The 135601-nt window shown below is 53.3% G+C and overlaps 1 protein-coding gene and 4 long non-coding RNA genes across 11 annotated transcripts; 2 read left to right on the forward strand and 3 right to left on the reverse strand.

Annotated features, from left to right (window-relative positions):
* Nucleotides 1-1109: 1109 nt before the first annotated feature.
* Nucleotides 1110-107813, reverse strand: GNA12 (G protein subunit alpha 12). Of its 7 annotated transcripts, none has more exons than XM_021086010.2 (4): nucleotides 107402-107813; nucleotides 61117-61332; nucleotides 9604-9654; nucleotides 1110-7929 (listed from the first exon to the last, which is right to left on the reverse strand). In XM_021086010.2, exons 1-4 carry the CDS (start codon nucleotides 107711-107713, stop codon nucleotides 7360-7362), a joined length of 1149 nt encoding a protein of 382 aa, XP_020941669.2. In that variant the 5' UTR covers nucleotides 107714-107813; the 3' UTR covers nucleotides 1110-7359. The 7 variants fall into 7 exon arrangements, with proteins under 7 accessions (XP_020941669.2, XP_020941673.2, XP_020941672.2 ...); XM_021086014.2 differs by lacking the exon at nucleotides 107402-107813 and adding an exon at nucleotides 92413-96962; XM_021086013.2 differs by lacking the exon at nucleotides 107402-107813 and adding an exon at nucleotides 91595-92200.
* Nucleotides 24050-46940, forward strand: LOC146404319 (uncharacterized). Its single transcript, XR_014839594.1, has 4 exons — nucleotides 24050-27817; nucleotides 27884-40516; nucleotides 41010-41156; nucleotides 45430-46940. It is a non-coding gene; the product is annotated as an uncharacterized LOC146404319 (long non-coding RNA).
* LOC146404320 (uncharacterized) lies at nucleotides 43375-60484 on the reverse strand. Its single transcript, XR_014839595.1, has 2 exons — nucleotides 47900-60484; nucleotides 43375-47783 (listed from the first exon to the last, which is right to left on the reverse strand). It is a non-coding gene; the product is annotated as an uncharacterized LOC146404320 (long non-coding RNA).
* LOC146404321 (uncharacterized) lies at nucleotides 62853-68104 on the forward strand. Its single transcript, XR_014839596.1, has 2 exons — nucleotides 62853-62948; nucleotides 63585-68104. It is a non-coding gene; the product is annotated as an uncharacterized LOC146404321 (long non-coding RNA).
* LOC146404322 (uncharacterized) lies at nucleotides 81167-91588 on the reverse strand. Its single transcript, XR_014839598.1, has 2 exons — nucleotides 84463-91588; nucleotides 81167-84142 (listed from the first exon to the last, which is right to left on the reverse strand). It is a non-coding gene; the product is annotated as an uncharacterized LOC146404322 (long non-coding RNA).
* Nucleotides 107814-135601: the final 27788 nt, after the last annotated feature.

Raw genomic sequence — 135601 nt, forward strand, 5'->3', positions numbered from 1 at the left:
GGTCCGGGGGGCTGAGCTTCCGTCCCGGTCCTGGCCCCCGATGCCCCCCAGACAGGCCTCGCTCAGTGGCGACCACTCTGTCTGGATCACGTGCGCTTCAGTCACAAGGGGATTAAACAGCTAGACTGGCCTCGTCCTCACTGAGCCGGGGGGACGTGCACCTCCACGCAGGCCCCTTCACACGGGGACTGTGGGTGGCCTCACCGCGCAGGACGGGTTCTGTGTACATCAAGCTTCCGGTGACACGTACATCCCACACTTCCTTCTCAAAACACATACGCGTAAAACCTCAACCGAGGAACGAGGCAGACGGGCTACAAGCCTGAAGGACGAGCCAGTTCATCACGCGGACGCCACGCGCTGTTCCTTCCTGCCCGGGGCGCACGGTGCCGTGACAGTGCTTGTCACGCTGCGCGCCTTCTAGAGACGGGGAGGTCTGGTCTGCGGGGAGGGCTCCCTCGAGACCCAGGTCCGTGGGGTGTGGACGGACGGGAGCGCCCTTCTCTGTGACACGTGTTCCCCCCCCCCACTCTGGGCCCCCCTTCCATTCTGGTCCCTCAGGGCCAAGTTAAACGAAAGCCTCCCGTCACACTGGGTCCCTTCTGCATGCGGGTTCCCGGGGTCCGCGTTGGCCGGGCCGAAGCTGCTGCCGTCGATGGGATGTAACAAAAAGGCTGGCCTTTTCTGTTTGGGGGGAGGCGTCCCTCTGTTTCTATTAGAATTACTTACACACTTTTTCTGCTGGGACTCGGAGGTGTGACATGGTCACTCGGAGGCTTTCTTGGATTCGGTCCGACTACAGGCTGCCCTTGGGGCGGTGGCTGGTTGAGAGGTGGCCGAGCCTGCGGTTGAGCAAACACTGGGGAGTCAGGGCGCTCCCTGCCGAGGGAGGGAGCAGGGACTGGGGCGTGGGCGAGCTTGAGGCCCAGACCCCAGCCCTGAGCACCCTCACACACCCCCCCACACCCCCGCCAGGAGTCCTCGCTTCCAGAAGCTGCCTGCACTGGGGCGGCGTCTCCCCAAAGCTGCACACACTCAAGGCCCCGGGCACAAGCTGCCTCACGCACGGCTGCCGTGGAGCAGCGGGATGCAAGACACCAGGGGCCGGGTGTAAGTGAAGGCAGGTTTTAATAGATTTATACAAATCACATATACAGAGCACGTTAAACGACCCACCGCAGCTATACAATCCTTTTTACACTGCAGAATGGATCCGTCAGCCTGGAACACGGCATCCATTCACGGAGGCCCGTCCCCGCGTCACAGGCGGGGTTGGAGCAGCGACACCCCAGGGGAGGTGCCCAGGACCGGGCCCTGGGCTGTCCCCGGAATCTCCTTTCAGTGTGTAGACACCCTGGGACAGCTCGAAGCTGCTTCTGCAGTGGACGCACTGGCCGACGGCCACCACTGCCTTGTCCCTGTTCTGGGGTCCCCCAGGCACCCCGGGGGCTGCGGCGCAAGGCAGCCAGGAGGGGGCTGAGGGTACAACACTGACTTCCTGGCTGCACTCGGGTCGAGAGAGTGACACGCCGGCCAATGAGAGCGGGTCTGAACGGACTGAAGGACACTTGGAATGTTCTGCGATTTGCATGGTAGGTCAAAGGGGACGTGTTTCGATTCTAGAGGACGGGCTCCCTAGGCACCTGCTGTAAATGTCTTCACAAGCAGGCCTGGTAAAGAGCCTAACAGCCAAGACACGGGGAGAATGGCGCACGTTTCCCAGGCCGCGCGAGCCCCCCCCCCCGCCCGCCAAGGCAGCGAGGGCTCTGACCCCCTGGCTGCAGGTGACCCTGGAAAAGGCTCCAGGTTCATCCGGACAGCCCGGGGGAGGAGGGAAGCCACAGAGGCCCGGCTTTGTTAGTCTGGCTGTCAGGCCAAGCCTGGTTGCAAACACTTTCCCAAGACCCCTGGGTGGCAGGGCTCTCTGCCCACGGTGAGGGCTGCTTTTGAGGGCAGTTGGACAGACGGTGGTGGGGAGACCCCCTGTGTCTCCCCAAGGCTGTGGGAGGCCGCCCTGGGAACAAGGCACTGAACAAGGCACTGAACAGAGGGGGTGGGGCGCCCAGGACAGAGAGTTCAGCAGCTCTGGTGCACCGCAGCCCCGAGAGCCCCCTCGAAGCGCCCAGGCCGCTGAGGAGGCCACCAGGCTCTGTCACCACTCATGGTGGAGGCCACAGATCACATAGTGGGGCCTCCTGGCAGCCCGTCTCAGCCCCCTCCAGAGCCCTCCTGAAGTCAGGTGTTGGAGGCGAGCCCCTGGACCTGCCCTGAGCTGGAGCCAAAGCCTGTGTGCCCTGACACACAGCACAGGGCCGCACTCCTGTGCCCCCGCCTGAGCCGGCGGGATGCACGGTCCATGCTGGCTGGCCACCTGCCAGGAGGTGCCCTCCCGCAGGGAAACCTCCAGCTCGACGGAACGGCTGGGGTTATGTTGGCTCAGGGGAAATACTCAGCTTTTAAAAGTACAAAATAAAGTGAATTTAGTGTTAAGAAAAAGGCGCCCGAGTGACAAGCCTGGAGCAGACAGAGCAGGACGACCCTGGCCCAGCGCAGCCCGGCTGTCTCCGCCCTGCTGGCCCTCGGGTCCGAGCTGCTCGCGGCCCTGGGAGGCGCTGGGGCCTGTCCAGGACCCCCAGTGGCTGCTCTCGGCCCTCCCAGCTGCGGCCCAGCTCTAGGGTTTCACTTTGGTCTGTGTTTTGCACACACACACACACACACCCCCACCACCAGAAGAAAAACTACCTTGGTAACCAGCGTGGAAGCGGAGAACCCAGCTTGCAGGTGGGGCCAGGCTGGCACTTGTGAAGTGAGCCGCTCGTGGTGGCAGCTGCAGGGTCCTCAGGTCCCCTGTAATGAGGACCTCATGACAGCGTGCTGAGGTGTCTGGGTCTGAGGAACAGGTGACACAGCCTGGCCTCTCCCGGCCACTCCACACCCTGGCCAGCTGGCTGGCCTTGCCGCCGTGCACGTACCACTTGACAGGCAGGGGTCTCATTTGGAGTGCCCCTGTCCCCATCCTCACCCCCCTCGGACGCCCGCTCCTGGCAATGCCCATCCTGCCGGGTACCTGCTTGGTTCTGGCCACACCCTGCTCCTTCTGGCGTGAGCTCCGCGCTCCTGGGGCTCCCGGCTCGTGGCCACTGTCGGGTCTGCCCCAGGAGCCGTGCCAGGAGTAAACCCATGTCATCCTGCGCCCCAGGCAGGGAGGGACCTGCTGTGCTCAGAAGGAGGTTTTTGCCTGAGGAGATACCAACCGCCCTGTGGAACCCCCAACCGCCGCCTGGAAAGGGCCATCCTGGGCGCTAGCAGATACCCAGCCTCCGGGCTCTGGAGCCCTCTGGAGGGAGAGCGGGCAGAGGAAGAGCAGCCCTCTGGGGACCTCAAGTCCTTCTCCAGCAGAAGACTGACAGCAGGGCCCCTGGGGCAGGAGGAGCCCGGCCACGCCCGCAGGGTGCCCCCACCTGCCCTCACCGTGAGCTCGGCCTCGCCCTTCCCTAACTCGGCGCCCAGCAGCACCACCTGCCGAGAAGGGCCCTGAACACAGCAAGTGTGGCCCCCGGAACTGTCTCAGGAGGCCCTGGCTGGTGCCTCAAAGATGCCACCAGCAGGAGCAGGCCCTCTCCTAGCTGCAGGCCCAGCAGCACCCTCTGCATCAGGACCGGCGCCCCAAACGCAGGATCCCACACACAAGGCCCACCCATCCCTAGGCTGCTGTGCAAACCAGGCCGACTCGAGAAGGGTCTGCCTCTTCCTTCACACCGTTTCCTAAATCTCCCAGCATCCCTGAAGAAGGAGGGTGCTGAGTGCCCCTGGCGAAGCTTCCAGAAAGGGTGGAGAAAGTGGTGCTGAAAGGACGGCCCCCCAGGTTGTCAGAGGCTCAGTGGGAACACCTGCCGTCACGTCCTTCCCGAGGTGAGTGGTCACAGCAAGGGAGGACCCAGCGGCCACGACACCGGCGACCAGCATTCTCCCCACGCGAGACACAGGACCCCCGGCCCGGAGGGCCCTCCCTCCCAGGCAGGCGCTCTGCTCCACGGCTCTGGGTCCCAGCGGCACAGCCCGCCCGGTGCCGACGTGAGACGTCTGGGCAGGACGGGCTCTGCGTGGCTCTGCCCAGGGCCTCTGCAAAGCCCCTCAGGTGACCCCACGTGGGGGCCAGAGCTAAGCACCCCCACGTGGACCAGCTTCGACAGAGCAGCTGGCCCCCATCCACGTGGACAAGGAAGGGCACAGGTTTCTCTGGGGGAGGGGCTCTGCGGCGCCCACGTGCCCTGCCCTGGCCGTGACCCCCGTGCGGGACCTACGTTCCTTCTCCAGAAGAGGATCCTGAGCAGGATGAGCTGCCAATGACTGAGAGTCACTCGTGCTTTGTGTCAGCAGCTTCTCAGGTTTGCGGTGGGGACAGTGGAGGGGGCGGCGGCTGAAGAATCCCCACCCTCCCTTCCTCTGGCCTCCGGGCACATCCAGGTCCATCACCGGGCCTCTCCTCAGCCCCACCCCCGGCTCCCAGGTTTCAGGGCAGCAGGAGGCCCCCCTCCCCCGCCCTGCACACACACACACACACACGCGTGTTGCTACGTGTGTCTGGCGCTCTTCCCTGAGCTGCAGGCGTGTCCAGGGGGCTTGTGCACTCACAGTGTCTGTGGCGGCTCTCCTGCGTGTCCCACGTGGAAATAAACTGATCGGCGAATAATGAAGCTTCAAGGAGCATCAGGGTTACAGTTATCTATCTGCTCTGAATATCTGGGACCGAAAAATTACTGTTGGCTTTGAACGCTGAGTGGTATTTTCTATTGAAGAAAAATTAAGGATCTATTTTAACAAATATCCAGAGACCGAAAGAGGTCAGATCATCAAACCAGCCCCTCGACCGATGCCAAAGGGCTGGGCAAAGTGTAAGCCGTGAGCCGTTCACCCCAGGGCTCCAGAAAACGGTGCCCACACTTACGACACCAAGGTGGCGAGTGTCTGTCTCCAGGATGCCAGAGTTGGTCACAACCCGTCATCTTGTTGCAAGATTATTTCTTGGTCTTGGAGTTCAAATTACCTGACTCCTTCTTCTTTTATCAAAGAAGTAAAAGAACTATAAAAAGAAGGACTCTAGCGATCTCTATAAATTACAAAGCCACAACGCAGTATCTGTGAAACAAGTTGTCTACAAACAGGAGGGTTAAAAAAATATTTCAGTGAAACACATACACGTGTCTTTGTGTGTAAATGGTGGAACTATGAGGAAAGTATCTTAGTTTAAGGAAGTTTATTGTTAGGTTTTTGTAGTAATAGATGAGGCACAACTATCTCCTGCTTCTCCAACATCTCAATAAAAAAGACAATAATCAGGAGTAACAGTGAAATTAAAAAATACAAAAGCCTAAGGTTTTGGACAGAAAAATGACTATAAACTACGTGCAGAAAAACTGTAAATGGTTTTAGTTTAGCCTTGCAAAGAGTGACCTTCTTCTCTATGACAAATCAGGCCTTGCGAAGCTGCCTGCTCGGCTCGCAGTGGAGGGGCGGGGGCCCAGGCCCTCAGGCGTCCCACCCGCGTCCCGGCCCCTCAACAGCCGCGGCCTCCCCTCCCGGGGCGCGTCTGGGTCTGCAAGGGGACCAGCGCACGTGTCAGGCTGCTTCACTGACCAGGCTGAGCCCAACTGGTGGGAGAGCCGTTCCAACACCTCCGCCGGTTGCACGGATGGCGAGGGCAGAGCCACGGAGACGGTTCCCAGCTGGTGAGGGAGCCGGAGGCCCCCGAGGCCCCCGGGAGCCCCAGGGCCCAGCCGGCAGGGAGAGCGCAGCTGCAGGCCCAGGGCAGGCCCTCGGCCCTGCCCCGACGGAGCCCAAGCGCGTTCTTTTCCCCTTAAACCAGGGTCACTGGCCCTGAACCTGGAGCACGTCCTTTCGGTTTATGAAGAGCCACAGGAAGCAGGACAAAAACAGCAACTTTTCTCCAGCCAAAAAAAGAGCCGAAACTCCAGCAAACGCCGACAGGAAGCCTCGAGCACGAGAAAGGATTTCGTGCTGTCCCCTCGTTCAAACGCTGTGATAACAGGATGACTCAGAAGCAGGCCTCTTCCTCCCCTTCCTGCGGGCCAGCCTCCGAGGCCGCTGCTTATCTGCCGGATGAAAGCGAGCAGGACAGGCCCCAGGACACAGGACGGAACAGCGTGGCCTGGGGCCGGGGCCTGGGGATGGTTCTTCAACCACAGGAACATTCTGGTGCCACTTACAGGGGAAGTGTTTTCTCGTTCACTTGCTCAGAAAAGTCCTCGACAGGCCACACAGATTGTAGCAGAGGAACACCCAGAGGAGGCCAGTCTGGAAGGCAGCGTGTTTTTGAAACGGTGACAGACACCCGGGCAAAGCACCGGAGAGCAGGGTTTACCAGCTCGCAGCGACGTTCACAGCCTCCTGGAGTCTGACCCGGAGGAGACCACAGCCGGTAGTGTTTACCTGTCACGTGTGTGGTAACAGAAGCAACAGACTGGATCCGAGCTTTGATCCTCGGGCTGGCTATTGGAAGGCACCAGTGGGGTGGCAGTGTGGACAAAGCCGGATTTTCCGGGCAGCAGCTGCGGCCCGAGTGAAGGCTGTGCTGGCGATCCCGCCAGCTCCGGAGGCCCCCGAGAGGGCGAGGCTCCCTGCAGCCGCGCAGGTGCTGGGCGACGGGGAGTGACGGGGACAGAGGCAGTGCCCGCAGGGCCGAGGGCGGGAGGGTGGCCCGGAGGAAGCAGGCACCGCCGGGCAAAAGGGAGGGGGGCATGCACCTGCGTCCACACCTCCCACCCCGTGATCTGACGGGGCGGGAAGACAGCGCACGCAGGCTGTGGGGGCGTTAAGGCAGGTCTACACCCGCATTCTCGCTCCCCTGCTCTCAAGCCGGCGCCGGCGCTTCATCGAACAGCCGGGACCAGGGCCTCTCGGGAAACTGGCACAAGAGATGGGAAAGGCGGCGCCCTCCCTCGGGGAGGCCCCGCGCTGGGACCCAGCTCAGCCCGCACGCCCGGCACCTCCCGCGAGGCCCCAGCGGGCGACGCCCCTCCGCGGGGACGCAGAGCTGGAGAGGACCGGCATCGGCCTCCGCACAGACCTGGGCTTTGGCGGCTCTGCCACCAAGGACGGCGCGGGCGCGCGCAGACCCGCAGGCCCCGCCTAAGCTGCGTCCGAAAAGGAAGCGTCCGGAAGAGGGAAGCCGTGTTCTCCGGCGTCGCACGTTCACACCAGGGTGACCGCTTGGATCTCAGTAGTGTCACTCGTCCCCAGGACTCAGTAGCTAATGCCGGCGCGGCGCCGCCTTCGGCCGTGCGCGCGCCGGCGGGACGGAGCGCGCCCCCGGGGCCCGGGCCCGCGGCGCGGCCGCTCTCACTGCAGCATGATGTCTTTGAGGTTCTCCTGCAGGATGGTGTCCTTCACGGCGTGGAAGACGAAGCGGATGTTCTCGGTGTCGATGGCGGTGGTGAAGTGGTGGAAGAGCGGCTTGCTGCGGTTGCGCCTCTTCCGGTCGAAGCACTGCACCAGGTAGCGCTGCACGTCCTCCAGCCGGTGGGGGTCGCCCTTGAAGTCTGGGAAGTGCTTCTTGATGCTGACGGCCTTGACCTTCTCCACCAGGAGGTCCATCTTGTTGAGGAAGAGGATGATGGAGACGTTGAAGAAGAGCTTGTTGTTGACGATGGTCTCGAAGATGTTCATGGACTCCACCAGCCGGTTGGTGCACCTGTCCTCCATGAGCACCTGGTCGTACTCGCTGGAGGACACCATGAACAGGATGGACGTGATGCCGTCGAAGCACTGGAACCACTTCTGGCGCTGCGAGCGCTGGCCGCCCACGTCCACCATCTTGAAGGGGATTTTTTTGATGACGAAGTCGTGCTCCACGATGCCCTTGGTGGCCTTCCTCGCCAGCAGGATGTCCTGCTTGCTGGGAAAGTAGTTCTGCAAGACAGGACAGGGAGACGCTTGGGGGAGGAAGGTATGGCGGCGTGGGGGGGGGGGGGATGCCGTGGAGGGAAAGAGCGTGGGGCTGAAGCGGTCGCCAAAAGCACCTTTCACTCCCAGAACCCAGGGCGGGTGATCGGGAGCCTCCCTCTTGGCTCCTGCTCAAAAACCTCATCCCTTTCTTCCCCACAGGAAACTACCATCTTTCTCCCCCTGCACCATCGCAACCTTTCTATTTTTCTAACTCGCAGGGCACACGCATTCCAAAAGCTTAGTGTGAGCAGATTTAATTGAGGTTCTGCACTGCTCTTTGAATTTCGCCTGCCGTATATTTAATGTGTTTTTCTTGGGGAACTCTTACAGTCTTGAGCACTACGCCGGCAACCGCGGTCACGCAGACCGCCCTGCTCCTGCACCACCGACAACCCTCCCGCGGTTACTGCACACTGGCACTCACGCAGCAGCCCGGCCCCAAACCCAAGCAGGGACAGCGCTCTAGGACCAACCCATTCCCACGGTGCACGGGGGTGTGTGTGTGGGGGGCAGAGAGACACCTGCATTAACACGGTCAGGGTGGCGCAGCAAAACCCAGATGTGAGAAACCCCACAGGAGAAATTGCCCAATCACTCCAACAAATAAAGCCAAAAAAAAAAAAAAAAAAAAAATGAAGGCAGAAGCCTATGGATTAAAGGAGGTTTAAGTGACATGGACCAAATGCGATGATGGACCTTAATAAGAGGTTGATTCCAACTGCTGAAATACAGCAGCGTCCGCAAGAAAACACTTATGAATGAGACATCTGGGAAAAATCTCACAACTGACCAGATATTGGTTGATATTGAGGAACACTGCTAATTTTTTAGGAGCAATAATGGCATTGTGGTTGTGACTTTTAGAGTCTTATCAGTCCAGAGATACCCTCCAAAATATTCTCTTTTTTTTTGGTCTTCTTGTCTTTTTGCCTTTTCTAGGGCCGCTTCTGCAGCATATGGTATGGAGGTTCCCAGGCTAGGGGTTGAATCGGAGCTGTAGCCACCCGCCTACGCCAGAGCCACAGCAACGCGGGATCCGAGCTGCATCTGCGACCTACACCACAGCTCACAGCAACGCCAGATCCTTAACCCACTGAGCAAGGCCAGGGATTGAACCCGCAACCTCGTGGTTCCTAGTCGGATTCGTTAACCACTGCGCCACAATGGGAACTCCCCTCTAAAATATTCTTGATGAAGTAATATGATGGATTTGTTCCTGGGGGTGGGGTGGGGCTGAGGGAACAAGCCGGGTCAGAAGCGACAGGCACTGCATGTGGGGTTTCATTACACTATTTCTCCTTGTATACGTTTGCATTTTCCATGATGAAAAGTTAAAGGAGCTCTTTCGTTTACAAAAGAACTTCCGTCTCCATTTTTGTGCTCTGGGAGAAGGAATCCTTACAGAAACCCTACTTTACATCCGATTTAAGCAGGGACTCGAGGTTTCCCAGCAAGACGGTGAGGAAGAAGAAACCCTCGGCCCCTCCATCCTGACACAGATGGAAGCGGGAGCGTGGCGTCTCCACCGCACTCCTGGTCCCCAACGCAGCGAGGCTGGCTCTCGAGGGCGGCTTCCGTCTCCACACAGATGCTTTCTGACCCTCGACCACAGGCTCCTGGAGGGGGGCTCTTACTCACCAGCTGGCCAATCCGGTCCAAGTTATCCAGGAAATACTTCACCGATTCGCCCTGTCGTGGAGGAAAAAGATTCGCGACTCAGTCTCGGTTGAGGAACGCGGACGTGGTACAGGGAGAACTTAGCAGGGTCGCAAGAGTGCGGTTTTGCCTCTGGGTGAGTTGGAAGGCAAAGTGAAAGACTGAGAGCATGCATGGAATTTTAAAAATTAAAACCAATCCCAAGCATCCAGAAATGCCATTTCTCTAGCGGATCCCAAGGTTCAAATTCCAACTGTTTTTTAAAGTGTCCCCACTGGCTCCTGGCGACGGCAGGCTGCTGGCCCCTCCAACCCAGCTGACGCCTCCCTCGCGGATGCGGAGGCTGGCCCGCTGCAGGCCACGCCGCCAGGGAGCCCGAAGGGAGGACCGTGGTCCTGCGAGCAGCGCTGCCAGCGCAGGACTCCCGGCACTGCTGGAGAGAGGGGACATCTCTGGCAAGAGACACAGGACAAAACATGCTCCAGTGTCGCCAGCAGGCCCTGCCACACATTTGTACAACCTGATTTACACTCTACGACAAGGGACGCTCTGGTCTGGACTCAGGGCTGCAGCGGCCCGTCTTCTTCAGCCCCCAGACGCGCTCGGGACTGGACGTGGACACAGACCCAGACGCTGGGTAGCTGGCAGCGACCTTGAGAATCACCCGCACTCCTGCACCCTTGGCGTTGTGGGACGCGGCTGCCCTCTCGGCCTGAGGACGTCAGCGGCCTCGGCCTGGATGGAGCGGCGGGGGGACGGGCCTGCGGGTAGGCGCCTGCCTGCAAAGGCCGGACGTGGGGAAGGGGTTCTGACCGGTGCAGGGGACGCGGCTTTCTAGAGACTCCGCTGAGCCTCCTTCGGCCGACGGGGACCAGTGGGGTGGCGCCAGGCTCTGGGGGCGTCGCCCAGGGAGCCACCACGTGGGCCGCAGAGGCCACGGCAGATCTTTCGGGGGGGGGGGGCAGTAGAAAGGAGCCAGGGTCCAGCTTGAGCTCATGACCCCATGAAAACAAGGTGAACAAAGACGGGAGCGGCAACTCTTCTTACGAGGATCAGGCCCCAAGGAAGCGGCCACGGCGGGAGGCCCCCTAGGGACAAAGCAGCCTTCGGGTTGAGGCCTGTGCGTGGCGCACAGACAGCCTTCTGCTTCAGGCCAGGGGACACTCCCCCTGGGCACGGACTCTGACTCGTGGCACAGTTCTCCCCCTTGGTGTCCGGCTCTGCTCCAGCAGGTCCAGGCAGTCAGAGGTGGGCCCAGGCAGCGGTGCCCGCATCCCCAGGTCCCCCAAGGCAGAGCCGCAGTCTGGCGTGGTGGCGGCAGCGCGCCCCTGCCCACGGCTGCCCTAGGCGCTCACTGCACGGCCTGCTCCTCCCACGACTCGACAGGACACAGCTGGTGGCGAAGCGCTGCTGGGGGGTGGCTGCTCGCCTGAGCTCTGGCTGCGTCTCCCCCCACAGGGCCTCCCCTCTCACCTCCTGACAGGAGAGCTTAGGAAGACTGAGGACACTGCCGGTGGGTCCAGGAGAAAAGAAAGTGGACAAGCTCCCTGGCGGCGGGGTCTGCGCCAGACAGAGCACAAAAGGTCACGGCAACACATGCCTCAGCCCGTTCTGTCACTGTGATGTGGCAGATGTCCCGGCAACACGGGGGCAACCTTAAGCCCAACACACAGCTGTGGCGTGAAAAGCCCCAAGGACACAATTAAGGACAAGCTAAACACAGGCTCTCTTAAAAAAAGAAGGAATTATGTCCCCCAGTTTGACTTTAAATATTTCCAATACTGAGTCGGAAGTCAGGGTCACCCCAATGGACCTTAGAACGCAGGGGATGCTCATGCTAACGGCCTTTGGGGTTCCTGTGGCACCAGGATGCTTTGTTTAAGAGCCGCAGCAACCTGCTTCCCGACACCGGAGGTGCCTCGTGCGCGATGCCGCTGCACGGTCATGGCCACGGCTCTTTCTAAAGAGAACCCCGACGAGGACAGGGAGACATGCAGGGGACATGCCAGGCAGGGGACATGCCAGGCAGAGGGCGGGGCCGCTCTGCTCTCTGACTCGGGCGAGAGGGAAGGGGACAAGGAGGGCAGACGAGGAGCCAGCGTTCAAACCAGAATCGGTGGGCCAACTCCGCAGCCTCCGCCCTGCTGGCCGGCTGGGCTGGACGCGGCCGAGGACACAGGCTGTGCGGTCGGACCGAGGGGGCCGTCTTCCATCTGCAAGGCTGCCTACAGGATGGGCACGCGCCACAGGCTTGCAGCGTCAGCTCGTTCAAAGGTCGGGGTCACCCTTCTGATCTATCCTCAGCCCTTGTCCGAGAGGAGCGTGTGGGGCACAAGCCGAGATGCCAATGTGAAATTAACCACCCAGACTCCGCTGTAGACACTGGAACAGGAATGTCCGTGTGTGACCCCCTCCCCAGGGGCTGAAACCTAACCCCTGGGGTGGTGGTGTCAGGAGGCGGGGCCTTTGGGAGCTGCTTGTGTCTCGAGGGTGCAGCCTCATGAATGGGCTCAGTGCCCTTATTAAAGGGACCCCAGAGGGCTCCCTCCCGCCTCCCGCGTTAGGGCACAGTGGGAAGATGCTGTCTATGAACCGGGAAGCCGGCCCCGCCCGACGCTCAATCTGCTGGTGTCCTGACTTTGCAAGACCAGCCTCCAGAACTGTGAGAAATAAATGCTTGCTGTTTAGGTCTATGGTGTTTTATTACTGCAGGCTGAATGGACAAACACAGCACCTTTATAAAAAGAGTATGGAGTTCCTGTCATGGCGCAATGGTTAACGAATCCGACTAGGAACCATGAGGTTGCAGGTTCAATCCCTGGCCTTGCTCAGTGAGTTAAGGATCCGGTGTTGCCGTGAGCTGTGGTGTAAGTTGCAGACGCGGCTCGGATCCCGTGTTGCTGTGGCTCTGGCGTAGGCCGGTGGCTACAGCTCCGATTCGACCCCTAGCCTGGGAATCTCCATCTGCCTCGGGAGCGGCCTGAGAAACGGCAAAAAGACAAAAAAAAGAGTATTATGCGAGGCAAAGCGCCCTGAGGGTCTCCTGGTAGCTGCAGCAGTAACATGGTCTACAAAGAGGAGGACGTGGGAAATGGGCTTTTTATAGCCCTCCTTGGTTTGAAGAATCTCAATCACTTAAGATGAAGAAGAAGATGGATTCATGGATTAGACCCAACACAACGAACACATGAGCTCAGGGGCCACTGAGGCCACACTCCACATGCAGCCTGCCTCCTGCCTCCAGCCCCCAGCGAAGCTCCGGACGAGGATGCTGAGGGGGTCCAGGGGTGGAGGAGCCAGGCTGTCTGATTCAAGCGGCAGCAGCAGGTGCTGGAACAGATGGGCGCATGACACGAGGACAGAGGCAGGGCCCAGCTTATGTGCACGACGCCTTTTTGGCAAATGGACTCTGATCTCGGGCGCCATCGCCCACCCCTCTAGTTGGTGAAAGACACGTTCAGGCTCCATGCCGCCTTGAGGGATCCTGTCCGGCTGGTCAGACGGACGCTCCTGTGCTCCCGCATCCCAGAAGCTGCCCCTCAGGCCACCGCGCAGCCCGCGCAGGTCCGAGAGGACACAGCCTCAGCTCGTTCAGCTGGGAGTGAGCCCAGGCCGTCGAGACCGGGGCACGACGGGCTTGCTCTGGTCACACCTTTCTCTGGATGGGAATCCAGTCTCCCACACCTGGGTGAATTCTGGTCCTTTCTGTCAGTGTCACAGGGGAGGTATGAGCGTGAAAGAGAGCCTGCCTGGGTCAGGAATCACCAGCAGAGGCCCCACAGGAGAGGGGAAAGGCGGAGGGAGGGGTGGGTCAGGCCAAGGGGTCCAAAGGCGGAGGCGGCAGAATTCAAGGGCCAGCGAAGGTTGAGGGGCAGCGAGCGCCGACACCCCCATCTGGCCTCCCAGGAGCCCTCCCTGCCCCTGGGCTCTGGGGAGCTACTTCTAAAGTTGTAACTCAGGGCTCGTCGAGGGCGAGCGGGACTGGAAAATCCAGTTCACTCATTTCAACACGACAAATGACAAAGACAGATTTAAAAACTGCTGTGTGTTAAAAACAACAAACTATCCCGAAGGTCAGATGCTCAGTTCCATGACTTAGTAAACAGCAAATTCAAGACTTTACTTCCACGTGATAGAGATGTTTGGTTAAAACAACCTGACTGAACAGAGTACTTTTAAAAATACTTCAAAAAGTATCATGTAATTCCCGAAAAGAAACTTTCACTGTGAACTCAGGCTTTGCTCAGTTAGAACCTGTGACATCTCCCTGGGATCCCGTGAGATTAAATGATATCATAGCTGTGAACGTATCTGGAAAAAGATAAAGCATCATATTAATATACATTATCGACAGTTCCTGGTGGTCTAATGGCTGAGGACACGGTGCTTTCACCGCTGCAGCCTGGGTTCAGTCCCTGCTCTGGGAACTGAGATCCCACATCAAGCCGCTGTACTCTGCGGCCCCCAAATTAGGTATGTGGGTATATACGTGTGCATGTATATATATGCATGTATCTGTGTGTATGTGTGTGTATATGCATGCATGTGTGTATATATGTATGCACGCACACATGTGTGTATGTGTGTGTGTGTGTGTATGGACACCTTAGAAAAATAAAGATTCTCACATTTTAATTTGGATGCCTACAAACTGTTGGTAATTATAATCCGAAGAAGGTAAAAGACTCACTGGCAAAATGACGGATGCACAGAGCCGGTGGCTGCAGCATTTGGGGACAAGCCAAACGTCCCTTGGGTAGAGGACCACGCAGCTGCGGAAAGGAACGAGGAGGAGCCCGAGGGACAGCCCGCTGGGGAGAGACTCCCACGCCGTCGGACGGAAGCACCCGAGGTGCAGAACGGGGGGCGTACTGCGCTTCTTTTGTCTCATGGTGAGGAAGCCAAATCCCACATACCGTGTGCTCCTATTTTCAGAAGGCAACACGGAAGATAAACCAGCAACCAGTGAAAAGGGAGAGCAACGGGGAGGGGAGGTGCGGCCGGGAGGAAGCAGACCTCTCTGAATGTATTTTGACCCCAGAACCATGCAAACACTGTACATAATTAAAAATGCAATTGAGTTTTACAAAACCACCCCCCCAGAATCGAAGGCAAACGGAAACCAACGGCTGGAACGGCCTATCAGGCTGGACGTGTCCCTCTGGGACGCCTTCCCCTCAGGCACGAGGGTTTGGACCAGCTCTCCCGCCTCCGTCTGCGGGCCGTTGTCCGAGCTCGTGCTCCAGCCCCGTATCCAAGCGCCAAGCCTCCGCCCAAGATCCCAGCAACGGCTGCCCCTTGGCCACGGTGGTGAGACCCAGGAAAAGGCCCAAACAGGCCCTGGAAGCAGGGCTGGCCTGGGTGTGTCTCCTGGGCCTGCACGATGGGGGTGCGGCCCCAGGTCAGAGGGCCAGGCCCTCTTGCCTTTGTCTGCTTCTTAAATTGAGGTAAAACTCACACAGTAAAGTGTACAGCGCCGTGGCACCAAGCGCATCCCCCGGGCTGTGTCCCCCGCTCCTGAACCAGCTCCCGGCGCTTCATTGCCCAAAGTGGGCCTTGCGCCCGCGAGCAGTTAGCCCCGTTCTCCGACCAACCCCTCGGTGCGTCTCACGACGTGCCCCTTTGGAGATTTCCTACACATCACAGTCTGACCCGAGGACTGGGCTTGTTTCACTCGGCATCACGCCCTGGAGGTTCGCCCGTGTTGCGGCCGCTGCCGGGTCTGCATCCCTTTCCAAGGCTGAGAACAGGCCGCCGTGCGGCTGGACCGTGTCGTGTGCATCCGTCGGCGCGCGGATGGAGTTCAGATTACTTCCGGCTTCGGCCACTGAGACGAGCGCCGGGGGCACTCACGCACACGTCTTTGTTGGAACACCTGTTTTCAAGTCTTGCGGGCATACAGCCCACCCGGGAGTGGAATTACGGGTCACAGGGTCATTCCACGTGTAATTTTTCTTTGTTTTTTGGCCACACCTGTGCCCCGGCAGCAACTCGAGCTGCTGCGGTGACAGCGAGACGCCCATGGTGTTTAATTCGCCAAGGAGCCGTCTTCCGCAGTGGCGCCACCGGCTGCACGGGCTCAGTCCATCAGCCAGGAAGAGAGGCTCCGGGTCCGCCCCGACCCTTGCTAGCTTCCGATTTTTAAACCGTAGCTGCCCTGGGGGGTGGGAAGGGGTGGCTCTCTGCCCCGCCTTGGCCGGGTGGTCAGGTGGCTCTGTCCTTGGCACCATGACCCCTGGGTGTCTATGTATCAGAAGCAAAATCTGCTACGCTGGGAACGGGCATGTGAGCCCATCGGGCTCCTCTCTTTGATGTCCCACGCGAAGTTCAGAGTCTGGATTGCAGACGCAGCTTTGAAAACTACAGATTTAGACTCTTATTTGTACCCCAGGGACTAGGACGGAAGAAGGAGCTACAAGGAAATGTCCGAGCATCTTTTAGAGACTGTCTCCCCCGATGAGAAAGCACCTGCATTATGGGGGTGAGGTGGCGGAGGCTTGGCCAGTTTTAGAAGGCGTCCACCACAGACTCCCTAGAGACCGCGTACACGATATACTGGGCAGGGCCGCCTGTCGCCGTCTTCGTTTGGGGAAAAGTCACATGGGGAGCTGTGGACACGCAGGACCAGCGTAAAGTTATCCCGGGTTTGACGGCTGGGGGTCGGCGCCCCAACCCCGGTGCTGTTCATGGGTCGATGGTCTATACTTCTTTCTCGAAACCACTCGAGAGGAAGGCGTCTTTCACCCCTAAAACTCCAGTGGAAGGACATGTGCTCCTAACAAGTGCGATGCCGATGTAATGCTTTTACCCCGTGCCAGCTCCTGGTCCAGCACAGAACTCAGTCTAGAACCAGATATTGCATTGAGCTGTCATCCTCTTTTTCCTCCTTTAATCTGAAACACTGATTTATTTATTTTTTCCTTTTGTGGGCTGCACCCTTGGCATATGGTGGTTCCCAGACTAGGGGTGGCATCGGAGCTGCAGCTGCCAGCCTACACCACAGCCACAGCCACAGCCACGTGGGATCTGAGCTGAGTCTGTGACCTGCACCTCAGCTCACGGCAACGCTGGATCCTTAACCTATGAAGCGAGGCCAGGGATGGAACCTGTGTCCTCCTGGATACCAGTTGGGTTTGTGACCAGAGCCACAGTGGAACTCCTGAAAGACGGATGTTTTCTAAGGATACAGTGGCCTCCTGCCTCTAGACAGGGAGTCTCGTGCTGTCCCGTCCTCAACGGGGCAGTCATACACCAGCTTCCCACTGAGCGCTAACGCCCCTCCCCTCCGCTGCCGGCCTGTGCCTGACCCTCCACTGTAAACGAGAGGCCCCCCGCCCTCCCTTTCTCTCTGTTATCTACGTGGACTCATAGATGCCTGTGTTTCCCAAGGTTTACAATGTGCTACGGTTCGTATTTTGGTCCTTGAATTGGAGCAGGCTATGGCTCCTTTTGGCCCTTTGCATGTCCCTAGTTCTAAAACCAGCTGTCAACCTCTACCCCGCCCCCGCCCCCACCAAAACCAAACAAAACCTGAACAGGCCTTAAATGCCTCCTGGTAAGGCTTCCTAACTTTCCTGCATAGAGGTCTGCACATCTTTTCTTAGACTTATTGTCAGGTATTTAATCTTCCATAGTGCTTCTGAAATGGCATTTTGAAACATCGTTTGGTTTGAAATCTTTGAGGCTCGTGTATAGGAATGCAATTGATTTTTGTATATCGACTTGTGCCTAGAAACTCTGCTAAGCTCCCTCTCCACCCCCAGGCGTACCTGCATCTGTGGTTTCTCGTGCCTGGTCCAGGCTCGTAGTCACAGAGTCTGCGGAGGCAGCCCTGGGGCTCCTGGCCCTCCCTCTCGCTCGCCTCACAGCACCGGCTAAGGGCCCTGACGCTGTGCTGGTGGCAGCGTGCAGCTTGCCTGCTTCCATCTCAGGGAAAACGTTCAACGTTTAATTACTAAAAACAACCCTTGTGGCTCCACTTCCGGCCTGGGATTAAACGCCTGGCAAAGAGAGTGTCCTGAAGAGAACAACCCTAACTTCTGGACAAAATTCAGAAAACAAAGACCGGCGGGTTCTCAAGAGTGAATAAAAGCAGGCGCTGGAGGCAGGACGGGACGGCAGAGGCCAGTTCCCGCAGCTCTGCCCCAGCCAACCAGTCGGACGTCCCGGTGCAAAGCTCACCATCCTTCTGACCCGAGGAACCAGAGGAAGGGGGGCCGGGCCAGCTGGCACGGGCGGGGGGGGAGGCGCGAACCCTCAGAGGCTGTGTGTGCACGGACCACCGGAAGCCGCCCCAACTGAGATCTGAGCCACAGCGACGCAGGCCCAGCAGAGCTGGCACCCCGGGTCTCTCCACGTTAACTCCTGCTAGAGCAGAAATACCAACACCGGCTGGTGAACGTACCGGGATCCAGAGTCCCCAAAACAACGCCCAGTGTCACAGGATATAATCCAAAACCACTCAATCAATACACGGAGAGCCAGGAAGACGGCCCTCAGCCTCAAGGTAAAATAGCATCAGCAGAAGCCAACCCAGGCCTGCTATTGGAACGATTAGACAGAGACATCCAAGCTGCTGTTATAACTGGGTTCAATTAGGTTAAGAAATGCTGGTAACGAATAACAACGCTAAAAAATCTTAGCAGATCAACAAAGTACAGAGAGAACCAAATAGAACATTTAGAACTAAAAGGTAGAGTATCCAACATAAAGAATTTAACGGAGGGACTTAGATTGGAGATGACACGGGGAAGAATTGGCGAACTTTGAAATTAGATCAGCAGACATTATCCAGGGGCTCCCGTCGTGGCGCAGCGGAAACGAATCCGACGAGGAACCATGAAGTTGCACGTTGGATCCCTGGCCTCGCTCCGTGGGTTAAGGATCTGGCATTGCCGTGAGCTGTGATGTAGGTCGCAGATGTGGCTTGGACCCCGTGTGGCTGTGGCTGTGGTGTAGGCCGGCAGCTATAACTCCAGTTAGACCCCTAGCCTGGGAACCTCCATATGCCGTGGGTGCGGCCCTTAAAAAAAAAAAAAAAAAAGACAAAAAAAACAAAAAATTATCCAGTCCCCAAAAGAGAAAAGAAAAAAAGAAGAAGAAGATATTGACTCCAGCATCTGTGGGAGCAATTTCAAAAGGTCAAACACACCTCAATTGGAATCTAACAAGAGAGAACAGTATCAGGCAGAAAAAACATGTTTTTTAAAAAAAGCAGAAAACTCTCCAAGTTTGGGGAAAGACATAAATTAACAGATTCCAAGAAGCTCCACAAATTCCAAACACAACGAACGTGAGGAAAACCACGCCAAGGCTGTTAGACAAGACGCTTCCAAAGGCATCCACGGGTCAGAGAAGAAACCCCACTTTGCTGGTGTGACATGTAAGCAGCCTGGCTGGCGGCTGTCACGCCAGTCCTCACAACAAAGAGGTGAACCAACTGAACGTCGACAGCTCCTCGCAAACCTGCCAGCGAACGGATGCGACGGGGCCCCTGCGGTCCTCCACCCCGCAGCGCCAGGCAGACGCAGAGGACACCTCGCCAGGCCCAGCCCGTCTGGCTCGGGCGGCAACTGATAGACGCACGTATGTCCTGCTTCCACACAACATCACCAGGCAGACGAAGAGGCAGAGCCACGGTCTGCAGACACAGAACGAGGGTCAGACCCAGACTCAGACATGGCAAAGATTCTGCAGTGAAGACATGAGCACATTCAAACAACCTGATCAACGTGCTAAGGTTTACACACAGGGCTGATCTCAGCAGACCGAGGAAAGCGCCCAGGTTCAAATGGAAATGCTGGAAAGCACAAAGAAACTACAACATAAACCACAAAGTATTTTCAGTTGAACAATAAGCAAAGTATCAAAATTTGTGAGATGTAGTTAATGCAGTACCGAGGGGAGAAATGTGTAGCTTCTTTTTATTTTATTTTATTTATTTATTTTTCCTTCTTTTTACGGCCACACCTGCAGCACATGGAAGTTCCCGGGTTAGGGGTTGAAGTGGAACTGCATCTGCCAGCCTACACCACAGCCACAGCAACTCAGGATCCAAGCCGCATCTTCCATCTACACCGCAACTCGAGGCAATGCCAGATCCTTAACCCACTGAGTGAGGCCAGGAATCGAACCTGTATCCTCGTGCTTACTAGTTGGATTCTCAACCCGCTGAGCCACAACGGGAACTCCTTTTGCTTTTTTGTTTTTTTTTCAATCAAGAAGAAAAATGATCTAAAAACAATGACCAAAGTTTCTATTTCAAAGAGCTTAAGAAAGATGAGCAAGATGAGTAGCAGAAAGAAAATAAAGACCAACTATCCCTGAAATAAAAAATGCACCAACAACGGCAAAGATTCACAAGGCCAGAAGCTGATTCTCCAAAAGGTCGACAAAACCGACGCTCTCCTATCCGAGGTCATCTAGTAAAAAAACAGAAACTGAATCACCAGGAGCAGGAATGAAAGAGGAGAGATACGACTGATCCATGGACATTTAGACTCTGAAGAGAACCTTGCAAACTTCACGCTGGCAACTTGGACCTCTCAGATGAAATGGACAAAAGGCTTTAAAAAATTCAACCTACAAAAGTGACAGAGCAGGCACCAAGAAACCGGAATATATTTACTTAAAAAAATCGAATTTTTTATAAAAAACATTTCTCAAAGGAAAATTTCAGGCGCAAATGGTTTAACTGGTGAATTCCATCAAACACTCAAGAACTAACACCAATCTTGTGCAAACTTTTCCAGAAAACCGAAGAGGAGGGAGCACCTCCTTTTACGAGGCTAGCCTAACACTGAGCCCAAACTGACCCGGACGATTCTCAAGAGGAGCATCACGGGCAATCCCGCTCCTGAAGACAGGCACAGCATCCCTCCCCAAACCTCAGCACCTTGTGCTGCTGTGATTTTACGGTAGGAAAGATACACGAATGGTCTTTATCCTACTCTAGGCACAGAGCTCTTAAACCCTTTGGAATTTCTGAAATGATGAGAGCAATTAAGGTGTCTTCTGTAAGGCATACCAAGTCCACGTTCAGCTACACCGCGGTTGATGCGAATGAGGTGACTCTGGAAAGCCCCCAAGGAGGGGGGCTGGTTGCCAGCGGAACCAACCTGGCCAGAGGGTTGGACCTTCCAGCCCCCCAGCCCTCCAAACCTTGGAGGGGAGAGGGGCTCAAAGTCGAATCATTCCCCAAGGTCAATGATTCAATCAGTGATGCCTACATAACAAAGCCTCCGTAAAAATCCCTGAACAGGGGTTTGGAGAGCTTCCAGGTCCACGAACAAGAAGCCGTCCTGTGCCCGGGACCCTCCTGGACCTGGTCCAGGGTGCCTCTTCATCGGCTGTTTGTTCTCATCCTTTGAAACGAACCAGTAATCTCGTAAGGAAGTTACCTTCCTGGGTTCCGTGAGCTGCTCGAGCAAACAAATTGAACCTCAAGAAGGGGTTGGTGGGAACCAGTGACTGAGAGGCAGCCAGTCAGAAGCACAGGTAACCATCCGCTCTCGTAACTGGCGTCTGAAGCGGGTGAGTCGGGGCTGGTCTCGTGGGACGGAGCCTTGAACCTGCGCCACCTGGCGCTTTCTCCAGGTAGATCTCATCAGCGCTGGGTTACGGCGTAGGACACCCGGCTGGGGCCTGGAGATGTGAGCATTGCTGGGTGTGGGGCATCCAGTCTCAGCGGAGTACTCGTGAGTGTCAAAGAGACCCGGAACGTGTTTCCATAGAAGCCAAACCCAACAATACAGAAAAAGGCTGTTAGGTCCATAAAACAGAAAACGAAAACCAGGACAACGAAATGAGAAGAAAACCACAGGAACATTTCATAGATGCAGAAAAAGCATTTGACAGAATTCACTGTGATTCAGAGTTGAGAATGCTCATCAAGCTGTATATTGGGAAAGGAACTTGCTCACACGGATAAAGGGTGTCTTTGAAGAACCTACAGCTAACATCGTAGCTAATGACGAAATACTGACTACGTTCACCCCGAGACTGGGTACAGGCACGCGCACCACTTCTGGTCACCACTGTCTTGGAGGGTCCAGCTACCGCAAAAAAAACCAGGCTGTAAGGATTGGAAGGCAAGACATAAGACTGAATTTGCAGACCACAAAACTGTTTACATACAAAATCCTAAGGAATCTATCAAAACCCAACAATTGAGCCAAGAAATGAGTTTAGCAAAATCACACAAGGCGTAGAAAAAAAAAATCAAGTGTGATTTTACAAGTTAGCAGCCAACAAGTGGAATTTAAAATTCGAAGAGAACAATCCACTTAGTGCTAAGACACACAAAATAGGAATAATTTTTTTGTTTTGCTATAAATTTTGTGTTTTGATGTCAAAACCAGGGAAGTAACGACATGTGTACACAGTTCTTTATCACATCTGTGGACCAAAGTATTGACCCCCCCCCCCCCCGTGTCCCCCAATCAACTGAGCACCAGAGACCTCCCTCTAGCTTCCTTTTTCTAATTTGGGCCTTTTTTTGGGGGGGGGGGGTTCAGGGCCACACTGGTGGCATATGGAGGTTCCCAGGCTAGGGGTCGAATTGGAGCTGTAGCCGCCGGCCTACACCACAGCCACAGCCACACCAGATCCTTAATGCACGGAGCGAGGCCAGGGATTGAACCTGCGTCCCTGAGGATGCTAGTCAGATTCCTTTCCACTGAACCATGACAGGAACTCCTGTTTGGTTTTTTTTTTTTTTTTTGAAGAAACTCCCAAACTGGGTTCAGGATGGCATACTGTACATCCCCACCAGCGAGGAAGGAGGGATCTAATTTTTCCACAACTTCACCAGCCTTCTTGCTACTCTTCATTGGGTCTAAAAAGTACCTCAAAATGGTTTTAATTTGCATCTCCTCTCATGATGCTCAGCATCTCCTCGCCTGCTCGTCTGTCACCGGTCCGTCCTCTTAAGTGAACACTCTTCATTTCTTTTGTCCATTTTCCACTTAGACTGTTTTATTACTGTTGACGTCCAAGGGTTCTTTATATATTTTAGATCTGAGTCCTTCGTTAGCTGTGGGGTTGGCAAATATTTCCTCTCAGTCTGGCTTCTCTTTTCCTCCTCTTAAAAGGGTCTTGATGCAGAGTTCTGGATTTTGATGAAATCAAAATTGAATTTTTTCCCCCGAAAAACGATTTTTTTTCTTTTGTGGGTTGGGTTCTTGGGGTCCCATCTAAGAACTTCACTCAGCCTCAGGTCCCAAAGAAGTCCTACTATGTTATTCTCTCGAAGATTTATAATTTTTACATTTAGCCTATGGATCCAGTTTGAGTTAACTTTTGTATAAGGTGTGAGATTTAGGTCAAGGATCTCTCTCTCTCTCTTTTTTCGGCTTGCAGGTATCCCGCTGCTCCACGCCATTTGTCAACAGGCTACCCTTCCTTCACTGACTGCCTCTGTGCCTCTCTCAGGTCAGCTGGGCGCACCTGTGTGGCGCCATCTCAGGGTCTGTTCCATTGCATGTGTCTACCTCCTTGCCAGCACCCCCCAGTCTTGATGACTGCAGCTGGACACAAAGTCCTCAAGGGAGGTCCAGTGACTCCCCCACGTTATTCTTCAATTTCAAAATGATTTCGGCTCTTCCAGTGCCTTTCCATGTAAATCTTAGAATAGTCATATTTACAAAAGATCCTGCTGAGGCTTGGGTAGGAGTTGTGTTAAATTTGTACATAAATTTAGAGAGAACTGACATATCTACTCTGTTGAGCCTCCTAATCCATGAACATGGTATGTCTCTCCATCAGTTCAGATCTTCTGATTTCTTTCATGAATGTCTTGTAGTTTTTATCCGATCAAGTCCTATTAATGTTTTGCTAAATCTACACCAAAGTTTTACTCTTTTTGAGGGGAGCAACTGTTAATGGTACTGCATTTAAAATTCTATTTCACGTTCATTGCTAGTATATAGAAATAAATTTGATTTTTTCTATTTTGATCTTAAGGCCTGTAACCTTGTTGGACTGACTTCCTAGTTCTGTGACTTTTGGAGTGGATTTCTTGTGTTTTTCTATATCATCTGAGAATAGGAACTACTTTTCTGATTTGTTTAGTTTATATTTCTTTTCTCGTATTTCTTACCTCACTGTACTAGCTAAAACAAAAAAATTTTTAAGTAAAAAACCTCTTCATTGGAAACTGCAGAACATTGGTATAAAAATTCAAGACCTACATAATTAGAGTGATATGCCATGTTCATAAATTTTGAAGGACTTGATATTGTTAAGATGTCAATTCTTGGAGTTCCCGTCATAGTGCAGTGGTTAACGAATCCGACTAGGAACCATGAGGTTGCGGGTTCGATCCTGGCCTTTCTCAGTGGGTTAAGGATCTGGCGTTGCTGTGAGCTGTGATGCAGGTTGCAGACGTGGCTCAGATCCCGCGTTGCTGTGGCTCTGATGTAGGCTGGCGGCTACAGCTCCGATTAGACCCCTAGCCATGGAACCTCCATATGCTGTGGGAGCAGCCCAAGAAATGGCAAAAAGACAAAAAAAAAAAAAAAAAAAAGATGTCAATTCTTCCCAAATGGACCTATAGACTCAATACAACCCCAATAAAAATCCCAACAGGCTTTTTTCTTTCTTTCTTTTTTTTTTTTTTTTGGTAGAAATTGACAAGCTCCTTTTAAAAACATCTTTTTAGAAAATGACCAAGTAACTAATTTTATAAAAGCAAAATGTTCTTACAATGCCTGATTTTAAGACTTCCTATAAAGTAAGAGCAAAAGAGAATTTGGTGTTGGTGAAAGAGGAGGCTTATAATTAACTGAACACATGAGTGGACAACCGATTTTTGAAAAAAAAAGAAAGTTGTCAAGGCGACTCAGTGGAGGCAAAGCAAAGTCTTCTCTACGGATGGTGCTAGAAAACTGGTGATGTGGATGGGAGTACAGGACACAGACCATCCCCATCACGTGTAAAAATGGATCCGATCTAAACTTTTACCTAGTAAACACTAAAAACTACAGACTTGAAAAAACATAGATGCCGATCTTTGTGGCCTTGGGTTAGGAAACGCTCGCCGTGCTGGCAGAACGCTGAAGATGAGCCTCTAGGACGCAGGCCCTGAGTGTGGGAGGAGCCTGTGGATAGGATGGGGCAGCCTGTGATTAGGCTGCTTCGAGCTCTGACGATGGGTGGACCTGATCTAAGGAGGAGGGCCTTTTGAGGAGGCCTTGCTGCTGGCCTAGAAGCAAGCAGCCGGCCCTGCTGCTATGAGAGGAGGGGGCCGAGTGGCAGGGAGCTGAGGGCAGCCCCGGGCAGCTGGGAGTGGTCCCGGCCCTGGAGATCTCAGTCAAGCAACGGCAAGGAAATGAATCCTGCCAAAGACAGGTGGGCTGGAAAAGCCCACTGACACCTTGAACTCAGCCTGGGGGACCCTTGGCAGGGGACCCCATGAACTCTGGGCAGCAGGACTGCTGCCTGGTTTGCAGTATGAGGCAGCACATTCTCAGCTGCTGTGTCACATTGCGGCACTGTAATACGAATAACCTAGCAATTAAACCCATCACTTTCTTAGGGCAAAACCCCATGAACCGTAGGAGAAAAGGTCATTTTCACTTGGAAGTCTGCTTGCATTAAAGATGCATATTTTTCCAAAGCTGACTTTCGCTGTGATCTTAGACAGTGTGTCCTTTAAGAAGGCCAGTGAATTCCTGACCTCTCTTTAGAAAAGCTTGCCTCTCACCCCCATCAGAATGACAGTAAGAAATGATTCTTCCTCCTCTTTCCAATAGAACAGCCTGATGAACATAGAAGAGAAGCATTAGAAACCTAGTAAATATCTGAAGAAATCTCTGGCTTTAGGCATTAGTCATTAGCTAACGCAAAACAAATGGGATGAGTCAGACTCTGGTTTCCTCGGGCTTTTTATGGAAAGCCCCTGTGTTCTTCCTGAGCTATTCAAATAACAGAAAGCAAGCAAGCCTCCACGATCCAGCAGCTCCCAAACTATCAATATTTACCACATTAGAAATTAAAGCCGAGAAAACTGAAAAATACAGGCATAACGCGCGTATACCGAGTCAGCCACCAGTGATTACAACGTCCTGTCGCGTGGCCTCCGGAAAACCCCTCTGTAGCTCTGGGGAAAGGGGCAATGAGAGCAGCTTTGACCTTGTGGAGCCCTTGCAAGGGTCTCGCACGCCGAGAACCCCTGCCCTGGACCACGCTGGGGCAGGGCAGCAGCCAGCAGCAGCCAGGAGGCGCTGAGCGGCGGCGTTCCCGCGGGCGTCCGTCTAGCATTGTCTTTAGGGCGGAAAGCCACAGGGCCCCGAAGGGGCGAGGACCACCCCCGCGGGGCGTCAACACGGGGACTCTCCAGAGACCGGGGAGCTCGAGAGACAGGCGACCGTAGGAGGTGGGCAGCAGTCCTTACTCCCAGGAAGCTTCGACCCAGGCTGATCCCGCGATCGCTGCAGTAGCTACAGCACACCCGCTGCTCCCTGAGGGTCAGGCCCCGCTCCTGGCGCCCTTCACGCGTCAGTCCCCTGAGTCCCCGCGGGGCGCGGGAGGGAGCCGACTGTCACCCCCCTGCACAGACGAGAAAACGGAGACAAGGGGTTTATGGAACCTGGGCCACGGAAGTCCCAGGTTCCTCCGTCCTCCTCAGGGAAACGGAGGTGGTAAAAATACAAAGAGGAGGACAGGGAGAAGGAGCCCACGCCGGAAGGGTGGTTAGGCTGCGGCGGGGTGACGGGGGTTTACGAGCCACCGCTGGTGTTCCTGCTCTGAGCCTGTCTGAATGTGCAGACACAGTCTTGGCTTGTGATTATTTCAGCCGCACCCTCGTGGTTTCAGACCCTCTTCTGCAGTCATGCAGGATGTAACGAACATTTATATATGTTCTAATTTTTAAAAAGAGCACGACAGAGACAGTAAAGGGCATCACATTACGAAACGACTCTTGAGGCCAGGCTCCTCTCTCCAAGCAGCGTTTCAGAAACGTGTGCAGATCGCATTAAATATGATCTTCCGAGCACTTTCTGCAAAGACCCGTGACTGGGGCTCCTTTCTTTCCACCACCCCTTCTCCCACACCCGACTGCCACCAGTGGCTTTGTGCTATGACGACACATTCACACAAACCACACAGACACTCAATTTTAAAATTATTTAACAAAAGAGAAAAGCGCCTGGCACTTTGAGGCTGAGGAACCTGAAGTCAAAAAGAAAGGCCTCTGTTAGCAGTACGTAAGGGGGCTCCTCGGCTGAGAAAGGAAAACCTTTCTTTATTCAGGATTCCCCCAAGGAGGGGGTGACTCGTACCACGCAGGCCATGCAGGCCGACTGCCAATCCAGTCCTCAGTATCCCGGTCACCCCAGCAGCGGGCTCAGGGCGCTCATCACGAGGGCTGATACCTCGGCGGAATCAGGCCTCCGAGGCTTTCCCACACTCGAGATGCACTGAAGAACCAAAACTGCCTTTCCACCCGGACGGCCACACCACAGTTTCCCTTAGTTCCGGGCACAGGGTATCCTCTGCTCTGGCAGATCAGTGCCCACGGGCCTGGGAGGGCCCATCCGCACACACACCCCACATTCCACTAGTCCCACCACCACCATCTTTTCAAACCTGTCCCTGTCCCTTTAAGTCTCCCCAACCCCCTCCCTCCAAGTCCGTCTTCACTTCCTTCTACAGGCAGCTTATCCAGGGAGCTAAGTTTAGCCACCAAATGCTAATCTTTCCTCCTGGGACGTCCCGAGGTCTTTGCTGGTGGGGCTGCCCTGGCACTGGCTGGAAGAATCCGTGCAGAGCGGCCGTCGGACCCCTCCCCTGGAAGGGGTGGGCCACCTCTCCAGCTCATTCCATCCTGTCCAAGGTCGGCCGGTCGGCCCTCACGGTCCGGGTTGCTTCCTGGGATAGCTGGTTATTTCTGACCCCAAACAGGAACGTTTACAAACACAGCATAGGCCTCACAAAACCCACCCCGTTTACTGCAGCACCTGGATCTCAACCGTGGGAATCCTCTTCGAGCTATTCCCAGGGAAGAGGAACGACGGCCTGTACGAGTGTTCACCCCAGGTTCCAGCCCCAGCTCCCGAGGCTCCAGCCCCAGCTCCCGAACTTCCACAGTCCCAGCTCCCGAGGCTCCAGTCCCAGTTCCCGAGGCTCCAGTCCCAGCTCCCGAGGCTCCAGTCCCACCTCCCAAGGCTCCAGTCCCAGCTCCTGAGCTTCCACAGTCCCAGCTCCCGAGGCTCCAGTCCCAGCTCCCGAGGCTCCAGTCCCAGCTCCCGAGCTTCCACAGTCCCAGCTCCCGAGGCTCCAGTCCCAGCTCCCGAGGCTCCAGTCCCAGATCCCGTGGCTCCAGTCCCAGCATGCGGGCTTCGCCGTGGAGGTCAGCTCTGGGCGCCCCAGCCCCGGGGGGCTCTCAGACGGGAGCTACTACTTGAACAGGGGCTGTAAGGACAGCTGACCTGGTGACAGAGTCCGAGGACAAGAAGCCAAGGAAAAGCAGAAAACCGAGTAAACGTCGCTTTGCCCGATGGTGTGAGAAAGACAAGGTTTAAAGAGCCGCACCCTCCCCTGGAGCTGGTGGAGCCGACCGTGTTGTCCTCCAGAACCGTTTCGAGCTCCTCTGTTTAGCGTCTAAGGACAGACAGTTCCCCCTTCGCAAGGACACGCTTCCAGAGCCCGTCTCTCGACCCTCTACTCAGCAATGTTTCACTGGGTGTGCAGTCGGCCAGCTGCTGGCTCTTCTCTCACATGTACTTGAACTTGAAAAAAAAATCATGAACAGTTGCAAAAACACACTCCTGGAAGACAGACTGATCACGAGCTCAGCTGTAATTAAAAAATGTGAACAGCAACTACGCGTGTACGTCTTGGGGTGGCTGACGACTTAAAATTCAAGCCCCAACCACTGCACCTCGTCCCATCTGTCGCACCAGCCAAATGCCGCGACAGGAGACAAGCAGCCCTGTCCAGCTGCCCAGCATCACGGCTGTGACCAGAGCCCTGCAGAGGCTGGGGCCCCCCGCCACCTGACCACAGCCACCAGCCCTACCTCCAGCCCCTGAGGGAACCGCAGAGCCGTGGAGAAACATGAGAAGTCAGGACACCTGGGAGTCCGGATTCAAACAGCGAGAAGCTCTGCCCGAGGTCGAGGGGGCGAGCACAGGCTTCACTTCTGGGAGGAGTCAGGGCCTAGCCGGGTGCCTGGTGAGGAGCTGCTCACAGGCACACGACTCACGAACAGGCACGACGGGCAGAGACCGCTCACCCACCTGGACAACCTCGCCCGCAAGTGTCTCGGGCCGCACTGTGCCACGCACGCCCCGTACATCATCTCAGTTCAGCCAGACGCAGTCTGACCACTCCTGCTCCCCAGGTGAGGAAACCAAACCTCCGAAGTTCACCGGCCAGAGGCCAGAGGCCGCTCAGCGCCAAGGCCAAGCTCCCGGCAGCCGGCGTGCAGGGCTGAGCTGCGACGGGCCCCCCGAGCCCACCCGCCCCCTCCAGAGGTGGAAGCGCGAGGGCCCGTCCCAGGAGCCCAGTCAACAGACAGGAACACGGGGAGGAGTCCCTGCCTGACCTGACGGAGGAGAGGGAGCAGAGGCAGCGGGACGGCGCGAGGGGGAGGCCCGGGGACCCCCACCCCGAGCCGGGGAGGAGCAGGAGAGCCCGAGCGGGATGCTCCCCCGCCACGGCCTCCCCCAGCGCGGCCGAACAAAGCGGGGGACGAGGCTCAAAGCAGCCCTCTGTCTGCCAAGCCCTGACTCATGGGCGGGCTCGCAGCTTGGCTCCCTGAAGCAAGAAAAGGCAGCCTCTGCTCAGGGCCGCGGGGCTGCGGCCGCGGGGAGGACGGGAGGCCAAAGGCAGGGAGCCCCAGACGCTCCCGGCGCCGGGCAGCTCTGCACAAAGGGCCCTTGTGCCGCGTCCGGGCTGACGGGCCTGCAGGCGGAGGGTCGGGCGCGCCCAGGCCACGGGACCACTGACTCAGCAGCGGCCGGGCCTCCAGCCCGCGCCAGGGGCCCCTCGGCCCGCCCGCCCACACCCACTTCCCCGAGTCTCTGCTGCCAAGAAGCCGGCGGGATCTCATGCCCCAGAGAAGCCCCCACAGAACACAGAGGGGTAGAAAGGCCACAGGCGACGGATTCCTGGGAGAAACGTCAGTCCCCAAACCCACACGGTGCGACAGGAGCCGAGGGAGGTGAGACGGAGTCACCCTGCGGCGGGGTGAGCGCCAGCCCACGCTCAGCACCTGCATTCGTTTGCTTCGAGGGGCAGGGCCGATGCCGAGGCCGGCGCAGTTTCTTCCTCCGGCCTTGCCAACCATCCCAGCAAACAGCCCGCTGGACACGGCTGCCCGCAGTGCCCCGGCCTCGGCCGCAGGGCCTGTCTGCCGAGTGGGAGGAGGTTCTGCAGGCGGTCCTGACCTGTTTTCGACTCGACGTGGCCTCATGATCTAGAGCCAGCTCAAGACAAGAAAGAATTTCCCCAGGACGCACAGCACCTGCAGAGAGCTGTCACGGAAAACATGTATGCTTCCTAAGGAGACGCATCAGCAAGGAGAAAGCTGGAGGCGCGCACCGACGGGCACCTGGGTTGGATTTATCCCTGGATCATCCCACGGGGCTTCAAAATCCAGCATTTTCACAGACTCCTCTTAATTAACCGAAAAAAAAAAAAAAAAATCCCACGAGTAGACCTCTGCCTTAAAAAGGGTTATGGCACAAAACGAATCCGCCGAAGGAGGCGGTCAGGACCGCCTCGGCCCTGGCTGGTCACCAAAGGAGACAGTTCGGTACAAGACTGGCAGGTCAGAACCGTCCAGGGGAGGAACACGCCGTGCCAGGCAGACGAGTCTCGTCAAATTACTCCCAGGAAGCCAACTGCCAGGCGCGCCGGGAGCCCACCTCGGCCCGTAACGAGGATTCCCGGTCGGCTCCTCGTCTCGCCTCTGCAGTGAACAACGGGATGTGGCCTCAATATCCCGTCAGCTTTCTTCCTTCGTGAACCAGAGACAGCCCGAGAAGACCTGGGCCTTGGGCTTGAGGAGCCAAGGGCCACGTCACAGCGGGTGCTCCCTCGGAAGCCCCAATCCGGGCCACTTTCGGGGTTCCTCCTTAGAACAACATCAGGGGGCTGTTCAGGAGCAGAGCCAAACAACACGTAAGCCACCCACAGCCTGAGCTGCGGGAGCCTCCTGGACAAAGGGGACATTTGAAAGCTGTCAGTAAACTGCTTCTCAAAACAACATGTTCCACCTTCCCAAACGGGGAATTTTGCTTGATATTTCCAAAAAAAAAAAAAAAAAAAAATTAAGTTCAGTAAATAAGAGGGAGGAGTGAAGGGTTAGCTCACAAAATCTTGCTTTTTAAAGACACGATGTATTATCACATCTGGCCCCGAGACTGGGAGAGAACGTTCCTTTCTCAAAGCGAACATTCACTGAGAAGCCAAAGCATAGATTCCGACGACCCCCCTCCAAAAAGCCGCTCCTGGGGCCGAGCCTCAGGTGAGGCTGAAACAGGACATGGGAACCTGTCTCTCAGGGTCGCCCGGGAGGAGGGACCCAGCCTCCACTCTCAGCAGAACAGGCATCAAACGCTCCTCCTTGAAGAGACCCTAAAGTCCGGGTCAAGCTGGGTGAGAAGGAAAGGCAGGGGACAGGAAATTATCACCGACAGCGAAGAGCACCCCGGCAGAGCAGTTTCAGCCCTCCTGTACACAGCATCAGCACGGTTTTAGTTCCCTAAGGAAGGTGCGTGAGGGGTCACAGCGGCGCTGTGCTGCAGCCCGAGTGGAGCGCGACCCCAGGGCCCAGCCCGCAGCTGGTGAGCAGCCGAGGACGTGTTCGGCCACATAAGGGAGTTCCACCCGGTGCCGCGCAGGAAGGAAGGCCGGATGCAGGCTGCAGGGGAAGGAACCTCGAACACAACAGGCCGAGGGAGAGAAGCCCGGCACACGGGCCCAGCCGCGGACGAGCCAGGACGTCTCCGCGGAGGGAGGGTGGATGGGAGGCGGCGGGGCTGGGGACCCAGGCGAAGTGTGAACCGGCCGTGGACATGCCCCGCAACTGGCCCAGGGGACGCCGCGCGGCCTGCTAGGTTTACGAAAAGTGCTGCGTGTGCACACTTTCAAAACGCCGCATACGATGTATCCAGGTGTTTACTCAGGAGCGCTCCGGGCTCCCGCGGAGCACTGATCCTCTCCCTCGAACACCACCCGCGCAGGGGACGCCGAGCACGTCTAAGAACCAGGTCGGGGGCTTGCCGTTTCCAGCGCAGGTGCCGCTCCAGTTACAAAGTGTGTGTGTGACGGCGCTGTGTTCCTCTTTAGGAAACCACAGCTATTGAACACAACAGCGGCAGGAAGGTCAGCAGACCCCGCAGGTCGAGGACGAGGAAGCGCACATCCCCGAGGGGAACGCCAGCTAACGTTCGAGCCGCTGCCTCGCGTGGGGCGCAGGCGCGGAGGGGGCGGGTGCCGGGCCCCCGGAGAGTTCGAGGCTGACGTTCCCTCCTGCGCAGACGCAACTGCGGGCCTCTGCGAACCCCCTAAAAGAGAGAGGCGAAAGCGGACTTCTGTTCTGGGTTTCCCGTCTAGTCTGGGGATGCCCAAAGCACCCCCTCTCCGCAGTCCCAGGAGAGGCCCCGGGAGGAGGCAAACCGCCCTCCCTCCGGGGCCCAGCGCCCCAGCAGCGGCGCCGCCACAGCCTGCGTAGCTGCGTTTGACCTATTTTTCTCACATTTATTTACTGTCAAAATCGTCCTTCACAGAAGCCGAAAATTGTACCTCTTTCAAAAAGGAGCAAAAAAGCCCTTCTTTAGAACCGTGCGTCCTTATGACAAAAGGGAGAAAAATCATTATCCTTATAATGTATTAAAACACTCTGGTACCTGAATGGACATATGTCAGGAGGCCCACGTCTTACAACGTTGACGGAGGCAGAGGGATAGCGAGGATTTTAGAAAAGAGCATTCAAGGGAAAAAAAAAGCATAGGGAGCAGGGAGGGAGAGAAAATGCCTGGAGGTCTTAGCACTCCTCCTGCAACTTTTCTCTAAGTTCAAAATTATGTCAAAACAGAAAGCTGAAAAACCAAAAAAGCCTAATTTTGTGCTTGTAAACACGAGCACCAGTGCTATCTGAGGAAGCAGTTAACAATACCTGAGAAAGTTGGCCAGTGAAACAGCTACCTGGTCGGCTCTGAGAGCTCCTCCTGCACAGGTAGGAGCATCAGACCGGGCCCTCTGCAGAGGGGCTGTTTTAGGGACTCCCAGAAGCCGCCTGGTCTGCCGGGTCACTGACTGCCCCACAAGCATGTTAGGAGAAGGGGCCCAGAGCCCCCCAAGGATGACTGCCTGCATCTTCTGTCTCCAGAAGGCTGCTGCACTCACAGCCCCTCTGGCTTGTTATTTGTTATTCACGGGTCCCTAAGTCATGTTCCCGGGAATCTGCTGAGCAGACTGCAGCTGAGATTCCGTATGAAGTTTGTTTGTTCGACGATTTGAATCCTCCAAACCACTCCAGTAACAATCAGCTTATCTGTTAATGTCACGGGGAAGCTCACTTTTATTTCATAATCCAGACTCCTCTCTGTTGGCATCTGGACATCAGCTTTGGCTCCTAATAAATGAATGATTTTCTCTACCACAGTTTAGGGATATACATTCATACTTTCATTTATCTCATGCTAAAGAATCTCTTTTCACTCAAGCATTTGCCTTAACTGCGAACTTTAAAAAAATTTCCAAAAAATTTACAAGATTTCCATTCCGACACGCTTCCTTGAGCGAGAGAAACCCAAACCATTGCTAAGGCAGCGCCTACCAGCCAGTTTAATCAAAGCTGCGCCTGTTGGTTCTCCGGGCTGGGGCTGCAGGTGCATGCGTTTGAGTTTTCCGAGGGTCTCTGGATCTGGGGGGGAGCAGGGTAAACGGCCCTGGTCCCGGGGCGGCACCTGAGCGTCCTGTCCTCTCTCACTCCTGCCAGCGAGTCCTGAAGGGGCTGCAGAGATGAATGGCAGCTGGACTTGCTTCGGGCCCACCCTCTTTGAGAGCGAAACCCTTGGGGCCCGGAGGAAGCACGAACTATTCAAAACGCTCCTGCGCAGGCCGACTGCTCCGTGTGGAGGGAATCCCACGACACTCTGGGTGGTGAAAAGTCATCATCCGTGACAGGAAGGAGAGGAAACGCTGTTCTTAAAGGGTAGGGACGTATGGTCCCAGGAACCCCGACAGACTCCCCCGATTTGAATCCTTGGCCTTTAGAATCGCTTTCATTAAAATTTAGGGGAAGAGCAGCAGCCGGTTTGCCAGGCTGAGGGCAGAGCGCTAAGCTTTTGCTAAATGAACACAAGAGCCGGGAGCAGCGGGTGCTCACTCAACCCGGGAGCTCAGTAAAGGCGAAGAGACTCGCCCGCGGGGTGGAGCGCCTACCCTGTCTTCACGCACAGCCACGTATGGTGCGTGCTCCGTGGCACAGTTCCACACACGGGCATCCAGTGCCTCTGAGCGCTCCAAAACACGGCACCCGACCCTCTCCATCCTCAGGCGAGGGTTCGCAGCGCTGAGTCTATTCACACTGTCGGACGGACCTCCAGGATATTTTCATCCTGAAAACTGGAAACCCTGTCCATTCAACGACCCCCGTGCCTGCCCCAGCTCTGGGCAGGCTGCTTTCTGTTTCTGCGAGTCTACCTCAGAGATCGCATGTGAGTGAAATGTCGTGGTCTCTTTGGGACCGGCTTATGCCAGGTGACATGATGTCGTGACGGGCCATCTCAGGTGTGGCATGTGGCAGAATGCCCTTCCTTTCTGAGGCTGTATCATGTTCCACGCTCTGGATGGACCGCACTGTGTTTATCCATCATTGTGGATGGACACCTGGGTTGCTTCCACCTCTTGGCTATTGCAGCGCTGATAGCAACAGGGGCGTGCAAATCTGAGAATCTACTTCCCGCCTTCTGCCTGTGTTTCCAATATGGGCAGAAGTGCTATCACTGGATCCTACTGTGGTTCTCATTTTTAATTTTTGGAGGGCAGTTCATGCTGGTTTCCACAGCAAGTGCACCATTTTATTTTTTTTTTTATAATTTTTTTATTTTCCCACTGTACAGCAAGGGGGTCAGGTTATCCTTACATGTATACATTACATTTTTTCCCCCACCCTTTGTTCTGTTGCAACATGAGTATCTAGACAAAGTTCTCAATGCTATTCAGCAGGATCTCCTTGTAAATCTATTCTAAGTTGTGTCTGATAAGCCCAAGCTCCCGATCCCTCTCACTCCCTCCCTCTCCCATCAGGCAGCCACAAGTCTCTTCTCCAAGTCCATGATTTTCTTTCTGAGGAGATGTTCATTTGTGCTGGATATTAGATTCCAGTTATAAGTGATATCATATGGTATTTGTCTTTGTCTTTCTGGCTCATTTCACTCAGGATGAGAGTCTCTAGTTCCACCCATGTTGCTGCAAATGGCATTATGTCATTCTTTTTTATGGCTGAGTAGTATTCCATTGTGTATATATACCACCTCTTCCGAATCCAATCCTCTGTCGATGGACATTTGGGTTGTTTCCATGTCCTGGCTATTGTGAATAGCAGTGAACATGCGGGTAAGTGCACCATTTTAAATTCCTGCCGACACTGCACAGATTCCAGTTTCTCTACATTCTCATCCACGCTTGTTATTTTTTTCTTAAAAAAAAAAAAATAGCAGCCATCCTAATGGATGTAAAAGATGCTACCTCACTGTGGGTTTGACTTACATTTCTCCCATAATTAGAGATGGTGAGCATTTTTCATATGTTGACCACTTCTGTACATCATCTTTGGAGAAATATCTAATTGCATCCTTTGTTAATTTAAAAACAGGAGTTATTTGATTTTTTTTTGTTGTTGTTGAGTTATAGGAGTTTTTAAAAAATATATTTTAGGTATTAACTTTTATGAGCTATGGGATTTGCAAATATTTCCTCCCATTCTGTGGGTTGCCTTTTCATTCTGTTGACTGTGTCCCTTTGAGGCACAAAAGTTTTTTAAATTTGATGTAGTTCTCTTTACCTAGTCTTGCTTTTGTTTCTGGCGCTTTTAGGGTCATGTTCAAGAAATCGTTGCCAAGTCCAATGTCATAAAGCTTCTCCACCGATTTTCCTCTAAGAGTTTTATTGTTCTAGGTCTTAGGTTCAGTTTTTTGATCCATTTTGAGTTACATTTTACGTGTATCATAAGAGTCCATATTTAAAAAAAATTCTATATAGCATTCAATTGAATATATGTACAAAAATATATCTGTGCCTCTCAATAGCCATTTAGGGTATTTCTAGTGTTTCGCAATTGTGACCATTGATGAAAGGAGTGCCTTTTATAAAAGCTTCTCACGCACATGAGAACAAATATCTCCCAGTCTTTTTAGGAGTCAAAACTAACTCTTGGCTGGCTTTTTTTCTTTTTCTTTTTTTGGTTTTTCTGTCTTTGTAGGGCTGCACCTGCAGCGTATGGAGGTTCCCAGGCTAGGGATCAAATCAGAGCTGTAGCCGCTGGCCTAGGCCACAGCCACAGCCACGCAGCATCAGAGCTGCGTCTGCGACCTACACCACAGCTCACGGCAATGCTGGGTCCTGAACCCGCTGAGCGAGGCCAGGGATCGAACCCGCAACCTCATGGATACTAGTCGGTTTCTCTAACCACTGAGCCATGACAGGAACTCCTCAAAAAAAATTTTTTTTTTTTTTTACTTTTTCACTTCTTCATTTGAAACCCTTAGGACTAGATAAATGTATTTTGAAATTTCAGATTTTGTCAAGTATTATGGTAATAACCCATACACTACAAAGTATTGCCAGCAGCGATTTAGGGTAGCCACTCATAATAGAAGATGCTAATATTTCTGCATGAACATTCTCATCAGTAACACACACACTCACACACACACACACACACACACACACACACACTTACACCAGCAGGGGAGGGAGACTACGAATGCCCAGAGGTAAGTAAGGTCACGCTGTGCCACCTTACTTACCAGCGTCGACAGGTCGGCGTTTGCTGCCAAACAAGTTATCAGAAAGGTTTCCACTTTCTAAGTTTGAATAAATAAATTTAGTGGCTAAGGAATTACTAATTCACACCTGTATCTTTCAGCCTCACTGTCATTTGAGGTAACAAATATAAGCTCCCTTCTTAGGTCCTGCCTTAGCAGGCTGCGGTTTTCCTGGTATTTCTCTAGTGCAGAGGGAACTCGGTGAAACAGCCAGTACACCAGAGAACCGCTCCAAACGCAGACATCCTGGAGTCCTGAGAGTTGCCCTTAAAAATCACGGAGGTAGGATGTTCTCGATTGGTGCAGTGGGTAAGGATCTGACATTGCTCCAGCGGTGGCGCAAGTCACATCTGCGGTGTGGGTTCCGTCTCTGGCCCTGGAACTGTCACACGCCAGGGGGGTGGCCAAAAAAACCAAAAAACCAAAAAAACAAAACAAAACAAAAATCAAGGGCGTAAGATGCAGCCCGAATAAGATTAGAATGAAACCAAATGCGGATGCTGACTCCTTTCTCTCCCGATACTGTTACTCAGTTAGTCACATTTTAAAAAATCCATTCATTGGTAAAACGGAGGTAAAAGATGAATACACTTCTCAGGTAGAACGGCTTTTAAAGCATGGATGGATAAAGGACAGTCCACACGCATCTCCGAAACTGTGAGTCACTGCTGTCACTCCCGTGTCCATCCTTTGACATCTGTGTTAAACACAAATGCACACGCGTATACGGAAACTCCCAGGTTTACCATCTGTCTGGTTTTGCAGAAACGGGATCGAAGGCCACACACTATTTGGCACTTGGTTTTACACCCACCTTGGCTCCGAGACGGGAATCTCCATGGCCTCTAGGGACCACCCAGGACCCTCAAGTATGGACACACATCTTCGACTCTCGCAGGACCACGAGGGGACGTTCATGACGCTGCAGTCTCTGCTGCTCAGGTCCACGCCGCGGGACCCACCCCCTGCCCCGGGGCGTGTGTACCTAGGTCTCCGAGCTCAACTCCTGCACAGAGAACCGCTTACGCAAAGGGTGGGTACACTGAACTTGCAACGGTCTGGCAGACGGTCCCCCACAAAGGCTGTACCAATTTACAGCCCAGTGAACAAAGGTTTACTTCCTCAAGCGCTTACTATGGTCGTATCATCAGCCCTACTTTTTCTTCCCATCTGATGAGTGAAAAGTAGTATTGCATTAGTTTTTAAGTCTGAGTTTTTCCTGATAACGGAGGATGGAGGGGTTAAGCACTTTTTCATATATGCTTCACTTCTGTGAAGTAAAAAAAAAAAAACAAAAAAATATATATATAATTAAAAGAGTAAAAATAGTGACATGCAGAGTTAAGATTCAATTCAAGCTATAGCACAGCTTAGTGTGGTGAGGAAAAATAAGTTTCCAACGTAATTAAAGTATACAGATAGCTACAAATCAAGTCCCAAGTGCAGCTGACGGAAGTTCACTGCTATGGTAGAAGTAAGACAACCACATATATACACACACATCAGAGTTTGCCCTGCAGAGTCTAAGCCTATTGTCCTAGTAAAACCGTCACTAGGGTTTCTTTTCACGCACAAATGCCCCCCCCACCCCCTTGTCTTTCCTTTTTAGGGCCGCACCTGCGGCACATGGAGGTTCGCAGGCTAGGGGTCGAATCGGAGTCGTAGCCGCCGGCCTCCACCACAACCAGATCCGAGCCGTGTCTGCGACTACACCACAGCGCATGGCAACACCAGATCCTGAACCCACAGAGGGAGGCCAGGGATCGAACCTGCATCCTCATGGTTCCTCGTCAGATGCATTTCTGCTGAGCCAGGACAGGAGCTCCAAAGATGCCCTGGTTTTTGTATCAAGTCACATGGTCCCCTGAACTTTACATGTAGATACCTGGGCTCCACAACCTCTACAGCCACACCGAGTGCGAACACTTGAGCAGGGCTCTGCTGCGGAGCAGAGCGGCCGCCCTGGAGTCGGCAGGAGGTGGCAGAGCCCGATTTCCTCGAGTACCTGAGAGCCACCGGCATGCGCGCTGGTCGCTACCTCCACGCGGGATGATGACAGGCCAGCATCGTGGCAGCCTTGCTCCTCTGCTGTTGCCTGCCTGCACGTCAGGCTGTCACTGCGACACCCTGCGACGCTTTACGACTGAAGGGATAGAGACGGAGCCAGCGTCAGGCTCGCGTGATTTCCTGCCAAAGGAGATGCGCAGGCAACGGAACCAGGGAAGCAAATCGCTGAAACCAAAGAAAAGAACCCAAGGGGCCGAGCTCAGGACCCTTCAACGTACAAAGTGCATCTCATTCAGCTTTCCACACAAACACAAAACAACAACATCCCAGGTGCCTAAGAGCCGCCCAACTACAACCAAGCCGACTGCTGAGTGTGGTTCAACGCAACTGCACCAAGGTGGGGCTGCTGGTTTATAACCCACGGTTTCTCTCTCCCTCGAGGATCCTCCAATCTCGCCTGATAAAATACCTTTGCCTTCTATGTTCCCAAGATATGTTTTGTCATTTTCCATAAAAGGAAAAAAAAAAAAAAAAGTCCAGATAATCACATCTTTCCAATGGCCAAACGCTTCAACTTCTGTACCCTGCTTCCCACTCGAAGAACAAATTCTGCAGCAGGTGTCAGGATTGCTTCCATCCATCCAGGAGGAGATCTTTCGAGGAGCTTGTTTGGTAAACACATCCGGCAGACTCCTCTCACCGGCATGTTTTATGTACACAGCAGATGTCAACTTGGAAAGGACTATATAAATCAGCCTTCTGGAACACTTAAACGTGCTATTTAAATCAAGGCATACAACAAACTGGCCTCCGGGGGCCAGACAGTTATCAGGACCAGCACGGTGCAGGGAGGGGAGGTTGGTGTTGGGGGGGGGTCGTGGAGGACCCTCGGAGGACCCCGACCCTGTGGAGAAATCTCTGGAATGACAGCTGTGACTCAGGAAGACGGCACTGTTCCTGGGACATCTTTAAAAAAAGGCAGCTTTTCCCACCCCTTCCCTTGAACAAGTCACACCCCAGGTGTTGGAGAACTCAGTACACATTCAACCAACCAGCCAACCAGCAACATTCAAAAAAGTTGCCTTACTTCCGCATGGCGTTAGGAAAAGAATCCACTAAAACCTGGGGAACTCTTTTTTTTTTTTTTTTTAATGATACCAAGGTCTAACGGACACACAAGAAACCCCACAATCTGGTAACTTCTGACATGTGCTCACACGGGGGGCCACTGCTATGGTCAGGATAACGAACGGGATTCCGTCGCCTCGAAGATGTCCACATGTGCCCTCCTCGCTCCCACTGTCCCCCCCACTGTCCGGCTTCTGTCCCTCCTTGGAAGCCTCGCCCTGCCCCTGCGGGAACGGGTTCCAGGCCCTAGCTTCCAGGTGGGCAGCGTCACTGGTCCAAGGTTGTCCTCCTTCAGTACGACAGGCCTATTTGGGGTCTCTCGTCTCTCCATATGAACATTATAACTGACACGCTGGGATCCTGACTGGGACTACGCGCAGTCTGCAGATCGAGCTGGGAGCCGACCTCTTGCCGAAACCGCGTCTTCTCACCGTGAACTTGGACTATCTCTCCATTTAGTTCTTTCTGAGTTTGGGAGCTCCCCTCACACAGACCCCGTACATGTTGTGTTCCGAGATTTACAGCCAAGTACTTCGTTTGGGGAGGTGTGAAGGCACATGATATTGTGCTTTAAATTTAAAATTCCGCCTGTTCCTTACTGATACACAGGAAACAACTGAATTTCGCAAACGCACCTTACATCTTGCAGCCACGCTAACGCTGTTTACTAGCTCTGGGAGTTCTTTGTCAGTTCCTTTGGATTTTCTGCGAGGTGATCACGCCGTCTGCCAACAACTTTGTGTCCTTCTCAGTCGGTACGAATTTTACTCCTTCCTCTTGCCTTTCTCCATCGGCATGGGTTTCCAGTACAATGCTGAAGAGGAGTGGCGAGAGGGGACATCCTTGCCTCGTACCTGATCTTAACGGGAAAGCTTCAAGTTTCTCACACCTAAGCCTGAGACAGGTGTTTTGGCAGAGAGTCTTTATCAAGTTGAAAAAGCTCCCCACTATTCTGAATTTACTGAGAGTTCTTAATCCCAAATGGTACTGAGTTTCGTCAAATGCGTTTTCTGTAGGTATTGAAATCATCACGTGACTTTTCTTTTTTACTCTGTTATGGCATGAATGACACTGCTTTTTAAAGACTGAAGCAGCCTTATAGACCTGGTATAAAGCCCACTTGGTCATGGGGTATAATTCTTTTTATATGTTTTTTGAATTTGATTTGCTAACTTTTGTTGAGAACTTTTGCATCAATCTTCGTGAGAGACGCTGTTGTCTAGTTCTCTTTTCTGGTTGTGCTATTAGGGTCGTGCTGGCTTCACAGAATGAGTGAGGAAGTATTCCCTCTGATCCCGTCTCCCAAAACAGAGCGCAGAGATTGGCGTAACTTCTTCTTTAAATATTTGGTGAATTCACCAGTGGACCTACCTGGGCCTGCTGCTTTTGGTTTGGGTAAGTTATGAATGATTGATTCCATTTCTTTAACAGATAAGATCACCTATTTCTTCTTGTGTGAATTTGGGCAGGTTGTGACTTCCGATGACTTGTTCACGTCGTCTAGGTCATCAGATCTGTGGGCAACGAGTTGTTCCTACTATTCCTTTATTACCCTTGCAGTTACCCTTGCAATTACCTCTCTTTGCTCTCCGGTATCAGTAATTTATATGCTCTTTTCTTAGATGGCCTGGTCAGAGGATTATTGGTTTTATTCATCTTTTCCAGACACCGGATTTTTGGTTTTGTTGATTTTCTCTATTGATTTCCTGTTGTCCAGGTCCTTGATTTCTGTTTTCTTCGCTTTAATTCTTTTCTTTTGTTATCTTTGGAGTTAATTTGCTCTTCTTCTTCTAAATTTCCTAAAGTGAAAACTTAGACCACTCATTTTAGATCTTTCTTCTTTTTTACTATAATCACTCAATGATCTAAATTTCCCTCTAAGCCCTGCTTTAGCTGCACCCCACAAATTTTGTTGTCATGTTTTCATTTTTATTTAGTTCAAAAAAAATGTCGAAATTCCTCCTGAGATTCCTTCTTTGACCCGTGTGTTATTTACAAGCGTGCTGTTTGACCTCCAGTGCTCTGGGATGACTGATCTAGCAGCATTGCCGTCTGCCCTGTGTGTTATTTTTATTTTCTACTCGTTTCCTTTGTCGTTCCTGTTTTTTTTTTTTTTTTCCCTACTCTTTTTCGGTCTTTTGTATACAAATGCTTAAAATTTTTTCTTGTGGTGAAATAGATGTAAAATGATATTCACCATCTTAATCATTTTTAAGTATGTAGTTCAGTTGTGTTAAATAGATTCATAATGCTTTGTAACCATTACCACCACATAGTTCTTTTAATCTTGACAAACAGAAACTTTGGACCCATTAAACACTAACTTTTCATTCTCCCCAGCTTCCAGGCCCTGGCAACCACCATTTTATTTTCTCTCTCTGTGATTCTGAATATTCTAAGTACTTCATATAAATAGAATCATATAGTATTTCTTATTTTTGTAGACTGGCTTCTTTACAACACTTAGTATAGTATCATTAAGGTTCATCTGCTGTAGCATGTGACAGGACTGCCTTTTCAAGGCTGAATAGTATTCCACTGTGTGTATACACGGCATTGTGCTTATCCTTTTATCTGCTGATGGACACCTGGGTTGCTTTCACACTTTAGCTACTGTGAATGATGCTGCTGTAAACATGGGTGTGCAGACACCTCTTCAAGATGCTGCTTTTGGAGTTCCCATCGTGGCTCAGTGGTTAATGAATCCGACTAGGAACCATGAGGTTGCGGGTTTGATCCCTGGCCTTGCTCAGTGGGTTAAGGATCTGGCGTTGCCATGAGCTGTGGTGTAGGTTGCAGATGTGGCTCGGATCCCATGTTGCTGTGGCAGTGGTCTAGGCCGGCGGCTGCAGCTCCAATTTGACCCCTAGCCTGGGAACCTCCATGTGCAGAGAGAGTGGCCCAAGAAATGGCAAAAAGACGGAAAAAAAAAAAAAAAAAAAAAAAAAAAGCTACTGCTTTCAATCCTTTCAATTCCAGAAGTAGAACTGCTGGATTACATGGTAATTTTATTTTTAATTTTTTGATGTGTTGCCATACTGTTTCCCAAAGCTGGCACACCACTGTATAATTCCACAACAGGGCACTGGGGTTCCAATGTCTCTACATCCTCATCAACAGTCTTTTTTTTTTTTTTTTTTTTTGCTTTTTAGGGCCACATCTATGGCATATGGAAGTTCCCAGGCTAGGGGTCGAATTGGAGCTATACCTGCCAGCCACAGCCATGCGAGATCTGAGCCACCATAGCTCAGGCATAACCCACTGAGCGAGGCCAGGGATTGAACCTGTGTCCTCATGGATACTAGTCAGATTCGTTTCTGCTGAGCCACGAAGGGAACTCCCCCCCTCCTTTTTAAATTGTACCCATGCTAATGGGTATGAGGTGGAATCTTACTGAAGCTTCAGTTTGCACTTCTCTGATAATCAGTGATGTTGAGCATCTTTCTGTTTGCTCACTGGCCTTTTGTGTATCTCCTCCTTTGGTCGGTTCAAGTCCTTTGCTTCAGTTTGGGTCAGATGGTTTTGTTGCTGAGTCTGAAGAATTCTCTACATGGTCTGGATATTCATCGCTTATCACATATATGATTGCAAATGTTTTCCAACATTCTGTGGGTTTTCTTTTTTTTTGGCCACACTCACGGCATATGGAAGTTCCTGGGCCAGGGACTGAATCCAAGCCACAGCTGTGACCTACACCACAGCTGCAGCAACGCCAGATCCTTAACCCGCCACGTCACCGAGGGAACTTCTGTGGGTTGCTTTTTCACTCTGCTGATAGCATCCTTTGATGCACGAAATCGCAGAATTTTCATGTAGAATCCGACTGGTCTGCTTTTCGCTTTGTTGCCTCTGCTTTTGGCGTCGTATTTTAGAAATGACTCTGCCAAACCACACATCCTCAAGTTCTGCCCCATGTTTTCTTCTGAGAGTTTCATAGTGTTCAGTCTCACATTTGGATCTACAATCAACTTTGGATCCATTTTTGGTATGTGGTGTTAGGCAAGGGTCTAACTTCAATCTTTTACATGTGAGTTTCTGGTTTTTCCCAGCACTTTTTGTTGAAAAGACTATCCTTTCCCCATAGAGTGGTCTTGGCATCCCTGTCAAAAATCACTTGAACATATAATAAGCGGGGGCTTATTTCCAGGTCCTCTATTGCATCTCATCGGTCACGACGACTGTCTTTATGCAAATACCACACTATTTTGATTACTATAGCTCTGAAGTGAGTTTTGAAATCAGGAAGTTTTTGAATAGGTAATACAGGCACAAAGCACAAAATTCAAGCAGTTTAAAAAATGGGGGGGGGGTGGACACTCGAGAAGTCCGTCTGCCCCTCCACATACCCAGCTCTCCTTTTCACGGGCCACCACTGTGCTAGTTTCTTGGGTTTCTAGGTTTTATTTATTTATTTGTTGTTTATCTATCTTTTTGTCTTTTAGGGCCACACCCGTGGCATATGGAAGTTCCCAGGCTAGAGTCAAATTCAAGCTGCAGCTGCCGGCCTGCACCATAGCCACAGCAACACGGGATCCGAGCTGCATCTGCGACCTACACCATAGCCCATGGCAACGATGGATCCTTAACCCACTGGGTGAGGCCAGGGACAGAACCCGTATCCTCATGGATACTAGCTTGGTTTGTTAACCACTGAGCCACGACGGGAGCACCCTAGGTTTTATTTTAATAGGCTTGATCCAGTTGTCCATTTTGTGGAGTTAACTACACTGCTTCTTTTGTATTTTAAAACCTCATTCGGGGCTAAATATCACCATCTAAGTTGACTGGACCAAGACAGGGCCGTCCTGAACAGTCTCGGAGACTGGGATTTAAGTACCACGTCCTGGAAGATAAAGAGCAGGTAAAGAACAGCGGAGCGGATTGGATGAGCAGTGAGGTCCTGCTGTACAGCCTGGGAACCAGATCGAGTCACTTATGATGGAGCAGGATCACGTGAGAAAAAGAATGCAAATATGTACGTGTGACTGGGTCACCTCGCTGTGCAGTGGGGAATTGACACAACACTGTAAATCGGCTATGATGGAAAAAATGAAAATCATTAAAAAATGTATTTCCAAAAAAAAAAAAAAGAACAGCAGAGAAGAAGAAAGACCACGTGAAAAGGGAGCCTTGACGGCCCGGCCCTCAGGGGACGGCTGTGCCCAGCGTCCCGGGCAGACGAAGCTCTTCGCCAGCTCCGTGTGCCTGTGCAAAGCCCTGGACGCCGAAGGCTCTGTGTCACAGCGAAGCAGCCCTTCTGAAGCGGGCGATGCTCCTGGGAAAGGGCACGGACTATTAAGTCCTGTGCGTGAATCACAGGAGGAGGAACCAGGCTTTCGAGTCCTGTCGGCCGTGGAAGGGACCGCAGGGGTCAGTCAAGGGTCCTCAGCAATTCCTACACAGGCCCCCACACGGACGGCGGGGCCCCCACCCTCAGCTGCTCAGCCCGAGGACCCTGGGGTCGAGGGCCCAGGTCTTCCGTGAGGAAGGTCTACACAGCAGGCTGCACGGCCCCGGGGTTTTCTAGCGCATCACCACATCAGCGGGTTAGGAACTGGGGCTTTGCCACGGACTCGATCGAGCACCCTCCCTGGGACTTCTCGTAGGGACGGTCCCTTTAAAGAAACTGAATAATAACGTGACTTTGCCCTCAATCCTTGTGTGACAGCCTCAAACATCCAAAACGCAGCGGAGCATAAAGAAATAAACCCACATACACGTGCACAACCAGCGGAGATGACGAAACACACGCAGGTTCTATGGCGACGCCTCCTGATCCGGCTGAGCGGCGCGTGGTGCAGATGTGGCCACACAGCTGTCATGCCCTTCGGAGACGTGAGGTTTCTTGTGTCAATGACACCCCAACAGAGCGGTCAGAATTCCTTTTAAGAATGAAACTGTTCTGCTTTTGAAGAACAGGGTATATGTGATACAGTTCGAAAAGAGCGCCTCAAAAGGGACGTGAGTGAACACTTCCAGTTCTACAACGCTGAAAATTGACCTGATACTCGCTCCATACGACTCACGCCCATCTCTGGCAATGCTGGTTGCATACAGCGCCCGCTGGGCAGCTGCTCTGTCGCTTTCCTTTCCCCGGTGCCTCTGCGGCCAGGGCACATCCCCAGACACCGGCGTGGCGGCAGCGCACCTGTGACGCAGCCGGGAGGTGCCCTCCTTTACGAGAAGGACAGCGGGGCTGAGGAGCCTGAGTGCTCGGAGTCAGCGTCAGAGAAGGACAGTGAGGACCTGGCGCTCCCGCTGCCCCCCCTGCTGCCCCCTCCCTCTCCCAGCACCCCCAAGCCTGCCCCAGCTCCGCCTGGTGCCCACAGACTACAGCTGAGTAGAGAAAGGTGCCCGAAGAGGAGGTAGGCGACACAACATCCGAAACGGGAGACCCCGAACGAGAGGGACAAGGAGAGGCAAGAAAAGGCCACTGCGGATCAGACACCAACACCCCAGGCTCTCACGGCCTGGGGAGCAAGCACGAGAGGGGTCGCGCGGGTCACTGCCCACGTCACCCTCCTCTGGGCTCAACACAGCAAGGAGCGATGCCACGACTCCGAAGACAGTCAACGTGAACCGTGTCCCGTTGTGCAGCTTAAGAAACACAATCTTGGAAAAACGCTCTGGAGATGTTGCGAAAATGCCCCAGAACGATGCAAAATGCCCGCTGCCACAGACCACAGTCCAATGGAGCTCCTTTTGGATCAAACATCGCTTAAGGGGTGAGATTAAAGCCTCGCCAAGTTCCAACCAGACCTGCTCACTGCCATCTCAGTGTCCGTGTCGCCAAAGCACCATCTTCCCACCAGCAGCCCGGTTGGCAAGAATGTCCCCATAAAACGGTCACGGACAGAGCGCACGGCCTGCTGTGAAAGAAAATCAGCGTGTGTTTCAAGGAATAAAACCCGTTCGCTAACCAGAGGCTTCTGTGCTGAGTTTTGTTAATATTATACAAGACCTGAAACAGCAGAGGAAGACGCCAAAGAGCAAAGCATCCCCACGCTGTGGCTCATCCGGGCAGAAGGCGGGCTGGACGCGACACCCGCGTCCTCAACGGCCTGCACCTGCCCTCCCTGGCCAACGCAAACCCGGACCGCCCTGCCCCTCTCTCACTGAATTCTGATTTTCTCAAAAGTCATGGGGCTAGGGTCTCTTTTAAAATAAACAATTTCAATGCAACCTAATACTCTGGGCTCAAAACCCTCGAAAAGGAGGGACATCCCATGTTAAGTATGAGGTGTTCTTAGATTAAAGGATGATGCAGATCTGGCAAAGGAGCTGACCACACAATGAAACATGTTTTCTCAGAGAAATGCAGAGGGACGAGGGGCAGGAGGGAGCCCAGGGCTAAGAGGTGGTGCGTGAGGAAGAGGGAGCGGGGACAGGGACCTGGCTAAGAACTGAGCGTCCGAGCCCCCGGCCCCCCTCGTGATGGTATCAGCGGTGGGCCCTTGGGGAGGTAACTGGGTGTGGATGAGGCCATGGGGCCGAGTCCCCACCCTGGGCTCAGTGTCCCTGTGGGAAGAAGGGGGACCAGGGCTCGCTCTCCGCAAGGGCACCAAAAGGGCACCCAGGCGAGCACCCAGAGAGGGCGGCATCCGCACACCAGGAACTGGGCCCCTGCCAAGAACCAGACGTGCTGCCAGCACCGTGGGCTTGGACTCACAGCCTCCAGGACTGTGAGAAATAAGCACCAGCCCGAGGTTCCGTGTCCAGCAGCCCCAGCCGTCCGACAGACACCAGATTCCTCGGGGCAACAGTGCTGTTGGGAAACGCGCCCACTCAGGTGGCAGAGGCTCATAAATAACACGTCTGGAGAGTGCCCTTCGTGGCTCAGTGGTTAACAAACCCGACTAGGAACCATGAGGATGCGGGTTCGACCCCTGGCCTCGCTCAGTGGGTTAAGGATCTGCTGTTGCCGTGAGCTGTGGTGCAGGTCGCAGACACGGCTCAGATCCCGTCCGTGTGGCTGTGGCTGTGGTGTAGACCTGCAGCTGCAGCACCAATTTGACCCCTAGCCTGGGAACTTCCATATGCCGCAGGCACGGCCCTAAAAGCAAAAAGCAAAAAAAAAAAAAATAAAAAGAAAGAAAAGCCCCAAAACAAAACCACACAACTCTGGTCTACTTTCAAACCTGCAACTTGCAAAACAGAGAAAGTTAATAAACACTTTTGAGGGGCTCCTAGTGGTCCTAGCAAAGATGCTTCCCAACCTCGGAGGACGAGGAGACTTCCAGTCTCCTGGCCTGTGTGTTAAGCCTCGGCTGCCTTCCCCTGAGTCCCTTGGGGACATGCGCTCACGCCCTCTCGCTCGCGTGTGTTCACACACACACACACACACACACACCCTACGGCACCCGAACCTTCCCACGACTCACTCGGACCCACCTGCTCAACTGCTAACACCCATCTGCTGGAAAGGTCTAGTGCCAACAGACTCAACAAAGACAAAGGCACATTTCACCAAAATTTAAAAAAAAAAAAAAAAAAAAAGGCCCAACAACCAACCATTTCGACCGGCTCTAACGGGACACTCTCAGAAAAGCTTTTTTAAAGGCAGCCAGAATAGAGCGACCCTTGCTTTTTCCAGATGCCTCCTCTGTGACCGTTAACTAAGTGCTCAGATTCTGACGGCGACTTCTGGGTTTTAGGGGGCATCCGAAATTTAAGCGGGAGGTCCAAACGAAAATGAGCCAGAAGAAAGTCAGCCTCCAGGCCAGAGTCGGTGGACTCCGAGAAAAACAATTCCCTCCCACTTGACTCTGCCTCAAAAATGGGTTGACATCATCAGCCCTCAGGGGATTGCAAATCAAAACCACAATGAGAAAAACAAAACAAAGCCGGGGGACTCACACTTCCGATTTCAAAACTACTACAAAATTACGGTAATTCAAACAGTGTGTTACTGACATAAGAACAGATATATCAACCAACAGAACAGAGGTAAGATCCAGAAACGAGGCTTGAACGACCAGCTGATTTTCGTCAAAGGTGCCAAGGCCGCTCGACGGGGACAGGATAGATGGTCAACCCCGAGCGCCAGGACAACCCACGTCCACGCAAGAGAAGGAGGCGGGACCCTCCTCTCTCCGCACGCAGACATTCCAGGTGGATCGACAGCCAGACGCAACCCAACAACGCAGGTGTGAGAGGAAGCGCGGGGGGGACCTTCCTGATCTTGGATTTGGCGATGAGTTCTTAGATTTGACACCCAAAGCATGACCAACAAAAGGAAAGACACAACCAAACAAACACACCCAGATTAAATTAGTTTCCATTCGTTCTTGTTTCAAACCCGCCATCTGGAACCGCCTCCCTCTTGCTCCCAGGGTGGCCCTTTCAGTTCCCTGAGGGAGGAATTTGACGGCGGTCAACCTTCTGCCTGAAAATGGCCCCCTTTGCCGTCAGTTGCCCAGACCGCGCTCCATCAGGCTGCTCTCAGGGACGCCAGCTCAGAGGATCCCTCGCTTTTTCCGGCTGCTGCCGTCGCTTTCAGGAAGAAAGCCGTCAAACTGCCGCGACTCCAAGTTCACCTCTTCCTTTCTCCGGAGCTTCTTTCCAGATTTTCCCTGGCGAGTTCCTGTTATGGCGTCGCACAAACAAACCCAGCTAGTATCCATGTGGGTGCAGGTTCCATCCCTGGCTTCAATCAGGGGTTCGGGACTCTGGCGTTGCCGTGAGCTGGGGTGTAGGTCACAGATGAGGCTCGGATCCCGCATTGCCGTGGCTGTGGTGCAGGCCAGCGGCTGCAGCTCCGAGATGACCTCTGGTCTGGAAGCTTCCGTATGCCTCGGGTGCATCCATCAAAACAAAACCAAAAATTTCTGTCTTCAATTTTCCGTAGTTTTGTTACGATCTAGTTACACCTTCTTTATTATTATTACAATCTTGCCTGGAATTCATTGGGACTCTTGCCCCTGAGGTGTGATACACGCTGTCAGCCACACGTTACCTGTGCAAACACCCCAGCCTTCTGCCTTCCTCGGAGTCCTGCGTAAGTGGGCGTCAGACTTTCTCACGCCCTCCTCCATGTCTCTCAACCTGACTTGTGTATTTTCCCTGCTTCTGTTGCTCTGTTCAGCATTCTCAATGCTTCCTTCCAATATTTCTTTTACGCTATGAATACTCTCTTTTATGGGGTACAAACTACTGAGTATTTTGATTCTTGTATTCTTCAATTCTAGAAGTTCTAGTTTGTTCTTTTAAAATGTTACACCACTTTTAGGGACGTTCCTGTTTTTCTAAAGACATTTTCTAACTTTTCTTTATACACATATAAAGTTATACGTGAACAGATGTGGTTTTTTTTTTTTTTCTTTTTATTTAGGGCCGCTCCCACGGCATAGGGAGGTTCCCAGGCTAGGGGTCGAATCAGAGCTGTAGCTGCCAGCCTACACCACAGCCACAGCCACAGCAACGTGGGATCCAAGCCCCATCTGCGACCCACACCACAGCTCAGGGTAATGCTGGATCCCCAACCCACTGAGCGAGGCTGGGGACCGAACCCGAAACCCCATGGTCCCCAAGTCTGATTTGTTTCCGCTGCGCCAGGACGGGAACTCCAACAGAGGTGCTTTAAAATCTGTGTCTGGCAAATCTAACACTGGAAGACTGGATTTATTTCTGCTGTTTGTTCTTTCTTCCAATTGCGGGCATCGTGCCTTTCTCCTTGGGACAGGGCTCTCTCTGTGATGCCCTCTGTCCTTAGAAACGTCGTTTGTCGGGACGCTCCCTGGCTTAGGATTCCAGTGTCTTTTCCAGGGAGGGCTTCCAGTTTCTCCTTGGGCACACAACCTGTCCCCACCTGTCTGCAGTCACTTTAACTGGCTTTAGAGTGCTGGGGTTCGTGAACTGCTCTTGTAAATGCAGGCGGCAGGGGAGCCAGCCCACAGGCGGGGTTTCATTTGCCTCGTCCCCTGCCCTGTCCTGGCTCAGCAGCCAAGCAAGGCTCTCCTTCCCCCTCTCTCGTGGGTTTACTTTTGGCTCGTGGTCACCTTCTGAGGTCAGCTTATTAGGACAGAGTCTCCTGCAGATTCTTCAACCCTAAAGATCTTCAATTTCCACCTCTTTTGAGACTCTGAAAAATCTGTCAAACGTTGCAGCTCATGGAGTTCCCTGGTGGCTCAGAGGGTTAAGGATCCGGAATCGCTGTTGCTGTGGCACGGGTGTGATCCCTGGCCTGGGAACATCCGCGTGCCAAAGGCGTGGCCAAAACGCCCCCGAAACAGAAAACACTGACGCTCAGGTTCACGGCTTCGACCACCAACTGCCTCAGCGAAAAACAGCTGCTCAGCATCTGCTGCTCTCGAGGTTCGACTCTCCCTTGGGGTTCGGCCTGGGACGCCTCACAATCTTGCCAGAGTTGAGACGCTCTCGCCAGGTGATTTTTAGCATTTTATCCAGCACTTAAAATTCTTTTCAGCAGAATTCTCCAGACAACCAGTCCCCGGAAACGAGAAGCCAGAAATCTCACCATCGCTGCTTGAGGAGACATTGCCCGGACGCCGCCAGAGCAGGGGGCACCTGACGTTTTCACACAAACTGGGACCCTGAATGGCCTTATGCTCCTGCCGCCTGCGTGTACGATGGGCCCCCTTGCCTCGGACTCTGTCAGCCGTGCACGCCAGTGACCACCACCAACGAACCCACAAAAAAGGACCCCTGTACTGTTTCCTGTGCCTTTCCAGGGTCAGAAGCCAGGCTGGTCGTCCTTTCTTCTTTCACGCAGCCTTGTGTCCCAAGAGCTCCCTCAGGAAGCCTGCGGCGGCCTTAAAACATTCCCTTCACAGCTTAGAAATACCTGTTACATGTGGCGATTTTTTCCTAATTTGTTATTTGCCTTTTAACCGTGTTTACGCTGACTCTCCCATTCCAAAGCTAAAAAAGTTTACTTGGCCAAAGCCATTTTTCTTCTCCTTTGGGTTTCTAGCCTTGTTATCACGCAAAATATTCCATTATTATTTCCACTACAGATCATACTTCCTCCACCCTGGGCCATGATGCCACTGCCTTACAAACTTGCAGAGGTAAAGTTTGTTTATTTATTTATTCATTCATTTATTTATTTTTTCATTCACTTATTTGTGTGTGTGTGTGTGCGTGCGCATGTTTTTTTTAGGGCTGCACCCCCAGCATATGGAGGTTCCCAGGCTAGGGGTCCAATTGGAGCAGTAGCTGCTGGCCTGCACCACAGCCACAGCCACAGCCACGTGGGTGGGACCCAATCCGTGTCTTCGACCTACACCACAGCTCACGCCAATGCCGGATCCTTAACCCACGGAGCGAGGCCAGGGATCCAACCCACATCCTCATGGTTCCTAGTCGGGTTTGTTAACCACTGAGCCACAACGGGAACTCCGAGGAAAAGCTATACAGCAACGTCTTCCACAAGCATCTACGTTAAAATGCACACGTTCATTTTTTAAGGAAGAGGTTTTGTGAAGCACGTGCACACAAGGCTCTGTGATTAACGGCACGAAGGGAAAGGCCGACGTTCTGAGCAGAACACCCGCGTTTCTCACCCGCACAGGATCCAAGAGCAGCAAACACCTCGGCTTCCTGCTCCGGCATCCTTGGACGGGAGCCGCCCCGGGGGAGAGCCAAGAGCGCCCCCTCTCCGGAGCCGGGGCCGGGACCCAGACGCGCCGCCAAGGGCCACTCCAAGTCTCGTATCCGCATCTTGGCCGGCCGAGCACCAGCTTCGTCACCTTCGTCACCCGGGCAAGTGTCTTCCACCTCCAGGCCTCGGGCCGTCCCATCATCAAAGAGGGTTTGGTTCGAGGGTGTCTCAAGTCCCTCTGACCTTAAGGGCGAGTTTTAAGAAGACCGAGATGTTCCCCTGTGGCTCACACGGGCCAAGTCCATTTCGTCTCAGAGTTAAAAACTCACACTGACCAACCCAAAGACAGAAAGTAATTTCTGGTAACGCCATTTCTCCTAGAAATCACTCCCTAATTGCTGACCTTTCTGACAGATAAAAACATGCATTCTTCACATCCACGTGTCCACCTGTCTCTGCGTCTAACTGCACGTGTCCCTTTATGTGGTCTGTCTGTCTCTCTGACTACAGTTAGATGGAAACTGGGGCACCTCCACGCCGTGGAATACGACTCGGAAATAAGAGGACAGTCTACTGCCACGGCAACAACCTGGAGGCATCTCGGGGGCGCGGACACACGTCGACCTCGCGGTCACCTGCCATACGACTCTGTTTACACCGCAGTTCCCGGGAGGGGAGGCCCAAGCGGGGGCTGTCAGGGTGCGGGAGGGTGCAGGGAGGGCAGGCTCGCCCGAGGAGGGCGGCGGGAGGGGGTCTCTGCGGCGCCCGACCGCAGGGGGGGTTACGCACATCGCCCATGTGGTGACGTGACACAGAACCACTCACACCCTGTACCAACGTCAGGTTCGTGGTTCTCACAGCAGACCGCAGTGCCCAAGATGGAACTTAACCGCTGCGGGCACGGGGCAGAACGTGACGGACCTCGTTGCCCGTCCTTGCAACCTCCTGTGAATCCTTAATTATTTCAAAAGAAAAAGGTTTTTTTTCAAGGTGTTAGAAAAAATGAGCCCCTAGTGACCGACCAGCACAAATCAAGGGACACTTGTTCCCAACAGAAAAAGAGGAGCCCAGGGTCTCAAGAGCACATCACGAAGAGAATAAACGTAAATGGGTAATGAACCCATGAAGAGAACTCAGCACCGGGGCATCCGTCACTTCGCGGCCGGTAGGAACCCGAGGAGAAGAGGAAAGCCAGCACGGCCGAGGCGAGGAGAAGCCCCACACACGGCTGGCGAAGGCGGCTGCTAGGGCTGTAAGGCGGTGCTGTTGGCTGGCCCCAGTTTTCACCATTAAACCACAATCAAACGCGAACTCAAGACCTGTGAGCTCAACTAGTCCCCAGCCAGCCCCAGGGGGCAGGGGTCTCGGGGAAAGCCTGGGTCAGGTGTCCTGGCGGAGAGCACGGACGTCGAGAAGAGGCAGCCAGATGTGTGTGCACGGCGGGCACGGCGGGCAGGGGCTGGTTCCGCGTGCTCTGGGCTCAGGGGGCTGGCCTGGGAGCCACCCTCAACGGGGACAATGGGCTCGCCTCCAGTGGACGGCGTTTAAAAGAGAAATAGGAACTCCCTGCAGAACAGGTCCTGACTCACAGACGCTGAAAACCCTGACGGTTTCCAAACGAGACAGTTCGAGGGTGGGGGGTGCGCTGGGGGTGTGGGATGGAAATCCTGTAAAATTGGATTGTGATGATCATTGTACAACTACAAATGTAATACATTCATTGAGTAAAAAAAAAAAAAAAAAAAAAAGATAAATAAAATACCAGGCTCACTCTCGACCGCAAGGCTGATGCTGAGGGGATCCTCGAGCTGGACCGCCAGCGACAGAGACAAGACCCCTCTCTGGCTCTAAGATACGCAGCCCTGATGCCTCCCACGGCTGCCCTGGAGCCACCATCCATCACCTGTCACCTAGGTGACCGCAAAAGCCTCCACAGGGCCTCCCAGTTTCTACCATCCGTGCAGCTGCCCACGTGACCCAACGAGACTGTAAACCAAGCCGGATCATTCCTCTGCTCAAAGCCAGTCCTGCCAGGGCCCCTCCGGTGCCTCCGAGCCCCTCTGCTCTGCAGACCCGTCCCTCTCACCGCATGGGCTCACAAGGGGACAACGCCTGCTCCCACCCGGGGCCTTTGCTGCTCAGGGCTGGAACCCGTCCCGCCCTCTTCCCGTCTCCTTCAGAGCCGCTCTCCAAACACAGAGGCTCCAGCGGTACGCCATGCGTGCTGCTGCCACGGCTGGGGGTCTTGCCCACTGCCCAGGTTCTCGACACCCGTCCGCCTGCAGGGAGGAGGAGCAGCCGGGCGGTGGAGGGCGCGACCCACGGCGGCACCGGCCAGAGAGAGCAGGAAATGCAGCCTGGCCCCGGGGCCACCAGGATGCAGCCCCGCCTCCCCCAACACTCAGGCTGGGGCCTGCCCCTCGCCCACGACTCATTTATTCACTGTCTGTCTCCTCCCGTCACAAAGTCAGCTCCACACAGGCTGGGAGTTGTTTGGGTGGTTGGATGCTGCTATTTCCCTCGATTTGTAAGAGTGCCTGACACGCGGTGGCTGCTCTGCAAACATTTGCCGAATGAACGAATTCCACAAAATGAAAAAGACACCCCGGACCGAAAGCACCGCTGCGCAGTGTCACCGTCGGCCCACCAGTAACGCTGCGCAGAGCGAGGCGCCCGCTCCACATGCAGCAGCCCCGCCGTCGCAGAGGCAGCAGCTCCCAAAGCGGCCCCGGCCCAGCAGCCAGCCCGGCCCCCCGTCCCCGCAGGGGCCCTGGGCCCAAGCTCCAGCGCACGCGTGGGAGGACGGGCCCGACGCCGGTGGCACCAAGTGGCCCTCAGAGGCGGGCTCTCCTTCCGCCCCTCCTCCTGCCTGGGGGACCCGCCTGCCGGCCACGTCTGGGGAGAGGAGCCGGGCAGGAGGAAGGGGAAGGGTCTGGACAGAAACTCACCGTGTCATCCATCTGCCGTGTGTCCGGGAAAAGGAGGAGTCATGGCAGCTTTGGCTTTTCCATCCCAGGCAACCACAGCTACAGTAACAGGGCGGACGGACGCCCAGGAACACTCGCCACCTGCCGCCAATGGCGGGAGAGCACATCACTTCCAAGCAGAAAGACTCTTTGAAACGTTCCAGACGGCACCACAAGAAAAGCAGCGGCTAAAGGCAGCGTCCCATTCCACTTTCCGGGGGTTTTCCTGTCTCCCCCGACCTGAGCCTTGGATTAGAGTCTTTAAAAAGTCAAGCCCATAGAGATCTTTGTAGCAGAAGAAAGCGCAAAAGGGTCGCCACCAACGGGTGGGCCTGGGGAAAGCTCAGGGCTGGCAGAGACCCTCGGCCCTCTCGGCACCTCCCGAGACACGGTGGAAAGCGCTGTTATCCCAGGCCAATGGGCATCAACCCCCCACGTGCCAAACATGCTGCTACTTCAGGTCTCATCAACCGGCGACCGGGAACCTCTTCCCCGGGCAGCTGAAAGGAACCGCCAAAACCTCGAGAGAGGAGACTTCTTTCCTAGCAGGACGGGGTGCTGGGCACAGAAGATGCCCCAACTGCCTGTTCACTGTATGTCACCGTTTCCTGTGGCCTCAGAGAAAGTCACAGAAAGTTACTGTGGCTGCACATCACCTCCTCTTGCATTCAGCCCCGGGCCCTGGTGTCTCGACAGCTCACGAAGAGAGCTCGGGGGAAGGACGTTTGAAACCCAGTTACAGTCACACCAGCAAAAGCACAGGCACGTTTGCAAAGGACCGTCAGGTAACCTGTGGTGTCCAGCCTTTCTGGAAAGCGACTGGTTCGTTCCTTTTTTCTACAATGATGTAACCCCCACCTGGCACAGGCCGAGGTGTGTTTCTGGGAGGAGAAGGAGAAGCTGGGCCAGTGCTTGAGCCCCGAGCTTCACCAAAGAAACATTCCAAGCCTGAGAACTTGCAGACGGTGCTTCTCCAGCCCTGAAGCACATCCGCGGGGTGACGGGTGGGCGAGGACCCCAGGCAGTGTGGACACGGACCACAACTCCCGAGCTGATGCAGTTATCCCGGAGTCATGCTGGAGCCCCGACGGCACAGCATAGGCGGGTTTTATGTTAGGAGCTGGGCAAGTCATTCCTGATTCCTTTTATAGTTAGCACGTTACTCACCTGGCCGCAGGGTAATTTTCCTCTTGAAACCTCACAGGCGTTGGGTCTGAGGCAGCAGCCGCCACACACACAGCCGTGATGGATAACTCCCTCCACATCCAAAATGCAGCCTCGCCTCTGGCCTTTTCTAGAAATCTCTGGTAACATCACCAAGACTCAGTGCTTCTGAACCCAACAGAAAAAAAGAGTCTCTGCAATAAGCAGAATCACCTGACTTCCAAAAATCAGGAAATATGTGCCGTCAACCAAACTCCCGGCTCTGAGCTCAGTCTCGAACCCCATCTTACAAAGTCCAAAGGATGCAGAAACGTCCGAGAAAGCGTGACCCTGTCGCGGGAACTGGAAGGCAGTGAAAAAGGACCCCACAGTCCAGGGAACTTGCTTAACATCCCAGAATCGGGAAGCAAGAAGCAGCGGAGGAGAGGCGTCCTCTCTGTGTGTGTGAACGGGGTCTCTGCAAAGCCCCCAAACGTCTGGCTGAGCAAATGCTCTGTGGCCAGGCAGGAAGACATGACGAGAGGACTCCAGCAGAGGTACCAACCGCCCTGGCACCTGCCCGACCCTCTAGGCAAAGAGGCAGCTCATCTGCAGTGACGGCAAGTTGCTCAGCGCAGCCGACCGGCTGCAGTTTCCAGCACGGCCCTGGAGAGCAGAGAGCGGCGCACACAGCGTGTCTGGAGGGCAGTTAACTGGGTAACGAGCAAAGGGCTGTGCAGAGGAGCGGCAGCGGTGGCTCCCAGGACGAAGGCACGGCCCACCCCCGGCTCGAGCCAGCCCCTCCCTGCTCCAGGAGGCCCTGGGCGCCACTTAGGCTTTCTGCTACCCCCACCCTGCACCTAGGAAGAGCCAGGCCAGACCTGACCCCCCGGCGGGGCGGGGGTGGAGCCAAGGAAGAGGCAGAGCGGCCGGTTCCCAGCGCACACAAGCTCCCGCCTCGCCCGCTGTCCGGACTTAGCTTCCAGCCACTCAAGGCCCTTTCCTGCTGCGGGCAGCGTGACCTGGGACTCCTCTAACCTGCACACAAAAGCGGCCCAGCTTCCCGCGGGCAGCACCGCTGCTTGGGCGGTGCCGAGGTCCCGCACCCCTCGAGCAAGGCTGCCTCTGCGACCTCACCCCCAGCAGGGCCCCCGGGTCACTTCCACTCATCTTTAGAAACCTCCTCCAAGAACAACTCCCTGCCTCTGTCGGGCGGAATCGCCTGCTTCCCCCCTTAGCCCCGGTGCAGCCAGGTATTCCGGGTGACACTTCTCGGCGCATTTTTAGGCAATTATGTGCTTGTGTCTTTGCCACAGCAGATTTCTGAGAAGGCTGAACGGGACCTCAGCAGAGTGCCTGGCACGCAGAAAAGGCCAAGTGACACAACACCCAGCAGACCGCCTGGCAAGGAGGCCCACGGTGTACACACCCACGGCCACGGTCGGTGCCGCAGTCACACACAGGCTGCCGGTCTAGAACCCGGCCCCAGCTCCAACGGTGGGAGAGAGCCGCTACGTCACGGAAACGCTGCCCAGGTGCTGCAGGATAAGCACGTTCCTTAATAATTCGCCAGATGTCTTTAAAAAATTCAAAATTCTCTTGTATCAGCAGGAGGGCACACAGACACCACTCCGCTCAGCCTCCCTGTGCAGACCCCGTCTGTCGCGTGTTCTGCTCTTCCTCCCTCGGAGCGTTCAGGCAGCGGAGGCCTCACCCGGCAAGGTCACCTCCCGGCCTTTGCTCACGAAGCCAGAGAAGGGCTCCCCGATCCGGGCGCTGGATGACAGCGGACACGCGTGAACACGCGGGGACCGGGGCCTGGAGAGGAGGACGAGGCTTCTCCCTTTGGGGACGGGCAGGGTCCCGCCTCCTCTAGGCAGGACACGCCTCGCGGTTTAAACACCGACGGTGGATGAGGACCCTTGTCAGGTCCGCGCCTCCTCAGAGTCAGGCTGCGGGGGCACGCGGTGAGCACGCCGGGGGGACCGGCTCACCTCGCGCCTCCTTCCCCTGATCACACGGGCTGAGGTCCAGGCTAAAGGCTCTGTGGGGACAGGCGCCTTTTCCAGGACACAGGAGGCGCTCCACAAACGTCCACTGAGCAAACGACTACAGAGAGAAACGCGCGGACGGGCCTCGCAGGCAGACCCGTCCCTCACTGTGGCTGCTGAGAGAGAGGGCGGCAGGCAAGCCACGGCCTCGCCGGGCTCATTTCCCATCTGCGGCGTGTCGAGGGCTGGACGGCCCAGCCAGGAGGGCTCTTCCTGCCCCAGAACGCAGTGCCCGGCGGCGGGGGGCGCAGACACAGAGGTCTGACCAAGCGCCCCACCCCGCGGACGGCCTGGACGCACTGATGTCCTGCGCACACCCCGTAATAAGCGGCTCTGGCTCTTTCTAGTTCCTTCTTCAGTAAGTTCCCAACTGGGAACGGCCATTTCCACCCAAGCCCGGGACGGACTGGCACCTCCCTTCCCAGACCATTCGCGTTGATGGGGGCAGGGGGCCGAAACCCCCGTGCCGCACTTGGACGGCCTGCATTCCCCGGCTGGGGCTGCCCCTCCCGCCCGAGAAGATCAAACCTTCCTTTCTCGGCAACTGCATCTTCGGTACGCTTTGCGTCTTTCACTTTAATCTTTAAAGTTCACTTGAGATGCATGTGCACGTGAAAGGGTGATAAAAATGTCACCCACCAATAGACATTAAAATTAGTAGCAGGCAAAAGCTGGACGAGAAATAGGATATTTGCTTGGGCTCTAAGCCCCCCGCCCCCAGTACTTATTACCAACAGAGCAGAGGGTAACTGCACGGAGAAACCCGGCAAACACCACCCTCACTGAGGGGTCGGGCTCTGGTCACCAGGACTGGGCAGGCGGAGAGCACGCGCCCGAGAGGACACACGGAGTGGACACCACAACGCATCCGTGGCTTTCTTGCCAACATCTCATTCTAGTGACGAGAAAACACCTGGCAAATTCAAAGAGGGACTTTCTGCAGAAGGACTGACCGGGGCTCGTTCAAAATGTCAAGGTCACGAACACCCACGAGCCCAGGGGCGGCCAAGAGCGCGTGGAAGCTGAGCTGCAAGGAGGAGCAGGGCCTGAGCAGAAGCCCTCGCGTAAGCGATAAAAAGACACCTGACCCACCAGAGAAACTGGCCAAAGACGGAGAGGCATCTCCCAGAGAGGAAGCACACAGAGCCTGACACTCAGGGAAATTTCGACAAACACTTAAGGAGATACTTCAAACAGTCTGCAGTCCGCCAGCAGCGAAGACGGGGGAGGTGCGCGCGGGCGGAGCTTCTCGGCTGCTCGAGACGCAGACGAACAGCACACGCGCCGCAGAAAACCACCCGCCCAACCGCCCGCCGATCCGGGGGCGCCTGCGCCCACCACCCCCTCCCCGGACTTCGTCCCAGAGAGCCCGGAACAGGTGCATCTGGGGACGCGCATTTGTGACGGCCCCATGCGGAGGGTGACTCCCAGGTGGACCCGCGGAGGAGGCCGGCACCTGCGGGCCACCCGAAGCGGCGGCGGCGGCGTGGAAGGAACAGCCCAGGAACGCGTCCCAGGGCACGGGGAGGAAAACGCGCATCGCAGGGCAAGACACACGGGATGAAACCACTGACACGAAGCTTAAACCAGCTGACTCAAGACTCCACGACTGAAACCCGACGACAGCCCGTGGCAACACCGTACAGACGGGCCAGAGACGGGCGACTTCGGCGCGGGACCAGCTCTCGGGCAAAGGGGCAGGGAGGCCAGCGGGGTCTCTGGCCCCCGGGGCTGCCGCCACCTCTACTCAGGTTGCAGGAGAAACCAGGTCCGTTTCTTCACATGCAGTTCATGCGGACGGACACTGAGAATGCAGAGCGGCTACACACCCCACATTTCCCGTTTAGAGACTCACACCCTAAATGGGACGGAGCAGTGAAGCGGACTGGGCTGCTTGAAACTTTCAGACCTGAAGACGAAACGAAAGAATCCCGAGGGAACAAGTCCGACGGGGTCCGATTAGCTTCCCGGGCGTCCATCTGAAAACCTGACTTGCCAGGCGGGATCCATACCTTACAAGCTGGAAAGCGGCCGGAAGGAAGCGTCAATTTCCCACCACGAGCAAGATCTAGAAAACACGAGCTCCTTGGGTGACACCCACACGGACAATTTTAAGAATCCTTATATTCCTTGAACCAAAAACATTTTCCGAGCCTGAATGAATCCGTTTTGTTCCCTCCTGAATCATTCAGAGAGCTTAACGAGCCTCTGCTACGTGTTCTTGTTCCTAAAAATCAGGATTTAGAGCAATCAGAGCGTGCCTGTACCTTAAGAGTATTTTTTTTTTCTTTTGTCTTTGTCTTTTTAGGGCTGCATCTGCGGCACATGGAGGTTCCCAGGCTCGGGGGTCGAATCGGAGCTACAGCTGCCGGCCTGCACCACAGCCCACAGCCACACCTGATCGGAGCCGCACCTGTGTGACCTACACCACAGCTCACGGCCTCGCCGGATCCTGAACCCACGGAGTAAGGCCAGGGATCGAACCCGCGTCCTTGTGGATGCTCGTTAGGTTCAATAACCACTGAGCCACGACGGGAACTCCATGGACCTTAAGAGTCTTTAAGGAAGATCTACCAGAGCTGGCACTCGGTCCCGAGAACAGGCTGTGTAGCCCGGAGGCAGGGCTCACTCACCAGCTGGAACTCGCTCCTCCGGCTGAAGGCTTCCCTGATGCCCGAGTCCCTCCAGAGCGCGCTCAGGGCCGGGACGTAGAGCTGAAAGGTGGCGGGCTCCACGGGCAGCCCCGCTTTGCTCTCAAAGGCCATGAGGAACATGCCGTGCTTCTCATTCTCCGAGTACTGCCAAGGAATGCCAAGCTTCTCTCGCGCATCAACCAGAACCCTGGAGCCCTGGGGGGGAGAAGACACACAAAGGCTTTCATTGTGCTCCAGAGACGCCGCCGCCGCCACCGCGAAGGTGGACTCGGCCCTGATGGGTCATAAAGCAGGAAGCTCACAAGCGGTCACATCTGCAACCCGGGTTTGTCTCAGGTGGTTCTTCCTGGCACGGACGCCTTACTCCCAGGAATGTGACAGGACCCAGACAGAGGGACACAGGCACCACATCAGGGTCTGCCCTTGCTGGGCGCTCCCTTGACAAGGCCCCGGAAAGGACACCGCTGAGCAGGGAAGAAGTGGCAACAAACTCAGCAGAGTGACATGTGAAAAAGGAGCGCCGACCGCATCCGTGAAAGAGACAGTGTTTTAAAACCACCACGAGCCCAGGACTGCTGTTGTCACCACTGACATCTGGCAGTGGCTCCACAGGGAACTGGAGAACACACACACACACACACACACACACACACACACACACAGAGTCCCGAGACAGCAGGACTGAAGCGGGACGACGCCCGTGGAGCGGGCGGCCCACTGCAACAGGCGCGGGCGGGCGGGTCACGGTCTAGCTGTGTCTGCAAGCATGAGCAGCACGGCCATTGTCTTGCTGATGTGCGCACTGTTAGCGACGAAGTTTGGATTCTCTGCCTTCCCTCACCCCACTGGCAGGATCAAGGGGATGGAGAAATAACCTCAACTCGAAGAGCGCCAGGGAAAGCGTCCGGCCTGCGGAAAAGACTGCCGTGGCCATGACTGTCTCCCGGGCAGGAAGTAGGTCTGGCCCATCGTCCTCCGCCTGGTGCTTCGAAATCAGCAACACGGCACCCGAGGAAGTTTCTGAGTTTTTCTGAGGGCGCCCTCAGCGAACCAAGAGCCGAAGGGCCCCTCCCCATCTGGGAAGGCCTTGGCAGGCTCAGGGCATGTGCGGGACCCTGCACCACGGACGGCGGTACCCTCCCCCCCAGCACGGAGAGCAGCAGGACATCACTGCCCACCTGGCACTTACTTTTAGGGGATAAAATTGGAAAAAAGAACCGCCGTATGGAGTCTGAGTCCCCTGACCTACAATCCCCCATTCACGTGTGCCGTTCAATGGCTTTTAGCTGGCGGTTGTCCTCAAACACCTCGCTTCCAGAACCCGGAGCAGAGGCGCGGAATGGATCCTGCCTTCTGCACGTCGCCGCCGCAGCATCGGCTCGCTGCCCCGGACTTCCCTTTCTGCCGTGAGCCCCTGGGCTGAAGGGCAACGGCGAGAAGGAGAGTAGCCACGGCCGCCCTCCAGACCTAGGGACCAGGACACTCTGGTTCGAGAGGTTCCTGTAGCTCTCTGCTCGGGGTCCGTGCCTGTCGGCCGTCGGTAACCACACCAGGTCCTACTGATTCACAAACGTGTTTATTGCTTACTCGGGGCAAAGCACTGGGCTGGGTACTGCAGGACAACAAAGCGCTTACTGAAGCATTCTGAGCTCTGGAAACTCAGAAGCTCGCTGAGACAGGGAGAGAGACAGATGGATTAAAAAAGTTAACACCCAGAGTTCCCGTCATGATGCAGTGGTTAACGAATCCGACTAGGAACCATGAGGTTGCTCGCTCAGTGGGTTGATGATCCGGCATTGCCGTGAGCTGTGGTGTAGGTCACAGACACAGCTTGGATCTGGCGTGGCTGTGGCTCTGGTGTAGGCTGGCGGCTACAGCTCTGATTCGACCCCTAGCCTGGGAACCTCCATGTGCCACAGGCGCGGCCCAAGAAATGGCGAAAAGACAAAAAAAAAAAAAAAAAAAAAAAGTCAACATCCATTAAAAACAAACGCTGGGAAAACTGATGAAAAGTCTACAAGTAACATCACACTCAGTGATCAAAACTATGCTTCCAAGAGTGGCAATAATTCAAGGACGCCTACTTTTTTTTTTTTTTTTTTTTTGGTCTTTTTGCCTTTTCTAAGGTCGCTCCCGTGGCACATGGAGGTTCCCAGGCTAGGGGTCGAATTGGATCTGTAGCCGCCGGCCTGCACCACAGCCACAGTAACGCTGGATCCGAGCCGCGTCAGCAACCTACACCACAGCTCACGGCAACGCCAGATCCTTATCCCACTGAGCAAGGCCAGGGATCCAACCCACAACCTCATGGTTCCTAGTCGGATTCGTTCACCACTGCGCCACGGCGGGAACTCCAAGGATGCCTACTTTTATCACTGCTATTCAACACGCTTCTTGCCAGGGAGGTAAGGTGAAGGAAATAAACATGAGGTTCATAGATGAGAGAGGGGAAAAAATAAAACTAAGCCTATCTGCAGATGAAATTAGGGTCTATGTAAGAAAATCCCAAGGGATTTGCCAAAAAACTCCTCGAATACAAGGAAACTCAGCAAGCTCACCAGATACAGAAATCAACCCACAAGTCAACTGTCTTTCTATATGTTAGCGATGAACATGTGGAAATTAAAATTTTAAATACAATACTATTCACGGTCATGAAAAAAATTGAAACACTCAGGTATAAACCTAACAAGACATATAGGACTTGTACGTTGAAAACTAAGAGACGCTGAGCAAAGAAGTCAAAGATCTACTGAATGGAGGGACATACCATGTTCATGGATTGGAAGCTACAACACAGTGAGGCTCTCAGTTCTCTCCAAAGTGCAGGGGTAACACATTTCTTTCTATAAAATCCCAACAAGACCTCTTCTGGATACAGATGTAATTATTCCAAAATTTGTATCGAGGAGCTCCCGCTGTGGTGCAATGGGATGGGCAGCATCTCTGGAGCACTGGGATGCAGGTTCAATCCCCTTAACCCCTTAAGAGTGGGTTAAGGATCCCACATTGCCAGAGCTTTGGTATAGGTGGCAACCGTGGCTCAGATCTGATCCCTGGCCTGGGAACTCCATATGCTGCAGGGTAGCCAAAAAAGAAAAATTAAAAAAAAATTTTTTATATGGAAAGGTACTAGATTAACTACAATAATTTTGAAAAAAAAAATAAGCGGGAGGACTCACTCTACCCAATGTACAGACTTACTGCACAGCTACAGTGATGGAGGCTGCCTTGTGCTGGTGAAGGACTGGACGCTTAGATCAACGGGAGATGACAGGAGACCCAGAGACGGTCCCCCATAAGCACCGCAAATTGACTTTTCTGAAGAAGATCCGAAAACAACTACACAGAGGAAGAACAGCCTTTTTCACAGATGATGTTGGAGCCGCTGGGTATCCAGAGGCAAAGGAAAGAACCCCCAATAACCATGACCGAAACCCCACATCAAAAACTAACTTGAGCTGTCAGAGGACGGCCGGGGAGAAAATCTTCAGGACCTGCAGCTTGGGGAACGGTCCTTGGACGTGACGCTGGATGCAGAAGTCACACGAGAAAAATATCGACAAACTGGACTTCACTGAAGTGAAAGCTGGGGCTCTGCAAAAGACTCTTTTAAAAGAACGAAAAGGCAAGCTAGGCACCGGCAGAGAAGACCTGCCAACCACTCATCTGACAAAGGAGGCCCATTTACAACAGGCACAGAATGCGCAAAACTCCGTAGTTTAAAAAAAAAAAGTCTGGTGAGAGGGTGGGCCGAGACACGAAAAGCTGTTCCAACCAGAGAGCACACAGACAGCAGGAGAGCAGGTGGAAGACAGGAAGCCCAAGTTCACGCCAGGGAGGAGCAGAGCGAGACGCGGAAGACCTTGCCACGCACCTGTGCCCAGAGCTGAGACAGAAGGGCGCAGCCGCACTCGGTGGTGGGAGAAGGCAGAGGAGGGGACCTCGGACGCTCGGCGCGGTGGGGGTGCAAAACGGGACAGCCCCTCCGGAAGGTGGTTCTTCTGTTTCCCCAAACAGTAAGCGCACACGATCACGCCATCTCACTCCTGGGCATTTAGCCCAGAGAAACGAGGGGTTTCCACACAAAGACTTGGGCAGGAACGTTCGGAGCGGCTTTATTCACGACGCCTCAAGACTAGAAGCAACCCAGACGCCCAGTAAACGAATGGTTGAACGGCAGGACCTCCGTCCCATGGAATGCGATTCGGTGATAAGAAGGGATGAACGCCTCAAGTTCCCGTTGTGGCTCGGTGCAAACGAAGCAGACTAGTATCCATGAGGATCCAGGTTCGATGCCTGGCCTTGCCCAGTGGATTAAGGATCCAGTGTTGCCGTGTGCTGTGGTGTATATCGCAGACATGGCTGGGATCCCGCGTTGCTGAGGCTGTGGCATAGGCCAGTGGCTACAGCTCCGATTCAACCCCTCGCCTGGGAACCTCCATATGCGGCAGGTGCGGCCCTAAAAAAAAAAAAAAAGGAATGAACTACAAATAAATACAACTTAGATGGATCCTCAGGAAATAATGTCATTCTCAAAAGGTCACATCCTCTGTGATTCCGTTTATAGAATATTCTCGAAAAGACAGAATCACAGGATGGACAGCAAAGCTGTCTCTGCCAGGGATCGGGGCTGGGCGGGGAGGAGGGTACCTGAGGGAGCTCTCTGTGGTGATGGGGCAGGTCTGGATCTTGAGAAGCAGTGCGGGTTACACGAAACCACACAGGGACAGAGTCACACACACACGCACACGTTGTACCACTGTCCGTCTCCTGGTTTTGAAACCGCACGACAGTTACGGAAAAGGTACCCACGGGGACACTAGGAGACAGCGCTCTGCACCGTCTGTGCGATCACCTGGGAACCTGCACTGACTTCCAGCTAAGTGAAAAAAGACAGAGTTAGCTAGCAATCCTGGCAACGCGTGTTCCAATTACACAGTGTGAAAGGGGGGGGGATACTCGAGGCCGAAGGAAGAGGGTGCAGGAGAAGGTGAGCTGGGCGAACCCCGTCCGAGCTGGGTCTTCGCTGAGCTGCCGAAGGACTGGCTCATTTCAACAGCAGGTTAGGACCCATCTGGGGGGAAGGGGACCCCAAGAAAGCCTCGGCTCTGGCTCTCCTTCCTCCCGGCCCCCGGCATGCTCTCTGACGGCGTTACCCCCACCTGCCCCCTGCCCCAAGGGACAATACTGAAAACACCCAGGCACCCAGGCACCCAAGGCGGCAACGGTGGGGTTTCTTCTCCACGTGATGCACAAGCGTCTGAGCCCAGAGAAGGGGGAAGAGACTCCGCTGGTGAGGTCCTGGGCACAGGGTCACAGCACCTTTGTGCGAGTCGGAGAAAGGAGCTGGCTCAGGACCTCACCCCACCGCCCCCCAGTCAGGCACCCGACCCACCCATTCGTGATGGGCCTTCCCATGTGAAACGCGGCAAAAGCGGCCGGGCACACGCTCTCTCTTCAGCGCGCTGTTTACACATTCAACAGTCCACTTCCCAGGAGCACAGCCTCACTCAGGGGTTAAACGGAGCCTCTCCTCCCCCGGGAGTTCGTGCCGAGGCGGAGGCGAGGGGGTGGGGACCGCACGGCCTTGGAAGCCTGAGCGGTCGTTTACCGAGACGGCTTTCAACGCTGCACAGACCAGGCCTGCCCTAATTATTGGGGTGAACGTAGGTCTGGCTTAAAAAAACCCCGGGGTGTCCAAAAGCAGCCTGTGTTCCCACGGCACACTGCCACCCAGGCAAGCCGGAACTGGTCCAAATTAACTTCACCCAAACGCGAAGAAAAGGCCCCTTATTTCTCTCTTTAGAAGGTCAGGGAAATTGGCACAGCTGCTGACGAACTTTGAATTCTACCAGTGCGCTATGGTCCATTTTCTATATCTTGTTCGTCTCACATGGAGGAAAAAGGAATCAAGAAAGGAAAAAAAAAAAAAAAAAAAAAAGACATCTCTCGTTTGCTCTTGTTTTAAATGATTCTAGTTCCCAGCTATTCTCTGCTAACTTTGTTCTGAGTCTCCAAAACTGAGCTGTAGGCAAGTTTTCTACTCTGAGACAGTTGCTGAAAAGCTGAGTCCACGTCGTCTTTCTTTTTCGTGGGAGCGTAAGGTCTTTGGAGATGCTGTAATCCGTGTATGTTGAAGAAACGCTAAGTCTCCTCATGACAGAGACGCGCTAAGTCTCCGAAGCTGCTAATACAACAGGCGTAACAACGAGAAAACATCTCGCTCCTTCCTCTTCCCATAAAAGATTGATGTCCTCAACAGACAGGGGCCAAGAAAATCCCCAAATCCACATACACACAAAAGGAAAAGCAACAACGAAGGCAGACGCCTTGAACTCGTCTCATTAATAGCTATTTAAAAAGCCCTGCTTTCAGCAACAGTGCTACCAAAGTACTCATTTTCCCGATAGCCGTACATTTTACTCAGTTACCCAAATATAAACAGTTAAAGGATGAAAAGGGTTGATGACTTCATCTCAATACTATGTAACACTTTAAACTGTTCAAAGAACACATTTTTAAGACAACTTATAAATGCAGCAATTTAAACTTCTAGTCAAAAGAACAGCTTCCCTGTCTGCCGGGGATGTAGATTTGGGGGTTTTCGGTTTTACTGGATGAAGCCCAAACACTGCAAATCCCGTTATCTCGTTTCAAAATAGCTTTTGTTAGTTTAGCCCCTAATCAAACCACATCTTTTGAGATGAGTCATTCCTCACTGAAATCTTCCCACAATAAATACTAACACGGAGAGAGAGAGAGACTGCGGGTCGATCAACTCCGCGTTCCCGACAGAAGGAAAGTCACGTTAAGAAAAAGCTAAGGTTTGACATGTTCCCCCAATTCGACAACAACATGTGTACTTGGGAAACCCTGTGTTTGCGTTTTTTTTTTTTTTTCTTTTTTTTTGTGAAACCCACTAGGCTGAGCTGTTTGCCTCTGGCCACCATCCAAATAAAAGAAATGCCGCCAGAAATGTAAACAGGATGCATTTCTTTAAGTTCATGAGTCCGGCAGGCACAGGCAGCCGGCCCGGCTGCGCTTCCGCCTCTCAGAGGCTGCAGGGGAGGCACCTTCTAATTTAGAGTCGGGGAGAGAGGCAGCCAGGGAACCGGCACACGGCAAACCGGTCATCAGAGGGCCATTACTGCTGTGACACGAAGCTGGACGGCCTCCCGGGCCGGGCGGGGTCCTGTCCCCACCACCGCCTCCGGGAGCTGGGAACAAGGCACAGCCCTTCTGGAACAGACCCTCCCTCTTCCCAGGAGAGCCACCTACAGAGCTCTCCCTGCAGCCAGGCCGAGGCTGCCTGGCAAAGAGAGGTGCCAGGGAGGGAGGGCAAGGCCAGCAAGGTGCTCCCGGGGCACCTGCTCTGCGGAGCACCCGAAGCATAGGCCAGGAGAAAGGTCACGGGACCCTCAGAAATGTCACCCTCGGTGAGAAGAGCGGGGCAAGCTAGGCGGTGGCGAGCCAAGACCTCGGGAATCCACTCCGCGAGGAGCGCGGCAGGTCCAGGCTCTGTCTCCAGACTCTGGGGGGAGGAGTGCACGCAGGTGGGGACGCTGGTCAGAGGGATGGCCCGGCGGCCCCGTGAGGAGGTGACACTCAGGAAGGTGAGACGTAAACGCCACAGGACACCCTAGGAGGGAAGAGCGCGGCGTGGCTCAGGAGGGGTGGGGTGTGGGTGAGTTACGACAAAGCACCTTAAGGGACAACGCGAGATTCCAGGTACCGTCTTTAGGGGACAGGCAGGACTCCACGCACGCCGGCTTCAGGAAGCGCACGGAGACGCAAACGAGCACCGCAAGCCTTCTTCAGCAGCCTGGAAAAGGTCGGTCTTCCCTAGAGGATTTTTTTTGAAAAAAAGGAACTCCACGTCAGCTCAGAACTGCTCAGGCCTCCGAGAGCAGAACGCGACATTCCACACTCAACTTCGGAACGAAAAGCCAGGCCACTGGAGGCCGGTGCATTCACCTCCTGGAGCCAGTCTCGTCCGCTCTTCCAGGGGTCAGGCTGGAAGCACTGGAAGCGACTCGACTAAACGTGTCGCTAAATGTTCTAAGGACAAACACCGGTACAAGGGGGCAAAGAAGCTTTCCCGTTAAGTGCAGAGAACATTGAGAGTAACTGCTAAATATCGTGCCAAGGAGGGGCACGTCCGGTAAACGCGACAAGCCGGTCACACAGCTTGATATACTGAATTAGCGAGAATTTTAAAAATGAAACAATGGTAAATATCCGAATAAATTGCCCATAGTAAAGGTAAATACTTCACAGAGGTCTCGTTTCAGTTAAGAGACCTGCGTGGGAGTTCCCTGGTGGCTCAGTAGGTTAAGGATCCAGTGCTGTCACTGTTGTGGTGAGGGTCTGATCCCTGGCCAGGTAACTTGTGCATGCTATGGACACAGCCAAAAAAGAAAAAAGAAAAAGAAAAAGATAAATATGCAAACATAGAGGGAGTTCCCGTCATGGCTCAGTGGTTAACGAATCTGACTAGGAACCAGGAGGGTGCGGGTTCGATCCCTGGCCTTGCTCCGTGGGTTAAGGATCCAGCATTGCTGTGAGCTGTGGTGTAGGTTGCAGATGCGGCTCGGATCCAGAGTTGCTGTGGCTGTGGTGTAGGCCGGCAGCTGCAGCTCCGATTGGACCCCTAGCCTGGGAACCTCCATATGCCGTGGAAGCGGCCGAAGAAATGGCAAAAAGACAAATATATATATGCAAACATAGAGAGCCACACACATGGACAGCTTTGTGCGTGTGCACGTACACCCACACTGGGTTCAGGCGGTCAAAGGGGTGTGACATGTCTGTGCACTGTACTCGGAGCGCCCGGGCCGGGCTCCTGCAGAGGCTGCTCCGAGGCCGGCCCTTTCTCGTGCCTCTTCCACCTCAAATCCAACAGAACTGGGCTGAGGGTCAGAAATCTAAACAGCAATGAGCTGGGTTTGGGGAGGAATGGCTGAGAGTGGAAAGAAGCTGTGCGAGGAGGTGTGAGAAAATCGGGGCTCGCTGTCTTCGGGGGACAGCGTTACTGGGTTGGTTTTGATGACCACTATCTCGGCCAGCGAGTCCGGGTCACCTTGGACGGCACGGCCACCAGGTTTTCTACCCCAAAGACACTGGCGGGGCCAGACTGCCCTTGGACCTGTGCCGTGGTCAGATGCGCGCGGTTCACGCCAGGAGCTGTGCCCCATCAGAGGCACCCTGGACCCCGTTCCTGATGAACCGACTGCCTCCAGCTCCACCAGGCGTGGGGCCCTGCATGCTGCTGGGCTAAATCAGTGCTCAGAGGGCACAAATGCTGCTGCGGGTCGTGTATAAAACCCAAGCTCTCCCGACGATGAAAAAACCATTTCAGAGATGCTATAGGACGTGGCACCATCTCTCATGCTGCGTACCCGCCACGTGAACATCAGTATGTGACGTGCTTAAGGTCCGACAGCTCCCTTTGCCTTCCGGACACAGTGAGGTGCAGTTTTGCAGCCATTCTACAGATGAGAAACTGAGGCTCAGTCATGCAGCCACGAGGCATGACTCAGCAACTCTAAAACCAGTCATCCAGCCACGAGGCATGACTCAGCGACTCTAAAGCCAGTGTTTTTTCACCTATATTCTCTTCCTCTACGGGTGTGTCTGGGAAACGGGAGCAGAGCAAAGCGGCGGTAGTGGAGGCGGTCTCGTCCGCTGCCTGTTTTTCACCCAGCTGACAGCAGGCACTGGGACCAGAGGCATCTGGATCGACCTACGATGGACCCAGTGTTTCTCACCTTCCCTAGAACGTTCTTCTTTTAAAGCCTTCATTAAATCTAGACGTAGGGGCTAGGCTGCACACCTGGCCAAATTAAAGGAAATTTAGTACGTTCAGATCCTACTTTAACCTCCGAACAATGAAAATCCTTTGACACACATACTCTCTCTCGGCAGCACAGAATGAGAAGAGCTTGTGGCCACTCTGTCCAGCAGGAGAGAGGTCCCCTGTGGCTACCAGGCACGGCAGGTGGCCAGTCTGAGCAGACGTGTTTCCAGAGGCTTATGGCGAAAACTAGATGTGCTTTACCTTTTCATATTGATTACATGCTGCAGTGATAACATTTTGGGTATTTCAGGTTGTTAAAATATTATGAAAGGCAGTGCTACGTTTCGTCCACCGTCCCTAACGCGGCTCATTTCAAGTGCGTACATGGCTCAGGTCGCGGTTGTCAGACAACACTGCCAACACTTCTCGAAATGGAATTTGTTTCTTCCTAATTACAAAAACACTTTCAGTACAGAAGACAGACAATTAAGGAGTTCCCACTGTGGTGCAGCGGGACTGGCATCGTCGCTGCATTGTTCGGACACAGGTTCAATCCCTGGCCCCGCACAGTGGGTTAAAGGATCCAGCAGAACTCCATATGCCGCAGGGCGGCCAAAAAAGAAAAAAAGAGACAATTAAATCCTCAAACGTATCACTGTCTGGAAATAACTTGTTAACATCTTAGAATGTTATCTGTATCATTCTGGACACAAATTCTTTTGGGTGTATTAACATTTTATAAATCTTTAAAAAACATTCCTTGGAGTTCCCATCATGGCTCGGTGGTAACAAACCCGACTAGAATCCCTGAGGACGCAGGTTCGATCCCTGGCCTCATTCAGTGGGTTAAGGATCTGGTACTGCCGTGAGCTGCAGTATAGGTCACAGAGGCGGCTCGGATCTGGTGTTGCTGTGGCTGTGGTGTAGACCAGCAACTACAGCTCTGATTTGGCCCCTAGCCGGGGGATCTTCCATATGCTGCTGGTGCGGCCCTAAAAAAAGACCAAACAACCTCCCCGCAAAACCATTTCTAGCAATCTACCATAACCGTTTCCCCATGTCACTAAATACTTCAAAATTTCAAGGTCTGTCATTGCTGCACAGCACTCCATTGCAGGCACGTGCCAGGACGAACCTCTGCTGGACACCTGAGTGGTCCCCAACACGTGGCTGGTGTGCACACACGCCCAGGACGCCCTGGCGCAGGCGTATCTGCACATAACTGTTCTCCTGGGACAGGCTCCTCGAAGCGGAACCGCTGGGTCAAAGTGTGCGCACGTTTGGAGGAGTTCGGTAAATACACTAAACTGTTCTCCAGAAAGGCTCTACCAGTGTACACGTTCGTGTTTGCTAGCTCTTCACTTTCCTTTCCTTCTCCCCAAATTCTTTCTTGTAAGTGGTCTATTTGCTTTGCTAAAATTTTCCTCCAGTAATATTTAACCAGTCACATCCTCAAACCATAGCTCCGAGGGGAATCACGATAATTAGCAACCGAACACGAAGTGAATTTAGTTTGCGTGCGTGCACACCGACAACCCAGGCTGAGAAAAAAATAGAAAAGTCATAAGACATTTGGCCTCTATATTTCAAATAAGCTTTTACCTAAGTATTCATTTTTCTAAGTCCTATTAATAAATAATAAGCCGAACAAGGTAAAATAAATGAATGGCAAATAAAATCAACTAAAGTAACAGAGAAATAATAACAAAGGAATCATTGAAAATAAGACTGCTTGACCTTCCCAAGCATGCCTGAATGTCTAAAGTCTCTCACTTCCAATCAGAGAACGAGGACCGGCGGCCACCGCTTCCAAGAAAACACTCTAGGTCCAGGCATAAAAAAGAATTTAAAACATGTAGCTCGAGTTCGTAGGAGAAGACTCCCACTCAGGAGAGACTTGAATGTGATGGAGACAGAAGTCCCTTTGAATTATGAGGCCTTCAGTCAAGGTGTAAGAAGGGAAAAAACGGCCTGGATACGACGCCTGCTCGCTCACTGTCTCCCCATCTGAAACTCCGTGATGGGAAGTCTGCAGCTGGCTAGGAGACGGACTCTAGGGAAGTTAGGCGGAGATGAGATGTGACTCTTGCAGAATTCGATGACTCTGCCACTCAATAAAACTCAAGGGTAACAGAAACAGCACCGAAAACGCACCTGGACTTCTCAGGAAGTTCAGCATCAGCGTTAGACAGTCTTGCACGAATTGTTAGGACACAGCAGCATCTCAAGCAAATCAAGACTTAGGTGTTACACAGAATCGGTGCCAACAGAGACGGGCGAGGGCAGCTATTCAGCTGAGGAAAGTTCTTAGACCACAACAGACTGAGGCATAAGGTAAAGGTACCCACAAACGATCAATATTTGGGCTCTTCCCTTGATCCTGCCCTTCCAGCATCTCTTCATGGACCAGTGATAGTTCAGGGTCAAGAATGAAAACCTTGGAGTTCCCATCGTGGCGCAGGGGTTAACGAATACGACTGGGAACCAGGAGGTTGCGGGTTCGGTTCCTGCCCTTGCTCAGTGGGTTAAGGATCCAGCATTGCCGTGAGTTGTGGTGTAGGTCGCAGACGTGGCTCGGATCCCGCGTGTCAGTGGCTGTGGTGCAGGCCGGCGGCTACAGCTCCGATTCGACCCCTCGCCTGGGAACCTCCATCTGCTGCGGGAGCGGCCCAAGAAATGGCAAAAAGACAAAAAAAAAAAGGAATGAAAACCTTCATTTATGCTTCATTAGCGCTTATGAAGGAGCAGAGCTGGTCTCCACAAGTTCCAAGTGGAGGCACAGGCAGTGCTGCCTTCGAAACGGTCTTGAACGGGTCCGTTTGCCGCGCTCCCCGCTCTGGCTTTGGTTGAGCCACCGATGCCTCTCCTCCGGATGACCGCAGGCCTCTGACGGGTCTCCGCGTGTGTTCGCCAAGGGAGTGAGTTCAGGGCCCTCTCCGCCCAAACCGACAAGGGTCACCACCTCCTCAGAGGACCAGCCCCGGAGGCCTGAGCTGGCCTGTGAGCTCCCCAGGCCCGATCCCTCCTCCCATCTCCTTGCCTGAAGCTCCGGAGCCCCTGACACCCACACGGCTCCCTCCTGCCTCCCTCCCACTCAAAGGGCAGCCTAGCAAGGCCTCCCCGGGCCCCCGCCCGCCTTCTCCCACCTGTGCCCCCCCAGCACTGAGCGATGTACCCGACAGCCTCCTCCTCCATCTCGCTTGGTGTATTTCTCCCCCCACGGGAACGCCGGGCCCCGGCTGGCCTCCCCTCATCCCAGGGCCGGCACACAGATGACCCACACATGTGGGCAGGACGAACGCCCAGACCTCAGGATCCCCCTCTGCTACACAAGGGTCAGCCCTCCCCCCCCTCCCCCGGTCCGCGGGGAGGCACACCTGCAGCAAGGGACGCGGTGTGGGAACAGCTGGATCTGCCTCGGCCCAAGCTGGTCCCACAGCACCCAGGCCAAACTCCGTTACTCATCCCAGTGTATTTCTCACGGAAATCTCACCCCACGAGGACTCGCTACTGAGGTGAAGAAATTAATACTGGCCCATCGACATGTTATTTGAAAGCAATTTAGTCATAGAATGGGTCTGGGAAGTTCCTTTTAAAACGACCTCCTTTTCACAGGCCAGAGAGAAAAAGTCTGTTTACAGGAAAAGTGCAAGCAGAAACAGCTTAAGTTACTGTAACAAGAAAACGAAACCTGCAGAGAAGCAGTTTAAATACACGTAGTTTTCAGAGTTCGCGTTGGGGCGCAGCGGAAACAAATCTGACTAGGAACCTCCATATGCCGTGGGTGCGGCCCTAAAAAGCAAAAAAAAAAAAAAAAAAAAAAAGGGTAATTGTCACCCGTGTATATTACTTCTTTTAAAAGCATACAGACGCTTTTATGATTAATAAGATACAAATAATCCTTTAAAAGCATCTTGAATTTGGAGGGCCTTCCAGCATGATGCCTTCTCCCAGCAACAGACACAATAAATACCATCCCTTTCCTTTTTTTTTTGCTTTTTGCCTTTTCCAGGGCCGCTCCGGCGGAATATGGAGGTTCCCAGGCTAGGGGTCTAATCGGAGCTGTAGCCACAGGCCTACACCACAGGCACAGCAATGCAGGATCCTAGCCGAGTCTGTGACCTACACCACAGCTCACAGGAAGGCTGGATCCTTAACCCACGGAGCGAGGCCAGGGATCGAACCCGCAACCTCAGGGTTCCTAGTCGGATTCGCTAACCGCTGCGCCACGACGGGAACTCCACACCATCCCTTTCTTGTAGAGAGACGTCCTGACATTCGAAAGACACCAACCCCACAAGCGGAACGGGTCTCTTGTGAACTGTCCAGCCTAAGCGTTCAGGGTTCCCTGCAACGGAAGCAACAATAACAACCGTCCAACGTCCTTCAGGAGGAATCAGCTCAGGATCTGGAAGCAGAAGAGGAAAAGGGAGAAGAAGAAACAGTTGGATCCCAAATAAGAAAGCCTAGCAGTCCCTGGGAAGCCAAGAACAAAAGGGGAAGCGGAGCCGAGGCAGCAGCTCAGCCTTCATGGGCAGCAGGTGCAGGCTCGGAAGACAGAGACTTCTTGGGGAGTCAGGTGAGGGCCCATGAGCCACAGCCAGAGGCGGTCAGAACGTGAACGAGAGCACGGACTGCGGAAAGCCCAAGCCCCAAGGCGCCAGGCTGGGCACCCGGGGCTCCAAGCGCCGGGCAGCACCTCCAGGCCCAGAGCAGGTGGCTCAGCTCCCAGCCGGGCAGGGCTGGCTTCTGCCTCGGCCGCCGAGCTCTCCCTCACCCCGGCCCCGGGCCCACGTGCTCCGAGGGAATCCCAACTCACGAGCGAGGCAAACCGGGACCCCATTTAATGGTGGAGGGACCATGACGTTGGCTGTTACCCAGTTTTTGCTTCCTGTCGGGCTTCTTAGAAAATCATCCGAGAGGAGGCCTCAAGCTGCCATCACTGCCCTGCCCGCGCCCACACGCAGCAGCTCCGACAGCGGTAAGGGAGTGACTGGGCCTGGCTCCCCCACACCCTTCGCCAGCGCCAGCACCCGGGCAAGGCCGGTCCCGAAGGGTCCACGGGGCTCCAGCTGCGCAGGCGCGGAGAGGCTGACAACGCGGTCCAGCAGGCCGCGCCCGACCCCAGGGGCCTCTTTTTAAAAAGCACCTTCCCCCAGGAACCTAGAGAAGCCACACGTTGCTTCCACACAGACCCAAAGGAAATCGGACGCTTTCAACACGTTCGTCACTTAGTGTGCGGGGAGCCTTCCAGAACGTTCTCCTAGTCACGCAAGGCCACGGCCTCAGGAAAGGTTGAAGAGGCTTTCCAGGGCTCGGCAGACCTGGGATTTCAGAGCATTCTTCGCTAGAAACCTGCAAACTGAGCGGATCCCTTTGTTACTAATTCTATGAAAAACTATTTTCAGTTTTTTCAGTCAGGAAGAATCCTTCCTTAAGGACTCACATCTGCTTTTCCTCAAAATATGATAAATCATCCAGACAGTGTTTTTCTTAGCTTACTTTCTTTTTCTTTTAAAGCTGCTAAGACACTAACATAGAGTCCCTGGAACTTGGTAATTTGCTAAATCCGGGTAACTTTCTGCTCCTGGTCATCCGTACCCAGCTTCTACGACTTCTGCCAAAGACACAAAAATGTACAGACGTCTATCACGAACCTCAAAACCCATCTAGATAATGGGGTGGGGGGGGACAGAAAAAGACAATCGAACAAAACCCCCACAAAATCTCTACCTTGAACTAAAGATAACGTTGGCAAACAAAGCAGTTACTCCACATTTGGGGATGGGTTTAGGATAAATACATTATATACAAAATCAAAAGAACTTTAAGTACCTTTAAAGGTAATTGCTCTGGAGTTCCCATCGTGGCTAGTGGTTAACGAATCCGACTAGGAACCAAGAGATTGCGGGTCCGATCCCTGGCCTTGCTCCGTGGGTTAAGGATCTGGCGTTGCCGTGAGCTGTGGTGTGGGTTGCAGACGCAGCTCAGATCTGGTGTTGCTGTGGCTGTGGTGTAGGCTGTCAGCTATGCTCCAATTCAACCCCTAGCCCGGGAACCTTCATATGCCTTGGGTGTGGCCCTAGAAAAGACAAAAAAGACAAAAAAAAAAAAAGATAATTGCTCTGTCTCAAGTAATGAGGTTACAGTTTATGTGTCCTCGCTCTAAGATGAAACAAAAGTTTAAAAATTACCAGCTTTGCTGTAACAGAACCCTCTTGCTCAGCAGGATGATGCTTTTCTTAAAAAATTTTTACAATTATTTAAAAGGTAGATGCTGCCATGCCCGCAGTACGAACTTCATCAGATCCAGGAATTCTTGTCCTGGCTCAGTGGTTAACGAATCTGGCCAGTGTCCTTGAGGACAGAGGTTCGATCCCTGGCCTTGCTCAGTGGGTTAAGGATCAGGCATGTGCTGTGGCCGTGGTGTAGGCGGGCGGCTACAGCTCCAATTCAACCCCTAGCCTGGGAACCTCCATATGCTGCAGGTGCAGCCATGAAAAGACAAAACAAAAAACCGAAAAAACAAAGCAAAACCCTTCATCAGACCCAAAAGGGTATGTGATGACAAGTCTTCCGCCTCCTGGGTCCTGCTGTCTTGAATCCGCTCCACAGAGGACAGGCTCCCAGACACCAAGGAGGCACCGCTGATGCACAGGAAGCACACACATAACAGAAACCGACTGGACCTGCCCCACCTGCAGAGGCCGAGCTTGAGAGCTGGGAGCGTGGAGGCAGATGGACGGAGACGTGAAGGGAACGCAGGCTGGGACGGACCTGGACAACCAGGTGCAGGGTGGGATGAGAAGCAAAGCTGGGAAAGAGCAGGCCGAGTTAGGCGAGTCTGAAGTGGGAGCCCTGGCTGTGCCTGCTGGTTTCAGACTCCTCGGCTATAGGGTGACGCAGCCAGGCCCCAAGCTGTGCCAGGGCTGGAGCTGACCTGCGTCGCCTGCGCTCCAAACAGCAAAGACTTCGGCCGCCATCCGGTCTCAACTCCTGCCCGATAACCTGAATTAAAGACCACTGATGACGCAGAATAAAGACCCCCCCTCTCCACTCTGTCCAAGTTCACAACCAAGGTCAGAGTCATAGACTGAAACTTTGAGGGGATGGCTTTTGCAAACACAAATTCTTTAATAGGCAAGAGTCACCTTCTCAGGGAGGCCTGACCCAAACATCCTATTTACAACCACAGCCCCCACCACAAAACTCCTTATTTCCTTTTCCTGCTGAAAGCCCCAAATGTCACAGAATGTGGGGAAGGAACTCTAAAAGGGGGCTGTGTCAGGTCACCTTGCAGATGTGAACTCCTTATAATCAACAGCCTTCCAGCTATAAAAGGTTATCAGACTCTGTCGGACATACCTTCAGAAAGGATTCTCTGACTCGCCCACACCCCCCAGCACCTGGGCTGGGTCCCCAAGGTGCCCCATCCCCCACCCCGGGCCCACCCCCGCCTCCCCCGCAGCAGAGATGCTCTCCACGCATCCCCGGAGGCCACGTGTCCTCCGAGCACAGCGCCTGTGACATAGTTTACAAGGAAACCATCTCTACCCTGTGGCAGCCCCTCTGGCCCCATTCAGTTCGCCTGACGCCTCCAGGTGCCAGCCTGTGGCAGGTACGACCAAGAGGCAGCGGACAGAGATGGAGAAGCACAAAAAGCAAGGCCACACAAAGTGAGAAACCCTACAACCCAGACCCTGGCATCTGGACTCTAAAGGAGCTAAACAGCCAGTGGCGAGAAGCACAAAGAAGGCTGCTGTCGCGGCTGTCAGATAAGGCCACTAAGGTGCCATGTGAGCTGACCGTGAGGACAGGAAGGAGCTGGCCACGCAGCAAGCGGCAGGATGGGCGTTCCCAGTGCCAGGGAAGCAGAGGTCCTGAGCTCGGCGTTTTGGAAAAACCACGCACCAGAGAGGCTGGCATTCGGCGAGCAAGGAGAGAGGGGGCTAACCGAGGGGTGCCGCGAGCGCAGAGCTGCCGCGGCTGTGAGGCCCACGCGGTCAGGGGATTCTGCCTTGACCACAGCCGGAAAACACTGTAATTCAGAAGGCGGAGGAACGTAACGCCAGAGTGTCACTTTCTCTAAGAGTCTTTAAAAGTTGGCCCGAGTGGACTCAGAAATGGCCCGTCTGGGGTGTGGCGGTGGGGCTCTTTCACAACCGGGCGAGAAGGAAACGAGAGGGAAGGCTCTGTCTACACCTGCCTCGTCCAGAGCAGAGGAATCGGGCAGATGGAGACGCCAGGGAACCGTTTCTATCTGCCGGCAAATTCAGGGCTCTACCTGTATCCTGAGGTCACCTGAGGCCTCACATTCCGAGATGGACTTTGGGAGGCAGCCTGCACACCTCAGTCTCACCGGATCAGACGAGCCACCCCGAGGGGAGGGCACGCTGCTGTGCCTGCAGTGTGGACACAGGGAGAGGCGGGGCCTCCTGGCCCCACTTCGGGGCTGGGCAGACACTCAGCCTGCTTGTGTCAGTGGGGCAGCTCGGCAAACTGAGGCCTGCAGGCCAAATCCGTCCTGCGTCCTGATTGTGTGCAGCTTGCGAGCTAAGGGTGGCTCTTGGAGATGAGTATCTGCATTTGATGCAACGGGAAGAACACTGACTCTGGGCCCCAGCGAAGTCAAAGGTTATTCCCCACAAAAGAACTCCATTCTGAAGAGTACACCTGTATGATTAAAAAACTACCTGCCACTATCATTAGTATAGTATTTTGAAATTATCAATGAAATGTGTGGATATTGGTTTTCTTTCGTGTCACGTGGGTACCTACACTATCCCTGATTCTGACCCCTGGCTCCAAAGCCTGGAATACGGACTCTCTGGCTGACCCCTACGGCTCTGGCCTCTTCCCTCCAAGGCAGCTGAGGTTAGGAATCCTCCCAAGTGACCAGGGTCCGCTCTCCAGACCAGTGCTTCTCAGCCTCGGCTGCCCGTCAATGACCCAGGGGATATGAAGCACCCTTGCGTCCAGGCTTCATCCCGGACCAACGAACTGAGGGTCTCTGGGAGAGGAGCCCAAGCTGGGCACTTCTGAAAGCTCCCCGAGCCACTGCACTGCCCGACGCTGCCCACCTGGACCAGGAGGGGCTCCCCGACTGCAGGGAAAACATGCAATTTCATGTGTCTCGGCAGTCCTAATCCAGGGCATAATTATCTTTGGATTATTCCTCCTTGCATTCACCACATCTTCCCATTTCTGTATTTATGGTGCTCCCACGTCTCAGAAGCCTCGCTCCCCCGGAGAGACTGCCCCTTCCCAGGCTGGCCGATTCCCCTTCGCAGGCAGAGCGACCAGTCCGGAGCCCATTCTCAGCACCACCTCCTCTCTTCGGCGTGGACATCCAGGGAGGCAGGATTCCTCTGGCCTCACCACGCAGTCCGGCCACTGGACTAGGAGGGACCACCCCGGCGGCCGGTGCCCACCACACCCAGCCCCGAGCTGCCGGCCCGGCCGTGGGCGCGCCTTCCCGCAACGACGCCGCGGGGCCTCCTGCCCACGCTCCCTGCTCTCCCTCTGCCCCACTCGTGTTCTGTTCATTGCGGAATCTTTGTGAAGGCTCTTGGATGACGGACGGTCTGAAGGGCAGGCGGAGAACCAGTGTCACTCTGGACACCCCGAGCTTATTTCGGAGAAGAGGCCGCCCCTTGGCAGCGGGAACCCACGGCTGGCTGCGGCTGGGACCCGCCTCGGGCTGCCCAGGCTGCAAGATCCCTGAGTGAAGGGACCAACCAGCACTGGCTCCGGCAGGAAAGGCCGCGGCGTGAGAAAAGGGATGTCCGTCTCCAGCCCACAGCCCGGCTCAGAGCCACGTGTTTTCAGTTACATAGAAGAAGGGGCCGAACGGCTACCCCAGCACCTCCCCACGGCAGGAATGACTCCATATAAGGAAACAAGTGTGGCAACTCCTCACTCACTGGGTGGCCCCGAGCACAAGCCACCCCTGAACGGCCTCCCCAGCGGGTAAAGGCAATTCCTGCCGGCGTTCGATTTCCTGAGCCCTCTGCTCCCCTGCCCCTCCGCCTCGGCGAGACGGCCAGCGACACACAGCAGGTAAGCTGTTCTTCCCTCGGCAGGCCCGCCAGCCCAGGGCTCGTTCCCCGGAACCAGGGGGCTGGCTGGCCAGGGCATCTTCCTGCTCGGCAGGCCCCTGACCCTCGCGTTCTTAAACCATGAAAAATACCATGTACGAAACCATCAAAATTAAAATTCGATTTCCAAGGCTTTTTAGACTTCTGAAAGTATTTATTCACGCATCCAACAAACACCTGACAGCCTGCGGTGTGCTGGTGCTACGCCAGGCCTGAGATTCAAGCGCAGGGACGGGTCCGTCCGCCTGCCCACGGCTGACACCCGCAGGCCCCAGCTTAAAGGTCCAGACGGACACCGACCGTCCTCAACCGAGTTTAAAAAGATCAGAGTGGATCTACTCAGCTTTCCTCTTCTGTTTCTGCAACTTCTGACTTCAATGACCGGTTCTAGAGCGGCGTCGGGAAGCTGCTCTTTCTCCGAGCTGTCCTCCTTTGTGGGTGTTGGTTCGCCTCACCTCCCTGGTTTCACTGGGACGACATTCTCAGAATTCAAAGACGACCTACCTGCCCGAGGTGACACCTGCGCAGGGTCCAGTAACCGAGAGGGGTGATTCTGAATCCTGGGGCCTCGGCTCCGGCGCACCCTACCTTGTCCCAAGTCTCAGATCCCTTTGGGGACCCCGTTCTCAGGGGCCCGTAAAGACCACAGACAGCGGCGTGCAGAGGAGAGAAACACACCTGCCATTCTCAGCCCCATCTCCAAGACGGCCTGCTGAAACCCCTCCCCAAAGCGCTGCCCCAAAAGACGCGACGGGAGGTTCTCATCAGGGTTCCGAGGGTCCATGCTTGGACCTGGCGTTCACCCGACTCCCGTGTGGCTGAAGAGCGCAGAGGCACGCCTTCCAGGGGCACCACCATGACCAGGCACCGCAGCCGTGAAGGCAGGAACTTCAGGTCTCGGGGACGAGTCAGGCGGCATCTGCAGCCACACCACCATCCACCAACATCAGGAGCGCGTCTGAGCAGCCTTTGCTGCAGGGGCCTCTCCCAGAAGCCCTGGTCCTGGTCCAGAGCCGGCCCCACGCGCCGAGGCACCTCCTGCCTTGTGCCTGCCCACAAGGCACAGCTGAGCCCAAGGGGCAGAGACCAGAGGGAGCCGCGCATCCCGGGGGCCACTCCTCTGGCGCTGCAGACAAGGAAGGAGGGCCAAGGCGAGGCCTGAGACGCAACTGCCACGAGCCGGAGTGGAGACTTTTTCATGGTCTGGGGAGCAGCGGGACGGACAGAAGAGAGCGCATGGCCAAGACGACACAGAATGGTTTTGGTCTTTCCATCAGGCTAATAATAAACTTCTGCAGATTTGGAGGGGGGGACTGGAAGAGACCCAGTCACTGCTCAGAAGAATCAGAACAACACGTTCAACAAGCCCTCGGGAAGGATTTACCGCAGGACGGAGCAGAGAGAACATCAACGTGAAACCCTGAGCTTCGCAGGGTCCTGCATCCTCGTTGGCTAGACCTACGGTTAACTGAAAAGGCCAAGTGAAGACGCGGAGACATGGGAGAGCACAACGATCTCATTATCTACTAAGTGCAATACAAATGCCTGATCTTGATGGGAGAATAAAGGGCGTGCAGTAAAGCTACACAGAGAAACAAGGCAAAGTTTCTTATGTTCTATAATCTGTGTGCTTACCTCATAGGCAAAAATAAATTCCCTTTAATTAAAAATAAATACTATATTTTGGTGAAAATCACCATGCCTGCCCCCACCGCATTTTTTTTTTTTTAACATTCAAAATTTGGACCTCAAAAACACAAACAAACAAACAAAAAACAACCCACTCCTTTTTCAGTTAAACACAAACAAAAAACAACCCACTCCTTTTCAGTTAAACACATCACAGCCATGTTTCCACGTCTTAAAAATATTCTTTTCAGCATCAAACACTTCCAGACCCTGAGGACGCCTCAGTCTCTATCCCTAACACCCTGTCACCCGGGAGTGATGCAAGCAGTCACCCCTGGGTGCCAAGCAGACCGTGCCACTCCAACCCCCAGATGGAGCCCAAGTCCGCTGTGGGCCCTCCTACAGTCTGCAAGGCCCCCTTCCTGCACCTGTACCCGTCCCTCCTGGTGTCCCCGAGTTTCCTCTGTTCTCCCCCAGCAGCCTTTCCTCCCCACCCCTCCCTCGGCTCCTCTTCTTGTCCCACTGGCACTTCTCAGCCTCGGACAGTTGGCAGAAGTTACCTGTCTGTTTCCCACACGAACGGAAACTCGGGCAGGACAGGGCTGTTTTGTTCTGGCCGAGATAGCCAACGCCCAAAGCAAACATCTCAGCTGACTCAGTGGCCACGGCCTCTGGCTGTGTGTGCCCATCACAGCAGGAACCAACCTGGAAGCCCTCACTGCGGGCACCAGGCTGGCCCAGGTCATTGCTCTGACTCACGCTTCGATGCACCTCCCGCTATTCAGCGTGTGGTCGGAGGGACACGAACCTCCCCTGGCAGCTCAGAGATGCAGAACCCCAGGCCTCTCACGGCCCACTGGGTGGCATCTGCATGCTCTCCTGGCCAGCAGAGCAAGGGAGGCTTCTCTCAGGCCACAAGAGCCAGGCCTGGCTCTGCTCGTCCTGGCAGCAGGTGCACAAGCCCGTCTTTCATCATCGAACTGCCCGCAAAAGAGAGAGAACACCAATTTACACCAGGGCCGGGGGAATAACCACCCCATCTCAAGCTCCTCTCTCCCGCCCCCAGCCCAAGCAGAGGCCAGAGCACAGGACCTGCACCGGCCCAAGCAGAGGCCACAGCACAGGACCTGCACCATCGGCCCACAGGACAGAGGGCGGAGGAGGGCCTGGGGGCCCCGCACAGGGTCCTGCCCAGAGCACAGGAGCGAAGACACCAGAGAGAAGGCAGCTCCCTCAGCAGACACTGGTGTGGTCACTCTACTTCCAGAAGCAGGGGGCGGCCTTACTAGAAACGTCTGAGAAAGCGCACGCTGGAGTCCCGCACAGCACACGGGGGAAGGAGGAGGAAAGCAGACCCTGCGGCCTGGTGGCTGCCGTGGACAGGCAGGCACCAAGCAGTCAAGACAGCGGAAAGGAAGGAGCCTTGGAGGTGTTTCCGTTCCAATGCAACATTCCCAACACGCTCTTAAAAATAATACGACTCGGAGTTCCCGTCGTGGTGCAGTGGTTAACGAATCCGACTGGGAACCATGAGGTTGCAGGTTCGGTCCCTGCCCTTGCTCAGTGGGTTAACGATCCGGCGTTGCCGTGAGCTGTGGTGTAGGTTGCAGATGCGGCTCGGATCCAGCGTTGCTGTGGCTCTGACGTAGGCCGGCGGCTACAGCTCCGATTCAACCCCTAGCCTGGGAACCTCCATATGCCACGGGATCGGCCCAAGAAATAGCAACAACAACAACAACAACAACAACAACAACAAAAAGACAAAAAGACAAAAGACAAAAAAAAAAATAATAATAATACGACTCTTTAAAAACACCGGCTATTTCCCAATCTCTGGCATCTGAGTGGCAAAAAATGGTCATCAGCCCCCAACGAGATATGACGATGATTATAAAAATGCGACGAATCTTCACATAGGTTTGTTTAAAGACGAAGACGCAGAAGTCACACAAAGTCGAAAAGAAGGGCTTCATCAAAAGCAGAACAATGATAACAAAATAAACCCTCGAAATGATCCTCAAGGCCGCCAGGACGCGCCAACCAAAACCACGATGTCTGTTAAAACAAAAAAGAAAAAGAGGGGTTCCCGTCGTGGCTCAGCAGCAACAAACTGCTAGTGTGCATGAGGATGCACACTCACTCCCTGGCCTCCTCCGTGCGTGAAGGACCCGGCACTGCCGCGAGCTGTGGCGTAGGCTGCAGACGCAGCTCAGACCCCAGGTTGCTGTGGCTGCGGTGGAGGCCGGCAGGTGCTGGCCGGCAGCTGCAGCTCCGATTTGATCCCTAGCCTGGGAACTTCCATATGCCGAGGGTGCGGGCCTAAAAAGACCAAAAAAAAAAAAGACAAGAGCAAGTGTCGGTGAGGAAGCAGAGAAACCGGAACCGCGATCCACTGCAGGCGGGAGCATCGGATGGCACCTCCACTTTGGAGAACAGTTCGGCTGTTCCTCAAAATGTAACCAGAGGCACCGCATGTCCCAGCAGTTTCACTCCCAGGAAAACACCCAGGAGAAGTGAAAACATGTCCCGACAAAACCTATGTCCACACCTAAGTGTTGAGAGCATGCACGAGCGCTGAAGAGGAAACGACGCCAGTGTCCACCGATGGGTGAACGGACACTGTGGTCTCTCCGCACACAGAGTAGCGCTCAGCTGTGAAGACAGGTGAAGCAGCCCCACGAGCCCCACCCTGCATGGCTCTCCCACCCGTGACGCTTGCAGTGAAAAGCCTGGGAGAAAATGAGAGCAGACCACACCTACGATGAAGGACTTGCCTCCAAAATACACAAAGAACTACTAAAACGCAACAAAAACCCAAACAACCCAAATGAATACGGGGCCAAAGATCTGACCCTCACCAAAGACAAGCAGATGGCAGGTAACCCCACGAAAAAGCTCAACACCGTAGGTCATCCAGGGAAATGCAAGTTAAATGCAAATGAAAACGAGATCCCTCGGGGCATGGCTCTCATGAATGGGTCTTGAAGTGGCTAAAATCCCAAGGGCAGACACCACCAAATGCTGGTGAGGGCGAGAAGCAACACCCGCTCGCATTTTCTGCTGATGAGAATGCCCCGTGGCGCAGGCACTTTAGAAGACGGGCTGGTGGTTTCTTACAAAACTAAACTCACTCTTACCATGTGATCCCGAGGAGCTGAAAACGCACGTGTGCACAAACGCTTGCACACAACCATTTCCGGGAGCTTTACTCGCAACAGCTCACACTCGAAGCAGCCAGCTCTCCTTCCGTGGGGGCCTGGGTAGACTGCAGCCCAACCAGACAAAGGTACATGATTCCGCCAGCGAGCAAAATGAGCCCTCGGGCCAGACAAAGACGCGGGGAAAGGTAAATACATACTGCTTGGCGACAGAAGCCCATCGGAGAAGCCTCCACGCCGCATGAGTCCAGCTCCACGACACTGCGGGCGAAGGGAAAATGAGGCAGACGGCCGAAGAGCAGGGGTTGCCACGGGTGAGGGGAGGAAGGAGGGCGGATGACAGGGTGGGACACAGAGGCTCTTCAGGGCAGCGCAACTGCTCGGCATGAGGCTGTGATGGTGGAGACGGCTGTCAAAACCCAATGAACTACGGTAACACAAAGACTGAGCCCCCATGTCAATCAGGGACTTTCTTATTTTTGTGGCAGTGTCTCCATGGGGAAGTTCCAGGGCCAGGAATCGAACTCAAGCCACGACAGTGACAACACCATATCCTTAGCCCGCTGAGCCACCAGGGAACTCCAATTACGGAGTTTAATTAATAACAATATATCGGAGTTCCCATCGTGGCGCAGTGGAAACAAATCCAACTGGGAACTATGAGGTTGTGGGTTCGATCCCTAGGTTACGGATCCGGCATTGCCGTGACCTGTGGTGTAGGTCGCAGATGTGGCTTGGATCTGGCGTGGCTGTGGCTGTGGTGCAGGCCAGCGGCTACAGCTCTGATTCGACCCCTAGCCTGGGAACCTCCATATGCCGCAGGTATGGCCCTAAAAAGACAAAAGACAAAAGACAAAAAAAAAAAAACAATAATAATACACCAATACTGGTTCAGCAGTATTAACCAGGTACTTAACCAATGCAAGATTTTACAGAAACTCAGAGGGGTATGTGGGAACTCTATTTTCTGCTCAGTTTTTCTGCAAATTTAAAACTGTTCTAAAAAATAAAGCTATTCATTTAAAAATGTTAAGTGAGAGAAGCCAGATACAAAGGTTACATACTGTATGATCCCAGTTACATGAAATATCCAGCAGAGGTCAATGCATAGAGAACAGATTAGTGGTTGCAGGTGTGGGACAGGGAGTGACAGCCTAACGAGTCTGGATCCTTGTGGGGTGATGCAAGTGATGGAACTGCACAGAAGTGAGGGTGACACAGAGAGAATGCATGAAGTGCCACCGAATTCTTCACTCCGAAGTGGTTATTTTATATGAATGTTACACTGATTATGAAAAAAGCCGAGTAAAAATAAAGTGGTCACATTAAAGCAACTTTATCTGGTTAGGCGAAATTTTGGATATCCCACAGAAATTCAAACACGGTCATCCCGATTTAAAGCATCTGAACTGACTGTGAGAATAACCACCCGACTCACTCCATCGGGGCCTCCTGGGGGGCCAGTGTCTACCGGCCAGAGGACCCTGGGCTGTCTGGGCTGTCAGCAGAGCAGGAGAGGAGAGGAGCCTCGGCAGGACTTCCCAAGGACTGGGTGCTGGGAAAAGTGGTTTTAAAGATGATCAGTCTCCCAAAGCAACAGAAATAAAAGCAAAAATAAACCATGGGGACCAAACCAAACTGACAAGCTGTTGCACAGCAAAGGAAACCATTAAAAAAAAAAAAAAAAAAAAAAAAAAACTATAGAATGGGAGAAAATAGTTTCAAATAATGCAACAGACAAGGGCTTAATCTCTAAAATACACAAACAACTTATATAACTTAATAGCAAAAAAAAAAACAACAACCCAATTGAAAAATGCACAAAAGACCTGAACAGATATTTCTCCAAAGACATACAAATGGCCAACAAGCACATGAAAAGGTGCTCAACATCCCTGATTATTAGAGAAATGCAAATCAAAGCTACCATGAGGTACCACCTCACACCTGTCAGAATGGCCATCATTAGTAAGTCCACAAAGAACAAATGCTGGAGGGGGTGTGGAGAAAAGGGAACCCTCCTGAACTGTTGGTGGGAATGTAAGCTGGTACAGCCACTATGGAAAACAGTATGGAGGTACCTTAGAAAACTATACATAGAACTACCATATGACCCAGCAACCCCACTCTTGCGCATATATCTGGACAAAACCTTCCTTGAAAAAGACACATGCACCCATTATATTCACTGCAGCACTATTACAATAGCCAAGACACAGAAACAACCCAACTGTCCATCGATAGATGACTGGATTAAGAAGATGTGGTATATATACACAATGGAATACTACTCAGCCATAAAAAAGAACAAAATAATGCCATTTGCAGCAACATGGATGGAACTAGAGACTCTCATACTAAGTGAAGTAAGTCATAGAGAGAAAGACAAATACCATATGATATCACTTGTATCTAGAATCTAATATACAGCACAAATGAATCTTTCCACAGAAAAAAACTCATGGACTTGGAGAACAGACTTGTGGCTGCCAAGGGGGAGGGGGAGGAAGTGGAATGGACTGGGAGTCGGGGGTTAATAGATGCAAACGATTGCCTTTGGAATGGATAAGCAATGAGATCCTGCTGTATAGTAGAGGGAAGTATATTCAGTGTCCTGTGACAAACCATAATGGAAAAAAATCTGAAAAAGACATATATATATCTGTATATCTGTGTGTACGTATATGTATTCTGAAAAAGAATATAGATATGTATAACCAAAACGCTTTGCTCAACAGAAATCAACACTGTAAACCAACTATACACGCCAATAACATTTTTTAAAAGAGAATTCCTACCCACAAAAGGATAATCAGTTTTTTCCAGTCTTTTCTGTTCTTCAGTAAAATGGTATGGCTTTCATCACAGGGGGTGTACTCAGGCCTTGCTTAATTCTAGGCATTTTATCTTTCTGTTGGTGTCACAAATGGGGCTATTTTTCTATTAGCAGAAAGCACACCCACTCATGCCCGTTTTTCTTCTGTACCCAGCCCCTCCTGTAACTATTTTTAATTGCAATAACTTTACAGATGATATTTCGGATTTACTCCCTATAATGTGCATTTTGTGTCTTCCCTTCTAGAAGATACTCCTAATTTCATTTTCCTTTATTTAACGGACTACGATCTCCTGGACATCACTAAATTATTCGATCAGTTGCTCTCGTCTGAAATAAGACGGTCTCTGTGGCGTTCCCGTCGTGGCTCGGTGGTTAACGAATCCGATGAGGAACCATGAGGTTGCGGGTTCGATCCCTGGCCTTGCTCCGTGGGTTAAGGATCTGGCGTTGCCGTGAGCTGTGGTGTGGGTCGCAGATGCGGCTCGGATCCCGCGTTGCTGTGGCTGTGGTGTAGGCCGGTGGAAACGGCTCCGATTCGAACCCTAGCCTGGGAACCTCCATGTGCCGAGGGAGCGGCTCAAGAAGACGCAAAAAGACAAGAAAAAAAAAAAAAAAAGGCAGTCTCTGTGCAGAGGATAACGTCTCCTCAGATGCCCCAAGCCCCTTCAGGCCCCCTACTTGCCAGGTATTTGTGGCCCCATGTGTAAGGGAGCACCCAGCGACCTCCTCTTCCGTCATGTCATTTATATAAAATAGGTCGGATGACAGGATAAGGGCCTAAACTATTTGGGGGAGAAAGTGACACGCAAGGAAACAGTCACCTGAGTGTTAATTATAAAACAATACAAAAGAAAACAACTATTTGTGTATATTCATTATTTCACTAATTAACCCCCAAAACGCTGGACGAAACTCAGGCTCGGCTGAAGACGTCCGTCTTTTCATCTATTTCAAAAACACCTACATTTAAAACTCTCCTTATCGCCAATACTTTAAGAATGTTATTATCCACAAAAATTTGTCAAAGACAATGTTACTTTGTCAGAGGAGTTTTATTTTGTACTAGACACTGGAAGGAGACAGGCAACCTGGTGGCTCTTAAAGTTACCAAAAACTAAGTTCCCACTTAAAATGTTGAAGATGCTGTGGTCTCTTCAGCAAATATTTACACATTCTGAAAATATTCAAGATTACAAAAATTCTAAAGCAAGATTCAAACCACAAATTAAGCTACAAAAAACCCCCCTGTAATTCAAAATGAAAATGTCCTGATTACTGCAGGAAAGTGCATAATGACAGAAGGCTCTAAACCATCACTAGATTATGAAATTATATTCCTTAGGACTCATACTATAAAACTACTATTGCCAAGGCAGCCTCTCAAATAACGTTTACTGTAGAAAGCGTATTTTTTTAAAAAAATTACAATTCGTAATTGTTCCATAGAAATAAGCACTGGGTATTTTAAACACTTCTGGGTTTTTTTTTTTGCTTTTCAGGGCTGTACCCGCGGCACATGGAAGTTCCCAGGCTAGGGGTCTAATCTGAGCTATAGCTGCCAGCCCACATCACAGTCACAGCCACAGCGACAGCCACATGGGATCCGAGCTGCATCTGCGACCTACACCACAGCTCACAGCAACGCCAGATCCTTAACCCATGGAGCGAGGCCAGGGATCCAACCCGCAACCTCATGGTTCCTAGTCGGATTCATTTCCACTGCACCACGATGGGAACTCCCTGATATATTTTAAAGATATGGTTACATATATTCTTACAACAAGATCATAATTAGCGCATGAATAATTTTACAGCGCGAGAGTGTATGGGTGTGAGTGTGTGTTTGCTTGAGTTGTGCGCCGTATCGTACGTGAGATCCGTTGCGACCGTTTCACCTGTACCAAGTATTCTCTGTCTAATTCCCCATCTACTGCCGTCGGCACTGCACAGGAAGAACTAAACTACTGCTGGAAACATTACCTCCATGTAGGCAATACGCCCATTTTTTAAAATTTACTTACTTTTTTATTTATTTATGTCTTTTTTTGCCATTTCTTGGGCCGCCCCCGAGGCATATGGAGCTTCCCAGGCTAGGGTTTGAATCAGAGCTGTTTCCATCGGCCTACACCACAGCCACAGCAACGCGGGATCCGAGCCGCGTCTGCAACCTACCTACACCATAGCTCACAGCAACGCCGGATCCTTAACCCACTGAGCGAGGCCAGGGATCCAACCCGCAACCTCATGGTTCCTAGTCGGATTCGTTAACTACTGAGCCACGACGGAAACTCCAATACTCCCATTTTTAAAAAAGGTGAGCCTAAGTAAATCACCATGGTCCCCAGTCGCCCACTTCCCAGCTGGCAGAGTCACCTGTCATCAGGGGTGGCCCATCTCAGCCTTCTCAGCAGCAGCACAGCCCCCACCATGCCTTCTCCAGTAAGTGTAAGGCTGCCTCAGTTAGCAAACCGGGTAATTATGTGAAAGAGGGTCTGAAAACCATGACGCCACCCCCCCACCCCCCCACACACACACATGCACACACACACATGCACGCACGCATGCAGCCACTATGGTTACACGGCACCAAGGAGGAGCCGGAGAAAGGACCGGGCTCACGCCCGACTCTGCAGGTGCCGCCCCAAGCCCTCTTCTCCTGGGATGTGCGGTGAATCAGCAGGAAAGAGCAGCCAGTGCAAGGAGCCCTGCGGCTGAGGACCTCGGGTTAGCAGGTGGCTGAAGAAACAAAGTGTCCTCAGGGAGGGGGACGGACCCACTCCTCAAAGGCACCCCAGAGGAGGACGAAGGGCTCACAGGGTGATGCTGCAATTGGCTGAAAGCACGAGAGGCCATTCACAGCTCCCGCCCTGGACAGTTTATAGCCAGAGAGGAGAGACAGCAAAGCGGCTGCTCTGCCCCATCAGCAAAAACTCACTTCCCGCTGCAGGCACGGGTGAGAAAGCAGGGCTTCGCTGGACACTGAGGTTGAGCGACACATTTACATGCAGCTCAGCCGTCTCTCCAGGTCCCAAACTATGGGGGGACGATGCTGAGTCCGGCTGGACAAGCCCCCCCACGTCTTGATTAAATTTCTCTTCGGCCCCTTCCTGTTCCCGGCCTGTTCCCGAGCTGGTGGTGTCGGAGGTTTCAGCGTCTCTCTCCAGCTCTGCAGTGTCCCTTTTTATCTCACCGTCCTGTTTGAGCAGACCCTGGAGCTCTGGCTTTGTATCATCTAGATGCTCATTCCAGCACCCGTGGGCAGCCGACTCGTGTTTCAGTTTGCCCTTTTTTCCAAACTTGGCTTGGCGTCGGTCTTTGGCATGCGATCCCCTGCTCCCCGCTTTGGCGGGCTGTCCCCGAGAGGTGACATGCCGTGTCTTCTCACCCTCCCCTGGCTGGCCTAGTCTTCTCACTTTGTTCTTTGACCTGAGGCCCGCTCCCCTGACACTGCTTCTACCTCAGCTGGCTTTCCAGATCACGGCCAGAGTGATGGGAGACGCTCCTTTCAACCCGCGTCTCAGGAAATGCAGGTGAGGAAAGAGGAGCACCGGGGACTCCCTTCTGGAATCCACCCAGAGCCCGGCCCCTCCAGCTCCGTCCCCACGCCCCGAGCTTCGGCCCCTGCCCTGCACGGCCCCTCGGCCTCCAGCGCTGCCCCTCCCTCTCCCTGGGGCATCTCCTCCTGACACCAGGCTCTGCTTCTCTGCCAACGGGAAGGTATCCGTGAGAATGTTCAGAACGCTGCTGACTCACCTTCTTTTTTAAACAACTTGACTCGGGCGGAGTGCGTTTACAACGTTGCGTTGTGTTCATTTCCGTTGCACAGCCAAGCGACCGAGTTAGACATACTTTTTCAGACTGTTTGCCGTGATGGTTTGTCACAGGATCTTGAGCAGAGTTCCCTGCGCTGTACGGCAGGGCCTCGGTGTTCGCCCGTCCTGTATGCGCCCGTTCGCCTCTGCGGGTCCCAGCCTCCCCGCCCTTCCCCCGGCCTGGCCACTGCCGGGGCCGCCTGCTCCGTCTGTGCTGACTCACCCGCCTTCCCGCTGTGTCTTTCAGGAAGAAGAGCTGAGGTTAAGAGATACATTACGCGGCCCAGGAATCTTCTCTTTTTTATCCCTGGCTGCAGTGCTTTTCAAATGTTAGGCTGGACAACATAAAACTGCCATTTTTTAGGTCAAAAGGGGTCCAGTATCAGAATTGCACAGAGTTCAATGTACATGTGTAATAACGTCCCTTTTCCTTCCTTGGTTTTTTCTGGCCAATTTTTTATATTCGGAGGTAAAGCATAAAAGCACACACATCTATGAACACCCTGCCCCACGCTCTCACAGTGCCCCCCCCCCACGGATCCTGGAAACTCAGACAGCAGGGCAATTCTGCTGGAAGCTCTGCAGTCCTCTAGAGTCACCTTGGCCTGGAAGGCGGGGCCAGGTCTGGCCCAGGCTCTGCCCGCGCCCGTCCGTCACTCCCACAGAGCTTGTCCCTGCCCGCGGTTTCTCCCTTGCCGAGCAGTGCCCTCTCATCACGTCTCGTCCCTCAGGATGCCGGATGCTCTCAGCTGCAGGTTGCACAGCTCCCCGCCGATTACAGAGACAGAGCACGGGGCTAATGGCAGCTCAGCCCAGAGGAGAAGGAGCACTGCCTCGGTCTTTGCCCTATCACAGCATCGGGGAATCTGGCAGCAAATTAATTCACTCCAAAAGGTGCTGAGTAGACGGAGGGCTACAGTCTGCGCTGCTCCACAGAACACTGAGCCCAAGGGGCCTGAGTGTGTCAGGGTCTCCGAAACAAGGATTTTCAGTGAGGCGAGTTCCCCGACCGGCGGGATGCAGTGCAAGGCCAGAAACCCAGCGACTCCAAGGTGCTGTCACACGCCAGTATCTCACACAAGCTGGTGAGCCAGTGAGCGTCTGTTTTCTACTCGCAAAGAGAAGGTGATGGGGTCCTTCGGGTACCACTACATTTACTCCGAAAATAAGGGCCACTTGGCTCGTCCCAGAAAAAGACCCCAGCCGATGTCGGATGTCAACAAGGGAGTCCAGCCCAGCAGGCGGCCCAGGCAGGTTCATTCTCCGTGGGGCTCCGTTTTCCTTCTGCTGCTCCCAGGTCCAGAGTCGATTCGGAGATCCAAAAAGGAGTCAGATATAGACAGACAGATGGAGATCAAAATACTGGCTTTCTGACTAATAGAAGCCAGACGGAAGAGTGTGGTTTTAGATTTGCAGCCAAACAGGTCTGCTCCCTGGCACAGCTGGACAAACACAGGCAGGCCCACCTGCAGCTGAGCGCCGGGCACAGACCACATGCTCGCTGAAGGCAGGGGAGCCACCGAGCCTGCTTCCTCCTCCAAGGGGCACAGGCGGGCACCCACGCCCCCTGCCATGGGAGAGAGGATGCAGGGCAGGCGAGAGAGGCCAGAAATGACTGGCCTGAAAAACCAAAGTCTCTCCCACCAGAGTAAAACCCCTAAGGCGGTTTCTGAGAGGGTCCAAGGAGGTAACAGAGCAGGTGCCCTAGACATGGAGATGAAAGCACCCACGCCAAGAGCAGGTGTCGTTCCTTCCGTGCAGAGATGGTCTCGCCAGGTCGGCGGCCCCAGCGCAAGGAGGCACACTTGGGTATTTGCGGACCTGCCCCCGAGACGACTGCTTTCAAGGAGACATCTGCTTCAGCTAGTTAGTATGTTCTGGTAGCTCGGGCGTGTTTGTTTAACAGCACAATCTGGATGCTGCGCCCGTGTGTACTGCTAAGAAGGTAAACCGCCAGGCTCGTGCGCCTCGGCTCTCACCAGCGCGTCTCCCGCAGTCGCCCCTCGCGCTCCCCGTCCCCTCGCCCCTGTCGAACAGAGCCTCCGACCCCCCGCTACTGGCTGATCCCGTCGTCAGGCTCCTGGGGAACACGCTTCTTCCCCCCGACCTAAACCCCAAGCTGTGCAACATCACCTCCTTGGCGGGAAAGAGCGCTAGGTGGCCACAAGAAGGGTGAGTGGTTCGGGGCTCGTCTCGTGTGCCAACAATTATAGGTGGAGAACTCGGTACTCGCAGAAAACACACAGTAAAAATCCTGCTCACAGGCGTTACAGAAAGGCCAAAAGCCACGCGCCGAGGCAGCGGTTCCCTTTTACCCGTAAAGGAAACCAGCAGGAAGGGGAGGCTTCTAAATAATTACTCCCCTTCCGCTCTCGGGAGACGTCAGGTCTTGTCTACCGAGATGCACAAAACTTCACCTTGAAGAGGGAGGCAGTCTGCGCTGCCTGGTCTGTTGTCAGCGACTGTGGCGGCTGCCGCAGCGCCTTCGAGTCACCGAGGACGTGGCCCGGGATGGTTACTGCGACACGCATCCAGCCAAGTCTCACCTGCAACCGGGGGGCGGTCCTGGAGGCCTCCTTCAGCCCGGCCAGGGCTCCCCTGTCCTCCCAGGGGTGGAGCCAGTGCGGTCCCCTCTCCTGCCTGCCCCCTCTGCTTCCCGTCCCCGCAGAGGCCAACCAGGCAGGTGGGCACCCCGAGAGGACGGACCGTCACGCACACAACGCAGCACAGCAGGCTTGGCTCAGAACCACAGGTGCGGCTTCCCATGGCCCTGGCGCCAGACCTGGCCTGCCCCGGACACAGCAGGGAGCCGCCCTGACCGCCCCAGGCAGGCGGCATCCACCGTCACCAGAGCGCTCGCCCAGGGGAAGGACGGTGTCAGGCCAGCACGGGCCGCAGGCTCAGACAGGACGCAGGCTCCGAGGCAGAGCGCTCTGGCTGGGAGCTGGTGCCAAGCTCAGGGACGCCATTAACCCCCGAGGCCTGGGTGTGCCCGCAACACCAGCACGTGTGCATCAAGACCAGTCTTCGCTGAGGCGAGGGCTCCCTGACAGAGCCGGTGCCCCGGCTTTTCGACTGGACCGCGAGACGCATGCCCGGGCTCCGCGAGAAGGGCTGCCCCTGTGGCCTGTGCTTCCTTAACCAAGGGCCCCTGAACAGCCGGCACCCAGAACAAGGGCGGCGCTGCCCTCCAGCGACCTTCCATCCACGCGCAAATCCTCCCGAGAGTAACGAGGGCCCCTTTTCTGCCCGCCTGGCTGCCGCACTTCCAAATCGCGCGTTCCCGACGGTTCCGCTCCCCAAGCCAACGCAGGAGCCACGGCTTCTCTAACCACTACACGGACTCAGTGCTTTCCGCTCCAAGAAACCAACGTACCTGGACCCACCTGAACGTGTATCCTGCTGTCAGACACACCAAGGTGTGTCCCTTCATGCACAAAGAACCGTTCAAAAAGGTGACTATCTCGCGGTCAGCAACCACTCTGCCTACGGCGCTCACTCGAATAGGGCGACACACTCAAACGAAGCAGCTGCGCCGACTCTGTGGCTCCTGCTTGAGTCGTTCCAACGTGAAGCAGACCAGCCTGTCTTTAAGGGATGGCACTGCCCTCGAGGGAATGCAACTGAAGCATCACAGCGCATCAGCGTCGTTGGTTAGAAGATCGCCCTAGAGCTACACCTCTAGACAGGCCTTCGGTTCCCATCTTCTGAAACCGCTCAGATCCACCTCCCCACTCTCACCGACGTCATGACAGAAGAGAAAGAGCAGCTCCCAACAGAGCGCCATCCAGCACCAAGCACAGCTGTATCCTGAACGGCAAGCAACAGATGAGCCAAGGGCAAACACTGCTCCCCGAGGAACAGATCGGGCTAAACTAACGAGCACGTCGACCCGAAAGCTGGAGGGAAAGCCAACCGCCCTGTGCTCTGAATCCCCACCACGGCCAGAGGGGTGTTTCTGGAGCGTTTTAGCCAATGGAAGATGTTGTTTTGTTCTCTGCCATTGCTAGAGGACCAACCATGTGTGCCCCCATTAAAACGTAAACTTGCTCACTTAAACGCCACGTGCCAACAAAGCAACAGAAACCCAACTGTTCTTTCAGACCCCAGAAGCACACGAGGCTTCTGCTCTCACGCAAACCCATGGCCGCGTTAAGCCCAGAGGAGTTTCTGAGTGCTGAAAAACACAGGACAGTCCTGGAGGTTTCTCCAAAGGCCTATTCACCTTAGCAAAGCATGACCCAGCAAGCAATTCTAAAAATAAGAATGACTGGAGTTCCCATTGCGGCTCAGCAGTAACGAACCCGACTAGGATCCCTAAGGATACGGGTTCGATCCCTGGCCTTGCTCCGTGGGTTAAGGATCTGGCGTTGCCCTGAGCTGTGGTGTAGGTATAGACGTGGCTCAGATCTGGCGTTGCTGTGGCGTAGCCCAGTGGCTGCAGCTCTGATTCGACCCCTAGCCTGGGAACTTTCATGTGCCATGGGTGCAGCCCTAAAAAAAAAACAAAAAACAAACAAACAAAAAAAAACCTATAAATAAAAATAATAATAATATAATATAAAAGATCTACAAAAGGTAATGTAATCTTGGTATTCTACAACAGAGGTTCTTAAACTGCAGTCCACAGGGCACAGGTACAACCACTCCTGGGCTTCGGCATGTCCAGAACACTCGTAGAATCTCCCTGCACATATACGAATTTTCTGGGAAAAAAAGTTCTGCTATAAAGAGCATGGTGACATGGTGTCTAGCGATCATGCCATCAGGACCAGCCCTGTGCACGAGAGGCTTCCGTCTCACTCTCACGCTCATCTCCAACACCTTTGCCTATGAGAACTGTCTTAGCTGACGGACGAGTGGATGGTTTTGAGAGTGTTCTCCTCCACCTGCTGAAACCCTATGTTGCCTTCCCAGGCCAGCTCAAGTCACACTTTCTGGACAGGCTTTCCCCAACAATTAAACAGCCCCTTCCCCACCAGCACTCAGCACAGATCTGGGTATATGGTTAAAAACGATGATGAAAGTGAATTCTTTTGTTGCAGTGCCAACAAAAGACCACTAATTCTGACACTCTAACTCTCCCCCAGGTTTTGAAATCATCAGTAAGTGTGTCTACAAGGAAGGCCCAGCTTTGTGTGGTTAGATGGTACACCCATGCGGTTCTGTGCGCGATGTCCAGTCCAGGCAACAAAGGACCTTCACGCAGCGAATGTTTCATTCACCTCCAGCTGGATGTGAAGTGTGGCGACTCAGAAGGCTCTGGAAATCACAGAAGAGGGAGTGGGAAGCAGGGTGAGACCAAGCCTTCCGCACAAACACTGAGGCACCTGCTACCCCCAGAGGCATTATCACACAAGTGCTGCAACATCAACCACATCAACTTTGAGGACAGCCCCCTTGGGAAGAGACAGACTAGCATCGCTAAGCTTTTAAAAATAAAGATGAGGAAGTCTTCCGGGTAACATTTACAGGAAGTCAAAGCAGCTAGTAGATTCCAATACTGCACTGCAGGGGTCGCGTGAGGCCAGCACGTTAAAGAAGCATACGATACGTTCAAGTTCAGGCACAGCTGAGACTGTGAAGGACGTGCCCTGAACCTGGCACTCGAGGGACCAGGATGATGAAGGGGTCCCCCGAGACCGAGGAGCTCCACGCCTGCCAGGCCCTCGCCCCAAGACCGAGGAGCTCCACACCTGCCAGGCCCTCGCCGCACAAGCCAGAAGGCTCCAGACACCACACAGCAAGATGTGCCTGGGAAACGGGTAGAAAGGAGAGCTGCTTGGGACCTTGGGACTTGAGGAATGACGTGGCAGTGCGTCCCCAGGCATCCTGACTGCCCCGACCTGTCTTGGACAGAGTGCTGCAGGCCCTCCCTCAAGCCGGAAAAGCTACAAGGCGGGAGCAAAGAGGTCCAAGAGTGGCCTGCTCCTGCAGGCAAGGACCGGGAAGAGGGTGGCCTTTCAACAGAAAACACTTTTGGCGACACCCATCCTATGCCAGCCAAATACCAAGAGAAGAACTGCATCTGTCATCCTCCGAGGTTCCGGTGAGGCTGAAAGGGAACCTGGCCTTCCACACCCCTTCCCGTCCCTCGGAGTCAGGCGTGTTCCAAGTGGCCCACCAGGAACCCACCTCCCATCCCTGCCTGGACACGCACCAGGGCAGTGGCGGCGGGAGCTGAGCCTCCACCCCCGCCCAGTCCCAGCTGGAAGGAGAAAGGGGTGGGAGGCTGGGCTGACGGTCACGGCTGCTCCCTCCGCTCCCTGGTGTCAGCCAGGCCGAGGGAGAGCTGATGCTGGGACTCCACTCAACGAGGCAGCAGCGTCAGGAACAGAGGGACCCAGAGTCAGGAGCAGGAGCGAACAGACTTATCCCCAGGGCCCCAGAGGAAGGGAGGAAGAGCACGGGGCCGAAAAAGCACTGGAAAAGCAATGGCTGAAAACATCCCCGTTTTTGCAAAAGAAACAAATGCACAGATTCAAGAAGCCGAGCAAGCCCCTAACATAATAAGCTGAGAGATGCCTACATCTAAAACATCATGACGAAACTTGTGGAAACCAAAGACAGAGGAAAAGGTCTTAAAATCAGCCCGAGAGACACGACACGCTGACTTGAGAGCAACTGGATTTCTCATGTGAAACCACAGAGGCCAGAAGGACGTGGCACGTTTTTCAAGGCGTCAAAGAAAAGAAGGGTCAGGTATAAATCGGCTGATGTCCTTCAAGACTAAAGACGACACGAAGGCAGTCTGGGGCAAGGAAGGCCGAGAGAGCGTGTGCAGGCAAATCCACCCTTAAAGGAAGGAGGAAGGGAGTTCTCCCGACAGAAAGGAGAGGCGAAGAGAAGGCCCAGAACTTCTGGAAGGAACGAACACAGTCAGAAGAGGGCAAAGCAGGCGTCACTATAACGAAGTCTGTTTCTCACGAGTTTCTCCGATCTTATCTGATGACGGAAGGAAACCAACCGACGCGGTGCTGGAAGCTTAAGGAACACTTAAGACACAGATGTCTTGACGGTGGGCACGGGAAAGGGCTCTAAGTGGAAGCAGAGCCTCCACCCTTGGCACAAAGCTGCAAAACACAGACTCCAATAGACTGGGATGAGGTGTGTACCGTCAGCCGAGAGCAACCACCACACACACGATACAAAGCTGGAACTGATATACTCAAAAATCAGTCAATCAAGATGGAACCTAAAACACATTTTTTTTTTTTTTTGTCTTTTTTAGGGCCGCACCCGCGGCATATGGAGGTTCCCAGGCTAGGGGTCCAATCGGAGCTGCACCACCAGCCTACACCACAGCCACAGCAACGCAGGATCAGAACCGTGCCTGCGACCCACACCACAGCCCACGGCAACGCCGGATCCTTAACCCACGGAGCGAGGCCAGGGATCGAACCCGCAACCTCATGGTTCCTAGTCGGATTTGTCAACCACTGAGCCACGATGGGAACTCCCTAAAACACATTTAAATAACCCACAGGAAGTGAGAAACAAAAGGAACAAAACCCAAAATGTAAAATAATAAAATGGGAGACGTGTGCGCTAGATTAATAATTACCATTACCTTAATGTACATCATCTAAACATACAAATTAACAGATCAGCAGAATAAATAGGTTGTAACAAGATGCTGTCTATAAGAAACTCACTTCAAAACAACTCTGTGGGTAGGTTACGAGGATGGAAGGCATATGTCGTGAAGGCACTCATTAAAAAAAAAAAAGTGGCTGGAGTTCCCATAGCCTGGGAACCTCCGTATGCCGTAGGTGCAGACCTAAAAAAAAAAAAAAAAAGAGGCTATGTCAAATATCTGACAGAGAAGACTTGAGAGCAAAGAACATCACTAGAGACCAGAAGGGACCTGACATAATGACAAAAAGACCAATCCATCAGGAGGACACATTAATCCGAAATGTTCACACACCACACAGGAGAATCTCAGAACACAGGAAGCACATAAGGATAGGACTAAAGGAGAAATGGACAATTACAGTGGGGACTTCCACACCTTACTCTCAACTACTAAAGAAAAATCAGCAAGGATACAGAAGAACCCAACACCACCATCAACCAACTGATCTACCAAACACATGCAGAAAACGCCACCACCAGCAGAATACGCACTGTCTTAAGTGCCCGTGGAACATTCACCAACATAGGCCCAGAGAACACACACCAAGATAGACCACACTTTATGCCATAAAACCAACCTCAAAACATTTAAAAGAACTGAAGCTGTACAAAGTATATCTCTGACCATAATAGAGCCACATTGCTCAAGAGCAGAAAGATAACAGGAAAGTCTCTCACCTCTTGGAAACTACAACACACTTCCAAACAATTCATAAGCCAAAGAAGCTATTTCAAAAGAAGTAAAAGTACACATGAAACTGAATAAAAAATTACAATTCAACACATCAAAATATGTGGACACAGCTAAAGCTGTGCTAAGGGGGAAATTTATAGCACTTAAAATGCTAACATTAGAAAAGAGGAGAGGGCATTGTGGCACAGGGGGAAAAAATCCAACTAGTATCCGTGAGGTTGCGGGTTTGATCCCTGGCCTTGCTCAGTGGGCCGAGGATCCGGTGTTGCCCTGAGCTGTGGTGTAGGTCACAGATGTGGCTTGGATCCTGCATTGCTGTGGCTGTGGCGGAGGCTGGCAGCTATAGCTCTATTTGACCCCTAGCCTGGGAACCTCCCTATGCTGTGGGGGCAGCCTTAAGAAAGAAAAAAATAAAGAGGAGAGGTCTCAGATATAACCCAAGTCAAGAAACTAGGAGGGAAAAAGTGCAAAATAAAACCAAAGTAAATTGAAGGAAAAAATAATAAAAAGCAGAAATAAATTAAATTGAAAATGGGAAAGCCATAAAGAAAAATCAAAGACACACAAAGCAGATTCTTCAGGAAAAAATAAGTGACAGTAGTCAGCCTCTAAAAGACTAACAAACTAAAAAGGGAAGACCCAGCTCTCGGCCTCAGCACCACCTTCCGAGAAACGCCCCCGCATGAGAGCCCAGGGGAGGAAGGAGCAAACGCGTGGGCTGAGCGCCAAAGGGCCACGAGGCAGAGGTCCATGAAGATGTGTACACCGCAGAAGCCACAGGAGCAGAAACAAGGAAAGCCCGGAGGCTGGGGATGCTGGTGCGATTTGTGGGCTGCCTGCCTTCTGTCTAGAACTCGGCTCAAAGGGTCTAGAACCTCTTTGGCCATTCTGATCGCCGCGGCCACTTTGAGACCACCCTGCTCGTATCAAAACAGTCCCCGTTGGGTCTTTGCCCTGGACCTGTGGCACTGTGGACTAGTTTTGTTCTCAGGTGTGGCTGGTTGGAACACATGCACAATAAATTATCTGCCCTCTTGGTGGAAGAAGAAAAGAAAAAGACAAAACATAAATGACTAATGTCAGGAAAGAAACACAAGCTGTGACTACTCTCACCCCTCTTACTACTGGAAGCTCTACTGCAGTGAGCAAGGAAAAGACATAAAGGCATCCCTAGTGGGGAAGAAGAAATAAAAGTCACCCTATTTGCATCTAGCATGACGACCTATACAAAAAAAATCCCCAAGAATCCATAGGAAAGCTCTTAGAACCATTAAGTATATTTAGCCAAGTCACAGGACACACGATTGAGACACAAAAAGCAATCTCATCGCTGTATGCTAACAAGGCGCAGGTGGAAACAAAATAAAACACACAGTCGATTAGAAATGTGCTGCAGAAAAGGAAATACTTCAGTATAAACTCAACAAAACATGCACAGGATCTGGATGGTGCTAAGTGCAAAATGGACTGCAAGACGCAACACAGCAGAAACGTCAATTCTCCCCAAGTTGACCCCAAGGTTTTTTTACAGCCACTTTTTTTTTCAGGCCCACACCTGCAGCATATGTAGGTTCCCAGGTTAGGGGTTGAATTGGAGCTGTAGCCGCCGGCCTACACCACAGCCACAGCAACGCGGGATCCGAGCCGCGTCTGCAACCTACACCACAGCTCTGATCCTTAACCCACTGAGCGAGGCCAGGGATGGAACCCGCAACTTCATGGTTCCTAGTTGGATTCGTTTCCGCTGCACCACGATGGGAACTCCTGTAGCCACTTTTTATGGCCACGGTGCCATTATATATTTCCACCAACAGTGAATAAGGGTTCTAATTTCTCCACGTGCTCACCAACACCTTTTTTGATAGTTGTCCCTCTTGTGGGTGTGAGAGTTGGTACTTCATAGTTCTGATTTGCATTTCCAAACTCCCCAAGTTTAATGCAAATATTATCAAAGACCCAGCAAGTTTTTTTTTTTTTTTTTTAATAGGAAAGCTTATTCTAAAACTTCTATGGAAAGGCACAGGCCTTAGAATAGCTCAAGCAACCTTGAAAAAGAAAAATGGAGTGGGAGAAATCATTTGATATAAAATCCGCTATACAGCTAGCTACGGTAACCAGCACAGTGACACTGGCAGAAGAGGAGACACACAGACGACTGGAATAGAAGGGAAAGCCCAGAAACAGACCCGTGCAAATATGCCCACTTGATGTATTTTTCTTTTACGGCTGCCCCGGGGCATGTGGAAGTTCCAGGCCAGGGACCAAATCCGACCTGTGCTCAAGCTGCAGCAACCCCAGATCCGTAACTCACTGCACCCGGCAGGGGATCGAACCACCACCTCCGCAGAGACAAGCCAGGTTATTAAGCCACTGCGCCGCAGCAGGAATTCCATGACCACCTGATTTTCAATGACGGTGCAAAGGCAAGTCTTTACAACAGAAAGCCCCAGAACAACTGGACGCCCAGAGACAAAAAACAAACAAAACCTCAACCTCACAACCTTGTACAAAATTAACTGCAGAATATGGATCAGAGACTTAAACGCAAAACATGCCACTACACAATTTTGGAAGAACTGGGAGAAAAAAAATTTTAGACTAGGTAAAGAGTTCTTCGACTTGACGTCAAAGGCATGATAAAGGAAAAAACGGATAAACTGGACCTCATCCAAATGAAAACCTTTTGCTCTATGAAAGACCTCGTTAAGAAGGACACAAGGCCAAGCTACGGACGGGGAGAGAACACTGGCACACCACACCGCTGACAAAGGAGGGCTCCCGGAATCGATAAAGAACGCTCAACACTCAGCAACAAAGAAACAAGGAACTAATTACAAAACGAGTAAAAAGTAGGACGAGACATGCTCCACCAAAGAGAACAGACAGACGGCAAAGGAGCACAGGAAAGAAAGACGTTCAAGGGCATTAGCCACTAGGGAAATAAATGCAAATTAAAATGGCACTGACGGAACACTCAACACACGATCGGAAGGGCTGAAACCAAGAACGGGGACAGCACCCAGTGCTGGCGCAGATGCAGAGAGACGACGGGGTCACGCACTCAGACATTGCCGGTGGGAAGGTAAAATCCTTCAGCCACTCTCACGTCTGGGAGGTTCTTATAAAGCTAAACGTGCAACCACCACACAGCCGAGCAACTGCACTCAGGCATTTATCCCAGATACATGGAAATTTATGTGCTTAACAAAAACGTACACGGACGTTCACAGAAGATTGATTCATAACAGGCAGAACCTGGAAACAACCCAGATGCCCAGGGTCTGGTGGTAAAGCCTTTCCCTGGGTACGACGACGCAGCAATCTGGAGGCAGAACTCCGACCGCGGATGCCAACGACTCCGGTCTAGGCAACTCTGCTGCGTGATAAAAGCCACTTCCAAAATATCACATCTTGCAAGGTTCCATTTATATCGTATTCTTGAAAGGACGAAATGACAGAACTGGAGAACAGATCAACCACCGCCAGGTGAGGGAGAGGGAGAGGGTGGGAGGGGCCATCCAAGGCCACACCAGGAATACGGACTGAAACTCGAACGTCCTGTATCTTCACTTTGGCTACGTCGTTGTCTTGGTCGTGATACGAGTCTGGTTTTGCCAGATCTCACCGTCTGGGGCAACTGGTTAAAGGGTACGTGGGAGTGCTCTATTATTCTCACAGCTGCATGGGACGCTACGATTATATCAAAAGTTTAATTAAAAAAAAAAAAAAAAAAGACCAGGTTGGTTCCCAGCTCTGTCACCTACGAATCGGGTAACTGACCTTATGCAGATTTCAAACCCTCTGTCCTCAAGGTCCCCACTGGCTAAATGGACAATGCCGTCTGAAACGCTACGAAAATTAAGTGCCATATATGAAAAGGCCTAGCACATAGCTAGTGCTTTAAAAACAGCCTGTTAGCACACAGTCTACCTGGAGACACAGATATTATTCCAAACATTACCATTCAAAAGTCTGCGACTAGAGCCACTACAAAGCAATTTATTTAAAAAGTCTCTTCCCAAAGTGATCTGTCCAAATAAAAGTGGGGGGGAGGTAATTACTAGTTTTAGACTGAAAGATGAATTGCTCACTACTTCTTGAAAGAGTCACAATAGACAAGATGAGTTTTTGTTTTTTTTTTTTTTGTCTTTTTGCCATTTCTTGGGCCGCTCCCTCGGCATATGGAGGTTCCCAGGCTAGGGGTCAAATCAGAGCTGTAGCCACCAGCCTAGGCCAGAACCACAGCAACGCGGGATCCTAGCCGAGTCTTCGACCTACACCACAGCTCACGGCAACACCGGATCGTTAACCCGCTGAGCAAGGGCAGGGGCCGAACCCGCAGTCTCATGGTTCCTAGTCGGACTCGTTAACCACTGCGCCACGACGGGAACTCCAGACAAGATGAGTTTAATATAGAACAACAATTAGTGAAAAAACTGACAAGGAAAATAGGATACTGGTTAACAAATCTTATTTCTCGTGGGTAAGGAAGTTAGTAAAAGTTAATGTTTATATGCACTGGGAAAAGTAAGATTCAGTTTTCTAAAATGGACATAAGACACAGATTGAACTTTAAGATTCTGTTTCTAAATGTTTTCTTGGCCTCCCGAGTTGAAAGAAACGGGTCAGTCAGCCGTATCTGTAAATTCTCATAACTTGCCTGGTTCAGAAGTCCAGAAAAGCCAAAAAAAAAAAAAGGAAAAAAGGAGTTCCCGTCGTGGTGCAGTGGTTGACAAATCCCACTAGGAACCATGAGGTTGCGGGTTCGGTCCCTGGCCTTGCTCAGTGGGTTATGGATCCGGCGTTGCCGTGAGCTGTGGTGTAGGTCGCAGACGTGGCTCTGGCGTAGGCGGGTGGCTACAGCTCTGATTCGACCCCTAGCCTGGGAACCTCCATATGCCGCAGGAGCAGCCCAAGAAATGGCAAAAAGACAAAAAAAAGAAAAGAAAAAAAAAATCTAGCTCTGTGACAGAGAAAGACAACACATGCACTTGACCCCAGAAGATGAGGGGAATTTTTAAACGCACAGTTGATTCCTTGAATCAGACTGGGCACCTAGCCTTTCAAGTTCATGAAGTACTGGGCCACAGCTCTGACTCACAGAGAGGCTTTTCAAAGAGGTGAAAAAGCGGTGTTTTATCATTCAAATTACTCTCTTCCCGTCAGGACCCTAAAAGAGCTATTTCTATCAAAATGAAATGTCCTACTAACAAAAACACCACGTGGGAAGGCTGGAGCGGGTTCCGACGCAGGCCTGGGGAGCGTGCAGCCCCGGGTTCCAGGTCTGGTAAGGGACCGCCGCTTCCTCGCCAAGGCCCTGGCTTCCTCACCGATGAAGTGAAAGCAGTGTACCAGTGGGTTGGTCCTACAGCCCTTGGCTAAATTTAGAGTCCTTGGGGCACCATAAAATCCCGTCTCCAGGGAGGCTTCTGGAACAAGCTTGCCTCTGCCTCGGTTTTGAGACAACTTTCCTCATACCTGTGATTTGGTTTCCCCAAAGTGGGCTGGAGAAAGCGTTGGGGAAGGGGCCAGGAAAAAGGAGAGGAAAAAAACTTTAAGAAAGAAAGAAAGAAAGAAAGAAATGACCTTATCTAGATACAGGGAGACTCAATTTTCTCTCGTCATCAGTTTTCTCCAGAATTCCTTTCTCTGCGGCCCTTTAGCTCAGGCACCCGGAGCAAGCACACAGAGGCTAGAACCCACACGTGGTCAACTCCAAACTTTTTTCCCCCCACAAACAAACTGCAAATGACAGAAATGGACCATGGGAGAGGAGAAGCACCTGGAAAGGAAACACCACCCAAGACATATATTAAAAACTGCGACGCAAGGACTGAATTTATATCCTAACGCAAACACAACAAGTCGGGACAATGCAAGAAACCTGAACACTGGCTGGATGCTCGGCCGTATTAAGGAGTTACTAATGTTTAGGTTTGATGAGGATATATCATGGTTATGTGTCTTACATGAAGCCTTATCTCTAAGCCACATAAACAAACATTTTCCAACGAATCTACACCATGTCTGGGATTTGCTTCAAAAATCACAGGGGCAGGATTATAGGTGAAACAAGATTGGCACTGAATCCTGAAGTTGTGGGCGTGGGTACGGTACTGTTTGTTCTCTGTCTCTACTCTGTATATGTTTGAAATTTTCCTAATAGTTTAAAAGGAGAGACTTGCGGCTGCCTTCCTCTCCAATTGACCTCGCTCTCAACTTACTGGGAGGGCAGGCAAGGATGGCACCCGGACCCCAGGAGGCTGGCAGTCCCCCACCGGGAGTCCAGGGGGGCCTCTCCCCACTACTAAAACCCCTGCCCCTCCAAAGCCCCAGAAGGTGTCCGGCTTTTCCGCTTCCATGGCCCCCCAAGTCCCCGAGAAGGGCGGAGGCGAAGCCCACTAGGTCGACGGGGAGACAGGGTGCGCATCCTTGGTCGGCTCCCCCAAAGCTGGGGGCACCTGGCCGCTGGACCAACGTCAGACAAAGGCGTCAGCCGTGGTCCCAGCCGGGCCGCGGAGGTACGAGGGGCCGCACCTGCGCGCACCTGGACGCACCTAGGCGCAGGTGTGCGGGCGGGGACGCGGGGAAAGCGCACCTTGAGGATGTTGTCGAAGATGGTGTCGCGGAACTCGAGCAGCGCCTTCTGGTCGAACTCGCGGCCGTGGATGATGCGCATCTGCTTGAGGAAGGTGGACTTGCCGCTCTCGCCCGCGCCCAGCAGCAGGATCTTGACGAGGCGCCGCACGGCGCGCCGCTCGCGGGCCAGCCCCGCGTCGATGTCCCGGCTGCGCCGCCGCGCCTCGCGCTCCGCGTCGCGGGCCCCGCCGCCGCCCGCCCTGCGCTCGCGAGCCCCGCCGGCCTCGGCCGGCAGCAGGCAGCGGCTGAGGGTCCGCACCACGCCGGACATGGCCGCTCAGGCCATGGACCCCGCGGCGGGCGAGGCGGCAGCCGGCCGCTCCCTCAGGCCGCGTCCGCCGCCGCCGCCGCCCCGAGGCCCGCTCTTGCCCGCCGCTCGGCCCGGCGGAGGGGCGGGGCGGCGCAACCCGAGGCCCGGGGATTGGGCCGGCTGCCGTCCGTTCGGACGGCCGCGCCCTCCTATTGGATTATGACAGGCCGAGAGGCGGGCATCTCTCCGGCCTTGGGGGCGGGGTCGGCGCCGAAAGAGGCGGGACCTTTGGGGTGGAGGCGCTTCTCATTGGGCCCCCCGTGCCGAGGTTCTTTCTTTCAGAATGAAAGGGAGGCGGGGTCGTCGGGGAGGCGGGCCGGCAGCCCGCCATAACCAATTTTAATTGCTCCGGGATCATGTCAATCACGGCAAACGGGCTTAGGATTGGGGATGTCGTGAAACGGGGCGGGACCAGAAGTGCCAGGTGTACAGAAAGAGCCTCTCTGGGTTCCCAGATTGGGTCAACCTGTGAGACCTTGGGGCTCGCGGAGTGGGCTCGGTGTTGCCCGACAGCTGGGAAATATCGATAAGAGGTCCAGATGCTAGTCTTTGGTTGAGAGAGAAAGCTATTCCTTCCAGAAACACTGGCGGGGGGGGGGGGGGGAATGGGCCAAACATTTAAAACAGATACACCCTTTAGGAGTGGCGTGGGCATCTGGGCGGCTTTTCTCACAGCTGGCTGACCATCACTATCACCAGGCGCCCCCCCCCCCCAAAAAAAAGTTTCATGTCGCACACTGATTGAGTTGTGGGGTCTAGAGCTTCTGGGTCAGAGATGGAATCTCCTCTCAACCTATTACTAGTTACATAACTTTTCAGGCCGCCTTCCCTAACCGCCACCCCCAATTTTTAACTTAAATTTCCTCCTCTATAAAATAGGGGCTATGATAGCAACTACCTTGGATTGCTGTAGAGATAAAAAGTGAGAACATGAACTTGTAAAACACTTAGCACCGTGCTTAGATCCAAGTAAGTTCTTGCTAAGTGTGAGCTGATCTTATTACTAATTCTCACCTGTCCCAGATCTGTTGTGAGTCAGAACCTCCAGGAAGGAGCTCCTGTAGCTCTTAATCTCCAGGTGACTGGTGGTCTTTGGAAACCATGATCTGTTAAAAGATAAACTAGGGGATATTTAAAAATGTAAGCGTTTGAGCAAAAATCAATTCTAATCGTGCATCATCAACCCAGTTGGGAGCACTCTGCAGAAGGGAGCCAGGGAAAACACGGAGAGAGAAAGTGCAAACAAAGGCAGGAAATTATTTGTCTGGCTACAGCTTAAAGGCTAGTTAGCTGTTTGTGATTGGCTATCTTTAGCTTATGGTATCCAATTTGGGGATTCGATGAGGTCTCTGAACATATCATTCACATTTGCCAAGAGGCTAAGGTGCTTGAAATTAACAAGCTTACCTGCTTGTGGTCTCTTGGTTTTCTACTCTCGGGACATTCACAAGCTTAAATTTTGGTTTGCTCGTGTGGGGGGCCAGGGTATTAGGGCCACCTCCTCCTTTGATTCAACAGGTCCTAAAGAGCATCCTGTCCAAACCCTCCTTCTCACCATGTGGATAAAATAAAGACCAGCCTACAAATGACCAACTTGAGGTCCCACGCAAGGGCTGACAAAAACAAGGGAGGGGTACACAGAGTAGAAAGAAGAATTAGTGGGAGTTCCCGCTGTGGCTCAGCAGTAACTAACCCAACTAGTGTCCATGACGATGCAAGTTCAGATCCCTGGCCTTGCTTGGTGGGTTAAGGATCTGGTGTTGCCACAAGCAGCAGTGTAGCCAAGCTACAGTGTACGTCAAGGATGTGGCTTGGATCCTATGTTGCTGTGGCCATGGTGTGGACCGGCAGCTACAGCTCTGATTTGACCCCTCGCCTGGGAACCTCCATATGCTTCAGGTGTGGCCCGAAAAGAAAGAAAAAAGAATTAATGAATGTGGTGCCCTTCAGTTCTGCAAATAATTTTTGCATAATCTGAAAACGCCAGGCACTGGGGACTTCCGGAGAAGAAGGTGAATAGGAAAAAGATGCGACCTTTGCATGAAGAAATGCACACATTTTAGTACTGCAGCCAAGCTGCTCAAGTCAGCAGGCAAAGTGCAGATGAAAGGAATCCCTCGTTTCTGCCATAGGACTGTGGGATTCCAGGAGTGGCCTCAGAAATCTAAACTCCCCAGGGACCTTGCATACCCATGGTCTGTGGCATTTGTCAGTTACCGAGGTGTGGAGTTGTACCACTTATGAATTAACACATCATCAAGGACTTTCTCATCCTTCAGAACAATTAAAAAAAAAATAAAGCCTTGTTTCTTTGTGAAAATGGCCTTCTGCAGAAAACCAAACACTAGTATACAATAGAAGTGAGGAGGAAGTGGAGGGGCCTAAGAAAGCAAAGTTTCTTGCACACGAAAAAAGGAATTTTGAACAAATAAAGACAGGAATGTGGAATTCAGCAGTAGACTAGACGTGGCCCCTCATTCAGTAAAAAGAAATTAAGAGAAGATGATTTACAAAACACTTGGAGCAAGTGCTCCAAACAACATATACAAATAACATCGTATATCTTTTTTTTTTTTTTAATTTTTTTGGCTTTTTTTAGGGCTGCACCTGTGGCATATGGAGGTTCCCAGGCTAGGGGTCAAATTGGATTTGTAGCTGTTGGCCTATACCCCAGCCATATCAGATCTGAATTGCGTCTGTGACCTACAACACAGCTCACGGCAACGCCAGATCCTTAACCCACTGGGCAAGGCCAGGGATCAAACCAGAACCTTACGGTTATTAGCTGGATTCATTTCTGCTGTGCCACAACAGGAGCTCCTACATTGTATCTTTATAAATAGCCATGCCTGTGCTTCTGCAATCATGTGATATTCCAATTTGAGGATTTGACAAGGTCTTTGGATATCTTTTTCACATTTGTCAAAGGGCTAAGGTGCTTGAAGTCAGCAAGCTTACACTTGCACTCAATAATAATCTCGATTTTTGTATGGCACGTTATAGTTTGTAAATTCCTTCCACATACAAGAGTTATCTGACCTCTTCCACACTGTGGGGAGGGAGGCAAGGCAGAGGTTATTGTAACAGAAAAATCCGGGTCCCAGGAAGCTGATGTCACTTGTTGGGGCAGCGTGGTCATTAAATTGCACGAACTGGAGTTCCTGTCATGGCTCAGCAGTTAACAAACCCAACTAGCATCTATGAGGACACGGGTTCCATCCCTGGCCTTGCTCGGTGGGTTGGTGATCCAGTGTTGCCTTGAGCTGTGGTGAAGGTGTAGGCCAGCAGCTATAGCTCCGATTCGACCCCTAGCCTGGGCATTTCCATATGCTGGGGGTGGGGCCCTAAAAAGACAAAAAGACCAAAAAAAAAAAAAATTGCCGGAACTGGACTGGAAATCTGATCCAGCGTATTCTCCATGCACGGTATGGAGTGAGTGAAAGCTGAGGACTTTGAAGCTTACCTCCGTCCCCTCTCAGCTGTGTGACCTTGAAGGAGTCACGTACCTGCTCTGAGACTTAACTTCTTTATCTGTACCACCAGGATAAGAACAGCGCTGTGATCAATATTAAATAGGTTAGCACATATGAGGTCCTAGCACATCCTGAGCATTCGGTAATGTCTGATGCTATCATTATCCTCGTTGGGGCGCTTTGGGAATCAGGTACACTGCAAATTTAGAAATAACAGGAATGACGTGATGATGAAGATTCAGAAGGACGGGACATGGGGTGATATTAAAAATCAAAATCTGAGAAAAGGTCAGATTAAATGAGTTAAGGCCCAGCTGTAGAGATGCAATAACACCGAGTTCCTTAAAAGAATAAGCAAGGCCCCTGGCAGAGATGGCCTTCCCTTCGTGGTGCAGTGGAAACAAATCCGACTAGGAACCATGAGGTTGCGGGTTCGATCCCTGGCCTCGCTCAGTGGGTTAAGGCTCCGGCATTGCCATGAGCTGTTGGTGTAGGTCGCAGACGTGGCTCGGATCCTGCATTGCTGTGGCTGTGGTGTAGGCTCGCGGCTATAGCTCCAATTAGACCCCTAACCTGGGAACCTCTATAAGCCGCAGGTGCGGCCCTAAAAAGACAAAAAAGACAAAAACAAAACAAAGCAAAACAAAACCGGCCGAGGGGGTGGGGTGGGGTGGGGTGGGGTGGGGTGGGGCCTGAATATTCCTCCCAACTAGTGTTGAACTCCACCTCCTGGGGGCAGCCAGAGGGAGGGTCCGAAGGCAGGGCCTGGGACATTGAAATGGGACAGAGAGCTCTTCCAGAATCTCTAGAAAAGGATACAGCTGCTGACTCTTTCACCCTCCAGCTGGGAGGGAGTGAGGGGATCAGAATTCAGATCTAGGATAAGGCCTAGGACTCTGGGGTTCCTCAAAGGACACCCTTCGGTGTCCGATGGATGCAGTCACCTGCGAGAACCTCGAAGGGCGTCTCTGACCTGGGACAAGGGAGGAGGGCTGCATGGGTGGGAAATGGGGTGCTGGGGGTGCCCCCGTCCCTGAAAATGGGAGCTTGTCAACACGCTGCAACGACTGCAGCTGGGAGCTTCCTCCTGTGCTCAGCAGAGGAGCAACAGCTGGCCTGTCACCGCCTCTATTCTCATTCCAAAAGAGACCCTAAAAGCTTTCCCCGAAGGCCCAAGAGATACGAGCAAGAAAAAGAAAACTGAAACAGGCTGAAGGGGACCCAGGTGCCAGAGAGAAGACGACAGAACATCTCAGCTGGTGGTGAGCAGGTGACAGTTTACCCCCTCATCACATCACTGCCATCGACACCTTGGGAGAAGTGTCCCTGGTATAAAAAGATATTGTACAGAGTTCCTGTTGTGGCACAGTGGTTAACAAATCCGACTAGGAACCATGAGGTTGCAGGTTTGATCCCTGCCCTCGCTCAGTGGGTTAAGGATCTGGTGTTGCCATGAACTGGGGTGTAGATTGCAGACGCAGCTCAGATCTGGTGTGGCTGTGGCTGTGGCATAGGCCGGTTGGCTATAGCTCTGATTAGACCCCTAGCCTGGGAACCTCCATGTGCCGCTGGGGTGGCCCTAGAAAAGGCAAAAAGACAGAAAAAAAAAAAAAAAGAAAAGAAAGAAAAAGACATTGTACAACAACAAACAACCACAAATGGTGATTTTTTTTTTCATAGAAAATAGAAGGGTGGAAAATGAAATGAGAGAACGGGAAGATAAAGTGAGAGAAATATCTCAAAGAAACAAATAAATAAATAAAAATTAAAAAAAAAACTGGAGTCCCCATCGTGGCACAGTGGAAACAAATCCGACTAGGAACCATGAGGTTGCGGGTTTGATTCCTGGCCTCGCTCTGTGGGTTAAGGATCTGGCGTTGCCGCGAGCTGTGGTGTAGGTCGTAGATGTGGCTCGGATCCTCTGTGGCTGTGGCTGTGGCTCTGATTGGACCCCTAGCCTGGGAACCTCCGTATGCCTCAGATTCGACCCTAAAAAAGCAAAATAAAATAAAATAAAATAAAAAAAGAGAAATATCTCAACACCCAGAGGAAAAGTGTAAAGAGATGGGAGTCTTGAGAGGACGCACGGAAGAGTTACACGCGACGGCTGAGGTCCAGCCGGCAGGGGGGCGACGGAGGAGGGACAGAACGGAGGACGTCCTCTCCCAGCCGCGTCGCGTGCAGCCCCAAAGTACGCAGACCCATCCTCCTAGAGCAACAATAAAAAACACGCTGTGTAAACTATTACAACTTTTTTTGAAGCGTCACCGAGCTACGTGAGGAAGTCTGAGAGGCCAAAATGAAAGAGAAGCAGCAGTTCAGAATTCAGCTGATGAGTGGTGGTCTCCAGCTGCCCTGGGGACATCTGCAGAGCCCTTTAAAGGGATCTTTTAGCTTCCTGGTGGCAGGTGAGGGGCAGGAGATAAAATCCGAAGATCATTGAAGGCAGCGAGACTGGTAGAAGACACCTGCGTAAGTCCAGGACCACAAAGCACGACACGTTCAGTGACAGGGTAAGCTAGTGACATCGGTGGTATGCACAGCAGTCGTCTGTCAAGAAATTACACTCCCTACTTCCCACTGTGGCTCAGTGGGAACAAACCCGGCTGGTATCCATGAGGATGGGAGTTCGATCCCTGGCCCCACTCAGTGGGTTAAAGGATCGGGCATTGCCATGAGCTGTGGAGTAGGTCACAGATGTGGCTTGGATCCATGTGGCTGTGGCTGTGGCCGGCAGCTGTAGCTCCAATTTGACCTTAAAAGGAAAAAAAGAAATTAAATTCCAAGGAGAACGACACTACATTTTTAAAAAATCGCTAAACACATAAGAAAATAAGGCATCCTGAGTGAAAGCCAGCTCAAAATGCATTTGGCAGAACTGCACTCACGAAAGATTTATTTATCTGTTTGTTTTTTAGGGCCGCACCCTCGGCGGATGGAAGCCCAGGCTAGGGATCAAATCAGAGCTGCGGCTCCAGCCTACACCACAGCCGCAGCAACGCAGGACCTGAGCCACATCTGTGACCTACACCAGAGCTCACGGCAACACCGGAGCCTTAATCCATTTAGCGAGGCCAAGGATTGAACCTGAATCCTCATGGATCCTAGTTGGGTTCATTTCCACTCAGCCATGAAAGGAACTCCAGAAAAGATCTGAAATATTGGAATTATCACACAGAGATTATAGAATAAATATATTTCATATCTCTAAAGATGCAAAAGAGGGTACTGAAAGTATAAATAAGATCGAAGATGATCTGGGCAGATGTGAAAAAGAGCTAAATAATATATCCAAAAATAAAAAATGTAACAACTGAAATAGGTGCTTAATAGATATATTAAATGGCAGCTTAAGACAGAGATGAAGCGAATAAACTGGATTATAGATCTGAAAAAAAATGACTTTGAATTCAACCCAGACAAAGATATAGAAGATAAGAGAGAGACAGCAAAGACAGAGGAAGAATATCAACCACGCAAGACGGAGGAAGAATATCAACCACGCAAGAAACCGGAGTCCCAGAAGGGGACAGACAGAATGAGGAAGAGGCAACGTGTGACGTGGTAATGGCTGAGAACTTCAAATGGACACACGACAAGACATGCTTAGCTTGATAAATAGAAGGCCATCCAGCCAAGACACAGCAGCATGAACTTCAAGGACATCAAACACAAAGAGAAGATTTTAAAGGCAGCCAGAGAGAAAAGGAGAATACCTCCTATGTCCATGATAGTTACCTGGTGCCGGGCGCTGAGCTAAGCACGTCCCGACTCATGTCATCTGCAAAAGAACGACATAAAAAGAGAGCCGATCGCGTGCTGAAAATCGTGGAAGCCAGATAGGAAAGAGGACCGCAAACACATCGAGAAAAATAACCATTCACCTCGAATTGTAAAGTGAGTCAGACTATCTTTCGAGAAAATGGAGACCATGAGGGTATTTGAAACAAAGAAAAATAGATAAGTTTATACAAATCCTCTATGGGATGGGCTGAACCCTAACCCCCTGTACCTCAGAAGGGGACCTGTATTCAGAGATGAGGTCTTAGAGAGTAACTGCTTACAGTGAGGTCCCTAGGGAGGGGCTTGAGCCAACCCGGCTGATGTCCTAACAGGAAAAGGAAACCTACCGAGGCAGACCATGCGGGGGCACAGGGAGGAGAGGGCCATTTAGGAGCCAAGGAGAGAGGCCGCAGAAGAAACCAACCCTGGAGTTCCCGTCGTGGCACAGTGGTTAACGAATCTGACTAGGAACCATGAGGTTGCAGGTTCGATCCCTGGCCTTGCTCAGTGGGTTAAGGATCTGGTGTTGGTTTCCGTGAGCTGTGGTGTAGGTTGCAGATGCGGCTCGGATCCCATGTTGCTGTGGCTGTGGTGCAGGCTGGCGGCTGCAGCTCTGATTGGACCCCTAGCCTGGGAGCCTCCATATGCCATGGGTATGGCTCTAATAAGACAAAAGCCAAAAAAAAAAAAAAAAAAGAAGATAAAAAGAAAAAAAAAAAGGAGAAACATAAGAATTAAAAGAGGACAAATAGGGCAAAATAAGAAGATAGAAATAAATCCAAACATATGACTCATCAAAATAACAATACATAGACTAAAATAGTGAAAAGGCAATACTGTGAGACTGGATAAAATAAGAACACGGTCTAGCTACACGCTCATAAAGGACATCCCTAACAATCCAGAAGAGACCAAAGTAAAAAATAGAGACATATTTACCAAGCAGGTAGCAACCAAAGTAAGTCTAGCACATCTATATACAAAGGGGACAAAATAGATTTTGAGTCTAAAAGCATTACTAGCAATAAAGACAATAACCTTGTCCAATTACAGGTTTAATTTGCTAGTAAGATATAACAAGTCTAAACCTGTACACCGTTAACAACACAGCATCAAATATTTAAGGGGAAAAAAAAACTGACCAAATCTCCAGGAGAAACTGAGGAATCCACCATCATTTCTGGGGTGGGGTGGGGGTTAAATACACCTCTTTTAGAAAGTAATAGTTGAAGCAATTGAAAAAATACAATTGTGGTATCCTATTGCATTAGTTACCACCAAAGGAACCACTTCTCCTGGTTCTTCTTCCACTTGAATCTGGATCCGACCTGGGGCTTGTTTTGACACCTAGAATGTGACAGAGGTGACATTCTACCAGCTCCAGGGTTAAGCTTTAAGAAAGGCCAATAGCATCTGTCTTTGTGCTTGTGTAGTCCTGAGTTGCTATTTAAGAAGTTCAGTGACTCTGCTGGAGAGACCTCAGGAAAAGATAGAGGCCATGAGGCTCTTTGGAAATGCAAAGAGCCCCAGCCACCCCAGCATCCCAGCTGAGCCAACCTCTCAGTCAACTGGCAGCTGAACACAACCTCAGGAAAGACGAATAGAACTGCCCAGTTGAGCCCTGCCCTGGTGGCAGAATCCCAACAAAATAAAATGTGTTAATCCTCTAAGCTTTGGAGAGGCTGGTTATGTACCATTAGATCACCAAAGCAACAATTAATAAGTCTGAAGACACACACACACACACACACACATACATACACACACACACACACACACACAGTAATTAGAGAATATTCTACTCAAATACAAGGAACATTTCCAAAAGTTGACCACATAATAGGTCCTAAAACAAGTTCCAACACATTTTAAAGGATTGGTATCATACAGAACACATTCTCTGATTATGCTGCAATGAAATTGGATATCATTAACATAAATACACCTTCTGAAAACACCAAAGTTATAGAACTTAAATATATCCTCTAGGAGTTCCTGTTGTAGTGCAGTAGGGATTAAGAACCCAACTAGTATCCATGAAGATGTGGATTCAATCCCTGGCCTCACTCAGTGGGTTAAAGGACCTGGCATTGCCATGAGCTTTGATCTGGCATTGCTATGGCTGTGGAGGCCGGTAGCTGCAACTCCGATTCGACCCCTAGCCTGGAAACTTCCATAGGCCACAGGTGTGGCCCTGAAAAGAAAAAAAAAATCCTTTCTAAATAAACTCAGCCCCTCATGTTCAACTTTCTGTTACTGCTTTGTAGTGAAAAAAGATTCTGGACTTGTTTGTTACTGTTTGAAAACCTAATATGTCCTTACTGTTACAACTTGCACATGGCAACTTAGGCAACAGTTAAGAGCATGGGCTTCAGGGCCCATGTATCTGCATTTTTTTTTTTTTGGTCTTTTCTAGAGCTTCACTCGTGGCATATGGAGGTTCCCAGGCTAGAGGTCGAATTGGAGCTGTAGCTGCTGGCCTACGCCACAGCCACAGCAACTCAAGATCTGAGCAGCATTTGCAACCTACACCACAGCTCACGGCAATGCCAGATACTTAACCCACTGAGTGAGGCCAGGGATTGAACCTGCAACCTCATGGTTCTTAGTTGGATTCAGTGACCACTGAGCCACGACAGGAACTCCCCACGTATCTGCATTTGAATCTTGGCTCTATCCTCTGCTATTTGTGTGACCTTGAGAAAATTACTCAATTTCGCTATGCCTCACTTTTCCTCGTCTGTAAAGTGGGAAGAGCAAGGGACCACAGTAGTACATGGTTGAAATAATTGATGATTAAATAACACATGTAAAGCCCTAAGAAGAATGACTGACACGAAGTTAAGACCTCACTAAATGTTAAGAATTATTACTATTATTGTCTTCATATTATATACAATTAAAGTGACACTTAGCAATGTAAACTCCCTTGCCATTTATATAATAGCACAGGGAACCTTACCCCATATTCTATGGTAACCTTCATGGGAAAAGAACCTGAAAAACCATGGATATGTGTCCACGCATAACTTTGAATCACTTTGTGGTAGAGCAGGAACATTTCCAAAAATTGACCACATAATAGATCCTAAAACAAGTTCCAACACATTTTAAAGGATTGGTATCATACAGAACACATTCTCTGATTATGCTGCAATGAAATTGGGACATTGTCCATCAATTATACTTCGATAAAACTTTACAAAATGAAAAAAAATGTTTAATGAAAAATGAAACAAAAGAAAATCATACACGGAGGAAGTGGCAAAAGCAGAATTTGAATGCCAGTCTTATGGCCACCCCTGGCACCCTCTGCCCCCTTTGCAGCATCACGGGTCTTCCCCGCACAGCCTGAGAAGGTCAGTATTACTTCTTCCTCCTGCCTCCCCGCAAGCAGACCACTCCTAAGAGGTGGGCAGCCCTGGCTCACATGCCAGGAAAGAACGCTCTTGTCTCAGCACCTTGGCTGCTTGTAAGCTTCCCCTCTAGGAAACGACCCTGCCCTCAAGTCTCTCCCAGGCTTTCACCCTTTACAGCTGAGCTCCACCAATACGTACGTCCCCACCACACGCACCAGACGAGGCTCGGTTCTCATTATCTGTTCTCCTAGAGTCCCATACTTTTCATTCCTAGCATTTATCCCACTTCAACTTATTTGCGCAATGTCTGTTGCATGTCTGTCTCCCCACGCATGTCCACGAGGCAGGGTCTATGTCTACCTGTGCGGAGCTGGTGGTCCTGAGCCTGCACATGGTGGAAATTCAAGTCACTCTTAAGCAGGTGAGAGGAAGGAAGGGGGGAGGGAGGAAAGATGGGAGGATGGATGGCAGGTGGGCATCATCTCGGGGTCTTGAGAGCATCACAGAGGGCCCTCTCTTTAGGACAGGCCCCCTTAGGTCTCTTGGAAGTGGATGAGGGATCCTCCAGGGTGCTGCCAGCCATGGTCTGGAAGAGAGTTAGTTGTTTTGCGGACGCTTATCTCACCCAAAGTCAGCATGTTTTAAAGGAAGCGTGAGTTGGGGGATCAAGTCTCATATGCTCAGGCGCTTTGCTATTTGAACCTAGGATCTATCTACTTACTGGTGCTCCCAGCCCCGGAAAGAGAACATTTATGGGAACTCACAGTCAGCAATTTTAAGAACCAGCTCAGCAGGACGGACAGCTGGGTGACTTTCTATTCTGGTGCTGATGGAGGGTCAAACACTGCACTTTGGTGTGTGTTTATTTCATCCTTGGTAAGAACACATGGAGGAGTTCCTGTCGTGGCTCAGGGGTTAATGAATCTGACTAGGAACCATGAGGTTGCGGGTTCGATTCCTGGCCTTGCTCAGTGGGTTAAGGATCCGGCGTTGCCGTGAGCTGTGGTGTAGGTTGCAGACGCGGCTCGGATCCCGCATTGCTGTGGGATTCGACCCCTAGCCTGGGAACCTCCATATGCTGCAGGAGCGGCCCTAGAAAAGGCCAAAAAAAAAAGAACGCATGGAGCCTCTCATAACATCACCTGTGAGGGTGGGCTGGGGTGTGGGGGTGCCTCTGGGGGTGCTCAAGAAACAGCGAGCCAGTAGGGAAACTGCACAGATGCAAGGTGAAGCAGAGGCCCAGTCTCTTAAGAATTTAGCTTCACAACCGTCTCCCAAATCCAAGGTGTTTCCCTGGCTCCAGCTCCAGGTCCATCAAGGGTGTGTGGGACTCTCTCCCCTGTCATCTCAGTCCAGGACCCAAGCAGACCCATCCCGAGGCAATGGACCCATTCAAGGTGCCATCCCGAACACGGCTGGTCCCAGACGGAAGGAAAGAAGGCACTTTGGAGAGCTTCGTCCCGACAATTAAATGTCCCCCTGGGAGTGGCAAGCCAGCTCTGCACATGGCTTATCTTTGCTTCCATTTTTAAAACGTTTTATTGAAGTATAGCTGATTTGCAATGTTGTGCCATTTTCTGCTGTATGGCAAAGTGATCTAGTCCTACATATACGACACATTCCCTTTCTCATATTGCCTTCCACCGTGTTCTAGCCCAAGAGACTAGATACAGTTCCCTGTGCTACGCAGCAGGACCTCATTGCTTATCCATTCTCAATGTCACAGCGGGCATCTACTAACCCAAAACTCCTCGTCCATCCCGCTCCCTCCCTGCTCCCCCTGGGCTACCACAAGTCTGTCCTCCGTGTCTGTGAGTCTGTTTCTGTTTTGTAGTTAGGTTCATTTGTGCCATAGTTTAGATTCCACCTATTAAAATTAACCATCAGTTAATTTTACGTGCTAGGATGACCAGGGCAGCCTACCCTAGGTGATCTGCAGGTGTGGCTAACGTCCATGATCCACCGACTTTAAGTTAAAAAAAAAAACACCCCTGACAATATGGATGAAAGGCAATCAGTTGAAAAACCTTCAGCTTTGCTGGACAGCAGAAATTGACAGACCGGTGTAAATCAACTATCGTAAAAAAATTTGAAAAAGAAAGGCCTTAGGAGCAAAAACGCAGGTTCCCTAGAGAAAAAGTTCTGCCTAAAGACTGCAGCATGGGAGTTCCCCTCACGGCTCGGTGGTTAATGAACCCAACTAGCATCCATGAGGTTGAGGGTTCGATCCCTGGCCTCGCTCCGTGGGTTAAGGATTCGGCATTGTTGTGAGCTGTGGTGTAGGTTGCAGATGCGGCTCAGATATAGCATTGCTGTGGCTGTGGTGTAGGCTGGCAGCTACAGCTCCGATTAGACTCCTAGCCTGGGAACCTCCATATGCCACGCAGGTACGGCCCTAAAAAGACAAAAAAAAAAAAAAAAAAAAAAAGACTGCAGCATCAGCTCCTGCCTGAGTATCCAGCCTTCTAACCTGTCCTAGACATTTCAGACTTGACCGCCTCACAATTGTGGGAGGCAGCTTCTCAAAATACATCTTTTGACACGTAATAAATATACCATATCTAACTATTACATAATCACCATCTGCATAATAGATTACATAGAACATGATACGTGTATCATCTCCTGCTGGCTCTACTTCTCCGGAGAAGCCCCAGGCTGACAGAGCCAGGTGTGTTCCCCCCAACCAAGGCACCAGAAAGAACAACTGTACCACATACCGCGAGGACACCCCGAATCTCTGGCTCCTGTTACCCACGACCGTGGCGTTACTGCAACGGATTGCGATAAAAGACGGAAAACAGCCAGGGCGCCAAGCTGATGCTGACTCTCCGACACGCTACTTAGCTCTCTGAGCCCCGTTTCCTAGCTTTAAAAGAGCGATGGATGAGAGAGTTGAGCCTGAAGGTTTGTGCAGATTAAGTGGGTTGACACACTTAACCCAGGAACGTAAATGCAGCACACGGCGCGGCGCCCAGGATGCGCTATGTCCTCACTTAATTTGTGCCTCTTACGGGATGGGCTCCCTCCTCGCCCTTGGCCTTTAGACTCCACATGTAAGTGCACACAGCTTACTGGTCACGCCACTGCAGCTGTCTGGAAACTGCCTAACTTCCTGCAGGCTTCTGTGCCGTGACCCGCAGCACTGCCCACCCCACCCCTCCCCCCAAAACGGGCTTGAGCCACCTCTGATGGTGATGACCCCGTCTGCCCGCGGGGCCCCCCTTTAAGTGGTGGAGCCTGCTTGGGCTCAGGGCCCCCCAGAAGGTGCCCTGGGGGGAAGCAGTATGCAGAGGAGACCTGGGGCCTGAGGGTGGTTCCATGCATGGGCTGTGACCTTGGGGAGAAAGGGGCCATCCCAGGCCCAAGTGCATCATTTGCAGAAGGAACGTCTTGGATCCCCGGTTCACAAAGGGCGTGAGACTTTCAAGACGGTGGCAAGACGGCGTCAGGCCAAGCGGGCACTTCTGTGCCCGGGGTCCTGAGTCAGCCGAGAGCCTGAGCCTGGGGGATGGGGGCTCGTCCAGGGCCAGGACCCTCACGGGAGCACCTGGCCGAGGGAGCGCCAGGGCCTCGGGTGCAGCTGACACCCTCCCCTCCCTTCCGCCGGGAGACAAGCTTAGCTTGTCTGGCCTCTGTCAGGAACACACAGGAAATGGTTTATTTTTTCCCCCACGAGTGATTCACTCTCTTCAGCCCTGCTCTTTCCAATCTCTGCTTCCTGTCCCTTGGCCAGGGCTCGGGCAGACTCGTCATTTCCCGGGTACTTTTGAGCAATAAAAAGGCCGGTTGGGTTGAATTGAAAACTTCCGTCTCAAATCCAATTTCACGCTCATCCTGTCCCCCCTCCCCCCTCCTCGCCTGCAGAGCGGTCAGGCCTTGCCCTGTGCTCCCAGGAGGGCGGGACTCAGCCTCTTTCCCCCCACTCCTCCCTCTCTATGGCTATGGGAGGAGGGGGCAGGAAAAAACACACCTTTCTGACTTAACTAGCACCCCCAAGCCCCCCACCCCTGGAGCCCCAGCCCACACCTTCTTTTTTCTTTTCTTTTTTTTTAATGGCATATGGAGATTCCCAGGCTAGGGGCTGAGTCGGAGCTGCAGCTGCCCGCCTACACCACAGCCACAGCAACTTGGGACCCAAGCCACATCTGCAACCTACACAGCAGCCCATGGCAAAGCCAGATTCTTAACCCACTGAGTGGGACCAGGGATTGAATCTGCGTCCTCATAGTTACGAGTCTGGTTCCTAACCTGCTGAGCCCAACGGGAACTCCTGGTCCTCTGCCTCCTCTGCAGTCCCCTGCTTATGGGTAGAGGGCAGGCTGGCATTTTGGCCGCCTCTCCAGCCCCAAGAAGGCTTCTTACCCTTTTGGCTGCTGGTTGGGGTACCCGACACTCCTCTGCCTCCAGCTTGGGGTCCCAGACCACAGTTCGGGGCAAATTCCAGTAAGACACTGAGAGTCTTGCGGGAAGCTGGACACAAAACAGCTGCTTGTCTGGCCTCCAGCCGCAATGTCAATGCCAGTATCAAAACCAACACCAGTAGCCAGATATCAACGGCAGTGCCGCCAGGATTTACCTAACATGTGTTCTGGGTGCCAGGAGATGTGCTCAGTAAGCACTTTACTGACTCGAAAGCACCCCATGTTCACAACTTGGAGGTGCGTGCCATCATAAGTCACGTTTTTCCCTGGCAAGAAAACTGAAGCTAAGACAGTGGCCCAAGACGATGAAATTAGGAAGTGGCAGTTGGGCCTGGACACGAGTCTCCCCAGCTCTAAGTCCAGCGCTCACTGTCAGTCCACTCGCTTACCTTCTAGAAGATTCCATACAAGGTGAATGACGAATAGGCTAGGAGGCAAGAGGGCTGATTCTCCCCATGGAGCATCAGGGTAGGCTTCATGGAAGAGGTGGCCCTTGAGGTTAGCTGTAAAAGACAAGTGGGATTTGTCAGGGGGGTGAGGAGGAAGGGCACCGGACCTAGATGGAACAGCATATGCAAAAGGCACTGTGACCTGGCAGCCCCCCAGATCGAGACTTGCAGGGGGCTTTGTGAGATTGGGGCTTGGCCCCTGCCAACGTGGATATTGGGAGATGAGGCTGAGATGGCCACTAAAGCCCTGAGAAAGACTCTGGACACTAGTCTTTTCTTTCTTTCTTTTTTTAATTTTTTTATGGGTGCCCCCATGGCATATGGAAGCTCCTGGGCCAAGGCCTGAATCTGAGTCACAGCTGTGACCTTTGGGACCTACGCACAGCTGCAGCAATGCTGGATCCTTTAATCCACTGCCCTGGCTGGGATCAAACCTGCATCTCCACAGGGACCCAAGAGGCTGCAGGCCAGTCCTTTTTTTGTTTTTTTGCGGGGGGGGGATTCTTTTTAGGGCTGCACCTGTGGCAAATGGAAGTTCCCAGGCCAGGGGTCAAATTGGAGCTACAGCTGCCGGCCTACGCCACAGCCACAGCCACAGCAACGTGGGATCCGAGCGGCATCTGCGACCTGCACCACAGCTCACCGCAATGCCAGATCCTTAACCCACTGAGTAAGGCCAAGGATTGAATGCACATCTTCATGGATACTAGTTGGGTTCTTAACCCACTGAGCCACAGTGGGAACTCCTGGACTAGTCATCAATGTTGCAAATTCTCATAGTACTTAACACAATGTGAAACTCTCTCATTACTTACATGCTTCTCTGCCCCCCCATTATGGTGTAAGCTCCGTGAAGCCGGGCACGTGACTGTTTTCTTCATCTCTATCCCAAATGCCCAGCATGCCGGGGAGCATGCGCACTCAGTATGTGTCGGCGGGAGTGGATGAATGAACGCCACCTGACGTGGTTGTGGTTCCCATAGCGGTACCCCGCTGCCTCTGTGTGAAGTTCTCGGGCAGGTGCTGCTACGCTCAAGGCCTGGTCCCACCGTTGCCCACAGAAGGCTGGGGTTCCGGTAAGCGGTGTCCCCCGCATCCCCGAGAACATGACGTGCAGTTCATGCTTTCAACCACCAGGTGTCGCTCATACTACACCAGGAAACCCAGCAAGGATCCTGAATTGAGGTGCGGACAGTGGGCGAGATCTCGTCTGTGAGTCGCAAATGAGTTTCCCAGCCTGCTATTTGGCCTCATTAGCAACTGGAGTCCCTTCTCCAGGACCAGACAGGTGTGACTGGCGTAGGCTGAGGGTCTCCACACCCTCCCCAGCTACAGGAGCTGTATGGGAGGAAGCAAGATGGCCTTGGGGAGGCGGGGGCTGGGGCTGTCATGTCCATCCATCCAGCAGCCCTGCCCAGCAGCCTTGGCCTTGGCCTTCAGGAAAGTCTGGGGGTACAAGGCCACTCATCAGCCTCCAACACTGCCCCTGCCCAGGCTGCCAGCCCCTGACTGGGTGCTCAGCGGTCCCAGAGGAGCAAGGGCAGACGCAGGACACAGCTCCCAGGGAACTGGCCCTGCTCCCTCTGCAGGGTCTGCTCCTGCCTGCCTTCAGCCACACAGCTTCCTGGATCTGGAAGCTTCCTGGTTGCCGCGGGAAGGAAGGGGGCCCTGGGATGCACTTCTCAGTGTAGGGACGCATGCGAAGCAAAACCAGGCCTGTGTGTGTATGTCTGTAACTCAACCTAACGGCTGCCAAGCCCCTGCTCTGACTGATGGCACATGTCATCCTGGCCAGTTCCAGCAAACAAGTCATTTGAACTCAGAGAGTCCGGAGTGTCCCTTCGAGTTCCTTTGGCCTGGAGGGGCAGGTAGGGGGTTAGAGGGACTTAGGGCATTGGGAGGCACCTGGTCATTCCTTGGCCTGCTGGCATCCCCTGAAGGGACAATGTCACACCTGAGTCCCCTGTTCTAGTCACCCCGCGGTGCCCAGTACCCTGAGGACATACTTCCTCTGCGTTGGCCTGCTCGCTGGCCCCACACCTCCCTGCACCTCTGTCAGCTGCCCTCGTTAGCACGGCGCTTCCACTTACCATTTCCCTGGGCTCCGTCTGTCCCCAGGTGTCCAGTCTCTGGGGGCTTCTTATGCCCCATGACCGCCTGAGAGGGTCAGGCTGCAGGACCCCTTCTCAGAGCCCCTGGGCCGGGGTGCATCCAACCCGCTTGCTCTCCCTGAACGTTTCCTCTTCCTCCCGCTAGAGGGAGCTCCGTCTCACGGGGGAAATGGGAGAATCCGGATGTTCTCTGGATCATACTGTTTTTTTCAAATCTTTCTAGAACCACATTTAAAAAAATATATATTTGCAAGACTGTGCACTAAGTCCTCTGCGTAAGCGTTTGATGTCCTCTTTGCCCCGGAGGGTTGGAAGGAAGTGTGTGCAGGTCCGTTCGTGGGCGTGGCGAGCAGGTGCTTCACGTGGGTTTAGGCTCTAAGTCCTGCCACCTGGTCGCTCTGAATTGCTCTTGTTCCACGTGGCAGGGGTGTGGCTTGTTCCTAAGTTATGGAAGCCGGGAGCGGCCCTGCCAGGGGCTGGGGCAGGTGTGTGCCCGGCCATGAGCACGTGCTACCAGCATGCTTGGCTTCCCGTGTTCCCACTTTTATTTTTATTTTTTGTCTTTTGTCCTTTTAGGAGGTGCGGCATATGGAGGTTCTCAGGCTAGGGGTCGCCGGATCCGAGCTGCATCTTCGACTTATACCACAGCTCACTGCAACTCCGGATCCTTACTCACTGGGCAAGGCCAGGGATTGAACCCGCAACCTCATAGCTCCTACTTTGATGCGTTTCCCGCTGTGCCAGGGGAACTCCCGTGTTCCCACTCTTAGAGTGGAGCTGCTGCCTTACACATAGAACGCAGGCTACAGACTCGGGCCCCGGAAGTAACCTAGACTTGTCTCCTAGCCTCATTAGAAAAAGGTAAAGAAACAGGTGGAATGAATTTTAAAAAGATGCAAAGCATTATCATATTAACATGGAATAAATACACAATGTATTGGTGACGTGGCTTAAATTCTTCCTCTTGGAGTTCCCGCTGTGGCACTTTGGTTAATGAATCTGATTAGGAACCATGAGGTTGCGGGTTCGATCCCTGGCCTTGCTCAGTGGGTTAAGGATCTGGCGTTGCCGTGAGCTGTGGTGTAGGTTGCAGACGTGGCCGGGATCCTGCGTTGCTGTGGCTCTGGCGTAGGCCGGTGGCAACAGCTCCAATTAGACCCCTAGCCTGGGAACCTCCATATGCCGTGGGAGCGGCCCAATAAATGGCAAAAAGACAAAAAAAAAAAAAAAAAAAAAATTCTTCCTCTTGCAGGAAGTCTCTGAGATCTGGTGTGTGTTTTATTTGTACAGCACATCTCCTCTCTGACCCCACATTTTAACGAGTGACATTTGACTCGTATTTGGATATTGCGAAACTGACAGCTGGAAAAGTAGGTTAGCATACAAAAGGTGACCAGACATACCTAAAATGTTTCCCGATAATTGAATCTAATATCAATTTTGACATTAAAATTAAACATGTGGTTCTTCTGTCGCAAAAGGCACATGTCAAGCCCTGACTGGACCATCTCGGCAGGGACCAGAACATCTCAGAGGGACTGGACCCAGGACAGCATTGCAGGAACAAATGAGGGCAGAAATCATGGTCTGAGCCGAGGCTGTGACGGTGCCAAGGGCCAGTCTGGCAGAGCCTGGGGGCCGCCTGTAGGGTTTTGGTGCTGTCCACTGACTCCAATGGCTGGTCCAGCTCAGGCCCAACCTCCTTTGCTGGCTTGGCACAGGCCCTGGCTCCAGGTCCGCCAACTTGCTTTGGGAACGGTGCCCAAAGAGCTGGCTGGCATTCCAAGCACTCCACCCAAGATGGCCTGCTGCCCTAGGATGAGGATTAAGGACCTTCTCTTCAGCCTGGGGTTTGGAGGACATCCAGGTGGGAATGGGTTGGAATCCAGAGCCGCTCAAAACACCATCTGTGGTGCAACTGCATCAGCATCACCAGAGAGTGTATGAGAAATGCAGAATCTTAGGTCTCCCTCTGGATGGGCAAAATCAGAATTCTGGAGATGGAGTCTAAGACCTGGGTTTTGCAAGCTTTGCCTGTGCCCCTTCTACCTATTAGAGTTTGAGAAACACTGCTGGTCCAGGGCCATCTGCATCTCACAGATATGGGGACTTAGGTCCAAAGGCTTGGTCTGGGTCCCACACTTGGAGACGGTGGAATGGGGTCAGCAAGCACATTGGGCCTTTGGACTGTGAAGGATGTAGGTCAACACCTTTAGGCAGAGATCCATCTGGGGAACCCAACTTACAGCTTGTCAAAAACCACCTGGGAGGTTGTCATCGTGAAACAGAGCTCAGAGGATCATGCTTCTGGAAAAGAAATCCATCCGTCTGTTTGCAGTCAGAGGAGGGTGTTCATGCAATGCCAGATGCCATCTGGGGTGCCATGGCAATGGCAGGCATTGGTCAAGACCCATCTGGACTGCGTACAATTTTTGAAGCAAACGAAAACCTTGCCTTGGAAGTTACTGGCCCTTCTGGCCCTGTTTCCGCCCTCCTGGGGAGGTGCCCTGCTGTCCTCTTCTCTTCTGTCAGGCTCCTACTCAACCTTTTATACCCAGCCCGAATGTCCCCTCCTTCCCACTTGAGCCACTGAATGTGTATTTATGTGGCATCCTTCTCTCGTGTGCCCCAGTTTCCCTCTTCTTATAAAGACATCGCCGACTAGATTGGAGCCCTCCCCACTCCAGTGTGACTTCACCTGAACTAATTACACCTGCAAACATCTTTTTTTCCCAAATAAGGTCATGTGCACGTGTTCCAAGTGTTAGGAGGTCTACCTATTTGGGGGAGGATGCGATTCAACCCAAACAGAGGGGGTGGTAGCTGTGGGCTGTTGGGGTTTAGTCTTGCTGGGGAGGCTTCAAGAGCCTGTGTGGAACCTGCCTGAGAACTGTCCCCCAGAAATGAGGGGCTGGGGTCTTCACCCACCCCCTCCCACCTGGTGGAGCCAGTTTGGACCAGGCTCTGAGACTCAGTGGGCATCTCTTCCCAACTTAGTGTTCATCAGCAGCCTGGTGTCAGCTTGACCTTGGCCAAGGTCAAGGGGAGGAGTATTAACACCGCAGAAATTGGGGAACCTTACAAATCACGGTTTTTAGTTTTTCCTTCCATTTACCAGCTCATCACACTGCTCCCTCCCTTCCTTGGTTGGGAGTTGCTGGTGAGTTTCCTCTGGCCCTCTAGTCTGTCCTTGAATCGGCTGGGCGTGCTCCCTGGCAGAGGGTTCCAGAAGGGCGGTGTGGGAACTGCCTCCAGTGGGTCTCTGGGTGTGGCCACGGGGAGAAGGCTATAGGACACCTGTCTTCCCAGGGGACGAGCCAGTGGGGACCTCCTTGGGGCCTGATCTGTTCACAGGTGTGAGCACCCAACTGTGGCTCCAAGCTGTGCCGACAGGTGTGGTCAGAGGGTAGGGGCGGTTATTTGAAAAGAGAGACTGTGCGATTTATGGCAGCGGCCGGCTTGTGGACAGTGGGAAGATGGAAGAGCTGGCGGGATGCTAACAGGATGAAGGATCTGCATTTCATTGAGACGGCGTGCTGGGGCCTGTGCTGGCTGGGCTGAAATAGCCCGTCCCCTGCACACAGAAAGGCAGAAATAAATCAGGCTGTACTGCAAGCAGGGTGGCAGGGAGTTAATTAGGAACAGGAAGAATACATTTCAACTCACAAAGAAGCCAGTGAGCAAGCGGGGAGCATCTCAGCCCCTCCAGGCTCATGGCTCTTGGGGAGAAGCTGCGCTCTGCCCCGCCCGCTGCAGGACCCGGGGGGATGTCAGAGCCCATGGTAGAGGGTGGCACTGCCCACTGCCCCGTGGAGCTGAGCCTGCCCTGCATCCGGGCCAGCTGGTCCTGGCCGGGGCCTGTACCTCCAGGCTGGGGTCCAGGTCTGCTGGGTGCCGGTGTGTCTGGTAGAGGAGTAGCAACCGTGGGTCACGTCCTGTGCTCAGGGCTGTTCCTGGAGGCTCGTCTGCCCTGAATCTCCCAGGTTCCCCTGGCTGCTCTCCCAGCAGCTGGCACGCCCCCCACCTGCTACCCTGGACCGTTTCTGCCTCCCTGCCTTTGCAGAGCCCCCGTCCGAAATGCTCTGCTCCTTTCTCTAAAGCCTCCCCATCGTTCAGAGCCCAGTGCATTTCCAGCTTGTCATTTACCAAACCCCTCTTCTGTGCTGGGTCCCCTGCAGGAAGAGCTAGCAGCCAACAGCCCCGTCCTCGGCAGCTTATAGCCGAACGGACACGTGACCAGGCAGTGCTGACAGGGGACAGGAGGACGGTCAGGGGCTGTGGCTGCCAGAGGAAGGACCGCCGGCCTCCGTTATGGTGGGGACGAGGGGATGGGGTCAGGGACCTTCCAGGATGGATGTGATAGCTCAGGTTACAGTGGCGACCCTCACGTCTCTCTTGGTGACACAGGTGGGCTGTGGGTCCACGTGTCTCAGGCAGGTGCCCTTTGGGTGCTGACCCAGCAGCTTCCACGTTTGCCACCCCTCCTGCCTACCCCTTCCTCAGTGTGAGCTGGTCTGCAGAGGGGAAGGGAGCCGGGGGTCCCCCTTGACCCATTCAATTCCCCACCCCGGACACAGAATAGCCCACTGGCTATAGCTGGTGGAGGGGCGCAGTCAGACCCGAGCGGCAGGAAGGGTCAACCAGCTGTGGATCCAGAAAAAGAAGGAATGCAGTGCAGACAAGCAGGCAGCCTCCACCCTTAGCCGAAATTTAAAGGGGTTGAAAGTAGCCAGACAGGGAGGGGCGGCACGGGCACAGGGACGGGAGGTGGGTAGCAAAGTTTGGTCTCCTGTGGCCAGAGTGGATATGCAGGAGTGTATTGTGTGTGTGACCATGCGCACATGGGTGCGTATGTGAGTATATGTGTGATGGCGTGTGTGTGCACGCACGATCATGCAGGTACGTGTGTGGGCGTATACGTGCATGCACATGTGTGCACATGTACATGCGTGCATATGTCATATGTACAGTTTGTGTGTACAGGTGCACGCTTGTGTACACGTCTGCATGAGTGTGTGTGAAGGTGTGTCTGTGAGTGTGCACCTATGCGTGTGTTTGTTGTGTGTGGGTTCATGATTGTATCATGTATAGTGTGTGGATGAGTGTATTGGGTGCACAAGTGTCTGTGTGCTTGTGTTTGTGGATATGTGTGTACACGTGGGTGTGGGTGCAGGGGGTAAGGTGACACAGCTGGCACTGGAAGCAGAGACCAGACCCTGCGGGGGGCTGGAGATCAGACTGAGGGGAGGATTCTGCCCCGAGAGCGGTGGGGGCCCTGGGGGGCTCTGCTGGGCCGGGCGGGGCTGCGGGGCAGGGCTTCGGAGAGGACAGTAGAGTGGAGGGGCCGGCGTGGGCAGGAGGGGACCCTTGCTGTGTCCAGCAGGGATTGCTGGTGGTCTGGTCTCAGGGTGGAGCCCACGAGGAAGAGAGAGGGCCTGCCCGACCTTGGCGCCCTCCTCTGAGCCCCTGTGCCGGCGGGCTCTCTCTGCTGGACTGCTGCCCGGGGTTGGCACAGGCTCTGCCTGAGCCTCCATCTGACTCCGTGCACTTGGTTGTCGCTCTCCTGAGTCACGAGTCCCTGGAGAACAGGGATCCTGCATGGAAATTGAAACGGGGAGGGAACTGCCTTCCACTGATCCCCAAAGTGGGGCGTGCTGTACTCTGGGCGCTTCCTATCGCAGCAGGAGGCCTCAGCCCGTTTCACAGAGGCTGCGGGCAGGAGCGGAGGCCCGGCTGCTGCAGGCGGAGCAGAAATAGTGACTCGGGACCCAGCATCTCTGAGGGAGGTTGGGAGATGCTGCCCAGGGCCACGCTTCTTGCTTCCTCCCTGCCCGGTGCTTCCAGCTCCGGCGGGGGCTCTGCGGCCCCCTCCCCCAGGCCAGCGAAGGGAGGAGAGGCCTGGAGGCCGCTGGTGCCCAGGTCCTCGTGGGAGGTGCCCGTGGGAGGCACAAACAGCTGAGGCCTCCTCCTGTGAACTCAAGGGACCCCTGCTGCCCAGACGAGAGGGTGGGAACATCCAGCTGCAGCCAGATGCTCTGTGGGCGGGGATGCGGGTCTTGGGAAAAGCTTCGGGTGCTTCCCATTACGGAGGTTTTCCTTGCTCACTGCCACACTCAAACCCGTGCAAGGTGAGACGCGCACGTGCACGGCCCTCCCTGTGACCCACCGGTGAACCTGCAGACGCGATGCCTCCACCCTGCACGTTTCTGTGCACCTGCAAGCCTGCACACGCACCACACGCTGCTTTCGTGTTTGCGTCTCCCAGACAGCTCTGTCCCTGGGACACGCCGGGCTGCCTCGCTGGCATCGCGAGCCCAGAATTCTGTGACCCATTATTTGCTTCCTCGGTGACCTGAATTGTTCCCTTTTGGGCACCTAGTGGGGCTGCGGGGCACACCCGCGGACACCATTGTTTTGCACGTGGGCGAGGGGTCTGCGGGTGGTCAGCCAGCCTGGCGTTGAGGCCGAGATCGCCTGGGCAGGTCACCTAACTCTCCGCCGCGCTGTGCTGATCTGTGAAATGTGATTCCACGGCCTTCACAGGATGAAACGGCTGAGTGTTCTGCCGGCGTTAGCACCCACGTGGGTGGGGCTCTCTGATTTCGGGTGTCTGCCTGGACGTGGGTGGCTCGGGCCCCAGCCCAGGGTCCAGGCTTCCACCCGCGCCTGGCTGGCCTGAGAACAATGCCCCGCTGCGGAGAGCAGCAGGCCCTTCCCTGGCTGTCAGGGCGTGAGGATTAGATGCAGAATAATGCAGTCCCCGATCAAACCTGCAGCTGTAACTCAGGCCCCAGACGCTGCCAGCACCATAAATTTGGGCAGAAAGTGCAGCTCTAGCAGTTTGCGAACAAGAGCGGGGGAGGCCAAGTGAATTACAGCCGCGGGGGAAGCGAGGCCCCCTGCCCGGCATTGTTAGCCAGAGCCAGGGATTGATTGCCCACTGGCTTAATGAAATTGAATTTTAATTTATATCCCAGCCCACCGCGGGGTGTGGGGGCATGCCTGGGCAGAAGTGGGCTCAGCCCCGGGGTGGCGGCTCCTTTGCGGGTGGGGACAGGGCTGCAGCCAAATTCTACAGGAGGGGATGACGGGCCTCTTGAGGTGGCATGTGCTCCCCAAAGTTCCAAAGTCCTGCCAGCAGGGGGCTTTGGACAAGATGTGGGATCTCCCTGTGCCTCGTCCTCTCCATCAGGTGGTACCTGCTTGGTTCAGGAATAAACCTCCTGTGGGCTCAGTGATGGGAAGGTGTCTATCCTGCCCCTTGGTGGGCACGGGAAGCCCCCCCGGCTGCGAGGACCTGGCGGGGAAGAGATGTTGCGGGAGTCTTCGGGAGTCCCCAGCTCACCGGACCCAGGTGTCTAAAGTGACATTTTAAAACCTGTTGCTCTTAGGACCTGCCAAGCATGTGGCCTGCTCCCCGTGGGCACCTGGGCGGCATGGACCTCTCTGCCATGTGCACACGTCACAGGCGTGCTCTTGGGGCCATGGCGTAGAGCCAGCACTGCATGGGGATGCCCGCCTGGGCAGTGGCTGTGAGCCTCAGTTCCTCAGCTGCAGGTGACAAGGGCACCTCTATCCCAGGGTTCTGAGGGGTTCACAGGGTGTGTTTCTAAGCGCCTGGCCCGCCGCGGAGGCCAGGTTCTCAAGGGCGTTTCCTTGACGCTGCTCGGGACTTACTGGATGATAAGGTGGGGCTGAGGACGGCAGGTGCCACCAGCACCCACTTCTGGGGCAAACGGAGAACGAGGGTCTTTTGGGGCCCAGTGCAAAGGGCTTCCAGAGCAGGAAAGCCTGGGCCCCCTGGGGTGGGGGCATCTCTGCCTGGGGAGGGGCCAGAGGGTGGAGGGCTGAGGCCTCACCTGAGCGTGGGGGCGCCGGGAGCAGCACCCCACCTTTCTCTGCCTCTCCCACTCTAAGGCCCCCCACTGAGCACCAGGACGTCTGTCTGGGCCCCAGGGGCCTCCTGTGTGACCCCGGGCAGGTTGCCTCAGCTGCAGACCACAGGGCCCCCATTAGTGAGGCAGGGGGTGGCCTGGCTCCTGAGGGTCTGTGGCCCCTTCTCTGCCTTGTGTCCTGCCTGCCCATCCAGGCACCCACAGGGCCTCTGGGCCAGTCCTGCTCCCAGCCCTGCCCGCAGCCACCAAGGGCCCATGGAGGGCTGGGAGGCAGTGCTGCCTCGGTCAGGAAGCTGGGAGGAGGTGATTAGGTGGTGGCTGATGAACAGGGCATAAATCGCTGGCTTCGGGTGGAAGCTGTTTTCTGCTGGCTGGATGTGTCAAGGAAAGCCATTGCTTTAGGCGCTGGGTGTGTGTGGCATGGTGGTGGTGGGGGGCCTGGACTGTCTGTTGAGGCACCTTTAAAAATCATTAGAAACCAGCTCCCTCCTTTGAATTTACACAGAGACGCAGAGGCCCAGGGAGGGACAGACACTTGCCTGAGGTCACACAGCAAGTGGCAGGAGAGTTGGGACCAGCCTGGGAGACCTTGGCAGGGAAACCAACAGTTCCTTTTCTCCAGGAGTCCGTGTGTGAGGTCTGTGCCTGGGGTGGTGGCGGGGGGAGGCCCCTTCTCTGCAGATCCAGGGAAAAAAGCTTCATCCTTTTGGAGTTGAGGTCACCAAGGACGGCAGAATTCCGGGCCGGGGGGACGGGTCCCAGTGGCCCTTTGCTGTCTCTGATGGAAGGTGGGTCTGTGGACCTGAGGGGTTGGCAGGGGCTGGATTTGCCAAGCTGGCAGCAGCCTGTTTGGGAGAATCTGAAGAGGGTGGGGAGCACTGGGGGACAGGTGGCAGTCACAGCTTGGAGGGGCCTGGGCCACCAGTGGGGCTGGGGTGGTGGAGCAAAGCCAGGGGTGGGGTCTCCACGCACGGGTGTGACCTGTGACCCAGGGTCCAGTGCCCACGTATGACCTGACACCCCACACCCCAGCAGGAGCAGATGCGTGCACACGAACACACGGAGGGCACATGCACAGCAAACACACATACACGTGTGTGTACGCCCAAACATGGCATGTACAGGTAAACGTGTGCACACATGTATACCCAAACACACATGTGCACACACATGCACAGCAGAGTGAAGCCCTTCCCACCACTAGAGGGCACTAGAAGTCTGCCCAGCCCAGAAACTCAAACCCACTTGCTGAAATTGATGGTGCATGGGTGTGTGGTCACACACACACACACACACACGAGTCCAAAAAAGAAAGAAAAGAAAATCTCTCAGAAAATATAGCAGTTGATGGTAATTCAAGCCGACGATGGCTGTAAATTTGGTAGGCTGATGATAAAAAAGCATCAACAGGGCTGTGCAGATTATCCGAGATTTTCAATGCTTTCCCTCCCAGATCAATAGGCTGCACCGAGATGTCCCCCCGACACACGCCTGCGGATGGGGCTCCTCTCTGGATTGGGGGTCTCTGGGACCCTCCTTTCCTACCCCGTCGCAGCGTCTCGGTACCCCTGCCCTGTCGGGGGTGGGGGGTCAGAAATCTCATTTCCGATGGCAACATCCCCCAGCCTTAGCTGGCCATCCTGCTTCTGGCTCACGACCTGAAAGGCAGCAGGAAACTGGTCCTGCAGGTGCTGTGGGGATTCCTGGTGGGTGCGCCCCGGCCCGGTCCATGCAGCACAGGCCCCCCGCAGCCCCCGCCTTGACCCGAGCTCGTGGCATCATTTCCCTCCCTCTCCTCTGGGCCACAGGGCGACTGTGAGTGTCTGGGCAGTTGTTTATTTTAAGCTGTCAGGGCTCCAAGGACAAGAAAGGTGGGCTTTCTCGAGGGGAGATTTGGACCAGCCTCCCAGGCTCGGCCTCTGTCTGAAGGTCTTGCTTTCCTTCCTGCTTAGGGGCTGACAAAGCACCTCCAGCCACGCTCAAGGTCAGATGCACCCTCGGAGCCACTTGCAAGGAGGCTGTAGGGGCCTCTGGGGTCTGGGCCTCCTCGCCAGGGCTTAGGGACTGAGCATGCGTGGGGTTGCGGGCGGAGGAGGGGGGAACTGGTTCTGTCTGCACCTCTTTCCTGCACCTGACCCCATCTCTCCTTCCTCGTACAGCGAAGGCAGGGCTGGCTGCATGGCCTGTCTTGCGGTCACTTGCTGTGATCCAGGCTTTGCTGGGTTTGGGGACAGAAGGATGAATGAGGCCATGGAGGGGCTCCGGGGTGGGGGGTGGCCGAGCCAATGCCGATGGCAAAGCCAGAGGTGAGGCAGCTCTGCTGGGGTTTACATGCTGTGTCTGAGCTTCCCGTGG

This window comes from Sus scrofa, chromosome 3 (assembly GCF_054392235.1).
Source record: "Sus scrofa isolate SSC_HxYL_T2T_F1_AM1 chromosome 3, Sscrofa_HxYL_maternal_Yorkshire_Landrace_v2.0, whole genome shotgun sequence".
Classification (NCBI taxonomy): Eukaryota; Metazoa; Chordata; class Mammalia; order Artiodactyla; family Suidae; genus Sus; species Sus scrofa.

Coding starts and splice junctions, on each gene's coding strand:
- GNA12 (XM_021086010.2), bottom strand. CDS start 107,713: ATGTCCGGCGTGGTGCGGACCCTCAGCCGCTGCCTGCTGCCGGCCGAG. Junction 9,655..61,116: donor GGAGGAGCGAGTTCCAGCTG/GTGAGTGAGCCC, acceptor CCTCCACGACAG/GGCGAATCGGTGAAGTATTT. Junction 7,930..9,603: donor TGGACCGGATTGGCCAGCTG/GTGAGTAAGAGC, acceptor CCTGTCTTGCAG/AACTACTTTCCCAGCAAGCA.